This window comes from Helicoverpa zea, chromosome 9, assembly GCF_022581195.2.
Source record: "Helicoverpa zea isolate HzStark_Cry1AcR chromosome 9, ilHelZeax1.1, whole genome shotgun sequence".
NCBI lineage: Eukaryota > Metazoa > Arthropoda > Insecta > Lepidoptera > Noctuidae > Helicoverpa > Helicoverpa zea.
In genome coordinates this window covers 5,917,065-6,033,271 of record NC_061460.1, presented here as the reverse complement: position 1 = coordinate 6,033,271, position 116,207 = coordinate 5,917,065, and the positions used below count along the sequence as shown (strand labels likewise).

General features: G+C 35.6%; 7 protein-coding genes across 7 annotated transcripts; 3 read left to right on the top strand and 4 right to left on the bottom strand.

Moving 5' to 3' along the window:
• Nucleotides 1-454: 454 nt before the first annotated feature.
• LOC124633217 lies at nucleotides 455-15,782 on the bottom strand. Its single transcript, XM_047168388.1, has 8 exons — nucleotides 15,545-15,782; nucleotides 15,303-15,454; nucleotides 10,692-10,848; nucleotides 8,123-8,716; nucleotides 4,516-4,806; nucleotides 3,854-3,959; nucleotides 1,033-3,267; nucleotides 455-803 (listed from the first exon to the last, which is right to left on the bottom strand). The coding sequence occupies exons 1-7, from the start codon at nucleotides 15,588-15,590 to the stop codon at nucleotides 3,105-3,107; spliced, it is 1,509 nt and encodes a 502-aa protein (XP_047024344.1). The 5' UTR covers nucleotides 15,591-15,782; the 3' UTR covers nucleotides 455-803; nucleotides 1,033-3,104.
• A 283-nt stretch (nucleotides 15,783-16,065) lies between these two features.
• Nucleotides 16,066-19,567, top strand: LOC124633143. The gene is made up of 2 exons (XM_047168266.1): nucleotides 16,066-16,593; nucleotides 17,387-19,567. The coding sequence occupies exons 1-2, from the start codon at nucleotides 16,258-16,260 to the stop codon at nucleotides 17,663-17,665; spliced, it is 615 nt and encodes a 204-aa protein (XP_047024222.1). The 5' UTR covers nucleotides 16,066-16,257; the 3' UTR covers nucleotides 17,666-19,567.
• On the bottom strand, nucleotides 18,957-20,675 carry LOC124633142 (UDP-N-acetylglucosamine transferase subunit ALG14 homolog). The gene has a single exon (XM_047168265.1). It carries the CDS (start codon nucleotides 20,482-20,484, stop codon nucleotides 19,843-19,845), a length of 642 nt encoding a protein of 213 aa, XP_047024221.1. The 5' UTR covers nucleotides 20,485-20,675; the 3' UTR covers nucleotides 18,957-19,842.
• A 464-nt stretch (nucleotides 20,676-21,139) lies between these two features.
• On the top strand, nucleotides 21,140-39,682 carry LOC124633321 (GPI inositol-deacylase). The gene is made up of 17 exons (XM_047168506.1): nucleotides 21,140-21,458; nucleotides 21,540-21,631; nucleotides 24,715-24,857; nucleotides 26,394-26,551; nucleotides 26,875-27,153; nucleotides 27,631-27,801; nucleotides 28,409-28,530; nucleotides 30,001-30,135; nucleotides 33,354-33,510; nucleotides 34,784-35,055; nucleotides 35,407-35,535; nucleotides 35,797-36,018; nucleotides 36,477-36,665; nucleotides 37,331-37,484; nucleotides 37,857-38,194; nucleotides 38,491-38,592; nucleotides 38,714-39,682. The coding sequence occupies exons 1-17, from the start codon at nucleotides 21,306-21,308 to the stop codon at nucleotides 39,102-39,104; spliced, it is 3,207 nt and encodes a 1,068-aa protein (XP_047024462.1). The 5' UTR covers nucleotides 21,140-21,305; the 3' UTR covers nucleotides 39,105-39,682.
• Nucleotides 39,683-41,520: 1,838 nt separating this feature from the next.
• Nucleotides 41,521-42,021, bottom strand: LOC124633436 (signal peptidase complex subunit 1). The gene has a single exon (XM_047168652.1). The coding sequence runs from the start codon at nucleotides 42,007-42,009 to the stop codon at nucleotides 41,617-41,619; it is 393 nt and encodes a 130-aa protein (XP_047024608.1). The 5' UTR covers nucleotides 42,010-42,021; the 3' UTR covers nucleotides 41,521-41,616.
• Nucleotides 42,022-42,770: 749 nt separating this feature from the next.
• On the top strand, nucleotides 42,771-48,950 carry LOC124633424 (serine-threonine kinase receptor-associated protein). The gene is made up of 8 exons (XM_047168638.1): nucleotides 42,771-43,005; nucleotides 44,217-44,351; nucleotides 44,909-45,067; nucleotides 45,705-45,826; nucleotides 46,680-46,761; nucleotides 47,384-47,551; nucleotides 48,051-48,266; nucleotides 48,674-48,950. Exons 1-7 carry the CDS (start codon nucleotides 42,891-42,893, stop codon nucleotides 48,242-48,244), a joined length of 975 nt encoding a protein of 324 aa, XP_047024594.1. The 5' UTR covers nucleotides 42,771-42,890; the 3' UTR covers nucleotides 48,245-48,266; nucleotides 48,674-48,950.
• Nucleotides 48,951-49,540: 590 nt separating this feature from the next.
• LOC124633247 (heme peroxidase 2) lies at nucleotides 49,541-89,197 on the bottom strand. Its single transcript, XM_047168419.1, has 24 exons — nucleotides 88,967-89,197; nucleotides 70,893-71,060; nucleotides 70,159-70,316; nucleotides 66,004-66,170; nucleotides 62,866-62,935; nucleotides 61,876-62,005; nucleotides 59,993-60,185; nucleotides 59,749-59,886; nucleotides 59,268-59,497; nucleotides 58,815-58,940; nucleotides 58,507-58,659; nucleotides 58,065-58,240; nucleotides 57,540-57,678; nucleotides 57,132-57,400; nucleotides 56,702-56,875; nucleotides 55,840-56,016; nucleotides 55,294-55,497; nucleotides 54,622-54,864; nucleotides 54,048-54,232; nucleotides 53,000-53,268; nucleotides 52,581-52,730; nucleotides 52,185-52,331; nucleotides 51,730-51,886; nucleotides 49,541-51,247 (listed from the first exon to the last, which is right to left on the bottom strand). The coding sequence occupies exons 1-24, from the start codon at nucleotides 88,981-88,983 to the stop codon at nucleotides 51,059-51,061; spliced, it is 4,029 nt and encodes a 1,342-aa protein (XP_047024375.1). The 5' UTR covers nucleotides 88,984-89,197; the 3' UTR covers nucleotides 49,541-51,058.
• Nucleotides 89,198-116,207: the final 27,010 nt, after the last annotated feature.

The following is a 116,207-nucleotide window of genomic DNA, read 5'->3' as shown; positions in this document are numbered from 1 at the left end:
TACTTACTCAATAATTAACTACCTAGTCTCCTAAGAACTAGTTCGTCGTTCATTTTTCTTGCACTACCTACCCTCATTCTCACAGTCGATGTGCACATTGTGCAGGCATCTACTCCCATCAAACATACATTTTTTTTGAACCTCATCCAGAGGTAGCTACAGCGATTTTCTTTTGTTAATCAAAGAAATTGATTTCATGCACCGATTTAACAACCTACCTACTTATCACGTCGTCGATAGGTTTGTGTGTGATTTAATTAAATAACTGGAGAGTGGGTCAGAGTCAAGCCGAAAGTCCTATACTTATCTACCATTCATATAATAGTCAAAGATATAATAATAACACTAGCGTGTTTTTGTTTGAACTTAAGCCGAAAAAACTGCTCAAAAACGTTGCCTTTCAATATGACGAGCAAAAAAGGGGTAATTTACGGAACAAAATAAAATACCAGTATTTTAAATAACATTTTATTGTAACTACAAATTAATATTAACAATTTGCGCCAGAACTATAACCCCAAACATTCACATCATCTGATCTGCAAATCGAAGAGAAAATGATCAATTTAAAGTTATTAGATACAAAAAAATTACGTCCCATATTAATTACGACCTCCTTTCGAGCTTTTACATTATAACCAAACTTTTATTAAAAGGAAAACAAACAAAAGAGTTAAAGGTCTGTCCAGGTTTATAATTTTGGCACAAATTCGTAATTAAATACACGATTAATTATAGACCTAATTTGATTAAATCTAATATATCACAAACCATGACTGATCACGTTAGTGCGTTTCAGTCCTATAGTTCGGCCATTCAGAGAATGCGTTCCTGACACGTCGCGATTGAACTGACGACGTAACTTTGCAATGGCGTTGCAGTTACGATAAAAATATTTTTGCTGGTTGTTTACCGTTTTAACAATTGAGGAGCATTAAAACAACATTATTATATCAATAATCAATGAATGTTATTACGTCGTCAGTTCAATCGCGACGTGTCAGGAACGCATTCTCTGAATGGCCGAACTATAACATAGCACTAGTTTCAGTTAGTTCCATTGTAAAAAAAGTTTATACCTCATCTACTTCATTGTCTCTGGTAACGAAAATTATAAGTATTCTAAATTCGAAGAAAGCACGACTATGGCCGTTCGCAATACTTTATCTATCAGTAATCAACAGGCTTACTTTAGATAGAATTCTGAAATTAGAGCTATATGTACCTACTAGTAATGTCAAATTCCTAGCTGTAGTAAGCAAAATAACAATTACTTAGATAGAAAATTGGAACTGGCCGTTAGTCTCCACAGATCGAGATTAGAAGGACATCTGGCATATCTTCACACGATGTCACGTCGAATTTAGCGGCCGCGCGATCACCCCTCTTCCACGATTTTCATACTTGATTGAATATTGCGTATCACAGTTTATCGCGTTTGTTCGCACCGCTCCTTCCCATTAAACACGATATATAGAATCCCTTTTCCCAGTAATTAATTTCTTTATCAAGTAAAAAAACTTCTTTCAGACTACATATTTCACTCGTTACGAGAGACAGTGTAGCAAGACAAAGCAAAGAAAGTGTTCAAACATAAATATTGCAAACAAAGTAACAGTAAAAAAATATAATTTTCATTTCATACGCGTCAGTCCGTTAGAAAAAAAAACTTTATAATTACAACATAATCCATGATTTTTGGTAAAAATATTTTCAAATGACACACAAAACAGACAAGACAGACACAGAGATCACATATACTTAATTAAACGATAATTGAGAGGCCTTCTTTAAAACCAAACTTTTTACGACGATTTACATTCCGTTCATATTTTTAAAGCTCATCAATATAAACCTTTTTTGTACACCATCCGATCCATCGCTATTATATCTTGAGATTGTTTAACCATACAATAAAAAAAGATTCAATTAAGTCAAGCAAAGTATAATTGTCAAAACTTCATTGACGGTTACAGAATCAACAAAGCGCTAGATTGGCATGGCAGAGCTAATTTAGCTTAGGGCTTAGATCAATGAAACAACTGTTAAAAATGACCATAATAACGATGTCGCTATAAGAATAATTTAAGCAGTAAATACGTAGTGCATTCCAAAATTTCCGCACGAACTTAAGCGAAGTTCCTACATCTTTAAAACACAATTCCATGTCAGACTATTACCATAAACTGTCCCTAATTGCTACAACAATCGATATACTCTATCCGAAACAAATATTCATTACTATTTTACACTTTTTATTTTATTTAAAGTAAGTAGGACATTGGAATGAATTAATTAATAAAAATGTACGTGATAAATATATTAATACTTTTACATTTGACACAGACATAAAAAATGGCAGAGTTTGACCACCGACAAAAAACAATATACAATAGTAAGTTTAAAACGAAAATTAAGTGATAACTGACTGTTTCTGTCCGTCATAAATTCAGTATCGCAGAAGATATGCACTGATCAAAAGAGTGCGCCTAGTTACCTGTCGGCGATCAAACTAACTACGTATGAAATTAATTAACGATGGCACTCATAACTATATCACATTCTATCGCTAATTTGTTGCATAATGCTACCTTTCTCTGCCATTCATACCGCAACGAATGCCATCGCCAACTAAATGTACGGACAGTAAGTGGGCAGGCAAGTAACTACATTTTATCGACTAAAAAGATGATAGTGAAAGCCATTTCCTAACATTGCCATGTTTTGTGAAATAGAACAGGGTTCTCAACATGTATTAAATGTGTATTTTTTTAATCGGTTAATATGCAGCAAAGATAAATGCGTAACCCGTGCAAAAAGCATAGAATCTTTGGGTTACTTGCCTGCTCGCTCAAATTGTCATGTGTACAACCGGCTACAAAAGTTGATCACACATCCTCCTTCATAGATATAGATGGTGTGAGCAACTTTTGCAGGCGAGTGTACAGACACACATCGACCTACCCCAATCTGTCAAATGTCTTCAAATTATTTTCAACCTTATCACAATAGTGGGAGGTATAGGAAGGTTAATGTTCGATTGGTAAAATTTGACAGATTCGAGTAGGTTGACCTGCTGGCGTCTGTATATAATAAATTAATATTTACGTCATAGAGTCGTATCTAGTGTTGTTAGTAAGTGGGTCTGTGTCGTCTCGCTGACGGAAATTGAAAGCGTTGCTAAAGCTTTCTCGAAGTCTTTCCGTAAACGTTTTGTAGACGAGGTGTGCTTGCCCGAAGTCGAAGTCTGCTACTTCGACGGAGTGCCTGAAAAAGTATAAGAAAAGAATTGAGATAAGGATACTTAGGGTATGTGGATAATTTGGATGGGAACTAGCCGTATTGTTGAAGGCAAGATTTTGGAAATTCAGTATCGACTTATACTACAGTTGTAATTTTTATAAGTGAAACCAATTTAAAGGAAATATGACGATGCGAATGGTGGCCCTCATTAAAGTGCAGACAATTTTTTCGCCTCATACGAGAATTAAAAAAAAATAACTTGCGCGTAATTTCAATATACGAGAAGTAATCAAAACTTATACTTATTCGGCGGCGGATTCTTGAGAATATTAAAATGTGAACTGATTTTTGTAGGTACAGAGAATCATCATGACATCAATGGCATCTAGGCCGAATTCCGTTCTCGACTGAGATCAGCCAGCTGTGCCGCCGGTCATTATAGTGCACGAGCATTTATGCAGACACAGGTACACTCTCTATTCCTTCACTCTCATAGCCCGATGAGACGGTAATACGACATGACCGAAGAGAGATCAGGCGCAGGACCGACATTTACATATTCTCCGGGGCACATATTATTTAAAGTAAGTACAAAATAATGGACACTCACCTCGTACGATGTTGATAGTAGGCGATACCAAACACGACTAGGATGACAGCTACGAGGCAGAAGAACACCGGTATTACTATGACCGACAACTGTGCATGCACCAACGCTGAAATCATTAACATTAAACGTAAAGATACAGGTTCATATATAGGACTACAATTATTCATCTAGCTTTCGTTTTCTGAAATATGTTTTGACTTTAAGTTTGAGTAAAAATAAGTGGAAATGTCTGTGTAATAATCTGAAGTCTAAGTTAAATATCATGACAAGACGTTTGTGCACTTTTGTTTGCACCGATTTTTTGAGCAGACAAAATTCTATGAAAGTCTGTCTGAAGCCTGTATCTTATGGACCCACCATCAGGCTTTCAGTCTAACCAGACGTAGATAGATGAGTACCTACCATTGTTTACAAATGCTAACTGAATGCTAAAATTGATTGTGATTCTTACACGGAGGAACTCGTTAAGTAAGGTAAGTTTGAATTAAAGAAATAGTAAACTTTTCAAATATACATAATGTGCCAGCAACCTGGGGTTTACCGATTTTATTATCTGCTTGTTGTGTTCCTGGCAAGGGACTTTAAAAGAACCTAACGTCAACTAAGACTGGTTTGAACAGGATATTCCTGATGTCGAAGTAAATTAAAAAAAAAAAACTCACCTTTATAAATATTGATAGTAGATTTAGTAACAGCCTTCCCAATTTCATTCTCAATGATCACAAGAACAGTATGCTGATCACTGTCCGAGAAATAATGGACTAGAGGAAAGTTGTTGGCAACGGTTCTTGTCTTAGTAAGGCAAGTTTCATTGCCAGTAATATTGTATTGGCCAAGCTTATATTGTATGCAGTAGAAGAATGGTTGGGATCCCGTGTATTTGACGTTTAAGTTTAATAGATCCCCGTGTTGCAGCCAATCTGAGCCTGTGATGTTGATTGTTGATATCGGTTCTGAAATTGAGAAATGGTTTGTTAGTTTTCTTTTTCATTGGCGGCACAGCACGGCGAAGGTTGTAGGTGACAAAGAATAATATAACTTAATAGTTTAGATATAAGGTTGAAATTTCAATGTAAACAGTCATAGCACTCAGTATAAATGCCTATATGTACACAATATGTATATTAAACATATTGGGTTCCTAAATAGTAGTAACCTGATGGAATTAATTAGTATTCAAAGTACTAGTTATTCAATTATCCTGTATAACATAGGTACAAAAACAAGTACCCCTGTATTTCCCCTATACCTAATTTGTCTATTGTTATGACAATAGAACACATTATATTATATTTTTGTCCCACAAATATGTATTTTCCTTCCATTGTATAAACCCTTTTAATTAAAGGAATCTTGTGATTCTGGATGTGAAAGTAACTGTCTTGCCCAAAAGCAACAAAGATCGGCCCCCTCCAAGGATTAGGTGGCGTATGCTAGAGAAAGAAGAATGTGCTGATGTATTTAGGAGTCAGGTTGTGGACAAAATGTCAGAAATGAAGGAGATGGAAGGTAGATGTGTGAATGAATGTTGGAGTGAAATGGCAAGCCATATAAGGGAAGTCGCAAAAAACGTGTGCGGAGAGTCGAGAGGAAAAGGTTTGATAGATAGAGATACATGGTGGTGGAATGATGAAGTACAAAAGGTTTTGAAAGAAAAGAAAGTAGCATTCAAAGAATGGCAGAATGTTGAAATAGTGAATGCAAGTCTGAAGGATGACAGAAAGAGAATCTACATGGAATGGAAGAGGAAAGCAAAGAAGGCGGTAGCAGTTGCCAGAGCTAAGGCGCAGGAGAGGTTGTGCAACTCCCTGGACAGTCCAAGAGGCCAAAAAGAGCTCTACCGTATTACGAAAGAGAGAGAAAGACGATCGAGGGACATAACCCACATAAAATGCATGAAAGATGAATCTGGCAAGGTTTTATGTAAAGATGAGGAAATAAAAGAGAGATGGAAGGTTTATTTTGAAAAGCTTATGAATGAAGAGAATGTTTGGAATGGAATACTCCAAGAGGCACAAGTAAATAAGGGATTGGTAAGAGAAATTAGCATGGATGAGGTTGAAAGAGCGCTTGGAAGTATGAAAAATGGAAAGGCCTTGGGCCCTGATTATATACCAGCTGAAGTATGGAAGGTATTAAAGAGGAACGGATGTATGTGGCTAACTTTATTCTTCAATAAGTTGCTGCATGAAGAAGTCATCCCGCAAGAATGGTGCAGTAGTTCGCTAGTGCCCATCTTCAAGAATAAAGGGGATGTGCAAGATTGCGGCAACTATAGAGGGATAAAGCTCATGTCGCATACTATGAAGGTATGGGAGAAAGTGATAGAGAAAAGAGTGCGAGAAGAGAGTGAAATTACCCAAAACCAATTTGGGTTTATGCCAGGTCGAGGGACAATGGACGCCATCTTCGCACTTCGCCAATTGTGCGAGAAGTACAGACGTGTGCACAGGAATCTGCACATGGTGTTCATTGACCTTGAGAAAGCGTATGATAGGGTGCCTCGGGAAGTTTTGTGGTGGGCCATGAAAGAGAAAGGTGTGCCTGGGAAGTATGTGGAGTTAGTTCGTGCGATGTACAGGCAGTCCTGTACGTATGTCCGATCGTCGGCCGGCAATACTGACCAGTTCAGTGTGGCTGTGGGCCTGCACCAAGGGTCGGCTTTAAGTCCTTACCTCTTCCTGCTTATTATGGACGCCTTGACGGCGGACATACAGGAGGAGGCACCCTGGTGCATGCTGTTTGCCGACGACATCGTCCTGGTTAGTGAGGACGGACCTGAGATCCAGAGCAGATTGGGGAGTTGGCAACAGAGACTGGAGAATGTTGGCTTAAAAATCAGCAGAACCAAGACAGAATACATGTTCTGCGATTTCGGCGGCCTCTCCAGTCCTGAAGCCATAGCGCTTGATAACGCACTTCTTCCAGTCTGCTCCGATTTCCGGTACCTCGGTTCGCTTATTCAGGGCGATGGCGAAATAGATCGGACAGTTACGCACAGAATTAACGCAGGATGGATGAAATGGCGGCAGGTAACGGGAACAACTTGTGACCCTCGTATTCCCCTTAAACTTAAGGGGAAAATTTACAAGAGTATGGTCAGACCTGCTGTCTTGTATGGATCAGAGTGCTGGCCCACAAAAGCGACGAATGAAAGACAATTGCATGCGGCAGAGATGAGAATGTTAAGAGGTATGTGTGGGGTTACGCGAATAGATAGAGTGAGGAATGAGTATATAAGAGGAAGTTTGAAAGTGGCGCCGGTATCAGAAAAACTGCATGGAAACCGGCTGTCGTGGTATGGGCATGTGATGCGGAGGAATGAGAGTCATGTTGTGAGGAAGGTGATGAGTATGAACGTGGACGGATATAGTGGAAGAGGAAGACCAAAAAAACGATGGATGGATTGTGTGAAAGTAGATATGGCAAGAAAGAATGTTACTTGTGAGATGACGGCAGATAGAAGAGTATGGAAGAAGAAAACATGCTGCGCCGACCCCAAATGAAATTGGGATAAGGGCAGGAGGATGATGATTGTGGTCACAACACTATTTTCGTGGATTTTGGTAGATAATAATAACCTTTTAACCTATGAATGTTTTTATGCATTGTGCCACAGCACTGGCCTCTAAGACTCTGTTAACAATTTAACATAAAGAAAACTAACATTGTAGACATGTCGTACCCACATTGTAGATTCACTCTTCATTGAAAGCTTGATAGTTTCATGAGGTATTCTTTATGTATGAAAAATACACAGTACCTATATGTCTAACTAAGGCGTATTTCCACGCAACAAAGTTGCTACACATGTTTAGTTTCATGTTTATAGCAGCATAAAGATAATAATCAGTAGACTACAATCACTGCATTTTACTAACAACGTAATATTTTATTTATGTAACATATTCTGAATATCGTGAATACCTATTCAGTTTATCAACAATTTTATGTCTATTTTTATTTTGATGCGCATTATGGAAAATATTTGACTTTACGTACCACGTTTTAGCTTTTAAGGACAAAAAAAATAAAAAAATTGCCGAACCCTCTAATAATATCAAAGCTTATGATGATAGATATGATATATGATGCTTCCAGCATATTCCTTGCAAGGCTATAAAGTCATAATTACATACTTCTTAAGAACAGGTTAACTGTGTACAACTACTGCTTACACACATACACATGCACATTTATTTACGACCGATAGGTATGATAATAAATGTAAATAGGTTTAAAGATAGTAAGTACTTAACATATATTTACCTCTAACAAATACAGTGTGCTGATATCTTCCGAAGGTATATCCTTTGCCAACAGGCACTATATTAGCACACGATGACTTCTCACCATCTTTGCCTTTCATAGTTGTTCTGTTAGAAATGGCTCGTTTCGCAACTTTATGTTGTTGCGTATCATTAACATCTGTAGCTTTCTTAGGTGTTGTTGATGGCACTGTTGATGTTGACACTGTTGTTGGGGCAACTGTTGTTGACGAAGTTGTTGTTGGTTTAGGTGTTGTAGTAGTTGTCGTAGTCGTTGTAGTTGTCGTCGTAGTAGTCGTAGTCGTCGTAGTCGTGATTGGCGGTAATGGTTCATTGTCTGCAACGACTATAGCTTCTATTTCGTGGCAGCCCATATTGTCTTCATAAGTGTAGTTAAAAGAGAAGTCGGTTGTTCTCTCCATTAAGACACAGTCTACCAACCAGTATGTGATTATTGAAGAGGAATTTGCCTTCAAAAATTGCAGTTCACTCTCCTCGAGTTGGATTAAGTGGTTGACAGGCTTGTTGACTGCCACGAAATTGTTAGGCCTTCGTTCTTCATTTTGATTTAATATCATGTCACCGTGCAATGTGTCTGTAATTTGAGAAAATAATAATAAACATTTTGTATTATGAATGGTTAACGCAATTTAATACTTATGGTCTGTTTGGCCAATTTATGATAATGCGTAATGTATGTGATAATTTGGATATCGAATAATGTAAATGAGTAAAGGACGAATTCCGTCGAAAAAATTGAAGAGGAAAAACTTTATAAACAAACTGCGTCACACTTAACATAACTACGTCATTTACATACGCTCACAATACTTCGAAACATTTTTCAAGTCAAACGCCTAACAAAACGTGTCCTTTAATTATAACACTTTTTACGGTTAATTAAACGCATTAAATTAAAATTTACACAGGTGCCCAAGTACAGGTGTAGCTTTGTAAATGTAAATGAACATACAAAACGTTAGCAGAGTGTTGATTCTTTACTATATGCACAAGAAAAAATAGAAACAATAAAATATATTTTAAATCTGATAATGGCAACTACTAGCCGCAAAGGGCGAATTAACCTTGCCAGGTTAAATCGGTTATCTTATACAAAATAGCAATTTCAGTAAATCTAATCGATGTATTCTGAAAATTCTAAACAAAATCGATTAGAAAGAATCGAACAATCGAATAGACACCAACAAAGGCAAAATATAAATAGAAGAATACCTTTACAATAGAAGACCATTATTATCATTTATCAAAGAGCAGTCAGCGAAGAAATAAAAGTAGAAAAAAAACCTACGCTATTCAAAATTGATAGACTTCCAATTACTTAAACTGATCTAGGTTAGACGCCCAATAAATAAGAAAGTGAATGTGGAACACGTAACATAATATAACGAGCTAAGTCTATTCTTACTCAATTTTGCATAAACTAGACGAAATAACGATACTCGATCCTTCTACGACGGCGGTGCAGGGTTACAGCGACATAGGTATCGATTTCCAGAAATAACGAGATCCCAGAGGGTTATCCCGGCTACGCACTAATTGAATTACTTGGTCGGTGTATGGACTATACATACGATCCGGTTCATACTTGTATCTTGAATACCTATAATAAATGCCTCTATTCGTGAACATCAAGGATGGTAGTAAACTTTAAGAACAGCAAATGAAAAGAAATATGGCAGTCAGTTCAGGATTGAAAGAACGAAGACCTGAATAATAATTACGTAAATTCTAAAGCTAGAAGTTTCAGTCTGTATTTGTCACGCTTTCGCGGTTAAACCGCTGTTGCAATTCAGATAAAATTTAGTTTGGAGATAGATTGATATCTGCAGTCTAGCACAGGATTGGATGGACGCTTAAGCCCGAAGTATAAAATAAGAAGAATAATAAAATTATTTACCACATTTTTTCCTCAAAATCATTTCCAAATGTGTATGAATCGACAAGAAACACCTACAAATTAACAATACAGACTCGTAAGAACAAGATGCATAAAATGTCTTCTTCCTTATAAGCCTGATTTCAAGTTCAACAACCTGATATTCGTGTCTTAAAATAACTAATCCGGTCAAATGACTTACGCATTTACAAAAACTGAGACCTCTTGGTTTTCCTATCTGAGAAGATTCCTTAAGGGACCTCCCCTTAGTGAATTTTCATATCAGACACAATATGCAACTGAATCTATTTGCAGAAGATAGAACCTTCAGAATAATCGTAAATCAATATTGACAAGAGTAAGAAGTCGTGGTGGAACATAGTGTGGGTTTGATTTCAGTTCTGGCAAGTACCAATGCAACTTTTTTAAGTTGGTATGTACTGTCTAAGTATATCTTGAACACCAATGGCTGAAAGGCATTTGAAGGTGAAGGAAAACATTTTGAAGAAACCCGGACTAAGCGTGAAATCATCGACCTGCATCGAGCAAGCGTGGTGATTACCGCTGAATCCTTCTGTGTGAGAGGAGGCCTATGCCCAGCAGCGGGACGATCAAAAGAATGATGAATAAGAGCAAGAAACTGTTTAATAAACAAGTTAGTTATTAAACCTACCTGTAAGATTGAATACGGTGAAAGCTGTGGCGACGGTCCACCACAGGTTTTCAAAGTAATTCCTCTTAACATCCAAATGCACATTGTACTGGCCAGCTTCGTAGGTGCTCCGATAGTACTCAACGCTCCAAGTGACGGTTTTATTCGTACTGACGATCTGGAAAAGAATTTTTATTAATTACTTGATGTATTTATTATGAGGCAGTATTTCATAAAACATACTGACTTTCCTCTAACTTCTATCAACTCTTGGAAATGAAAATAAAGACCATCTTTATTCTGGCATTTAAATAGTGAGGAATTGTTGTCGGACAACTATGTTGTTAAGAAATGAAAGCCATCTTTTGTTACCATCGTACGAACGAGTTCATTATTCGTTAGATTAGTTTAAGAGAACCTAATCTCTTCGACCGGGTCAACCGCTCGCTTCAGAAAGGAGCGAAAATGGAAGAGATTAAATTAGGGCTAGGGTTGACCATCAATTATATAATCGCAATTTGTATGACTCCTTTGCCTGTCAACCAAAGGTAGGTCCCTTGCCGTGAAAAAGAATTGGGACAAAATATGCATTTATAATTCGATAAAACTAGTCGACGCTGTACATGGCATAGGAATTTTCAATTGTCGGTTATCGCAACATTAGTTGTTAGTCATGCATCGGGTCTGTTACGATAGCAGTTTGGATAACCCCAGATCTAAAACTGTGTATAGACAGACGTCATATGTAAATCCTCAATTTTCCACCTCTTAATTATAATTGGCCGATACAAAGCCATTATATCCAACCATTAATTTGCATATAGATGGTACTTATTCCATACTTTTAATTTGATGCGCCAAATTGCATATTAGTCGTACCGTTTACTTTAGCAGTTATACCTACAAATGAATTACAAAGTACATATTTATAATTGCAAACATAATAGCTGGTTGGATAACAGGATATCAGCATTTGGCATGTGTAAGGTAAGCTGAATGAACCGACATCGAGACACAAACTATCGCTATAGCTTAACTTGCTCGGCGACACGATCATTCTGAATCAAATTCCGCCGGTTGGAAATCCGTAACATGCAAGCGGTTCCGACCTCGTCTATTCGCTTCCCGGCCTTCAGAACGCATACGCTAGAAACTTTACTGAATAGATACACAATCGTAGTGTACAGAATTCACAATGTGTCCGTAGTTGCGATGCTGTTATGAGCCACGTGTAACGCGTAACCACGTGTCATTTAGGGGCGGTCCCTAACGCATCTCGTCGCAAGTAGGACTCTAAATACCTTTTTGCTATGGTGGGACATGGACATTAATCTTGGAAAAAGAAAGCTTAATAAAGAACAAAACATATCATACACTGTCCAGAATTGCATTTTGATAGTAAAAGGAACCCATAGCGATCGGTGGATACTCCAAAGAATGGTCACTAGCACACCTAATTAATTATTTTTTCACTAATCAAAGCGCAAAAATTAAGAAACAACTACTTAAGTCCGAAGTTAGTCATTATTAATACGTTCTGATTCTGTGCTACTTCCAGTAGAAACTTCTATTCAACCTATCTTCCCTAACTGTATCAAACATTATATACTCCTACTCAAATTAGCCAGAAGGGCTCAAATATACATGTCTAACTCTATATCAGTTGAGTTCCTGTGTTAACAAACTTATTTATAATTGCAGCTTGATACCAGTCAAGGCTGTGTGTAACAGTTCAATCACCATATCTGTACATAATATAACATGTATTGTAAATTGAATAACAAAAGAATTATTTTACAGTAAGAAAATATTTAAGATGAATAACTGCATTATTTTACATGCAATTGTGAGAAAAATTATGAATTTGCATTTTTTATTGTGGAACTACATGAAGAATTTGTAGGACAGGCAGTTGCTCCATGTAAAATAGCAGTATATTGCATCTGGTTAAACATAGTAAGGAAAAGCTAGGCAGATGACCACCACTGGGAATGTGAGGTATTACTTTAAAGCAAAAAAAAAAGGTGAGAAATTAATTTGAGGATATGGGGAGATAAAACTATATTACTATTCACCTACATTAAATTATTCTATAAGACGAGAAACCCACCCCAACCGAAGCCGACCCCAACATCGTTGGGAAAAAGGCTCGGAGGATGATGATGACAAGAAATCCACAGTGGACAGTGGTAGAGTGGTGAAATAGTGGTTCCCAAATTACCAAAACTTGATGATAAATTAGGGCAGAGATAGTATAAAACAACAATAGATAATCAATATCTTTGTCTGAATACAAGGCATAAGTATTGATAACAACAGCTTTGTTACTGATATAAAAGTCGTGGTGGCCTAGTGGGTAAAGGACCAATCTCTCAAGTATGAGGGCGCGGGTTCGATCCCAGGTCAGGCAAGTACCAATGCAACTTTTCTAAGTCTGTATGTACTTTCTAAGTATATCTTAGACACCATTGGCTGTGTTTCGGATGGCACGTTAAACTGTAGGTCCTGGCTGTCATAGAACATCCTTGGCAGTCGTTACGGGTAGTCAGAAGCCAGTAAGTCTGACACCAGTCTAACCAAGGGGTATCGGGTAACTGGGTTGAGGAGGTCAGATAGGCAGTCGCTTCTTGTAAAGCACTGGTACTCAGCTGAATCCGGTTAGACTGGAAGCCGACCCCAACATGATTGGGAAAAAGGCTCGGAGGATGATGAAGATGATGAGCTTTGTTACTGATATTTAATCCTTCACTTTCAGAAATACTTAATGTTTATGTGTCATCAGCTTCACTATTTATATTTTCCACCTTGTTATTGGTTAGCTGTGGATTTTAATTATCTGTGGATTGGCTTAATAGTGATAGGAATTTAACATTATTTGTAGGCTGCTCATGTCAAAATTCTATGTCTAATAAAAAAATCCATAGAGAGATTGATTATTGAAATCTATAGCAAAATGATATTATAGATCAGCGATTCCCAAATGGGGTTCCGCGGAACCCTGAGGTTCCGTGACAGGCCCTCAGGGGTTCCGTGGAAAATTCAAGATTTCCATATGGTAAATCGTTTCACTTTTGACAATATTAAATTATTATACATTCTCAATTAAATTGTTTTAAATATTGCATTCTAAAATTCCATTCAGGCACCATGTAGGTGGGTACCACTCGGGATAAGTCTCGTACTTTCGCGACAAGTGGCGGGGGAAGGCCACGGCAGCAGATAATTTAATTCCGTTTTTTACAAATTGTAGATTAACTTAATACCTCCAGGTCTTCGGCAATCTGCAAATAGGTAGCGAGTCGGACAAAAATCACCGCATTTTTTAGGCTTATTTCATCGCCAGGATTATACGTTTTGATACATTTGACAGGACGTGAAATGACACAGCATACGAGTATTTCCAGTGGCTATTTTTACCATTAATCAAAGTGTGACATTATTTCCAATTTTTGCACCTCCGCGAATCCGAAAATTTCGCGCTCGCTTCGCTCGCAACTCCATGTTACGTATGATGGTTTTATGTTCGTTTAATTGCTCAAGTATCCAACACCAAAAAAATTTCGCGCTCTACCGTCGAGATTTCTTTGACGTTTATTTTTTATTCCTCTGGTTCAGAAAAAGCAATAGCGCTTTCTTCGCTAGCTGCTTATTCATTTGCATTTGCTTTTTTGTGTGGATATTGTACTTTTTGAGACCTTATTAATTTACAGTGGTTTTATTTATTTTGTGTAGGTACTTAAACTAAAAAAAAAATCGCGCTCGCTTCGCTCGCAATACCGGCTACCATTGAATGTCTTTCAATGCTAGCGGGTGCTTGGAACTTCTTCTTTTAGTTAAAAAAAATCGCGCTCGCTCGCCTCGCACCTGTACAAACCCAATCTAATTCTTTTTGCGTTTACTTTGTCAGTCTTCAAACTGAAAACTATTCACATAATACACAAATTCAAGGGCGGTTAAATTGTTTTCTGGCCCGTGTGGCAGATAGCCATGCTACGCTTGAGTATAATGAATATGTCTCTAACCATATAACCATTTGGTGCACTACCACGCGCCACGAGCCGTACCTAAGTGTTTTTATGTCTTTAGTTTACTTCTTACTTAAGCTAAGGTTCCGCCGAAAAATGGTGAAACGAAAAGGGTTCCGAAGCCAAAAGAATTCGGGAACCGCTGTTATAGATAGCTGCCCGACGTGACTAGTTTTTTTATTCAATTGTTGCATTCCTTATTATTGTGTAGACATTCCTTACATACACTGCTATACAAATAAATAAATAAATAAGTAAGTATGTAAGTTATTTAAATACACATAAAGCCTATTGTGCAATAAATTTACATGTACACAAAAATATCATAATGACAAGGAATATTGAAAAGGAAGGAAATATTGTAATTCTACTGGATATAAATATCCTGATAAGTTTGAACAAATCTCAGCAACAGTATGAGTCACAACTGATAAAAATATCACAAACTTCCAGTTATCCTCTACAAATATGTTAAACTATTCAGTAATCTTTGGTTCCAATTTTTATGGAAGGATATAAAGATAGAACATGAATAATCATTTTTTAAACAAAGTCATACCTACATTGAAGGAGTATAGTCCAATAAGTATAAGTTAAGAATGCTTACCTCTTGAAGGTGTTGTGGTACTGCATTATCGCTGAAAACAAATTTGAAGTTCTCCCCCGAGTAGCCCGATACAATAGTGGCTGTGAATGTCACTTTCGCTCCTCGCACTGCAGGCCCATTATCCGATAAAGTTACTTGTATTGCTGACACCCCTACAAAACCAAATACATCATACATATATTTAGCAACCTATATTTAGCAAACATCCTGTAATAAAAATTGTAAAAAAATAAAGTAGGTACCCGTTTCCAGGACAAATGCCACGATAAATAAAATGAAAGGAGCCATATCGAACGAAACAGCCTCCGATTGAAAAATCACAAAGAGAACATAGCAAGCACTGAATATTTTATTTAAGTAATAGTCTTAAATCATTCGTTTAACACTAAGCGAATACAAGAAATAAAATTTCGTATCAAATTATAGCTATTAGTGAGTTTGTACGTCGTTACAAAAACATGAACGTTCGCGTTTCATTGGCAATTTGACACTGACAGTTCTGTCTGAAAGACAGACACATCAGATGTCTAGTGTTGTACCCCTAATATCCGCAATATCCGCGATTTTTTATAAACATTATGAGAACCGATTTCCCTCATTATCCACATCGATCATTATTTGTTAAATAACTTATTGATTGGATATAAAAGTGTTATTTTTCTTCAAAGCTGATATTGGATAATTCTGGTCCTGGAAAATAGATTTAGTATTCGTTATAGCTATATACTCCATCGATAGTTTGTCTGCTCCCGCAATCACTACTATTTTAGTCTATTGCTAAAGATTGAATTCAAGATTGTGGCAGACTTGTTTTTCATAAAGTTTGCTTAGCATATCAATTTTTCACACACTTTCCAAAGTAAGAAAGTTGGAGATCTCTACATATTTTCATAAATCTTTAATCGGATGCAGAATATGTGTTGAAAGTGAATTGTGTGCATAAATATAATAAAAAATGGCTACCGTGTTCGATAGCCCTTTCATTCGACAACGTTTACATCGGCTAAGGCGTCGTGATTATGATTTCGACGAGGATCAGAGATTCGGCCGATGTGATTGCACGAGCTATTCTTATTTTGTGCTTTCAATGGTGTTATTTTCTGTGGGCACTGTGATAACAGTACTAGCATTGGGAGACGCCGATGGTTATATTCTCAGCAATTTGGGACACATGTGGCTAGTAGGGCCAATTTTTATATGTTCTGGGATGATGGTTGCAGTAAAGAGTATGCTATATTTGAGGAGAAAAAGCGTCATTCAAATGCTACTACACCAGAGAGCGATTATAAGAGTAAGTCGTAATATTCATGTGTTGTTTTACACTATGTTTGGGTGTTACAATCCAAACAATGTTACATTTTTGATGTATTTTTTACGACTTGTAGTCACGTAGTGTTACAATAATGTTTATGTTGTCAAATAACAGGTTTTTGAATCAGTATGTGTAGCTGTGTTTTTTATAACATTTTGTTATATGATCAAATGAAATTGTCTTTTATTATAAAAAAAAATATGAATGTGATTATATAAATTCCTTTTAAAAAGTTTAAGAAATAACTTTATTAAATGTGCTAAATAATAATTCCAGCAAAACTATTTGTATGCCAAAGTTTATTTGAAAGCAAATAAGGCAAACAATGGTATATTTTTTTGTATTATCCAAGGACAATTTATTATTCATACCATTTTTTGTTTACCTTTATTGTTGCTGTAAAATATCTAACATAGTACATAGCACAATCAAATAATAAAATGGCGACAATTCCTTTTTGCAGAAGACTTAGATTTTTTGTTTATTAAAGTCAAACAATTATGTACCTAGTAAATACACTTGGACTCAATGCCTGATTGTCATGCAGGCAATGAAAGTCATTAACTGTGTTGTAGCTCTGTGTTAATCAATAATAAATATTTATTAACACCTCACCTTGAACTACTGACTGCACTGTGTGATATGAGATAAAACTAATACCCAGATGGACTAAGTAATTAACTAACTAAGATAATGATGTTTGTTCTGCATCTCCAAGGAGGAGAAAGTGTCAAATACTCGATAAAGATATTTATTAATATTTCTTTTTTAGGACATGGCTGCAGTCCAAGCTGAACAAGCATACAGTGGTCAAGTACCCCGCACTGCATCCAGTGCAACATTACCGCCTTCCTACGATGCCTTAATAGCAAGTGCTACTGTGAGTAAACCTCAAGCATCAAGCTCTGAACCACCACCCCCAACGTATGATGAAGCAATGTACCTCATAGATGATGAAAAACTAAGGATTGAGAACAAAAATGATGACAGTGCCAAACAAGAAACTAGCAATCAAACATCTGGTAGCAACTTAGACAATAGTAAACCCTGAAACATGCGAATACTACTTATGAATACTTGTTTATAACTTAGCTAAATAAGAAAAACTTAATTCTTCCTTTTGTACTTATATTTTTAGATGATAGTCACTTACTATTAATATAGTATTCTCGGACGTGCCTAAAATATTGATTTGTTAGCAATATTGTTATATATATCTCAATGTAAAGGGTATCTGTAATTTAATAACTAGCTTAAGATAAACTTATGAACTTGTGATGTGTTAACTGCCATTTGCTATGAGCTGATCTTTTTGTCTAGCAGAAGATGGTTTTAGATCTGTTTGTATGCAAAAGCATTAAACCTTTTATGTGGCAAAACTAAAACACAAATATCTATGCTTCTATGACAAGAAAGTGTAGAAAGGGAATTTTAAATTAAGTTTTGTGCATGTGTTTATTTTTGTGACATATAAGATTTATTGCTGAATACATAGTATTATTTCATCATAGCATGGCAGTTGCCCATTGATGTGGTTATTCTAGTGTGACAAGGCACTTATTGTGCCAGTTCTTTCTGCTCTGTAAGGTGTGTCTAATCCAAAAATGCAATTTATTTTCCTTAAAATGCTGATTCTATAAAGATCGAATGTAAGGAGCTTACACCAGTGTAAAGAGCTAGGGAGAAAGTTGTTCATATTTTATTGGCTCCACTATTTTTGCATTTTGCATGAATTATATGAAGACTGATGCATTTATGTTGGTAATGTTTTCAGACTATCAAAATAATTTTGATCTGATCTTATAGATAAAAAAAAATTTTCTTTGTATAAATTACTGCCAAAGATTGTGGGCATTGCATTGTACTTGACACTTTGTATTGCCAGGTTTCAAGTAATTTTGAAATGCCCTTAATGTTTCAGACTAGCAATCGTTCAAGAATATGGCCCAAATACTGTGGGACATGTTAATGTATTAACCGTAACTCACATGATGCTTGAATAAAGTTGCTAGTTTGTAAAGTAAACAAAGCATTTTGCAGTATTTACTGAACACAAATATTTGACTTCCATGTTGTCAACTGTGTACAATTTTTAATAAGGTCATTTATTTCGGTCAGGGCTATTTAAATCTGTGCTAAGAAGTACTTAAAAGACTTAACTGAAGTGATCTTTTCAAGGTCTTACATGGCCTATACATTGTTCTCAGGTGAACAAGTCATGTGCCTTTTATTAGCTAGTGCTCTTTGCAATTGCCTTTGCGCTTTTGCCTTTTTTATGAAGATAGAATAGAACAAAATAAAACAGTGTCAATGAACTTAAAAGATTAAAAAGAAAGACAAAATAATGTAATCTACGACTCAAATCTTTAATAAGATAAAATACATATAGGTATAGAAGAATAGTATACACAATGACTTAACGCTATATAATAGAATCCAATGTTATTTTTATAAGATTACTGAAAGGCAATATCATTGCCTATGAAACTGATTGCAATATGTTTAATAATTGTGCACAATGGTACACATCTAGCCTACATGACATGAAATCACTTGTTTTATTGTATTTAACACATTGAAATACATGTACTGTGAAGGAGGTATATACAGTTGTAGTTTATAATAAGTTGTTATTGAAAATTGCTTCTTATGTCAATAAGACTAGTTTAGCATAGCTTCAGGGATTTTTCTTTTTGTTTTGATGGTAATATATTCTGTTATCAGAAAGAATATTGTGGCTAATGTACTTCTTGAAATGCGGTGAGATTAAACAAATGAGAATATTATCAGTTGAAAAGGTTGTTAAAGTTAATTACAAGAAATGTCATTAATCCATAAAAATAATAAACTGATAATATAAAAAAAATGTTGTTCACTTTGTGATCTTAAACTAACTGAAAATATTTGTGTACTGATCTCCCTAGAGCTATTAATTATACACTTTTTCAAGTTATTATGTCTTTATATTTCTAAAATAAATTTTCCTCCCTCTAAAGGAAGTCTGAAGAATAAAGAATTCAATTTGTTATTCAGTTGGAACTCATAATTCTAATCTGCTATTCAATCAATATCATAGATAGTGCTTATCTAGATATTGTGAAACTACCCTTTATTATCAGCATTGCTACAACAGTAGTTTCAAATAAGATAACATAGCTTTGTCATGTGAGATGACATCTTAAATATTGAAAAATTAAATTAAAATAGTGTGAGAATAATATTTTCCAATTATGTTAGTCTACCAAAATATTTAGCTCTAAAACAAACATCTCTCAGTTGAGGCCACTGTACAACAACTATATCTGCAAAAAACTGAAGTATTTTTCCAGTCAGTGAAAGGGTGCGAACCCTGCATATGCTTTCTATAAACACTATGCGACAATCTAACATGAACAAACATCTCAATACAAAAGCAACTACACAAACTGGAATGCAAGTACCAGGCCCATTACAAAATATAACATCTGGTTGATAATTATAGATTACAGGTAATGTGCACCAAGTTGCATACAAAGTGCTGTAAACTGATGAAAGATAAGACTGCAGAACATTACGACTTCTTGGTATCCTGCTTAAGGTGTAACTATAATTTTCCTTTTCTGTTTCATGAATCTTGACTTCACTGCTGGCGTCATTATCGGCTAAGATATACAATCTTGGTTGATATTTATTTTTGTTTAAACGTCCCACAAATCTCAATAACTCTGTTGTATGACCACCTGAACCTATGCATAAAACTGTACGCAAGGATTTTTCCCTTGTTAGTTCACAGTTACCCGTGAAAACGTCGTATAGTACGTAACATACTCGAAGAAGAAACGCTACGATGAGACATGTGAAGAAAGCGGCAAGGAATACGAACGCAATCATGTTTAAGTTTCTCAGCAGAAATACTTCATCCGTGACTACTCGTACAGTTCTATTATATCTTCACCTTAATAATGTTTCCGTACAGTATCCTTATGTACATTATTTAATTGTACTTCGTGTACATTTTCTGTTTTGAAATAATCACAAACATTTGCAAACATTTAACTTTCGTTAAATTGACGTATCTGATTGACGTTAACAGTTTATTTGACATTGACTCTCGTTGCCACAATGGTATGAAAGACGTGATATAGTTCTAGAATGGGGTCACATCACTATTGGCTACTTTTTTATTAACACTTAAATCGCGCACTATTTTCGTTATTATAGTTTCCGAGATAATGCTTTGATCTGTTTAAACTCGCATACGTATATTTTACACTCGTAAAAATACAGTCAATTGCGTAAAATGTACTTCCATGTAGCTTTTCTTTCACTAGCAAACATGATTGAAACAAAACTTTAATAGAGACTAAGTAGGTAATCCATTAAGATAACGGAACCCTTTACGAAACCTTCAGTGAATTTAAAGGTTCAGAAACACTTGATTTACCCCTGAATTTCATTATAATCATATCTGGTAATACTTATCACTGGACTGTCAGCTTAAAAATCGTCAGCTGTCAAACTGTCAATCCTCAGTTTCAATTTTTCTTTCAGTCAGTGTGACAATTTGGCAAACAAATGCAAACATTTTTCGATTCAGTGACGAGTGAAAAAGTGAAATTCTATCATTTGTGTTGTTTCCAAAAGATAATGTTATTAATTAAAGCAGTATTATCGTTCCTTTAGTAGCTCAGATTTAAATATAATATTTCAAGATGAGGTTCCTAAGTATTTTGGGTTCCAGTGTCTTTCAAATTCTTTCGTTTATTTTTGTTTTGGGTTATCTTCTCGGTGTTTTGAATTTGTACTTTAGCGACAAAAATAACTATTGTATAATGACTTATATGTTCGAGTATCCACAGTTCGTGGTTAGTACCAGATTGATATAAGATCAATGCTCGCCAAAAAATCTTTAGAGTATTACGATTTTCAATCATGAATATTTTTAGCGACTGACCGTTCCGGAGAATAAGATGTATCCGCAATATGGATTGTATGCATACAGTGAAGGAAGATTTACTGAAAGAGCCAGAAAAATGTGGTATGTACTTACTTATAATGATGATATTTTGTTAAAGAGTAAATAAAAAATATTACTTTCATTCAGAGTTGTTATAGTTTAATATTCAAAATCTTAATAGTTTTTGTGTTGTTAATAAATGGTTAAGAACAGAAACATAAATTATTACATGATTGTTATATGAAACTTTATATTTTTATTCATTTACTAGCTGTTGCCCGCAACTTCGTCTGCGTGGGCAATATAGAATAGTCAAAATACTACTTATCCCGCAGGTGCATTCTTTCACGTGACAGTATAATTAGGATTAGCACTTAGCAGTCGCATAGATTCATTGATCAAGGTTGTGTTGTGGATGTGACCATTTATCTAAACAAAAGAAGTAAAGTTTGTGACGTTGTGAATATCTCTGGATCTAGTCAGCCAATTTGGAAAATTATTACGTATGGTGCGTAAGTAATTTTCACAGGAAACAGTTATAACCTATGTCTATATGCTTTGAGTCTGACAAAGCTGTCATTTGTACATTTTCTGCAGCTGCTGCGACTAATCAGAAGCCAGAAAGTCTGTCAGTCTTACCATGGATATCGGCTTGTGTAGTTGACTGGATTGAAGATAGGTAGATAGGTAATCGCTCCAAGCAAAATATTGGTACTCAAACAGATTCGGTGACTGGAAGCCAACACCAACATAGTTGGGGAATAGCTGGATGGATGATAAAATGAGTCATCATCATCAGCAGGCGCATAGGGTAGGATAGTTTCACTACTGGGGAGAAACACTTGTATGACGGGGATTTTCTGTGCACTTACTCACTATGGTAAGGCTGACCCCACATTAGGCGTGCGTGATCCTCGGGCGTGTGAGTAGCGCGGGCGTCGCGAGCACGCTGCATGAACGTCGCGTTTTGCTGCCCTGCGGCATGTGTGAAGAGTGCAAGCGACGCGCTCGCGGCGAGCACGCGGCGCTCGAGTTGCGTTCTTACCCCTTCGCCTGCTATCCCCGCCGCCCGCTAAACGCCTTAGCAGTTAAACGTCAAGGAGAGCGGCGCGTGCGCGCCGCGAGCGCGCTGTAGGTAAATGCCGCAGGGCAGCAAAACGCGACGTTCATGCAGCGTGCTCGCGACGCCCGCGCTACTCACACGCCCGAGGATCGCGCACGCCTAATGTGGGGGAGGCCTAAGCCGGGACTCCACCGAAATGTTTGCATTAGTTCACGAATAGGCAAAATGTACGTATCTGTGAGAGTCCACTTCATGTTTTGGTACTTGAAACCTGCAGTTTTGCCAAGATTTTCAAAATGTACGCTTGCAATTTGTCATTTCTTGGTGGAGCCAGCAAATCGAAAGGAACATAAGTGTTGTATACTGTGCGTCACTACCGCACACCGGGAAAATTTCGCTCTTGCGGAGGACGTTTATATACCATATTTTGTGTCACCCAGGACGACAGTAAGTATCCACCGAAACGCTTTCAAAGATCTGATGAACGAACAAATCAGACCTGACTTGGTCACCTGGGGCCAATCAGAGCTCTATGAAGCGATCATATGCTTTGGCTCCTACTGTTATTGTGGTTTCTGAAAATTTATTCACCTCATTCAACGATGAATGTAATTCTGATGGTACTATTAAGAACACTTGCTTAGCGCAGAAGCTGACGTTGGCAGGTCGACTCTTTTGACTTCTCGAATAGGATACCATTGGTTTTTGTGCAATGCACACCTGCAATGCATGCTGGATTAGGATAGGATACAGGTGGATAGGATTTGCAACAGAGAACAATTCTGTCTTTGTGATTGAATGACATCAAACGTAGTTTTATATAAAAGGTGTTTTTTTAGACTTGGCTCGGGTCTTACTGAGACTGTTCGTAATCGTGACCAGTGTATTTGCGATCAGAAGTTGAAAGTAAGCATGTCTCTGGTATGCGACGCGCAATTTGTACGTTTTCAGACGCATAAAGCATTTTACGTGTGTATGGTATTAAATCGAGAAAGCTCCCATTTCTTATCTGCACTTTGTATCTGGGCTTGTTCTTAAAGCTACAGAATCCTACATTACCTACCTACCTCACGCTTAGCAGCGCTTGCGAGAGACAGATACTCCTTTCTTCTAGGATTAAGTTAACATATTTTGCATCAGAAAAAATAATGGAGGTCTACTTAATACTACTCACTCAAAGTAATTTGTTTTAAGGCCACCACATTAGTGGAAGATAAGCTAAACTATGTCTATGAAAAAATCCTGATATAAACTCCATCTGTAACTTTAAATGATAATTAATTGTTATACTAAAGTCATCATTTTTGACATAATATTCAAAAAATAATTTAGATGGCACCGTTTTAAATTTGGCTGAGAACTATTATTTTCCTTTCATCAAGGTAATAATTATAATTGGATTTTGATGTGGCTCGGCAAACTGACAAACACTATTGAAATGTCTATCGAAAAATTACACTACGTGTTAAAATATGGTGAATTACGGAAAATACACAACTCCATCTGTTGAAATAATAATCCTCTATAAAGAATGTATGGTAATTTATTGTCATTTACCACCTCGCTCCTTTGACAAATTTTATGTATTTTATTTAACACAGATTACCACAGATGGAGCTACTTTAACCTTGGCTAAACACAATTTTCATTTTTTTTTTCTTCCGAATATACTTATGAAGGTGTGATTTTCTGTGTAAAGGTTAATAATAGGCCGATCAACTAATATAAGTACAACATTCAAATGTACAGTTTTGACAAACAGATTGCGTGTCGTAATATTTTACATCTTGAATTCACAAAATTAATCATATCTTTTGATAGAGTGAATCGATTTCGATGAAACAAAAACTAAGTAATACCCCAAGTTACGTAGAATTTTTGTATGTAAGCATTGTCTGCATTGAATTCGTAGATTTTACGTGAATCCCGAACAAACAAACAGATAAACAGACAAACAGACAAAAATGACAAAAATGATGGAAATGGGTTCTGTTAGTTATCCTTTAACATGCTGGCTATTTTTTTTGCCAATTTCTTCAATGTACAAAAATTACTTTTCTACAGATTTATTATATGTATAGATTTGATGTTATCTTATCAGGTTTGATGGTGTCCCAGTGCTGTTTCTGCCCGGAAACTCAGGAAGTCATATGCAGGCCAGATCACTTGCCTCTGTAGCCCTAAGGAAGGCTCTCTCAAAGGGTATCCCTTTGAGAGAGCAATATCATTTTGACTTCTTTTCAAGTAAGTCTGTTATATATTTTTGTACTGCATCAGTATTGTTTCTTTGTTGTATTAATTTTCTCTTATAGTTCGGCCATTCAGAGAATGCGTTCCTGACACGTCGCGATTGAACTGACGACGTAATAACATTCATTGATTATTGATATAATAATGTTGTTTTAATGCTCCTCAATTGTTAAAACGGTAAACAACCAGCAAAAATATTTTTATCGTAACTGCAACGCCATTGCAAAGTTACGTCGTCAGTTCAATCGCGACGTGTCAGGAACGCATTCTCTGAATGGCCGAACTATAGTATTATACAATAAGATTGATCAAATGGGTGCATATAATCAACAAGCTGTTTCCTGTTTCTTGTTTTTGTGTCTAACTCGTGTCCTGTGGGAACTGTCCCCAATACCTGGATATAATAAATTGGGGATAATGTAGCTTCCCAACAGTGAAAGAATTTTTCAAAACGGTTTTGGCGCCTTTAAGATACCAACAAACAATAAATAATCCTCTTTGTGTTAAGTAATCTATACATATAATAAAATGATAGGATTTTCAAAACTGTACATTGAATATTTTTTTTAAAGAATACTTGGGGGTGATCCATAATCGATTCTGAACCCAAATATGTAGTTTTTAGAATTTTTGTCTGTACGTCTGTTTGTCTGTATGTTTGTCCCGGATAAACTCAAAAAGTACTGCATGGATTTAAATCAAATTTTGCATGACTATTACTTGGGGGCCGGTTCAACTCATAGGCTATATATTATCACGCTATCACCCATGGGGGTTGAGCAATGAACGATTAAATAAACGAAATTGGAAATTCTATATTGCCCACACAGACGAAGTCGCGGGCAACAGCTAGTATAGATAAAAGGTGGTTAGATAAAAAACCTTTTTAATTTAGACAAGGGGTAAAGGTACACTTAGGGCACTAAGAAGCCAGACTTTCTATGCATCCTCTCATGTATATTCTTTACTGTTCATCACATAGTGAAAGTGATTGATGCAAATTAGTGCAGGATTTAAATATGACAAGTCTTTTGTTATTCAACATATTATTATGTAAACATTTTGAATACATGGTGATATTTTACCATCTCATTTACTACCTACTTTTGCTTACTTTTGCCATTTTATTTCACATAATTGAAAAAAAACTACTTTAACACTTCCATGATTATCCTCATACACAGGTACATAAATCTACAAATATTAACATCCTAGATTATTTTTTCGTAATATAAAATTAATCATTCTCTTTACTCAATGTGTCAATATGTCATATTTAGGGCTGATTTTTCAATCATCAGTTAACTTCTATCTGAGGAATAAATATGGCGGTTTGACATATTTTCCATACTAATGCTGTCAAAACGTTAAAAATATTCCTCAGATAGAAGTTATCTGGCGATTGAAAAATCAGCCCTTATTTGAATTTTAGCTAAGGTTTCACAAAATCAGTCTGAATTTGCAACAGAATATTGTTACTCATACACATAGTTGTTCCCATAGAACCTTAACTTTTTTATATTGTTTTAGTCAGTTACAATGAAGAGTTGTCTGGTCTATATGGTGGGGTGCTTCAGAGCCAAACCAAGTTTGCAGCAGCTTGTATATCAAAGATCTTGAGTTTATACAAGAGCAATAGGTACACAAAATCAGTACCAACATCTGTCATACTTATTGGACATTCCATGGTAAGAACAAATATTACTATGAAAATTTTCATATGACTTTTACTTTTGATGAAGAAACTGGCCATACGTCTATCAAAGTTCTATAATAAATCACTATAAAAATATTCCTTATCTGAACTTGTCCAACTAGAATGTAAGAAATAATATTATTATGGCATACTTTGTGATCATTTACCTATATATTTTATCCGCAGTTTACTTTGGAGGCTTATTTTGTTATCAAATTAATCCAAAATGGTCATTCATACAATGAATTGCAAATTTTATAAAAAAAATATTTCCATTACAACTAAGTAACAAAACCAATTTATTTCTACCAATAGGGAGGACTCATAGCAAAAAGGTTATTAGCCTACCCAAGCACCATTAATGCGACTTCAATAGCCATTTCTTTGGCGGCTCCGTTAGAAGCACCGGTCGTCAATGTGGACGCAGCAATGGATGACTACTACATGCTAATGAACCTAGAATGGGACACATACATTAACAAAAATATGGAAATGAAACAAAACAAAGTATTGATCAGCTTCGGGAATGGTCCTCGCGATGTTTTAATACCCTCCGGTTTGACGTCATCTAATGATAGTTTTATTAACGCTTTGGTAAGTAACGAATACAAGTTCAGTAGAACATTGATTGTCTAATATTAGTTGTTACCAGCCAGGGACCTTCACAAGTCCGCACTATCGTTATCATTACCACAAGCGAATCTTTCGCACTTATTACAAAACGTCTTTAGGGAACTGCTTTGTTTGGTCTAGATGTCGCATAGCCCGACTGCTATACACGAGGTATCGGATTCGATTCCCGGGCCGACTCAAAAGAGCTTTGTGGGTTTCAGAAACTTTAACAGTGCAGGCCGGAGTCTGGAAGTGGGTGATTAATACACCCTTGGGCTATGAGAGTGAAGAGACAGAGTGCACTTCTGTCTGCGCAAGTGTTTGTGCACTATAATATGTCCTGCGAAACTTGCATGAGAACTGCCGTTGTTGCCAACAATAAGCTAGGACACCATTTAGGGAAAGCTTCACTTATAATAATCATTACAGTTTTATTTAAACTTAACAATCTTTTCGCAGACAACAGCAGTGCCTGGTGTTTGGACATCACCAGACCACGTTTGCATAGTTTGGTGCAAACAATTGGTGATGGTGATCAATCGATACCTGTTCTCTATCGTGGATCCCATCACGGAACAAGTTGTTGAAGATCATCAGTTGCTGAAGTCGCGTGCTGTACAATACTTTCAGGTAAGTAAAGCATAGTTATTTAATAAGTTTGCAATTTCATTTTATTGCTATCGGTTTCTTTTTCAAATAAAAATAAACTCTCGTACCTACTATGATTGTTTAAATATTTGCCATTTATCGGGGTTTAGCGATTCTAGCCTGTTCAACAATGATTAAGGGATTTTTTTAAATCGTTCTCAAGTCCCGAATTTTAAGGGTTAGTACCTACCTAAGGTTCCAGTCCCGGAGGGGCAAGATTTATTTTATATAGTGATAAACTTAACTTACTATATAAAGCTTGAAGCATCGTCAACAAATGATGGAGTAAAGTAAAATTTAGTTACATAATAAAATTATGATGCGTTCATATAATAGACAGGAACTTCGGGGATCCGGAACAAACCCATTTGAAGTACTGATGCATGTTCCAACTTGTTCAGATTTAATTTATTATACTTAATATCTGAAAAACTTTCGGTGCGTTCAAACCGGGTGTATTGTGTCACTCAGTTAATATGAACTGAGTATTGCGAAAATATTTTTGCAATACGATAAGATAGAGTTCTAGTTAAGTTTACCTAATATTTTTTATTTAATAGTGTAGATACAATCACGGATATGTTTCCAGGCCAATCGTTCGATGACGCTAAGTCCTGATATTCCTCGCGCGAATGTGTCTATGGTCGCGGACGCTTTTTGGTACGAAGATAATAGAAGAATTTATCAAATATCGCGACCACAGATTGATAAGTAAGTGATTTAACAACTCAGTATATGTAGGCAATTAAAAATAGATAGTAGGTATTGATAATAACATCATTATGGCAGGATCTCTCAGTTCAAGTACTGACAAGTCATACTTAGTTGTAATCATGAACATTGTAAATACGCATCGGCTTCAGCAATAAATTAAAATAAAGCTAGTTATATGGTCCCACAAAAGTCTGCAAGATAATTTGTAACTACTTTAAAATAAGCCGTAAATTGTTCGAGGCAATAATGTGTAGTTTATTTTGCTGAAAATCGTAAATTAAATGTGACTATTTTAGTGGGTAATTTCGCCCAGGTAATCACTACTAAAGACAGTCCAAATAACACTTTTGGGTGTCAACTTTTTAGTAAGTTTTCATTCATATTTCTTATTTAATTTTGATTATATACTCCTAAAGTAAGAATTACTCGTCAATTAATCAAGATAATAAATAAATAATGTCGGGACACCTTTTCACACACGGTCGGTTAGCCCCACGCTAAGTTATTAATTAACTTGTGTTATGGGTGCTAACACAACTGATAAACTACATATAGCTACATATATACATATTTATAAATACATATTGTAACACCCAGACCACGACCAACCAGCATGCTCATCACACAAATGTCGATCGAACCGGGAATCGAACCCGGGACCTCAGATTCGGCAGTCCGGCTTGGTGACCTTTGCGCCACAGAGGTCGTCGAAATAATACTAGTACATTACGGGCAGTTGATCTACAGTCCAAGGAATTCTTGATCTACAGTCGCATGCTTGCGCAGTTTTCACTTTTCAGTGAAGGAATTATCGTGAGAACTTGCACTAGTCATCACGGTTTTTTATGACGATTCACGATAGATCTATATTTTGGCTAACATCCAGAGTTGCAGTAAATACGTATTTTAAGATGCTAATGTTACGTCATTTGAATATTTCCGTCTATCGCGAACATTGATGAGAAAAAATGCACTTGCAATATTGAATAATGAATGTACTATTGAGTTCTATTGAGTATATTCGCTCGACCTTGTGGTTATTGCTGAGAAATTGCGTGGTTTAACTATACCGTAACGAAGTGCCATTCTATATGAAACGAGAACTCCATAGAAATTACAGTATTATGTCGAGTTTATTGTTCTCAGTTCTACAGATGTTTATTGAAATTCCTGTTTTGCTATTGTTTATTTGAGTCTCGGTATTTACATTTAATTCTGCAAATGCTCATTTTGACTGTAAATTAAGACTAAATGATGTTATGTCTTTAACCTATCTCCTATTTATCCGTTGATTTGCGAATGGATAATATTTTTTTTGCGTTATAAAAATCCGCAGTAGACAATAATCCTTCCAATTTATTTTACATTGCTTGAAAACTATCGATTAATGTCAAAGACAAAGCCCAACACTATAGCACCAAGTAATTTTATAAAGGTGTATTTTTCTATAAAGCACTTTATTTCCAGAACGACTTATCTAATGATCCGACTGGTGAAGTTCCCACAAAACCGTTTCGTGGCCGTGGAAGCGGTCAATGTCGACGATAAGGAATGGATATTCGGATGCAATGCCAAATATACGTACTTCTCTTATAGATACTGGTGAGTGAGTTGATTATTACTGTAAAAAAAATAGACCTACTTCTTAAGCAATAACTACATCAGTTATAGTAGGTACATAGTTTTAAAAAATCCTGTTGAAGTGTGTTGTTTGCAATATGCTATCTATCATCGATATATTAAAGCGTCAGTGATCTTTCTAGATTATAAGATGATTTTATTGACGTTAGCATTTTCTATCTCTTGAATGTCTCCAAATAATTCCATTATTTATCTTGTTTCTTTGTTAAACAATCTGTCAAGTAGTGTCAAAAATAACTTTCGTTGGTGCTTCAAATTCTTGGATGATGTCTTTAGATATTAGAGGCTTAGAGGAAAGTGTCATCTGTAAGTATCGATTTACGTCTATATCCGGAGATTATGACGTATAACGCAGCTGGTACTTGTAGGTACATTTTAGAAGAAATAATAATCTATAGGTACTAATATAAGAAAGCCGAAGAGTTTGTTTGCTTTAAAGCGAAGCAAATAGTTCCAGCAAGGTCCTGAAATTGGACTTAAGGACTACTGGATCTATTTCAAAAATTGTTTCAGTGTTAGATAGCTCATTTATCGAGGTAGGCAAGGCTATATGCAACTCTGTAGTTCAATCGAGACACGGGTAAAATAGCATGTGAAACCCAGCATTATCTCATTCGGCTATTCATAAAGTCATCAAGTAGTAAGTAGGTACATGTCTGGCTCGAAAGATCATGTGGGTTTCATCTGGGAATGAATCGCTTATTCTAAGGATATTGACCTATTCACCGCGTCAGCGCTTATCCGTATCAGAATATTAGACTGATATGATCTGATAGTGATTGTTTGGATAGGCATTTATTTCGTAGAAAAATGGATAGTGAGATATTAACAATAAGGGTTTCTTCGTAGGTTACGTCATGTGCGAAAAGCAAAGTCAAATGTCGTACTAAAATGAAGGAATATAAGTAACCACTTTAGTGCTTATTTCGTATTTTATTCTGATGTTGCTACCTGCCTATGCAATAAAGTTTGATGGCTGCGTTTTAAGCGCTAAGGACTTAATGATGATGTCCTCCTAGCCGATTATCGGCTACGGCGGCTGTTCTCATGTAAGGAGATTAGCCAACTGCGCAGGACATAAACTCTTTTGCAAAAAAAGCGGACACCTATGCGAAATCTTAGTTAGTTTTAAGGACTTTACGTGTATTTCAAAAGGTTTTAATGATTGTAGTATGTTTCTAGCATCAAAAGGGTTAGCCAAGCATGCGTGAGAGTGTATTCTAAATTTGAATTTTGTACAATTGTTAAGAAATTGGTTAAATCTTGTTTTGGACTAATTGCTGGCAGAAAGTTCGTCGGTGTTTTGAAGCGATGTTCAGAAAAATGATAATGCAGTTTGAATTAATGATTAATGTACCTTTTTGTTAAATCAAAACATTTTTGAAAAACTATGCTTATTTGATAGAATTTTCACCTGCTCTAAATGGGCTATACTGATGATTGATGGCAATGTTAAGAGTTTCGGTATTTTAGTGTAAAGCGTTCTATTGTTTAGATATTGTACCCACGTGTTTTAAAATATCGCTTTTTCATAATTTAACACTATTTAGAGAAGTATCAGTACTTTGGGCTGCGACAAAACCAATTTAAAGTAAGTAGTGCCGATCACAACTCTCGTCTCCTATCAGACTTAGACATTTTTCAAAAGTCTTGGAATTCAACAAAATACAGAAAATAGCGCATAGACTGTGAGCACGAGGTCTTAAGGTCTCGTAATCACTGATTTTTAAACAACCTCTTCTCTTGGGAAACTCCGTAGACCTCTGAAGATCTATGAGTCTGAGCGTTTAAATAGCGTGTTTTCATCCCACGGACATTTTATTAAATAAACTTGCCTGCACCGAGATTTTCTGGCATCTACAGCACTTTCCTGCTTAAATCATAACAATAATTGATTTCTTAAGAAAAATACGATTGGCCAATAATTTTGAATTCTTGACTCCGTTTCAGCTAAATCATCGTTTAGTAACCCGATACCTATGGAGTTATCGAGAGCTTCAACGCGGCAATTATTTGACTTTTAGATAGGTTTAACCCTCCTCATCATTTTTCATGTGGTTAATTTTAACATTTATCACAAAATTTGGTATTTTTTAAATGTCAAAGTCCGATAGGAGACGGGCTGTGATCGGCACTGCTTACTTTAAATTGGTTTTGTCGCAGCCCAATGTACCGATACTCCTCTAAATAGTGTTGAATTATGAAAAAGCGATATTTTAAAACACGTGGGTACAATATCTTAACAATAGAACGCTTTACACTAAAATACCGAAACTCTTAACATTGCCATCAATCATCAGTTATCCCCATTTAGAGCAGGTGAAAATTCTATCAAATAAGCATAGTTTTTCAAAAATGTTTTGATCTAACAAAAAGGTACATTAATCATTAATTAAGACTGCATTATCAGTTTTCTGAAAATCACTTCAAAAACTTTTCAAAACACCGACGAGCTTTCTACCAGTTAGTCCAAAACAAGGTTAAACCACGTTCTTAGCAATTTTACAAAATTCAAATTTAGAATACACTCTCACGCATGCTTGGCTAATCCTTTTGATGCTAGAAACATACTAAAACTATTAAAACCCTTTGAAATACACGTAAAATCCTTAAAGCTAAGATTTTGCATAGGTGCCCGCTTTTTTTGCAAAAGAGTGTATTATAGTGCACAAGCATTTGCGCAGGCACAGGTGCACTTCCTATTCCTTCACTCTCAAAGCCCGATGGGACGGCAATCCGACACGACCGGAGAGAGATCAGGCGCAGGACCGATATTTACGTGCTCTCCGATGCACGGGTGTATCAATCACCAACTTCCAGGCGCCGGGCTGCTTTGTGAAAGTCTTCAGCGATTTCGGCCCGACTCGGGAATCGAACCCGAGACCTCGTGCTCAGCAGCCACACTTGCGACAACTAGGCTGTAATTAAGAGAGATATGCTTTTGACCCCATCACCCTACATAACTCATAAAATGATGTGATATTTTAATATCCACGTCCTTCTCTCTTTTCAAAGTATCTAATGCCGGGTTTTCCAACAGCATCGAAGAAAACTACTTTTAACACTGAAAGCATCTAAAAAATGCATTCCACCGTTCTAGACTTAGAATAATTATATGCAATAAATTCAATACAAAGTAGCAAACGGTGCTATTAACGTGCTCTTTATTTTTATTTCAGTAAACATGCAGTCTCATTGTCAGAACTAAGTCGATGGACAGGTGCCGCCAACGACTTCGGCAAACGTAAATTAGCTACAATAAACTTGCACAAAATCAAAGAGGAATACCCTGATTGGTCGCACGTAATTGTCAAAGTATCGCCTACTAAGAAACCGGTGAGTAAAATTAACTGAAATTAAATCCGTCAGTTGGTTTTGAAAGAGGTTCTAATGATTGCTCATGCTATCGCTATTATACAAGCTGTTGATTTGCATCCATGCCATATTCAAGGACGTAATTGTGCTAATGATTGTCCAAATCGACAAAAAAAATGGTACGTATTTTTTTTACGCGCCAAGTTTGGCCTGAAAACCGTGCTGCGCCCTCACACAAATGCAAACACAAAGCTTACGCAACGATCATTCATAAAATTGAATTACTTCTGAAATACTACGACATTACAATGACAAAAAAGCAGTGCATAGGTATGAGCTATTTCCTGTTTACTGTAATTCCAATCGATTATTTACGTATTTTATGTCCTCCTCCTGAAATATGGCACAAATGCAACTCAACATCTTGTATCTTATCCAAAGAGGTTTCATATTTCAGTAGAAGACTAGGTTAATTGTTTTGCCAATTAGGACTTAATTAAGTGAACAGCACTCGAAAAGACGTTAAAAGGATACAAAATAGTGGTTTTCTTGAACTATTTAGTTTTGACTTAAGTCAACTTCTGGAGAGAATATATCCACAAAAAGAGGCATTTCAACCAAATGCAGGAGACTAGTATAAACAGTGTAACTGTGTTAGGTACATTGAAAATGAATGTGGCTTTAGAAAATCTGTAAACAAAATGTTCCCACTATATTTACGATGTTTCTTAATGTTTTTTTTTTCTGACGTAAGTCAAGGAAATGAATGAGGTATAATCTATTAGTAGACGAGACCTTCCATCATATGCGTGCGTAAGGGAAAGGGCATTTATTTTGATCATATCGTGAAATAGGTGTGTTGGACGCATTCCAGAACTTTCGGCGGTGTATGATTAATGAAGACGTAGCTCATTTATGAGTAAGGGTTATAATGTGGTTGATGTCATCATCATCTTTCGTAATTATAAAGCCCTTTGTATAGGAATAGAGTGTTATACTAACAAAGAAGTCTTACTTCAAATGCATGAATGTTTGTTTACCGTCCCTGTTAACATTTCATCTCGACGATACAAGGGCGTATATGCGTCATATCCACAACGTAAGTGTAGGTACTGGTTGCGCAAAATAACTTTGCGATTCTGAAATTAGCCACCTCACGAATGCGAATATACGAGGCATACTTATTCGGCGAGAACTTTAAGTTGATTAAAACCATATGAAGGACATCTCCCACCGTTATTAAAATAAAAGTAGCACAGATATGAACATAATACAATTTCCAGCTTATTTCCAGATAGTGTTAAACGTCGATGTGAACGATTACGCGTCTCGTCAGATCGAGGTAGACGTACCCTCAGATATACAGTTTGGCAAGTTCGAAATACTCAAAGAGACTGAACAGGACAGTTTATACTATGAGCTAATACTGAAAGACTTCAATACATTGCATCAAGCGTACTTGCTTCATGTTGAACCCACTGCGACTTGTAAAGCTACGCAGTTTCATGTGTCCGCTGAATTGCATGTGCCGTGGGCACCTAACCATGAAAACTACCATTATTTTACGTGAGTATACTAAGCTATTTATTATAAAAAATATTAACATCCGTATTGATAAACCCCTTTTGTGGGAAGTCGGTTAAAAGTCAGGTCATGAGTATTATTGTGTGTTCGCCAAATTTATCCTGAAGTTTAAAAGTTCTAGTTCCTGCATGAAATAACTTATCGTTATTTGTAGACATACAAAAGCAACCATTTTTATCGAATCAAGCGGACTAAACACTTTTTCGCTATAACAAAACGATAACCGTAAATGGTTACGGTCTTAGATTACATAATTCCCCATAATGTTAGACACTTTTACGATGTTATAAATAAAATTTCATATTATTAATTCTAAATTGTAAACAATTTCAGACAAACAAAACAAAGTCCGATGAAGTTAAGACTGTACAGAAGTAATCCCAATATCACTGATGGTTTAGATGCTACGGAAGATGTGAAAGTCACGCTATTGTTGGACCCTCAGTGTACTTATAGCATTAGGTAAGTGAACAAAAGTGGGAAAATATATACTTTAATTTTTATTGTAACGAAAGTCTTATTTTTATTAAGTATTCCTTGAATGTCAGAATAGAGCTTTACGTCAAATCCTGCTCTAAAAAAAGACTATTATTAGGTTTAGGTACCCAACATAGCACCATTGCGATACAGATATTTTTTATTTTAATGCGGTTAATCGATTGTGATTGAGCTTATATTTATTCAAAAAAGTCTGCATATCATCATTACGTAAAATTTTTTCAGTATATCAACATCCTGGTACCTCCGCCTCGCACAAATAGCTCGGAACTACAGCCCAGTGATAGTGCCTTATGCCACAGCCATAGTACTATTGGCAGCTAGAAGCAATATATTGCATTTACAAGACCATGGGTCCTGTGTATCGTTGCATACAACCTTCATGAGTGAAGGCGTCAAGCCGTATTATGCTCTCGTTTTTGGAAGATTGGGGGCTACTGTTTTTCTGTAAGTATATTTTAAAATCTATAAGTTTTATGTTTTCACCAACATTGCTTAAATTCTATCCGTACATATCTGACATTCATAGTGGTCACAATAAAAAGACAGTCGATAGTTTCACAAAACATTTGCAGAGAGTTCATAAATCAGTATGGAAATTAATTTGTCTTCAAAATAAACTGTCACAACTATCGAGTACCAGCTGTCAGCTGTCAAATGCGTGTCGGATTGCCGTCCCATCGGGCTATGAGAGTGAAGGAATAGTGAGTGCACCTGTGTCTGCGCAAATGCTTGTGGACTATAATATGTCCTGCGCAGTTGGCTAATCTCCTTACATGAAAACAGCCGCCGTAACCGATAATCGCCTAGGAGGACATCACCAATATTTACCTATTACTGCAAAATAGAACGCAAACATTCAAATTATTCTAACAATATTCTAACATACCTTTTTCTCTTTACAGTTCAATTCCTATACTATCGTTCATGTTCGAGAACGCTAGCTGGCAGAATCAAGAGCTACGCTACTTCGTGAAGTCTCTGCTAGTGTTGCCAGCCTATATGACGGCTTTAGGCATACTGAACATAATGGCAGCTGCAGTATTAGCAGTCATGGTTTTCTCATCGCAGATCGCGCATAGACTATTGTTTAGGTATGTAAACCTTTTTAGAGGAATGTTATAGGAAGAAGAAGGTTGCAGCCAGACTGATGTTTGGTTTTCAGTATACAGGGATATTTTTTTTAGTTTTGAATAGTAACGGAATTTTCATAGGATTGGAATTCTGAATAAATATAACTACATATAACTAGTTTTATTACATCAGAGCAGAAGCATCTATTACGTATCTTTATTAAATTCCACTTGATAAGAGATTTATGTTTGCGATAAAACCGTACCATATGTTATAGATGAATGCCATAACACTCATAATAGACAGCTTTATCTCATACGTAACTCCTTCCGATGTCTTTTTTCCTGTTACCGTTATGATACACCAAATTATTTGGCTGTTATATATTTATATCTTCGTTCAGAATATGTGTAATTTATTTTCTATGCAAATGTTTATTTCTCCAAATATTAAAAATATACTGTTTTCTGGTATTTGACCTAAACAGGGATTTAATGACGTACCACTATATCTTCATCTTCTTCTATTTAAGAGCCTAGCTCTTATCCGTGCAGCACCGCCTATCGAGTGCCAATTGCTGAACATCCTTAAACGTCACAACCTAACCTTCACAAATTTCATCTACCAAACACTAAAGCATTCTAAACATACGTACGTTTGCATTTCTATTATTTTTAATCCTCAGAATAATGTGGCGTGGTGGGAGTGGTTTAGCTGAGAAGGTGGCTTCAGGTCTTCAGAAAGTACCGATGGTTGTAAGCGCAGGACTTCTATGTGCGGCGCCCCTGTCTTGTGGAGCAGCCTCGCTTGTCGCTGGTGCAGCTTTCTATGCGTTTATGGTAAGCATACCAATTTGCGCCTTATATCTTTTAGGATAAGGTTGAAATTAGTTAACAAGTAGGCTAATCTATGTATGTAGTGATGTTTCTATTCCTACTTGTAATATTTATTTAAAACAGACAAATGATTATGGAGCTTCTACCAGTGGTTTCACACACGGCCCGTAGGAAGTACTCCACACTCCCGAATAAAAAGTAGCCAATAGCCTTTCCGGATAAGTCGGTTAATCTGACACTGAAACATTTTTTTTTCAAACCTGTCTCTTCGGTATTATAATACCTATGTATTAGTATAGAATGATAACTATCCATTACCTATTGCAACATGTTTAGGTAACAGAACATTTCTTTATACTAACTACCTTGTTCCAGCTCTCGAAAATGTACGAGGAATACCTAGAAGATTACGTATACAAAATAATGGCGAAAATAGGCTCCAGAATATGCCGTATGTTTAAAAAGAACAAAACTAAAGAGGCTGAAACTAGTTTAGTAAAGTCTGATGAACATTCTAGTCAAAATGGAATAGAGAACAAAGGAAAGGTGACGTCAGAAAAAGGTTGTCAAGCCAATGCTAAGAAGAATGAGAACAATTCGGATGTCGATGAAGATCTGAGCAGCTTGAACTTCCACATGATGATGTTTTCTATGTGGCTTGCTGTCACTATGGTGAATGTGCCTGCTTTGTTGACGTGGGCTAGGAACTTTTCGTAAGTGATTTTCTTTTGTTTTTTTTACCTTATTAACGGTGGATTTCTATAACTTATCTATCAGTTAATTTGTGACGAGAGTTGGCACTGTCCCCATACAATTAATATAAAATCCCTATGTCTAATAAGCAAAACTGCAGAGTAATAAAATATCGGGAACAGAAGTTACTTGTGCTATCGACCAATGACATCTATGAACCACTTTGTCGAAAAATTATTTCGAATCTTTCAAAACAGTTTACTGTGGATTACAATTACATATTATGTTATTGTAATATAATAAACTTCGATTTCAGATACAGTATTGTGCTGAAACCTGATACGTCGTATCACACGGGGTTGGTAATGTCTGCATGCTCAACTTGCATTTGGCAAATGAATGGTCCTAGGAGGAATTTGTAAGTTTCTTACTACTACAAAAAAAAAGTATTTGTGATTGTAGCATTGATTCTTTGAACTTTGATTTTTTTTGATGATCAGATGTTTCTTGATTTGAATGAATCCTATGTTTGCTAACAGGAGACACTACGAGTCGGTCGCAGCATTACTCTTCACAATGGCAGTATTCATACTAGCTTTAGGACCTCTATCTCTAACCATCGTCAACTACGGCGTAACGTTCATGTTCGCCGTAATAACAGTGCAGCAGGTCTGTGATAGAGAGGAAATTATACCCTCAAGAGAAAATACTCACAAACCAAACATTGATGACGAGAGTGAAACTTCGAATATAGAACACGAATTCAGTGACAAAAGTCAAGAAGAGAAATGCGATGAAAACAGTGAAAAAACAAGTGAGAGTTCTGGAATGGAAGACGCTCTTGAAGATTGTGATATGTGCAATGAAAGTCAAATATTTAATGTTATAAAGCGCCTTAGAGACAAAGTGAATTATAATGAAAATTTATAGTGTACTCTGTTGCTGGAATGTAGCAATAATATACGAACTCTTTAACAACACTTCCAGGCGTAGTGCGTTAAGAACATGTGCCTTATTGGAACACGTGTTTATGTGATAGTTCTATGCCTGCTGACTGGTTGAAATGACTATCAAGTCAAAAATACGCAGTGAATCTAACAAATTTTATTCGAATTTCGGTACAGGAACACGGTCGAGAAGTTTACTACGGTCTCGAAAACAATTTTATTACTTTTCCATGTTGTATTTTACAAAATGAAGTATTCAGAATATTTTTGTAATATGAAATATATTTTATCCGGTTATAGAGGATTTAAATTATTATTGTATTATCTTTACATTTTATTGTATCAACGATTTTTTTATGAAAAGTATACTGGAACAAACTTTTTAAATTATGGATGATCGTGTTGCCCTAAACAACTGTTATTTATGTAGGAAGAGAAACATAAGAGACAAGGCGAATGTGAAAATTTTAAATTTCTCTTCCTTGGATTTGGATCTTTACAGATGTGGTGAAGATGATTTTATGTCCTTTCCTTACCAAATATAAAATATTTCAAACTTGATATTGATATTATCAGTATTTTACTACGCGTATTACGTCACTTCCTCACATTTCTTCCTATATTATTCTAGATTCAAATTAAATCTTCTATCTACACTGCACATTTTTTAAAAGAGGTCTCAATATTTAAATATGTAGGTTACATAGGCACTTTTTATCGTTATAGATAGAATATTATTATCTAGATTAGTGCTAGACATGTTATACCTGATATTATCCAGTTGCTAGATTTTATGAAAAACCTTTAAATTAGCAATAGCATATGGTTCATGTAGAATGAGAAATTTTTCTCAATCTTAGCCATAGTTGTAACACCTAGTGTTTGTATGAAGGAAAAAGGAACAGTTTTTATACTTTGGCATTAAGCATTTATACTTTGACCATCATAATGCAGACCAAATGAAACCATGTATTGTTGGTCATCAGACAGCAAGGAAAAGGATGAAGGAACCTTAGCTCCAAATACATGACAGTTATTAGCATCACAAATGGCGAAAGACATTTAATCCTGGACATCAGCCTTCCAGGGTGAAGCCTGAAATTAAATCTATTATATAGCAGCAATCTGAACAATATTTAGTGGGTTATATTTGCTTCATTTTTGTCAAATTAATATTTTTTGAAGTTCTATACATGCACAGATGCTAAGACCTCCATTTGCTTCACCTAAAATACATCATGTTAAAGCTTGCAAGGTTAATAACGAAAGAACAATGTCAGGTTTCGGCCCACCCAATCAACTTTTAAAACTAAATTCTCACGGACACAAAGTTATTTACTACAAAAATTTAAATATAAAATACTAACTTCTTATAAAATATTTAATTGTTATCTAGAACTTTTTCAAAAAAATATATCATATTATTTTGTTTATCGAGTTCAGGTTTTTCGTTTTAATAATTTGGTTTTGAGAAGTTCAATGCAAAAGTGGAAAACATAGAAAAGCTTCTGACATTAAACTAAAAAAAACTAAGAATTTTCACTGTACATGAAATATTTTTATTGAGCCTAAGTTACTATGGATGTCTGACATTGTTCTTGTTAGTCTTCCATGTTTTTGAGGATTTCAACTTCTCAATATGTTATCCACCTAACCTAATAAATAATAGAAGATAATGATACCATTCCTTAATTTTTAAGAACCAAAGGTGTTATAGTAGTGAAAGTGATGAGATACTTAAAATAATAATTTGGAGATCAAGGTTTTATTTTGTGGTCTTCAAAATTATAAGTTTGTATAGTTATGCTATGAACAAAACTACTTTTGTGGCTCAAGTTAATTATTTTACTGCTGAGTAGATAATTTTGGATCAAATAAAATGTTAACTGTACCTATAGCCAAACAGCTAAGCCCATTTCTTTGTGAATAAGTTGCCCTGTGAAGAGTTAACATGTCGGAGTGAAGAATACATGTCTTGTTCCTCCTACACACCCCATTTTGTCATAATAAGCAGCTTAATGATCAGTACCTAATTGTTTTTACTTAATCTTCGTTCCTATACTGTTTCAACATCATTTTGATCAAGGCTTTCCAAGGAATACATGTTTTTGTTTTAACCACCAACAAAATACATATCTGAAGTGTATTAGAAATTTATATGGTGCTATTTTAAGAATGGCACAAATTAAAATTCTATCTTTTTAGAAGTTCATGAAATAAAGTAGATACATAATTAGAAAATCTTTGACATTATACATTTTAACTCCAAATACATTTTTTGTTAAGGTTCATAGTATTTTGTATTATTTTGTGATATATAAGTATGTATTCTATGAATGGGAAATCTGATGACAAAAATTTATAAGTTCCATTGCTGAAAGTGAAATAAAACCAATATGAACCTTAAAAACTATTTTATTTGAGAACAATGAAACATACAACTGTTAGGAATATACTTCTGATCGCTCTGGTGGCTGGATCATACATGAACTGCTCTATTTCTTCCCCTTCTTGCCTGCAGGTTTCTCTTCATTGTTTCTTGGGTTCTGCCAGTTCAATGGGTTGCGGCGGTACATGGGCCATGGGGGTACAGTCAAGATCGCAGCTAAGATAAATCCGGCTCCCAAAATGTACACAGACTGTGAGAACTGTTGAACGATGTAACCCCATACGAAACCGACTATACTGAAGAGCGTAATTATGGCTCTGTATAATTTCTCTGCTTTCGCTTGGCCGACATAGTCAATGTGAGTGGGTATGGAAGTGAAAAAATCCATATTTAATAATATAAAAGGTATTAGAAAACTAAAATTAACCACTTGCAGAGAAACCACAACAAATTCAATACGTTTTGATTTTACGTCAAATGACAGCTCGCGATCGGCCATCGACACGTCATACAACCATCAAATATATTCCTCGCCCACAGATAGCAATAAATTTTCAGTGCTAATATAATTATTTACTTAAACGACTTAAACCATTGCACTTTGCAGGAATATCTTTTGACTGGTTACCTGCGTTTTGGATGCATTGTCTAATGAAAATTATGAAAGTAAATCAAATCATCTAACTCCTAACCAGTACATCCATTAAGTAAAAAGAAAAAAGTGATGCGGCTACTTACTGCTGGGTATTATTACCATTTTAGAAATAAAGCAATACAATGTACTACAGCTACACGAGAGCTCGGGAGACACCATTTTTTTCTGAGAACAGTTGAATAACTCGTCCTAATTTCCATTTGAACAGGATATAATTATGTTGTTTTTTTTTGCAAGGCTGACCAAGCTCGTTTTGTTTTCAGTTTACGGAAACACACTTATATTCGTATGATGATCGCTGAAGAATAATGCTAGAAAGTCACTCAAAAGACAATTTATTGTTTAATGCCACTAAATTATATATAAACTCGTTTTTGTCTCGGGAACAGATCGAAAAAAACTGATAGCATTACATATCCACTTAAAATGATGCTTACAATCAGTTCTCAAATCCCCGGCACTAAAATCTGCATGGAATGCAATGCACAATATGAATATTCCTTATTACTTTCAAGATTATATCATGGTTTTTATTCTCAAGCAGTGTTTTTTATGAAAAGAAGGTAAGTAAGTCTGACATTAATATAGCAACACCACCTACCACTTTTCCGTCAGTCGATTGTCAACATTCAGTACGATCAGACTCATTAGGTTAATTTTTAGTTAACAACAAAGATAATTAGTTTTATTTTCAAAAAGTACAACAAACAAAATTAAGAAACAAAATGACAACATTCAAGCAAGTTCCTCTTACATGCGGTGGCCATACTAGACCAGTCGTGCATTTGGATTTTAGTGACGTTACAAAAGATGGATATTATTTAATTTCGGCTTGCAAAGGTGAGTTTGACGACTAATTTGTAATCAGTGTGCCCTATTGCCTTGGCCCATATTTAGTGGAAGTCTTGCAAGTGTGACGATGTGCGTGATCAGTGTTTTAAGATGACAGATGTTGGTGACGAGATGTGTTCGAAAGGCCTTCACTTTTCTTGTTTGTGTGGAGTTGTCCGCTCGGCCGGCGTGCATTCTATGCATGTTGTGACCTTCTCTTTCCGGACATGCAGGAAGTACCTTGAGTATCCGCTCGTATGTTTCCTCGGCTGCTCGCCTTGATGATCGCGCTCGTGCTTTTTATTCACGTACCTCCAGCATGACTTACAAGTTCCACTCCTTTGTGTACTCATGAACTGTTGCAGGCATTTAATTTTGTTCCTATGCTGAATGTTGACATTTCACCCATTGTGGGTCACCTTGTGCTTACTCAAGGTTTGTCAAAGTACTTGACATTAATGTTTACTTTATGGAAGGGCTTGAAAACATGTCACTATGCTACTTTCAATATGTGGCTGTATAAGGAAAATAGTCAATAACACTTAATTGTATAATTGTGCCTTCCTGTCATTGTTCTATTATGTGTACACAATCTATCTTTGTACCTACTATCTTATACACTTGTCTTTGTATCTAGAAGTCTAATTTACTATTATCCATAGTTGTTGGAGGAGACAGTGTTCATAGAAATGGAATGTTCATAATTAGAATTTGTTATTAGAATGGTAGCACAATTGATGTTCTATGTATACCTATTCTGTTCATTTGACTGTTGTGGAATGTAAACACAAGCATTAGATAAGATGTTATTTAAGTTGAAGCCTTGTTTAACTGTAAGAGGAAAATTGAAAGATGTTATCATTTGCATACAATGCCTGAAGAAACACTTCATTCAACACTTTGCTAATATGTACTTGAATGAATATATGCATGAATGAATGATAAGAATATAGATTTAGTCTTTATTGTTTTGTTATGTGGTCAAACGGAGACATTCATTGGTTGCTTCTCTTCTAGAGAAATTTTTAACAAATTGACTCACAAATTATAAGGACAAAGACCATATAATGGTCATTCAGTAATTTTAACAGAAAAATTAGAATAAAAAAAGAAGTATAGAAAAACCTTATTAAAATGAAAACCAAAATAAATGTACGTAATGTATTTTTGAATTGAGCTTTCCTAGCAACACATTGTAATATTAACGAATTCCTTTTTAGATGGCAAGCCCATGTTACGACAAGGTGAAACAGGTGATTGGATTGGCACGTTTGAAGGTCATAAAGGCGCTGTGTGGGGGGTAGCTTTGACTCAAAATGCTAATCTTGCTGCAAGTGGAGCAGCTGATTTCTCAGGTACTTAGTTTTTTTGTTTATGGAAATCTCTCTAAGCCTAGGTAAAGCCTAAGTAGGTTGTAATGTAATTAGGTGACTCATGATCACTTGCTTCACTGAACTTTGAGTCATGATTAAATAAAAAGCATTTCTTTTAGTTGTGAAACACTTGTACTTATTAATTTAATCATATTTTAAAACACACTCTATGGTGTAATTGTTTTGTTAATAATTGATTCAGAACTTGCAATTCAACAAGTTGATTGCATCATGTTAATTGGCATAAAGTAGAAAAGAGTACCTTTTTAATATTATGTATTTAGGGTAGATAATAAAATATTCATTATCAGATGCATTATTTTGAAGTTAATCAGATTTGTTATTTTATAGTTACTTCTAAATCTCTTTAGTACTTACTGATAATATGCATTATTTTCTACAGCATCTGGGGAATATTTAGTTAGTAGTGTATGTAAAATAATTTTAGATGCAATCCTGTAATTTCACAACCACATGATCATATTGTAACATTAAACCTGGTACCCACAATAACTATATATCTGCTATTAATATTGCAGCAAAAATATGGGATGCTCGCTATGGTGAAGTGGTGCATACGTTTGACCATGAGCACATAGTGAAAAGTGTAAACTTCAACGCTGACGACACCATGCTCCTCACCGCCAGTAACGAGAAACTCATACGAGTATTTGACCTCAACAAACCTGAAGCAGGAGGTATGTTTCTTATGTATAAAGGAAAATTATTAATATCTACTTCCTTTATTATCTTCTTAATTATTATGTTTACTATGTTGTCACTGAAAATACAGTCTTTGCGTTTCTGTGCTTAAGGATAATTTCTGATGATATGCAAAAAAAAGTAGTGTTGAATGTGAAAACAACTTTACATTGAACACTATAGACATGTAGTAAAGAGACTGGAAATAACAAGGAAGCAGTAATTAACATACAAGATAACTCTTATCTCTATTAATCAACATATTTATGCAATAAATTGAGAAGATCCAAATATTTACATCTATTAGGGCTTAACCTTTTGAATAATTTATTATAATTGTGTTAATTATTTACGTTTACTATGTTTATCCGTTTGTTCTTTGCCAGTAAACAAACATTAAATATGCTTATACCATTTTGATTAACTACTTAAAATATATTTTTACTTTTAAATGTCTCAACAAACAGGTTTCTAATAAACTATTTTATAATACTGTTCAACATAAGTTTTATGTCGCTTTTAATTTATTAAATTTAATGTGTTACGTGCTAATTTGCCATTTATAACTGCCTACAGACATAATAATTATTCATACATTATTATTGTAATTATAAAATCATTGTTACTTTTTAGCTTTGGAGAAAATAAGCGCGCATACGAGTAGCATCAGACATGCAGTCTTCCTTCATAACTCACGCATTGTAAGTGTGAGTGATGACCTTACAATGAGAGTCTGGGATCGTACCAGTGGACAGGTAATAACATTAGGGTGCGTCCACATCTGGCGAATGCGCCGCGAATGCGCAGCACGCGAGCCGATCGCGAGCTGTCCGCGAGCTGCGCGCGTGCAGTCACTGCAATAGTTCGGTGCGCCTCTTTAGCGCAACTCACGCAAGGCTCGTATAGAGCGCGCGAGCGGCGCGCGATCTGCGCGCAATCAGTTCTCGCCCTTACAGTTCCGTATATTGGCTCAGTACTATCGAAGATGGCAGACGTCGCGCGCCGCCTGCGCGCCGCTCGCGTGCGGCGCTTAGGTCGCGCGCGAGCTGCGCGCGGGCGGCGCAGAAGCGGCGCACGAACAAAAATGCACGCGCGCAGCTCGCGGACAGCTCGCGATCGGCTCGCGTGCTGCGCATTCGCGGCGCATTCGCCAGATGTGGACGCACCCTTAAGCTTATAAATATGTTAATGATAATGTTTACTGTGTTAGAAGTTGTTCTTGTGATTGAATTAAAGTATAATGCTTGTTGGTTTGATATAACATTTTATATTTTTATTTGTAATGCATAAACTAAAAAACTACGGGACCAATTTTAAAAATTATTTCACCATTAGGAAGCTACATTATTTAGCTATATTTTTAAGGGCAATTGGCAATAGTTCCTTGGGACGCGGGTAAAACCGTGGGAAAACTAGGTATGAAACCCAAGTTGAAATGTCGGTATATTTTTCCACATATACGAATTTTCATTCGACAATTTGATGCCTGACCATTGTAACTTAATCCGTTTAAGCCGCCCGACATCGGCTTACAGTGTTTCTGCCAGTTCTTTTTATAGAATACATGTGATTTTACATCTGTTATAAATACTTTTGTTTACATTTCAGGAGGTCCAAAAAGTTGAATTCCCTACAATTCCGAACAGTTTAGAACTGTCACGAGATGGGGCTATATTAACAGTAGCTCATGGTAAGATTTCTTCTACTTTATTATTTCTATTATATCGAAGTTTATTGTTACATGTTATGTAGGGCGATTACGTGTGACCTTAATACGAATTTACATTTTAATTCAAGATCAAGTGTCTGCGCACTTAAAATAGCCTTAGGCGTTCTTAGAACAATATTTTTAATAGATTGCTGCCTACTGATAGTTATTTGAAAAACTTGTTTTTAAACATGGTCAAGAACATAATAGACAGAGCGGAAGTGTCATATGGCTTTACTACCTGGCTAGACAACTTTATTGGTCGCTACAATAGGGCAAATTAATTTCCTTTGTGGTGACACGACAAGTTGTAAACATTTTTTAGAATAAGGCTGCGTTTTAGGGATATAAACAGAAATATAGTATAGAATAGGATATTATAGGGGATTATAAACAGTTTTTTTTTGTTTGTTAGTTTGTATCTTAAAGGCTCCGACACTACTGACCTGATTTGAGAAATTCATTCCTGCAATGCAGTATCCCTGAGTGACACAAGGGGAAGTTTCGCCAGGACGCGGGTGAAAACGTGGAAAACATTTAGTTTTAAGTACAAATATATGTAACATGATTTGATAGTAAATATCATAAATATTTCGTATTCCAGGTACAAACGTGTCGTTTTACTCTTCGGACACAATGCGCAAGATGCGCGAGTTCCCCGTGCCCACGAAGTGCTACTCCGCGTCACTCGCGCCCAGCCGCGCCACCTTCGTGTGCGGCGGCGAAGACTTGAAAGTCTATAAGTTTGATTATAATACGGGGACGGAACTTGGTGAGTAGCTTTTCATTAACTTACACTTATTTTATTTAGCCTTAGTTTACATTTACATATTTTTGATTTCTGGTAGTAAATTGAAGAAATAGTTCATATCATAAACCGATACTTGCGTAGGTTTTGCGCCTTATTTTTCTTCTAGATTTAAGTCTGTCCAGCGGCCTATAAAAACGATTCTGGTGCTAATACACTTATGATCTTATTCCTCTAGATATTTCCAGCTCTGTAGGATAATATCTGTAAAAAAATAACACCATGAGCTTAAAATACTTAATGCTATTGCTAGAAGGAACATGTACTTCTTTGTTGCGCTTCTTGTCTCCCTGTACAAAATTACATTGACAGTGTCAAATAGGACCAGATTTGAGTAAAAAACTACTATCGTCTAGTTTAAATAAAAGAGACCCTGTAGCCGAAATTCATTACTTATAGCCTATATGGATTTAGGGACGTATTTATTGTTCAACAAGCTCACAAAACACCCTCCAATTTCCAGAATCAAACAAAGGTCACTTCGGTCCAGTCCACTGCGTGCGATGGTCGCCGGACGGCGAGCTGTACGCGACGGGGTCGGAGGACGGCACGGTGCGGCTGTGGCAGGCCGTGCCGGGCCGCGTGTACGGCCTGTGGCGCCGCAGCAATGATACCACGCCCGTCATCAACGGGTTCAAGGAGGTCGCTGCTAATTGATGCTACTGGCCCCTTCCATACGGTGAGATGGAATTTATGATATTGTCTTGGAATGAGTTTCTATTGTTAGATGAGGGGCGCTAGTACCACATATGAAAGATGGTTTGATTGCTTTCGAAGTAATAACTGAAATCTTAATTATTGCGCCTGCGAAAATGATGTGGTCTACTAATTTCTCAAATAAAAAAGTGGTGTAACACAAAATTAAATCGTGTTGTATATGCGTTGTTTTTTGTTTGTGAGAGAAAATAAAAAAAATAGTAGTGTATAAAACCCAGTGTCTTTTTAATTTTATTGTTGTGTATAGTCAAGTATTTAAAGCTTACCTCATGTTCTGAAATACCCGCTGCGGTAACGACCTTAGCATTAATTTAGGTTTTCATGCATATAGGACCACTGCGTAATTAATAAATTTTTCGTTTTGCGCAGGATCATGGAGCAGTGACAGTGCAATCAAAATTGTTCACTTGGTGGCATCACTGTGTTGTGGTGTAGTTGTCACCAGGCCATGTGTATAATGAACTTAAGGGGGACTAGCCTGAAAAATCAAGACTTTTTAAGTATTCAAGGTAAATTTTAAGAGTTTGTGTTGTTTATTTTTTTGCAACACTAATTTTTTATACTCAGACCTAATGTATTTATTGTAAAAAGGAACTAAATAGACTTGATATGCAACAAAATAAAGTGATTTGTAAATATTTTAAGACTTTTGATTTTTATTTGAGCAGCCCAGCTAACATACCACAAAATTTTAACATTTCTATTTCTCTCTATCATCTATTTCTACTGAACACGCGGAGAGCACGTAGAAGAGCTCAGTATTACTTGAAACTCGCTCGGGCAGATAGTCGGGATTATGATGATGAGAAAAGCATATATGAAGTAGCTTGGATGGGTTATTCCCGCTCGGTAACACCCTTTCATCAACACTGTTGACGATCGGGAGAAAAAAGTTTCGTTCGTTTACAGTGTTGACGAACGCTACTTATTATTTTAGTGTAAAATGGTTATTATGCACATGATAAGGCCACTTTTATTTTCATATAATTGTGTTTTAAAAGATCTAACATAATCCATAAAAACATTTTAAAAATCCATGACATTTTATTTCCATATTTTAAAAATAAAAACCAGCATTCATGGATACTGTGAACGAACGAAACTTTTTTTTCCCGATCGTCAACGGTGTTGACGAAAGGGTGTTACCGAGCGGGAATAAGCCGCTTGGGGGTATGGGAGGGGAAAGGATATGGAGAGGAAGTAAAACGTTTGCGAGAGTTAAATGAAACGACACAATAAATAAAAAGTATTTATACTCGGTTTTCGTTGTCTAGGTGAGATTTTCATATGATCATAAAAATAAAAATATTACAACTACAGAACGTGTTATACTTAATTATCCAATATATTACAAAATAATTTACAAGAACCTTATAATCCTAGGTACAACTAGGCAGTGAATTTATTTATCATAGTGAGCTAGACAGATAATAATCATTATTAGATACTTAACTTTTGGCCTCAGCATTTCTACCAAATTAGAAAATTAATATGAGTATGGTAACATTGATACAGTAGCTGGTATTGCGGTTTATTCTACGGTAAATTAGGTATATTGATATAGTTTTGTAAAACATCACTGCGTCTATTTAAAGCTCATGATGGCCGTAATATTAATTAAAAATAATTTTTGAAACAATAAGATTGAAGAATGAAAAAGATAATTTTATATGAAAAAACATTTAGATACAGGACTAAATTGCAAATAGCTATTGTTCTTACTATCTATTTGGCCGCACAGAATTTGGGCCAATTGAATGAATCAGCATGCATATCAAAATTAAGCGTCGCTAGTCTTTCGTATATATTTTTTAAACTAATTTTCTCTTTTCAACAAAATATAAGTATTTTACAAACATCAATTTATACCAAAACACACTTGTGTTAATTAACTACACACTTGGAATTATATATTTTTTAATTCCATCAAATATTGAAACATAATTAATGGAATTAAGATTAAAATAGTAAAACAACTGAATTTTAGAAAATAGAACTTAATCAAATATACCATTTTCTAAGCTACAGTGTTTGTACAATGTTTCATGCGACGTACCCATAGCTTTAGGTCGGCTACAGACGTCCATTTTGGATTTACCTAAGTAATCTTAAGAATAATTAAACTAAATTCATAACAATGTATAAATGAGACGCGGCGATCAGTCAAAGATGCGAATATTTCAAAGAATATTGTTATTGATATTATATTACTAATATTCTTTCAATTATATTGGTAAACTTGTGGTAACTCTGTGAAAATCGATCAGTATTGATCTATGGTAGAGATTTATGGTATTCTATGGTATTAGTAGAGATTGATCATACTCTTCGTTTCCCATGACTTTCATTTTGTATTAAATTAACACACATTGGCTGATAATGTTCTTGAATTGTTCAATCTCATTTTCTTAAATTATTAGCTTCACCAAAAACCCTTCATCTGTTAAACGTTGCAGTTGTTTTGTTAATAAGTAAAACATTTTTTTAAATTTAATTTATGTATATTAATTTTATGTTCTGCAAATATTAATTTCTTTCAGAGTCTGAAAAGTTCGAAATGGGCACAAATTATTTTCTACTCAAATTATTTGCTTTGAACATTGTCTTTAATAGATTATGACAGCAATCCACAACTGGACTGGACTACATTAACTGGAGCATTTGTCATGACAGATTCTTCAGCATTTCTTACCCTGGATACGACATTACTTTCAAAAACAACAACGCATCAACAGACTAGGGCACTACCCCCACTCACTTGGCTACAAAAGGCGACAGATCAGGGAAGTTGAAGTTGATATGCGGCCGGCGCGGCGGACGCGCGGGCGCGGCGGAGCTAGCCCCACATTGGGCCGTGCACACATCGTCACGTTGTACTGCCTCGCGCGGCCACTCGCGGTGGAGTTGTGCGCAGTCTGTTATACGGAGGGAGGCGCATTGTGCCTGTGGAGGGATGATGGTATTAGATATGCTGTGAATGTAGTCGTCAAAAGGAGGCAAGAACATTTAGGGGATAAGATACATAAGCCATGGAAGAATTAAGAAGCCACTCAAGACTCGCTACTCAATTTGTCATTGTGTGGGTCTCAGTCATCCAGATCTCAGTTATGGCAATGGCGATGGCCTCGATTAGAAAGACGCAGTGGTTTCGTGAGGGACCAGATATCAGTCTTCGTTACCCTATAGAATTTTCTTTATTGAAGAGGATAAATAGGAAGTCGCTCCATGTAAAATATTGGTAGATGAGAAATATTGGAGATTGGTAGATGGGTCATGTTAGGTGGATCTATCTACCATCTACGTCAATAGTTGAAAAAAATATTGGCAAGATGGAAACAAAAGAGATACACAGCAGCTGCAGATTTGTGAACCAAAAATCACCAGGTCTCCAAACTATTGCAATACTTATATGTATTAAAACTTACCCCTTCAACAGTACATATACAAGATGTACAAGGCGAGGGGAAGGCGGACTCTCCGACAGCTACCGACCGACCCGCGATAAGGCATCCCTGCGCCGAGCTCTCGCGCCACGCTGACAGATCCAGTTGTGGTAGCGACGCGCAGGATACTCGGGGGTTCCTGTGCATAAAAAAATTAGTTGTAGAAAAACACTAACAATGACTGTGGATATAAATGGTATGATTTAACTTTTCTAAGACCCGGTTTCATTGGTTACTGGTAATATAAGAGCTGCTTATGATTTCTGCCAGATAAAAGTTGCTTATAGTTACTGCCATATATTGCTATCCGAGACCCGCGAAACCAAAAGTTATAGTTTATCTGTCAGTTCCTATTGGCTACCAGAGACTTTATCAGTAACCGGTAAAACTGACCAGCACGATTACTTTCACGATTCGGTACAAAAAGGACAACTTACAAGAAGTTGCTAGGCAAGTCGAAGGCGGCTCTCTGAATATCTCCGGGGTGGTCGAAGTTGTCGCACATCAGTTTTGATAACGTCGTCTTTCTGATCTCAGCCAGTTGTTGTTCCGTGAAGCGAGCCGCTGGGTTGTCGTTTTCGTACCTGGAAAATTTTAAACAGCATATTAAAATGATCCTCCTAAATGTTGGTTGAGAAAGCTATAATTTATCTGCTGACCATACGAAAATTAGAAATTTTCTAGTTAGTTTTGCAAAATTCTCATTGTTCAAATTGGTCTTATTTAACGATTGTTACCTATCTAAGCTCAGAGTGAGTTGGGTTGATAATTTTGCCTGTGATAAAGAAGGGTCCAAGGCGAAAATATTTTGAGATAAATATTTGTATTCTTACCAGAATCTATCACATTTCCTAAGCTGTCTGAACTGAATGGCGATAATGCAGGCGAAGGTAGGTCCGACCAGACCGCCCTGCAGTGGCCGCTCGCTCATACCGCCCGGGAATAGATCGATGTCGTCCACCGTCGCGTAGATGCGCTTGAACCTGAAAACAGCATAATGAGAATCTGTATTCCTTGAAATTTATTTTTTTACCAACAAGAGGTTTCCTCTTAACCACGAAGGGATTTCGACAAAATTAACTAACCAATTGACGGTTGTCACAGCATCAGTCATTCACTCATTCTCGTATTAGAAGAGAGACGTAACATGGCCCAAACTGCATGGAAACGCGGTATAGACAGCTGTTGAAATCATGTACTGCTATTTTCAGAAAAAAATCCAAAGTGTTAAGTATGTTTTTGGTTAACATACCTGGCAATAACTTCATCAGGAATTTCCCTCGCCAAATCTTCGAAGGTAGTCGCCCTCTTCAGATTACAAAGTGCTCTGTAGTTGTTATAACTCGGTATACCGTGGTCTCTCGCTCTTTGTACGTTCAAGGCAATCAGGTCGATACCAGAGAAGGGAATGCGACGGTCTTCGAACAAATGGTTTGTGACTTCTCCCGTGATGAACTGGTCGAGGGTTTCCATAGGAGTTGAGGCGAGACCACGCATCAGCTCGTCTACCATTGGAGGGTGCTAGAATAAAAATTATGTATTAAGATTTTTTTACAACTGAAGCAGAAACGTCTTATATACGGATGGATTGGAACAGTGGTCGTTATATAGCACGATTCAAAAATCAAAATGAAAATATTTTTATTTCACATAGGCCTGCTGTGCCTGCAAGCACCTATGAAACGTCATTAGTTGCACGGTTGCAAAAAGTTGGTCTCATGGAGAAGAGCCGGCAAGAAACTCCATAGACACTCTTTTTAAAAAGTAATACAGCCACAGTACAAACAGTCTGTTACATAACAATAGTAAGCTCACAAAATTATACAATGCAAGAAAGTTGAACTATAAATCTATACAATGCAAAGGGAGAAGAAAAAGTCGTTTAATTGCCATGGAAGCCACACATGGAGAGATGAGTTATCGCCATATAATATGTTTATCGTCAACAAAATCTTGAATTTTATAATAAGCTTTTTTAATTAGGGTGGATTTTACAGTGTTCTTAAATATGATTATGGTAGGTTGCACTATTTAAGTCTATTATTTTAGTGAGCGAACCATTTTCAGTTTTTAAATCGCCGATTTGACCGACCGGTGGTAAGTACATGCCTGGTTATCGTTAAAGGTTATCGTTAAAGTGAATTGGTGCACACCTTTAATCCGCAATCGTCAATAATCGTCGATCTCAAAACTCACTACATTACAAGTCAATCTTATAGTATAATAAAAGTTTTAATTTTGACCATTTTTACCTAGTTGATATCAGGAATTTCATGAAAAAAAACAGAAGCAATACTTACAGACATGAACATATCAGGCCTGAAGAACCCGTCTCTCAACAAGATCGGGGGCTCAACAGGCTGGAAGCTCGGCGACAGTCGCGGTAAGTGAGGACGAAGCAGAGAGTGACCGAAACGGAATGATGCAGCCGCGAACTCTGTTACTATGGCCGGGTTGCAGGTAGGAGAGTATTCTTTGTAGTAACCTGGACAGATAGTTGGAGCATAAGAATTTTGAGTAGGTACTATGTAATATGTATGTATATACATATGTTAATAACCCTGGGAATCGATCAATGTAATAGGTAATGCGAGATAAAATAGCTGCAGTCCTGTATAACTCCACCCACAATTTCCAACTCTAAGGCTAAGTTTAGCCGAAGTCTTTTTAGCCGCCTTAATGACGGCGTGTAAAAAAAAGGCCTCGAAAATGTTTAGTTGATGCAGCATCTAGGCAAAAAATTGCCTTCATCTAAACTCTTCTTAACTTCTGGATTAAGTGCTCGAAACTGTTCGAGTCGGCGTCCCAGTGAGGGTTGACTCCTCGAAGACCTTCTTAATAACGAGAACTAAGCCAAAATATTGTTAATCTCACCTGAAGGCAAGAGCTTCAATCCATACAAATTAACAGCGTTCCAGGACAGCAGTCTTGGCAAGAACTCGTTATAGATGATATGCGTGAATGTAGCCGCAAGGATTCGTCGCGTGTGCTCGAACAACTGGTCGGCGTCCCAGTGAGGGTTGACTCCTCGAAGACCTTCTACGATGCGGTTGTGTTCGCGGAGGAAGATTGTGTGGATGGCTGTTAGGCCTGGCTGTTCGGAGGCTCGGCCATCACCTGAAAAAAAAAAATAGTTTTAAGGTGTTGATCATGCAAGGCTAGTTCCTTCAAATGATAGATAACTAGATACTTCTACAAGATTGTTGGCACTTCCATCTGATATGACTTGACATCTGAACATATATAAGGTACATATTAAGAGCACATAGAGAGATCACGGACCTAGGGGAGTATATGAGGAGAAAAAGAACACAAGGGATCTCATAAAGGCACATATGGGCAGTACAAAGGGGTAGTTTATAAAATAGTACATATCGAGGGCAGTATTTGAGGGAGTACATAAGAGAGTTTATAAGGAGAGTACAGAGGAGTAAATACGGGAGTATATAGGTAATCAATTATATAGTACCTAAGGGAGTACCCGAGTACCAGGAAAATCTAGCATCATCTATATATAGTTGATTTAATTAATTTCGTCTCACTCACCAGCGATAAAGCAGAAACCACTAGGCGCCTTACACTCAGGATGGTTGTCACTCCTGGGCAACAATTCCCTTCCGTTATGAGGGTTAGTGGTAGCGTTCAGACGACCATTGAAACCGCGGAGTTTGCGCACTATGCAAGGGTTCTCGCCGTAGATGACTGACGCGTCGATGAACGCCGTGTTCTGGTTTACTTGTTCACGAGGTCCTGAAATTGAAGTTTTGGGTAAATATAAAATATGTATATTAGCATAATAATTTTGGGCCACTGTACAAGTCCTTAAATTAGGATTAAAAATAAAAGGTTTTTTGTCTCAGTATCTCATTTCATCAAGGCTTCATAGATTTATAATTTATTTTATACTAATTTTGTGAAACGTAATGAGGCTGCGAATGAGCGCTTAAGCCTCAGTTAGTTAATGATAAAAAAAAATCTCATTCGAGAAGAAGAAGAAGACCTCAGTCTTTGCTAATCAGGAATTTTGAAATTAATAAACATAATATTTTCATAATAAAAAACATCGAAAGTTTCCTTTTCAAAAATACTGACCAAGTTGCTGCTGTCCAGGCAAACTCCTCATGAAGGGGAAGCAAAGCCTCTCTCCCGAGGTAACGTTGACTTCAGGGTAGTAGTGATCTCCTCGCGGCACGGGGAACGGGTTGCATTCCGGGTGTACCGTGCGCGGGGAGTCGCAGGAACGACAATCCGGGATTGACTCGTGGAAACCTGGGAAAAGGGAATAAAATGGTAAAAATTGTAGTTGTAGAAAGGAAAATAATAGTCTGAGAAGAATGAGACTCGGTGAATTTGTGATTACCCCAAGGAGGCCCCAAAATTCTAATCTTATAGAAATACTCTTTGGGTCATTAGGTGTAGAAAACACCATATTCATGTCGTGTAACATCTATCTATAAATATCTATATTATATATATATATACATTATATATTATATATCTATATTATAAAGCTGAAGAGTTTGTTTGTTTGAACGCGCTAATCTCAGGAACTACTGGTCCGATTTGAAAATTTCTTTCAGTGTTAGATAGCCCATTTATCGAGGAAGGCTATAGGCTACTTTTTATCTCGGTACGGGAAATAGTTCCCACGGGATGCGGGTGAAACCGCTGGCAGAAGCTAGTGAGTAATATTTGTAACCCAAACAACGGAAACCAAGTTACCTGAATGCCTTGAAAAGACAATCTTTTGAATGTCAGAGTGATCGAGAACAACTGCTCAATTGCTCTTGACTGCCAATTCTCACGATTTTTTTACTAAGTTCAGTAACTTGGATTTTATTTTTATTTATTTAATAGTTTATGTACACAGTTAAACACAGAACACAGACAAGAAAAACATAGAACAAATAGTACAAAGGTTTTACTTGTGATTACTACGGATAAAAAACCTTACCTTTATGAATGGGCGTCATAGTAAGCTCGTGATCAAGGAATTGAGCGAACTGCATCGTCATGAGCGTGTAGCGAGTGTGCAAGTTTGAGATATCAGGATGGATGACGGTGGACACCACTCGAGGAGACGGTAGAGGGGTGCCGGTTACGGAGTTGATGCGGGGACGACTTACACCTGAAAAGAATAAATCAATTAGTTGCATTTTCAAGTAAAATAATTAATATCCATTTTTGGAGAGTCTGAGAGAGTGGCTTTTCATAAGAGCAAAATAGATTTATTTTAAAAACTAGATCTAAATTCCAGCTAAATGGGATCATTTGGCTTTTGAACCAATTTTTTGATCAGGTATTGCCAATCTTCTTAACTCTTCTGATTAACTTCTAACAGATTATATCGATGTTAACTAAAGTCACTATGTATTTTAACTCACCATCTTCATAAACTGGGGGCAGCAATCTGGCGAATGTCGTCAATCCCTTGCCCAAGTTAGGGTTCCTCAAATTATTACAGTATCCAGTGTAAGTCCTGAAGGGATTGTCCGGTTCGCAAGCTCCCTTGTCATCGCATTGAGGTTCAATGATGGGTCCCGACTGGTCGTTGCCAAGGAAACCGGTGATGTCGACTGATTGTAAGGAGTCTACGAAGTCTGAGGTACCAAAACCGAGTGAGTCGTCGAAGATCTGACGTTTACGACGGTGTCTGGAAAATAGAAGTTTTGAAGGTAAATGATTGAAATTTTATGAACCAATACCATATTTAATGCAAAAAAACACAATTAAGAATAAGTTTAAACATTGCCCACAATGACAATGGTACTAAAATGGTTTTTGAAGCTTACCCGCTGTTGATAGAGTTGATAAGTTCGTTAGTGGCGAATTCCAAGAACAGTGACGTATTTGCAAGTTTCAGCGCATATTTGTTGGCCTTTGAGAACGACGCTGCTGTTCCTACTGGTGACTTAGGGTCTGCTCCACCACCTGAAATAAATCAAGTGAGAATTTAGTAACAAATCCTACAACGCATGCTCAATATTGCTCATATTCTGTATTAGAATGTAGATATAGATAGATAGATAGATTATGCTTTATTGTACACCAAGACAAAAGAAAATTTACAACACAGGACATCACAATACACAAAGAAGAGTACAAATGGCGGTCTTATCGCTAATCAGCAATTTCTTCCAGACAACCTTTGGTTGGAGTTAATCTGGAGAATAGTTTGAAAATGGGTAGTTTAGGGTGTACATATAATTGATAAATATACGATAAATACTAAAGATATAGAAAATAAATAGTCAATAAACGATAATATATATAAAATACATGTAATACTACTTAAGGATGGAATTTTTGTAACTTACGTGCTTCCCACAACATGTATTCCAGTTTCTTTCTATCAGCCATCTCCTGTTTAGCCTTCTCCAATGCAGTAGCGAGCATATCTTGAGACAACCTCTCCGCAGCCTTAGCTCCGCTCTCGTCCCTCCACGCAGAAAGTTCTAGACGGTTGTGTTGAGAGCAGTGTTGGGCGGCGTTCCTAGGAAAAAATAAACAATTTTCAAGACCCTGTCTTTATCTGAAGGTTGGCGTTAATTGGCCGGCTTTCAAAAGAAGAAGAGAACACAATGGTACAGTACGATTAATAACGACTTTTTGACAAATTAAATTATTTATCTATAATGGCTGTGCTTGAACCGGTATTATTGGTTTTTGTTTGCGTCTATTTACTTGAGCTCCTTATAGCAGACCATTCTTATGACGCTGACTGACTGTACATGAATTTTAATGAAAAATAATACTTACAAGTAAGGATCCTCTCTGACGAAAGCCTTTGGTTGGACGCTGGTTAAAGTATCTTGAGCAGCGCACAAAGTTCCAGCGAGAGACACTTTCCTGATGGCTCCGAGCTGATCAGGCGATAGTGAAGATGGAGGCAAATCGTTTTCGTACCAGAATCTGTAAAGTTAAAGAAAGTATGGAAGTTAGAGAAAATATATGAGATCCAAAATCAGTTTCAAATATACATTCAGAAAGTTAATAAGTAATTCAGAAAGTTTCTAATATACATTAGAAACTTTCTTCTTTGGCCTTTTATTAGATTCCATATTTACCTGTCACTCTTCTTCAAGTTAGCGAACTGCAGTGCTAAAACGCATGCAATAGTTGATCCCACGACAGCTCCGGACGCTGGTTTCTCCATAGCACCTCCGATCATTAGTTCCACATCATCGGGACTCCTAGAAACCAAAACATTATTAATTGTATTTTCATCGTAAATATTCCTTAGAATCACTACATAGTATAAAACAAAGCTCTTTCGCTTTTTCTGTCCCTATATCCCTGTGTCCCTTTGTACGCTTAAATCTTCAAAACTACGCAACCGATTTCCATGCAGTTTTTTTATCAGATAGTGTTTCAAGAGAAAGGTTTATATGTATAATGACATCCATTAAATAGTGGGGAAATACTGTTATTTCGTGCGAAGCCGGGGCGTGTCGATAGTTATAATTATATAGTGTTCATTCTTTTAGCATTGTTAAGGTTTTTGTAAGTTGAAGTCTTACCTGTACATGCCAGCCATCATTTCCTGCTGTTTTCTATCGAAGCCCATTTTGCTGAAGTCTCCGAAAGACTTGATGGTGGCCATAGGTTCGCACATGCGCAATGCCCTTAAGTATGAAGACACTCCATGGTCACGAGCCCTGTTGAGATCCCATTGAGCGGAGGCCGGGAAGTGGGACACGTGTTGGGCGCTGGTCCGGACTAAATGTTCTAATGTGGCTGTTGTGTTAATCTGAAATTGAGAGAAATGGGATTGGTTTGATTACTTGGTTAGCTGTTTAGGTTAGTGATTGAATAACTTAATGAGAGAAAAAAAAATGGTCTCTCTCTTAGACCTGATTGAATATTCAGTAACCTAATTATTCGATCTCGTTTAAAAAGTAACTTTATTCTTATCGCTTTCTCCTTAGTTCTGTACCTGTTTTTATTCTAAGGTTCAGTTTGCTTACTTTGCATCATGAAATGCAAGGGACTTATACTCACCAGTTTCTCATTCATCATAGCGTGGAAGATAGGAGCAACTGCGACGAGCTCGGAGTAAACTCCAGCACGGATAGCACTTGAGTAACCGCGCCAGAAGCCAAGAGACGTCAACTTAAGTTCAGCCTTAGCCATGCCAACCTGGAATTAAACAATTTTGCTCATCCCGAAGTTGCTAAAAAACAATTAAGCATACTGTTCCCTTATGATGCAAAATAATCAAAAAGGTGGTTATTGTTGTGCTTACCTCTCCCAAAAGAACAGGTAAGAACTCATTAAAGGTGATATGTTGGATGATAGCCGCCACCGCTCGTCTGGTCTCCAAGAATAATGTAGTGTCATCCCAGAACGGGTTCAAAGTATATAGCTCGCCAGCAATGCGGTTGTGTTCAGAGAGTAAAGTCTTGTAAAGAGGGGCGGTAGGAGATCCGTCTTTGCATCTGGAAGAAAATAATAATGGATTATGTTTCAATTATCAACAGGACAATTGTTTTTTCGTTTGCTTCACTACACTATAGGTTGACGATATCTTAAGCAAGCGACGTGACGATTAACTTTTGTATAAGAATAATTAGGCCATGTCACCTTACGTCGTAAAACCCGTGAACTTTCCTATACAAGTACTTCCGATTAGACTTCAAACTGTTACACACTTCCTCTTCTACATAATTTTAAATAAGTTTTACATAACCGAGTACAAAAACCGCAATGTCGGCATCACTGAGCCGAGCTCATTTGTTTCCTGACACACGGCCTTCCCACAATCGTTTCTATCATCTTCACTGCACATCTCACGCACCCATCGAGTCAATAGATGCCAATGCAAATATGTAAAAAGATTGAAATCTCTATGTGGGAATGCAAATCATCTCAAGGTTACTTTGTCGGCAATATTTGCATACAATCCATTTTGTGACGACACCTAGGAATTCTGTCTTTGTTTTGTCTTGAGGGTAGAAACCGTTCTTTGTCAGAATTTTACGGGTAATTTTGTAAAGTTTGCGCAATAATGTTGTCGGATTTAAATAAGAATGGAGATAAATCTTATCAAATATTTTTGACTTGAAAAAAAAAAAACAAGTTGTTCGGTCATATTGCTAGTTTATTTTAAGGCATATGAGATTACATAATGGGTATAATATTTTGATTTTAAATAATTTTGCATAAAAAACATGCTGACTCGCTTGTAGACACAGGTGTGGTGCGGTTATTGACAAGCTTACATAATTCGTCAATATTATTATTCAATCTCAGCATCAGTACGTCGAAAAAAACTTTCATACGCTCGACTAGTATTCGGTATTCGAGGTTTTAATTGAGAAGAGAAATAATATTTTCTTTTACGAGAACAGCTGCCGAGGCCCAAATCGTTCGGATGCCTTATTTAATTACTATTTTCGGGAAAATTCTGATATCTTTCGTTTCGTTACGCATTTTCTAAGTAAAACGCGTTCTCATTAGGTAGGAACTATAACATGAAATTAAGAAAGAAATAATCATATATCACCTTATGTGTATTCTGACTGAGCTTAACGAATAAGTATGTAGGTAGGTACGCACGACCAATAGTAAAGACAATGACTGTACAAGTCGATTGAATAAGTACCAAACTATGGGAATAGTTCACACATTAACCACTGTTTCTATAATATCTATGATCGGTATTGTATGGGAATGGATTCAATGATGCAATCTAATTGTTTGTTTTCTTCCGTGTTTGTACTCACATTTTGTATTGAAGGCTTTATTTGATTAAGTGGATACCGATCGGAGATCAATAATAATTATCGTGTATGCATAAACGATATGTTGTTGTGTAAGACATAACATCCTATTATTCGAATCTTCGAACAGCCTTAGGCTACGTTCGTGTATGTGTGTATATTATACGTGTCTGAAAGGTATGGTTATCAGTTATTAGGTAAGTACATAGTGCACTAGGTATGTAGGTAATGTTATTTTGATTTCTTTTTCATAGTAATACTTAATAGACAGCTTTTCATTTTGCCTCCGGGGGAACTCTTTTTATTTCTACCTTAAAATCGTTCAGAAAAAAACTCCTCAACAGAGAGGAAATCTCCCTATAGGTATATTGTACACATATACCTTATGGTATTTAGTATAACTTACTTGCGGCATGATTCCAGGTCGATTTTGCCGGCGTCATAGAGTCTCAGAGATCGGAGCTCCTTCTCCGAGCTGCCGTATAACGCAGACCCGTCGAGGAATGATGTCGCCATGTTCATTTGTTCACGCCGTTCTGTTAAAGAGAAACTATAATTTTATAAGATGTCCTAAGTCTCGGGAAATTTTTACTTGATCGTTTTAAGACCTGTCTACGGATGAATGTAATTTAGAAGACATTCCCTAGTTAAGGACTTAGTAGACAACTTGTTACGTAGGAATAAACCATCAATGATAAGCTTTGTCGGACGTTAATAAAGTAATGCATTCAAATAAAATATAGTCCTAGGTTCGATGTCTACAAAAAATCGTGTAAAAAGGTTTGTATACATTTTTACAAGTACTTATAGGAAGTTCAGCACTTGTCCCAAAGTTAATGAACTAGGAACAAAATCAAGATAGGCCGCTCATGTAGCCTTGATCGCCGCCTCATTTCCTCAAGCAATTCGACTGGCCAGTCAACATTTTTGCCGCATGTTAGGCACGAGATTATGTCAACGTTACAAAATTAAGAAACATTCACTGGTTGACTGAAACCTGTTGGCTTGTCAGAATCACTTCCTAGTGAAGTGCAACGTTTCGAACGAGCCGAGAGTCGCCGCGCGGAACGCTAGCTACGAAATTCTGATGGCTATGAATATTCATAAAATAACATACTATTACGATATTTTATGACACGTGAAGTTGACTTTCGACAACTTGTATGATACATAGATTCATCAAGCTGGACAGTTTGTGAATGATGTAAACTAATTCGGCCTACGCTTGCTACGTAGGTAGGCCTGTTTGGTACTGATTAACATTACATTATAAACAGGCTCTAGTAAAATATGTGGATTTGTTATTAAATGGCTGGTATTGACATAAATATTTTAGAATGTGTATATATTTTAACGGCTGTTTAGTGTATACTAGATTTCAAAGGTTAACACATACCAAAGCCGCAAGAATCAATGTTTCTTGTGGGCGCGGAACGAACATACTCGCATGTGGCTCCTTTGCAATCCTGTAACAATAAAATTTAAATAAATTAATTAAAAATATACATTACATGATATAACCTACCTCGAATATTATAATATGCCTATAGGCAGGCACGTGTATACAAACAAAACAAAAGACAGTCAAACAAATGAAGAATCAGTTACGCAACCTCAAATCAAGTATGAAATAGAGATCAATTAAAAATAATTCGATTAATTTTATCTATGCCAATATCGTATGTACGTATAACTAAAGCGCCGAATTACCGAAGCTTTAATTTTGTCGCCTGTACCAATGTACAGTAAACTGCACATTAGTGGTAACTGGTGTACGATTTTACTATAAAACTATTACCACTGACCTGAAGTTGACTGTACGTACATTCCATGCGAGAATTAGATTGATCGGATTACACGTCACAGATTAAAACTACCTAGATTTAATACAGACCGGTTAGATGACTAGGTCAGTTAGTGATTACGTTGATTAGACTGCAATGTATGTTCATTAAAATTCTGAGTTTAATATTATTGAATTTGAATAGATTGGATGAATAAAGTTTATGAGACTGGTTTATTAGCAATCGTTTATACTTTTCAATGCAATAATACACTTTTGAACGTTTGTTCTGTGGCTTTGAAATTACCTATTCAAGATGCTAGTCATAAATTGCATTTATATTCACAGAATTATTTTTAAGCTGATTTTAACTAAGATAAATGTAATATATGCGTTCAAAGCTACGTTAACGCAGCGAAGTTATGAACAACTATACGAATTGGTTGTCTGTGTCTAGTTTACCTACCTGTTTATAAACTTTTATCACAGAACCAAAAATTTGAATTACTCAATACAAAATCACACAAGTAACGCACTTAAAATAAGCACATTAGCAATGTACTGTGTACTTAACTTTCCCTTACATACGACATACGAGACAATATAGTCTTATCTCTGAAAACTATAAAAGGAAGTATCTCATTACGTTTGTATGACGCAAAAGATGCAAAGGGCCACTATAACAAATGATTATCATTCTTAAGGCTTTGTGTAGGTGTAAGAATTAACGGGCCCTAAATATAAGACGGATTAATTCTGATCTTTATCATTATGAACTGTTCATACGATATTACGTTCACTTGCTATTTTATACTGTAATTAAACGTGTGTTCAGGCAATTGTTTCTGCCACGAATATAGAGGTAATTCTTGTAATACTTAAGTGTAATTAATGCTTTTGATAAATCATTGCAATTTCACCGTCAAAATGTTTGCCTTGTTCAGCCATTGTATATCAATTGTTTCGCTAATAAACTACATAATAGATTTCATTATTAAATTGTTTGCAAACAAAAAGGGCTTTCGATAACGACGTTAATTATACACGCTACAGCAACTTTGAGAGACAATGGTAGTTACCATCCGTCGCTAACAATTGGTATAATTGCCTGTCTCCTCTATGATATGCAAAGTAAGCCTATAAGGAACTGAGATCTGCTTGCAAGCCTGTTACTTCATTAAAGCTTTCACTGCGACCGCCACATACGTAACCTTTCTATGCTATGACGACGACCCCGCGAACTATCACGAATGTTACGAAACACAGCTTTATAAAAATCACTTGTTATCGATCCGGTTATTATAAAAGTATGGTTTTTGAATATGCATAGCTTCCAACCAAGATTAAGTACTTAGACTTCCAATGACAGAGCGCGTTAAGTCTGGTTTTGACCGCGTGAACTCAATTCCTTTATCACGTATTTTGTTCGCAAGGTTAATACTAAGTATTATCCTTGTTGGACATCTGACTAATCCAAAATTGACAAAAAGTTGTTCGGTTGTGAGTAACACAGGGTCTAAAAAGCACGATATGTTTTATTTTTTGTGCGGTTTAGCACGTTTAATTCAAATATTTGTACAATTGACCGCGGTTGCAACCAAATTTTTTTTACAAATAATATAATTTTTTACATATAATAATGCAATGAAATAAATAAACCATTTTAGATAAGTGGAGATTTAAACAAGAAACTATGTTACAACCATTTCGGCATTGCTATAAAGTATAAGTAGCTTAGCTATGTTATCTTTATCAAATTATAATAGGATCATGGTCTAGGTCCTGTTACAAATAAAGATAGAGTAACTGATTGATAATAATTGTAGTGTGAGAAACATCAATTTCGACTATAACGGTTCGTTAGTTGACTTTGTGCATATGACAAGGACAGTTGTAAAGTTCACGGGTAGCAATAGAATCGTTGTAATCATGCCCCAGTAAGTTATTATTGTTATTAACAATGTAATCAACTTAATTGGTAAAGTCGCGGCCAAGTTCAAGTTGGCAGTCACTAAAAAGCCGGTCAAGTGTCTGATGGGTCAATGTCGAAGGTCCAATAAATGTGCCTCGCAAAATATGTACTACCAAGATATAACGTGAGAAAAACAAGTGAACATTATGGTTTTTGGTCAACTGCCTACGTGATAAATAAGGGAAAAATAATAAATATTAAAAAACTACAAGATTTTTGCAAGCTGGCCATCAACATAAGAGCAGAATTTCGCTGATTGGATGGCAGCATCATTAGTCGGATGATTACGCGGACATTGCATGGGTGTCAAGTTGCGCCACCATCCGTTCCTCTTAACAAAAAGCATGCGTCCGCTGGCCTTCGCTCAGTTGTACACGACGATGTGTGATTTAGCATCCTGTCTTACCCACGTAATCGATTCTAGGTTCTGCTGAAACGAATTCATTGAAATGGAACTTGAATGAATCATTGAACTCGTCAAGAATAGTTATTGGCATAGGATCATTTATTAATCATAAGAGGATGCGCGAACGTGTCATTTTATACAATTCTTTATTAGACCTTGACCTCGCATAGTTTATATAAACATTAACATTAAAACGAGTTAAGTTTTTGTTGTATTTATTGCGTCTAGTGTGGCTGAAGATTTTTTACAGTCGCCAGTATGAAATGTCTTTCCATTATTTTTAAAGCACTATACACTCAAGTTATTCGACATAGTTCAAGGAGTACCGCAAGGTAGCATTCTGTTGCCACCGTTACTTCGAAAGTGAACTTACTTTGTTTCCGTTGGCTGTGCTTATCAAGTCGTCCATGATGAGCTGACCCCACGCAGCTAGCATGCTGGTGACATAGTCGTTGTCAGCTGATGAACTCAACTGTGAAGCTGCGTGGATTGCCAGCGTTGGCTCCGGCAAGTATGGTGGTGATTGTGGTTGAGATACACCTGGAACAAATGAAGATAGGTTTAGAACTCACTTTGTATTTTATGGATTTGTCAACTTGTAATGTCTTTTTGCTTATTTTGTAATATAGTTTCATTGATGGCCTTTCTGTATAAGATATTGGTGAAAATCGCCTTTTGAAGGAACGGGGTTCTATTTACTGTACTGAACTCTTCCTTATAGACTGTCACTGAATGTTCTTGAAAGATTGTTAGTTTTTAACGTTCTCTTCCTTCAAGAAACCTATTCAACCTTCACTTACACAAATAAAATTGCGAAATAAGTAATTATGCCAACAAGTCGAGCAATAATCATTAATATGCTAAGTATGGAGATTATTTACCAGGTATTAGCATCTTCATGGATTATCGAGTCCTTTCAAAATGCATCAATTAAACTTAATATTACTTTGCTCTGATTTTAAGCAATAAGCGTAATTTGGATTGAGAATAAATGCAGATGTTGGTGTAAATTACCTGTGGATCAATTAAAGATACCGAATCTAAATCAGCCGCACATTTTCTAAGCACTTAAATCAATAATTGTAATGAACATAAAACATCATATGTACATATATTCTTTGAGTAGAATCATGTGTAAAGTATATCCGAGTATTTCCTAAAAGACGTATGTAGCAAATAAAGCGAAAAGAAGCGTCGACGTTTGCATCGACATGGATTGCCATAAATAAAAATAGAATAGAATAGAATAGAATAGAATAGAATAGAAGATAAGTAACCAATATTGTGACTGGAAACTCTTAAATCAATATCAGAACACATTCGTTTTTTGGTCACTATTGTATTACAGGCTACAAATCATCAAACTACAAATACCATTAATTTGTAGTTAAGTAATATACAGAAAAAACACCGACAGATTAATAACCATGTCCGATCGATACTAAGCAGCAATTAATTCATTTCGTAGTAGATATAGTTAATATATTGCTTCAGAAACAGTTAACTTCTATTGTTTGTGATGCGTTCGCTTCCGTGTCTCGAGCGAGACAAATCACCCACGTTTAATTAATGGTTATCAGGTTTCATCTCTATGGTATGTTTCTGGTTTTGTTTTCACTTAAATTTTGGTCTTATAAGGTTGCGACATGGAGATCTTATCGTGTCATGATTTGAACATGAAAATTGTACCAATTTTATTACGTAGACGTGAGGATGGTAATATCGTGTAGATTTCCTAAAGTTTGTAAAAAAGAGGTTTTTAAATATTAGTTGCAAAGTAATAAGGAACTAATAGACAAGTTGGCTAAAATTAAAACAAAAATTATTTAGTTATTAATATCAGTATTCGAAATTAAGATTGCAAGACAGGGTAGCAACAGAAACTGAAAAAAAGATCATAAAAACGAATTGATTTCAAAACCTCTTAGAATTATTTATCTCTATTTGTCGGCATGACATAAGCAGATGTGCATTTATACACAAATGAATATTCTGTCTTCAAGAATCCTGCGAAACGTATAAATTACGATTGCCGTGTAAACAGATGATGCAAATTTAAGATTAGAAGCTGTTTCTGACATGCTCTATCTATGTTATATAATCAACCTGTTTAGTATTATTAATGAACAGTCTATCGAACATCGAACTTTTTAATGTGTAGGGTTGAAGAGTTCAAATGTTCGGCAATGAACCGAGAATCAAACACTTAGTAACACTTAAAAATAAATATTGAAATGTTCATAATGTTATTCATGATTACTTATTCATTTCCGCGATTGCCTTTATTATTTTCAATATAAAGGCCGTGAAAAGAAACCGTATCCAATAGCATTTCTACAATGAATAAAGCTTTTATAGGTTCGTGACTTCTGATCTCAATGTGACCTTAACGAGATCGAGTCTCTGAACTGTGCGAAATCCGGTAGGTATAAGGTATTCAGTTGATAAATATTTAATAATAACTGAGCTATTATAAGATAGTCTAGTCTCACAAACAATCGAATAAATTAACCTTATGATTCAGAAGCTAATGATCTTTGAATATTTTCAGTTTCCTTTGCCGGTCGCTTATTTAAAATTTAAATAAAGACTGAAGAAGAATGGGTTATGAATTTAATTTATTTAATACTGCTTTAATTTAAACATATTAGCTGACAGTTGGTGAGTCTTCATGGAGACTCCTAAACAGAACCTATACACCTACTTTATTTATTTATAGTCACTTATTACGTCATAGCTAAGTTTGACCGCGTTTACTTAGACAAAGAACGATCACTACTCAGAATTCGTAAGCGAATTGTCATGAGGCTGGTAAAACCAATATCGTTAGAAAATCCCTAAAATGCCAATGACGAATGTTGATTAACCGATACAGCTATTGATTAATGATTAAGCTACTTTAAGTACCTATGTGAATAAATAATTAAATATAGTGGAAACCAAAATACAAACATAAAATTCAACAACCGATGACCTCAGATGAATAGAGTCTTGATGAAGATAGGCCCATAAGGAAACCAAATAAATGACGGAATGATGTTTTTATATCCATAAAAATGTACATTAAAGTAAGAGAAAGTATTAAAACGGTGGTCAATGAATCGGGAAGAATATGCAAGGACACGAATCGCTTTAAAATAAATTGAATTGAATTCATTCAGCATTTTGCTCTGCGTTTTCTATTAGCTGCTCAATTTGGAGATAAAATATGCAGTTTCGATTAATATGTTTCTTACGATTATTTTATTCTATTTTCTTATTGAGCCAATAATGATCACAAAAGTATAAAAAGAACTTCAATATATTATGAATAAAAATAAAAACTGAAGCAGAAAAAGCTTCAAAGAAGTATGTGCACAACAACACAACAGGAATTTTGAGTATGGCTTGAATTTATACAAAATCCCATTCTTAGAAGACGCATTAACAGGTTAACCTTTGCCGTTTGTGTATTCTTACGATGTGCAATAATAATGGGAGGCTTTGTCATTGATCTCTGATTGTTACGATGTATATCTAATTGCATAATACCGCGCTGGCGTGAATGCTTGTAATTTGTTCACCGTTGATGCTAGTCATTTCAACGTATCTCTTAAAATAATATACCGTCTTAAAATAATTATGGGTAATGGTGTAATGCCGGTTATCGTAAAACTACTGACATGATTGCTTTTAATAACCAGGTATGTACCTATTGGGTGATTGTTAGGTGTTTATGAATTAATTGTTGAGGAAGTAAAGGTTACTGGTTACACATTCAAGCTATTTCCTAATACGGACTATAAAGTAACTGTTTGAGGTCGTTTTTTGCATAGGAAACTATGAAGTTTTGAAGATGGTACGAGCTTTTAGTGACTTTGGACTGCACGATTCTTTTGTAAACTATTTACTACAGCATCTTATTAATTAAATTAGTAATTCTTCAAAGAAATAAATACCTGACTAACACTAGCCTATCAAATATACAGAAGACAGCACATCAACCTCATCAATCTGTTTTTCTTCAATAGATTTTCAACCTTATCTATCACTTATTGACTGGCCAAATTTGACAGATTCGAGTAAGTTGAGCTGCTGCCATCCTGTGCCTACCATCCATCCTCCGAGCCTTTTCCCAATCATGTTGGGGTCGGCTTCCAGTCTAACCGGATTCAGCTGAGTACCAGTGCTTTACAAGAAGCGACTGCCTATCTGACCTCCTCAACCCAGTTGCCCGGGCAACCCGATACCCCTTGGTTAGACTGGTGTCAGACTTACTGGCTTCTGACTACCCGTAACGACTGCCAAGGATGTTCAATGACAGCCGGGACCTACAGTTTAACGTGCCATCCGAAACACAGTCCATGGTGTCTAAGATATACTTAGAAAGTACATACAAACTTAGAAAAGTTGCATTGGTACTTGCCTGACCTGGGATCGAACCCGCGCCCTCATACTTGAGAGGTTGGTCCTTTACCAACTAGGCCACCACGACTTTCCATCCTGTGCCTACCAAAAAATTAATAAACCACGTCTAAATGAAACTTACCATCAGCATAGTTAGGTGGCAATAGCCTGAGGAAGACATCGCCTCTCCGGCCCCAAGGCCTGTGCCGCACATTGTTGCACTCGCCGCTCGCGCTGCGGTACTTGCTAGGCGGACACGGTATTCTGCTGAACTCATCCTCGTCTGATGAGCAGTTGTGCCTGTGGAAGGAGTATGATTAATATTTGGAATTAATGAAAATATGGGAGATATACAAAGTTATCAGCACGATCAAATATAGAAGTAAACTGCATTGCAATATGTTGGCAATTTTTTAAAGAAACATTGTGCACCTACCCACTTTTTATTTGTCGCCTCCTAAAGTGACAAATTCCGTGACAAATTGAAAAGACGAATAGGTGATTAATTCAATTCGTTGCAGTTTGATTACTAGGTACCTGCTATGTGGAAAGGCGTTTAAAAAACTTCAGTTAATTGTCAAATTGGATGCTAAATATGAATTCTTTTTCTCCTCATCTCACTTGTCATTGACAGAATCCTCGATACCTACCGACATCGACACTGATTGCCATAAAAAAAATGGAATACAATGATATGCATTTTTATTTACCTACGTTAAGTATGTAGGCATAAGGTACCTACCCCTATAATAATAAGAGAGAGTGAGTACGTTGCCTATTATTATAACTTTTAAGATTAGGCATTCCAAGGAGTTCAGAACTTATCCTTACGCAAGTGACTGAGAATATAGGTCAAGAGAAACTTTGGTTACTTACGCATCGCTAGCGCCTAATAGAAATCTCTTTTCTAAAGCTAGTGCTTCACTGACGGCTCGTCTGAGGTCACTTGGCACTGCCTGTATACTACTGTCATCGGATTTGCTTTTCTGTGCACTCGTCTGTACCGCGAACACAGCCGCTAAGAGCAACAAACTTCGTCGTAATCTGAAACAAAGAAAACAATTGTTAGTTATTTAGAAAATATTATATTTTCTCTTAAACATATAAATGTTCGAGTGGCCAGTCGATCTCTACGCTTTGGTTGATATCGTTTCAGACAAGATAGTTTAATAAATTATTTTATTTTGTAATCTGCCCCGTGTCTGGGATGCTTTGCTAGGTACATTGGTGTTTTTAAGACCAGTAGACGACTTCATTTCAGCTATGAAAATTATGGATGTAGTTGATGGAATGAAGATCAATAATATTAATATAAACTGCATATAAACAACAATAAAGCAGTTACCACAAAAATATACAAACGTTACGTCTGCCAACGTAAGTCGTCACGTTCTGATGAACGCATGTATAAAACTTGTAAGTATTAATATGTCGTTAACCTACATTTTTAGAAGCCGACGTTAGTCCCGAGTTCAAGGTATTTTAATCTTAGTTTACGAGAGCTAAATGATACGTTTGTTCTTTAAGCACCTAAGATGACATGTGCGTGATAAATGACCCTTGAGAACGTCATCTCAAGAATTTGGACAGCCTGTTTGTTGAAAAAATATATAGCCTAATTTACAGTCTAACGAAAAAGGATGCAGACCAATTGATTACATTTTTAACTATATGTTATACTTTAGTGTACGGACCAAATATGTGTACATGACATGTGTGGAGTTTTCCTTCTCATAAATATGCACGTTTACGTCAAAGATTAACGGGAAAATATCAGAAGCAAATGGAAAATTACTATAATTATGGTGTTCCCAAACGGTTCTTGGAGTCAACACGGTTGATTGCATCTATGCAACTTTTCAATAACTACGCACGTACCGTTATTCATCAAAAATAATTTATTCCCAGAATTATAGTTTACTATGCTATAAAGATGATTGAGTTTAACTGTACTCAAGTTAAATTTAGATATACCTTAACTAGAGGTATCATTGGTAAAATAAGATTGGGCATACAGGTATCTCTACTGAAAGGGATCAGAAATTGTATAGGGCGTTTGATTCTTTAGATTGCAATATCGTAGTGTTGTGTTAAAATAAACGTGTAGCCAAATTGAAAAGCTACTTTTTTACTGTCAGTTAAGTATTAACTATACACAAACTAGCACTACACAATATCGGTTCACATAGGAAGTGTAATCACTTCCCCGACCGCTGGAACCACAAGTTATGCTTTCATTTTTATCTATGATCTCTTATGACATCTCGCCGGTTAAACCGTACATCTTACTTTCTATTCGAATAGGGTTCACTGGTCCGAAACCAATTAATCAACATTCCATGTCGTTTAAAGGTTACAATGACAAGCCAAGTTGTCATAAAATTGATTGAAAACATTCAAGTATAATGGAACAAGATTTTATTGTGGATCTAAAGATCGAATGAGGTATGCATTAAGAGCTTTGGTTTTTAGTATGAGTGAGTACATTTATGTCATTTAATTCATTACCTAGGACAAGCTTTTCATTTCCTAGCAGGGATGTAAAAGATAAATTTTATCTACCTATTCAGCAGCTGCCATCTCTCTGAAAGGTTTGCACCTACAGATTGACTGTTAAGTTAAAATTAATACTCACATTATAAATCGAATGTCAGTTCAAAGTAATGTGGTAGCAGAATCTGTTATTTATTTGACAGTTATTAATGTTTCGTACGCATTCGGGTGTTTAAAATCTAGCATAAAATAGAGCCAGTATCTTGTTGGGTACATATCTATATTCTCAAAGAAATATTTATATTTAAGTTATTTCCTTTTCATAATAAAAATAGTATTGTGTACCAAAACAATCAAATTCACTAACTCACGATGCGAGCTGAATCATGGTCATCTCGATAAAGCAGATGTACTACGTACAACGATGATTAGACGGGAAAGAAAGTAAAACAATTACACGTGAGAAACTATCTAATTTGCACAACAATTCTGTGCGCATTTAACAAATAGTTTCACCGTTCTCTCGAGCTTTTTGGCTGTAACGTTTTCAAAAGAATGCTGCCTTTCCAAGTATTTGACATAAGTATTTGACATTCTTTCAAAACGAATATTTTTGTTTTAAGGTGAACGTGCAACGTGTAAATGTACCGAGGCTAGCTCATGTCAGCATTGTGGAAACAGATCATACCATCCTCACGTAAGTAGGGTTTTCGTGAGACACGATTTGAAAGATGAAGCAATTACGGCAGTACCCATGTTTTCAGCCATAATGATGCTCATGCTTGATCTTGAGGTCAATTTGAATAATTTTATCTATGTACATGCAATGACTCTTTTTTGAACTTATAATTTTGCAGATATAAAAATTTAATTAAAGTTCTTGTTCATGAAAAGTTTTTGTTTTTGATGATTATTAATCGAAATATAATGATTTATGTTACGTGAAGTAGGTATGTGGCATAGCCAGTTATTTTTTGTTCTTCTCGCCTTGAAAGGAGCAGCAACCGGTCAGAGTCAGCTGGCAGTGTGCACGATATGACTAAATGTCAACTTGCCACTTTCACTCTCCCGGATTTCACGAACACATTACATAATTTGAACAACACAAAAATAGCTCATAGTCATACATTGTATCGTGGAATTGCAGGATGTTCGATGATATTTTACATAAATACCTATTTATGCATTTACCAAGTAATTGAAATTGTAGGTATCATGATACAATGACGTATGAAAGAGTAACAACGTAACAAGATGAGTAATTTATCTAGGATATTATTTAGAAAGATATCGGAAAATATACTCTTTAATTGAAACATGTTTCATTGTTATTACACGACCATTTTGTATTTATGTGGCGGCAATTGTCTATAAAACTTTGATTAGGTATGCGATAGGTAGGTTTCAAATAATTATTAATATTTTATACCATGTACAGTAATAAACAGTTGAAATTATTAATAAATAGCGAATAAAATGTCTCATAAAAATCCCAATTATCCAGCTCCGAAAGTAAGCGCCATGATAAGGTGTCATTATCCTCTAAAATAATTGCTTCCGATATTCCAAAAGTTCTGAAAACTCGAATAAACATGAAGAGCTTTTTGTGAAGGTCATTCAAGAAGCTAATTATATACATACGAATTCAATGCCACAAAGACAATAAGAAAACGTGTAGCCACTCGTGTATATTATTATTCTTAATCATTACATTACGTACTGTTGTATTGAAGCGAAAGTGTGCTGGCCAGTATTACGTGACTAAAAAGTTTGAATATTTAAAATGGATATCGCTACTGTATGTTGGACAAGGTCAAATGTGGCGAAACTTGAGGGAAAATAGTTGCACTGGATGCGACTCGTGGACAAAGAATGTCGGTTCAATTTATGCATTCTATGCTGGGCTCATTACACGGAATTGGACTTAATTAATGTTGAAACCAATAGATTTTTTGTAGTTCATTTCAAGATTGATCACACTTAGAGAAATCATTTCTTTATGCAGTCATAAATGACATTCTTAATATCTGATAATACGAAAGCTTTTTGTAAATAAAATGGCATTTCTAGACAATTTATATCCAAGTATGTAGTCTAGGATGCTGGAGATTTATTCCAACGCCCATTGTTTGTTTGAGAAGGTTGCGTATAGTCGAGTGATTTGCACAGAATGGGACAACCATGCTTGAGGTACTCGCCTAAGTTCGACTAGATTTTGGCAAACGAGCAATGATTGAGGTCACACAAACGCGCTAGTAAGTAAGGATCAAGTTCACCAACAACATAAACCTCAGTAATCTTAAAATTCTTAAGTGTTCAGTCTTTTCACGTTCAATTTTCAAACTAAACAGTGGTTTTAACAAAAAAAGGACGATTAGGTATGTTGTAAATGATCTTGGGCCTTAGTGGAATGAAAGGCTCAGATTAAAGTTGAAAGTAGATCGGCTTAGTGAACGTTGACCTATTTGTAAGACGTGGATTAACGTCTGTCCTAGATATGACAATAATATAATATGTTCGGTTCATTTACAATGTAAGCGAACTTACGATTTAGGTCTTAAAATGTTGCTTACGTACTTAACGTGTGTAGGTAATAATTAATTTAATTAATAAATAAGTATATTTTTTACATTGGGTGTACTTTATATTAAGTAGGTACCTATGTATATAAATAAGTACATTTATTGAATCAATTAATATTAACGTAAGTTCAAAGTTTTCGCCGACTCTACTGCATTGTGCATAATATTAATGGTAATTACAAGCTTGAGAATTTTAGCACTAAAATTTTAATTAATAAGCCTGGGTTTACTTCCTGAACGATCATTTACTTTTTTTGCGAAGACGTCATTATTATAAACGTGTTACTAAATGCCTAAGGGGACAGTATTTTAATGAATTAAATGTTGTACATTTTTAGAAAAAACTAAATAATAATAGGACATACACACACACATACATACAGTATTTAGATACAATAAGAATAGGTAAAACAAAAAAATGATTGCCTGTATGTAATGTCAATAATTAAGTAATTTACTTTGGGTAGCTATCTGTACAAAAAAGGTGACTATAAAATTTAATGAAGACATAATACTTAGGTAGTAAATTATACCCATTATAATATTTTTAAAAGCATTGAAAAACATATTTTAAAACATCTAACTAATAATTACTTTTAATCAAAAGAAAAACATTTTACAGGTACAACATCCTAACTTAATTTATTGCCTACAGTCCATTTCGTATTGTTTTTCAGGCATCGACACAAAATATAATCACCTCCTATACCTTTTTCAAAAAGTTTTTACTAGTGTCGGGTCATTGAACATTTAATATTGATAAAACAACCTGTTATTTAGTTAAGTATAAAAATGCGAGTCCGTAAGTCCATATCAAAGTTCGATTAAGCTTATATAAGTATGTACTTATTCGTATAAAAATAATTAAAAACTCGTTTCTAAGAATCATTTGAGTTTTTTTGGAATTTGTAGATTTTATTATGTCGTATTATTATTATGAAAAAGGATCAAATCATTAATATCTAGGCCTATTAGTGAAAACAAGAGATGAAAAAGAAATACTCACAATTTAGGTAGTTACGCACTCGACTTTCCAGCGAAAGATGATTCATATTCGGTATAACTATTCATTTAGAGATAAAAAGCTAAATTAATTATTTTAAGTAAATGAATACGAAAGATTATAAACAGATGAATACAAATTGCAATTTTATTAAATTAATAGCTGTCCAGAATGTTTGCTCGCGCATTTTTTTTCTTTGCATTCAATAATTTTGAATTTCGAACTAAGCAGCCAACATTATTGGAGAACGTTTTAAAAAATATGAAAGAAACTCTTTTTATTTTAAAATGTTTTATAAGAAATAGAATATAGTTTATATTTAAATATTCAATTGATTGAAATTAACATGCAACTGTTATTGGTTGAGGTTATAAAAATAATGCGTGCAAAAAAAAAATGTTTTTAATTTTGTGTTGGGTTTTGCCGTCGGCCCTACAATATCGATATAATTTTGATGTAGGTTTAATTGAATATAATGGGTACAACAAAAACTTGAGCACGTGATTGGAACGCACGTAGATGACCTCACGAGTCGGACACCTGTCGACCTTTATATCTAGACAGACTACATCCTGAATGCTTCTTCAATATACGATACACATGTGAATCGAATATGTAGTTATCGTAATTATAATGTCAGGAAATGCGGTATGTTCTACTCGTATGTTCGTTTTACATGCCGCTTATGGGCTAGTTGAACTGAACTCCGGCATTTGAACATAAATTAATTAATTGTTGACATTTAACTTGTTCTGATGTATGTTTTGCAAATGATCCAGAATTTTTTCATGAATTTGGAATTGCGCTGGGACACTTTTTTTAAGGTTTTACATAAGAAATATTTTTTTACAACTTAACGCAAAATTAATGAATTACGTTACTAACGTTATTAAGCATTACAGGTTAATAATACCCGTTTATTTATTTTCACGTACAAACAAGCCGATAGTTTAAGCGTTTCCGCATTTTGCGTATGTTTGTGTGACGTAAGGTGATGTGTTTACGTGCATGCGGGTCTTTTGCAACCGCTATCATGTGACTTGGAGTCCCCACTACAACACTGTTTGTTTTCTTATGCATGCCTGCTAAATATTTGAATGGGACACAGACACTTTATGCCTCTTAGAGATTTACAATTATTACAACCTGTTTTGTCTTTTTTGCTGGCAGCTTGTACAATTCTTTTTTTTTAATAAAAAAATGTCCAATCTTTGTTCGCCTGAAAAAGTGGTCTTGTTATTTACAGACTGTTTCGTGAAAATGTGTTTAAAAATTAAAAGCGTTTACGTGCAACGGTTTTATGAAACCAGACACTTTTACGCAAGTTTAATTGAAATCGGTTCAATAATAAAGCAAAGTGAGTAAAATGTTTTAAACGCCGCGCTGTGTTCTTCGGAGATAGGACGTTGCTTCCTTTCTACGTGTTTCCCAAGAGATGGGTCAATAAAACCTGCAATCACTAACATTTGCTTAACTCAGTAGCGGAAATCTAACACAATCATCGATCTTCACGCTTGATCGACTCGGTGACCAAGTTAACGCTGAAACGCCAAACATCACGAGACGGTAACCTTACCAAATTAAATTTAACACTCCCAGTACGATGTGGTTATCGGATAAATGTGCTATAGGCCACGCCAATTAACGTGGACTCAGTGTAGCAACGCGCTTGCGAAAACCCTGTCGAGCTCGGGGAAAAACGGTTACCTAAACTCCCACAATGTGATGCTAGTTGGCTGTTTCGAACGTGTGAGACATTCAAAAGTGAAAATCAGTATTGAAAATTACGTATGTATGTATCACACGCTTTTGTCTGGACGAGAGAAGTACAGCTGACATTGTAACGACCACTTCACCTGCCACTCATTATTGCTGAGAATCTTAAGTTATATGCTTTAGCATTTACCTCATAGGTTAAGTTTCAAATACGACTAGGACCCAACTCACACATAACATTAATTTCAATGCACCATAGTATTGTCGTATTGATAATGGGCAAAAGTGTTGTTGAGTTTGGCCTTATTTTTTCGGAATACATCGATATTTGATACGTGGTGCTGGAAAAATGAAAATGTATAATGTTAAAGAGGCCTCGACGTATTTTATCGAACACCATGGCTAATAAAGAACATCTGATGTAACTAATGTATATTTATTCTAATTAATTAAAAGGCATTAATATTCTTTAACGAATACTTCAGATAGGCGTGTAAAATATTTGTTCGAGGAAATCGTAAAGTAAAGACAAAGGCGTGTTTTATGTGTTACGAAGATTTCTTTCCATATTAGATAATGCCATCGTGTGACTGTAGGTCATTCCGAAGATATAAGTTTGCCGTCGAAGACTGGTTCTTATCTTTTGTCTATATTTATGGCGTTATTCAGAAAAATGTATGTACGACACTAGGATAGAATATATGATAGGCGTAGGCGTATATCAGAAAAATATCTTGCCGAAATAAATATTTTTTATACGTTATTATTATTCAATTTATTTCTAAAAAACACTAAAGAATTGGTTCTGTTAAAATAGCTGGGTATCGGAATGTGAAAATTATTAGCCTTGACGTTGCGTAGTGATCAACTCTGAACAGCCGGTATTTCAAAAGGTGAAATTGTAGGCTGGTTAAATAAAAACTAGCAATTCATACTTCAGATCTGGATAAAACAAAGCATTGTTTTAAGTATGACTCACTTGTGCGTGATTCCTTTTGGTTGAGGTTTCGTGCCTTTTTCGAGAGTTTACGCACAACTCGCAGCCATGCTAACTTTGGGTTGGTATCTAAACTAACGAGATATAATAATCAGACTAATTATGTGTTTATGACCTTTTTATGTCTTTGAATGATTAGATTAATATGTTAAACTTCCAAATTACTGTTTACATTTCCTGAGGTAAATTCTTGTTAATAAACGATAAAATATGATCAAAATAATTAACATCCTACGAAGAATTTACAACAATAAAATTCAGTACGAATTTTTCAAAGGATTTTTATAATTAACGAAGTCTAAGTTCTTACCTATTTGCAGATATTTCTCAGTTTGCTATTCAAAGTCGGAGCGGTCAAATACCAACATTACCTAATCAAGTTGTTTCTGAGAAGCTAGACGACGCGCGTTACGCAACACAATTTAACAACAATTGTTAATAAGTGGTTTCTTAACGTTAATTTTCTGCCTGATAATCCGCTTCTGACATTATTAATGGGCTTAATAAACATACTTTCTCACGGCTACAATCATTTTTAAGTCGGAAATCATAAATATCTTAAGGCTGCGTTGTGAACAGCTAGCGTGTAGTTCTGATGATATTATTTACGCTTAGATTGTTGCCTTTAAAATGTGTCTATCTTATTTTAATTTAAAATTAGAGACACGCAATATGCTTCCAAGTGGCGTGCTTTGGTGTGAATATCTGACAAACAAAACAAGTATTGTTAAGTATGACCGTTTTTTAAATCTCGAGTTGAAGTTGTTTTTTTATATGTCTGGTGGTACTAAATATGTCATCACTTTTAATAGTAGTAGACACAACACTTAGCACCGCTCCATCGACTATTAAACATGTACTTAATCGGACTGTCAACAACGATTATTTGTGATGGGCACACAATGTACCCAGCTTTTAGTTTTTTCGTACAAAACGCTTACGGCTCGATCACGCAGAGATACAAGATAACAAATCAATTTGAATACAGCACCCAATTGTTTAGCAATCAGTGATGAGTAATTCACGATATTCTCACTGAATTAAATACTTTAGAACTATTATGTAAAGAGATAAATGCACATTACAGGTAACAGGTTTAACACTGTTTACAGCTCGTCAAGTAAGTATGAAGTTTCTATTGTTCAACTTCAAGATGAAAACTAGAAGTTATCGGCCGCCTCTATCCAATCAGACAAATTGAAACAGCGGAAAGCGTAAACGTAGTTCCTTTGTTTAACGTTTTTATTAGCTGTCTTATTACTATGGCGCGATTGTAATTATTGACAATAATAGTTTAAAGAGAGGTTGATTGGCCTTTAATTACTTCCTAATATGTGTAGTCGTGACCTTTGGTGAGACTTGATAACTTGATAAGTTGGCATGCGCCGATACCTTATTTGTACAAAAGTGACATCCTGAGATATAAACAAGTACCTATTTATAATCTTTTCTATTAGGCATGGGACTACTACAGTCATGAGTATTAAAGCTGTTGTCGGGTCGGAAGATTTCGAAAAGAAGATGTCACAGCAATACAATCTTTCTCTAACATACTTAATCTATTGCCGAGCTCAAAGAAGGATATGACTTAGGTAACATTACAAGTTTAGAATTACTCAGTATTATCAGAAATTTCGTTATTATGTTTTAGCAAATGTCAGTAGAGCGGTATTGCCGATTAAGTTTGAAATACTGCCTCTGGTCATATATTCAAAACTAGTTATTTGAAAAAGGTAAAGTTTTATTTAAAAAGCTACACAAAACAACAGGGATTGACATCACAAAAAACTCAAGTACCTATGTATCATTAAACAGTATAACACGGCAAGTAATATTTAAGTAAGTATTTAGACAACTAATGAATAAATAATACCTCAGACAAAAAAACTATTCAAAACAAATTATTGTTCCGCTTTGTATTTTAACCCAACACAACAGATCATCAGATCATCTTTTTTCGTACCATGCGTAGTCGGTATAAAAAAGCGGGATCTGTACTTTGAATGACGTCAGATGATGTGGGAAATCACGATCAGAAATCGAAGAATGGACTATAATATGACGTCACGGATAACGCAATCTTGTGGGCCAACTGACCAGCCCCCTCAATATAAGCATTTCATTCGCTGAGTCGTTCCTTTATGTTGTGGCTTTGTGATTGGCCAAGTCACAGTAACTAGGTATAGGTTAGTATGTAATTTTGGTTGCGAAGTTTTCCTACAGGGGTCAAAGTTCGCTAAAGCTTTAAATATCAACAACAAATCGGCGAGTTTTATGGTGATTTGTATGTAACCATTATGCCTATTTATGGTAGTTAATACGTTAGTAAAGTATTCGTTTTTGTTCGGTATTTAACAACCATATTAGACCCCAACTTTGAAAAACATATTTCTTGCGAATTTTATTAGTTAAGCTTCATAATAAACAAATTACAAATAAACATATCCAAATTAAGAAAGAGTACTGTAATGACAATCATAGAGAAATGTTGCAATTAGAGCGTTTCATACTTATTTATTTTGTCTCGCCTCTATGAATCTTTTAATGCGTACAGTATAATTAAAACAGTCAGTTGCCCATTTTTTATAGTTGGGCGGTGAATCTCGACGTAAATCTAAAGTTACCAAATACATTTTCTTCTCAATGTCGTATTAGAAAGCTTGGTACTGTAAAATTACAGTTTTGTAATCAATACAAATTAACCTGTCGATTTCAAGGGGCAAGTTCATGCTTTAAATGACTCGTAGCCTTGAAAGACTGAGTTATTAGGCCCCAAGCGCCTATTCAGTAGATTTCAAGATAGGGAAATAATACAATTAGTGGAACCTCGCCTTTTTAGTTCCGCCCAGGTGCAAGGCTTACTCAGTCAATAAATATAAGATTCTAAGCGCATTTGTAAGCATCAACATTACAAATTGATGAACTATAATAAAGAATTATTAGGTCGTTAGCATCATCGATTTATTGGTTAGTTTAGACACGAAACATTAGAGGTTTACGATAGTGAAGCGGAAGCGATACCGTACTTTGTATAAGTTCCGTGTGTGCATCTTCAACAAAAAATAAAAATAAGATCTGCCTTTAATTACACCAAGTCAATATGCTTACACGCAAGATTTAAGTACGCACAAAAACAGTTATGTCAGTGGCATGCAGTAATATTGTGCAATATGTAAGGAAGGAAGAAAATTCATTATTACTCCGTTGTTATGCCGTAATGATGAGCACGCGGGTTACCTAACCGTCAAAGCGACCGTAACACTTACCAGTCGGTCATTTGGCCTTCGCAGCCATATACACCCGGTTGGTCTACCACCGTACGCATTTGTTATGAACTGCTAACAATCTAAGAGAAAGGACAATGTCACTAAATAATCGATTTTATTGACTTGCTGTAACAGATATATTGAATTTTTTGTACCATGTAAAGACACAATGTTATATCCTACAATGATTTGACGTTTTATAAAAAAGGAATTTTAAAAATATGTATTGAATTTTAAAAACATTAAACTGTAATAACATATAATTCCAGCACTGAAAAAAGATTACACTATTCCCGAATGATATTTGCATAAAACGAGGATAGACGATTATATTCATTTTGAGTTCATATAATTTGTCGTACTACAGTTTAATAAGCTTGTTCCTACCTACAGCCAAGTTAGCTTAGTAACAAGCAGTATTGTGTAAGTTGCAGTGTACAATTAAATTCATGAGTAAATGCTAAATTATCCAATTTCAACACTGAGTGGGTGCGGCTACTAATTGAATGACGAGTGTTTCAATAACAAGAACTTGGAGAGAAAGCTTTTGGTAAGCTATTGAAAATGTATATTTAACACCGATTAAGTTGTATCAAAACAACATTATTCCTGCTTTCCATCAATATAGATTAGGCAGAGACATGAGGCGTCATACCTAATCATCGACTCTTATTTCCCATCCGACTTTAGTTGCACTTACGATTACCAGATCAAAAAGTCATTCGTTGGATTATTCCTATGTTATTTACAATAGTCGTATAAATAACCCTTCGAATTAATTACTTGTAATTTACCTTGGCACGAGTTATGCACCGAGAGGATTTACGATAAGCGTCACATCATGATTTATTCCCGTAAACATCTTCGCATGAATCAGTATAAATAATACGAACAAATAAACAATAGTTAGTTAATAATACAAAGAAATCCGGGAAAATGGCTATAAAACTGACTGTTTTTCTGAACTGGACTACAGTTATTCAAATTCCTAGCAGTTGTTTATGACTGTTTTAAGTAATGGTTTTTCACACGGATCTTATGATCGTAAAAGGTAGCATCATCATTTACAATCGTCTTTTCTAGGAATCCTAGAGTTCCGGTTGTACATACATGTTCTTCCGTGAACTCGTATTTAGATGAAGTTATTTAACGTTTTTATTGATATAATGAACCTCTGTGATTGACAGCGTCTAAGCTAATGTGCGGTTACGTAAGGACGGCTCATGAATGGACCAAGATTCGAACCGAGATTGACGACTCGCGTACATTATGTTTAATTTTATACAGCAAGTGCTTATTTTATTTATCTTTAAAATTAATTAGCGGGTCAAGTGCTGTAGAAGTGTAGAGATAGCTTGTACACCTCATGGTGTGTTATTAAATTTTGTAATTAACAATTACACATTTAATGCAAACGGAGAGCTCAGACTCTACTGTGCATCATGTGTAAGTCACTACCGGGCCCTCGTGGGCCCTCGTGGGCCCGGTAGTGACTTGCCAACCCGAATTTGTCAGTTTCGCCAGTTTCGTCAGTTTCGCTCATGCGAAGACAGATTGCCGGGAATTGACAGGGTGTCGCCGTCGATGAACACGTCTGGGAGGACATCATGTCAAATTATGTTCGTTTGCCCATTTACCTACCTTTTTGTGGTTTCCTCAACTTAAAAATTGCGCGCCTGTAACTCTGTGGAGTATTTTTAACGTACTTCAGAAAAAGATGGGGGTTTTCAATACCACCGCGTGTACCTATATAATTTTCATACAGCTCAGTAAACATTTAAAAATCAAAGCAAACATTATCATCTGAACAAGCATTTGATCATTCTGTTTGACTTGAAATTGACGGTCTTGAGAATGCTTCCATTAGCAAAACGAAGCGTGAAGCGACAAATTAAGGCGCTGCATAAAACGTAGATTTGGTAAAAAAATAAATATTCAAACTAGCCACGCTTATTAATCTGTGGCCGGCCATTATTCGACAAAGGCGCGTTCGCGTTGAACGAAAGCGAATGCGCCCGGGGCTGGAAGAAATCGAAAACTTGTTGCGTAAGCGGAAAGTCGAGGTCCCATAGTTGCGTAAGGGTACGTTATATACGCAAGCTCGGGACAGTTCGTGTGTGCTGACCTCTGTTTTCGGATAAACAATGGGTCGTTTGTTACTAAACAATTTTAATCGGTGTCATTTTTTATTTTAGATAATAAATAAGAATTGTGTTTGAGTTTTGGTTGCGGTGTTGTTATTTAGAGGTGATTTTTTTTATACTTATTTATGTGCACGTTTGAACAAAATAGTACAAAATGATTTTACCAACCTGTTTTCAACTTTTTTTCGATTTGTAATATTGTAAGGTCTCAGTTTTGCGATTTCCATTTCTCCTGAATATTGTTCTCTTCTTGTCGAGAGACCTGCAGGTTTAATTACCTGACAAACATTTGTGTTGGAGTATTGGTTATGGCTCAGTAAAATTAAATGATACATAACGCTGTCTCTACCATTGCAAAACTGAAAAAATCCAACACAAATTACAAGACCCAACAAACTTTTGCTACGAATTAACTCCAAATACCTAGCATAACTTTCGCCTACTCCAAAACCGTTCGTCTTAATATGTCGCTTAGATTGAAGTCACGCATGCGCGTAATCCAGCGGCCATTGCGCAATAGTAGTAGCCTAGTGAGGAGTTCGATGAGTCGTCCGCGCGTGCAACATGTTCCAATTGCGACCTGCATTGCTGCCTGTGTCACGGCGATATTGCGTCAACTTTTGGCTTATCATTGCATGAGCTACATGTTTTGACGTTAATGATGTTCGACATGTTTGAGTTTTGAAAGTTTGAATTTGGAAGTTGCTAGCTTCTTTTGTTTTGTCTGTGTTTTCTTTTTGCATGTAAAGTTTCTGGCAATGAAAATGCCATTTGGTGCCTCTAAATTGTAGCGGTATCGTATTGTAATTATCTGAATAAAAATACCCAGTAGCTATATCTGAATCTACATCTATCGTTCGATTATTCTATCGCATGAAATAATTAGTTCCTATTTTAAACAATTTAATTTCCTTATGAAAAACAACAATGAATCATTTTAACTTAGGTCGTGTCTCAATTAACAGGATACATTTTTTGACATATTTTTATCATAAACAACATTAATTGCAAAGATAATAAGATTCATGAATTTTCCTCATGACGATTGTGATATTATTGAGAAAATATGTTTTTATCGATGATGTGTTCATCTTACTTGGAAAGATTAATTTATGCTGAATTCCTATATTATTAAAGTTAAGTGTTATTGTTCATTTCATTTACATATCGATTAATACAAGAAGGAACCTCGGCTTTACTTACTATCCGCAAACATAGAAATTATGCGACTTTGTCCAAGTCACATTTAGCGATAAGGCCTAATAGAAATACTTAACTATGTAGTTAGTACTTTGGGAGGTTACAGGCTAAAGTTCACGGAGATTTTCGCAATTTTCAGTCATTATATTCGACACATTCACATGTTTTACGACGAATATTTACTCGAAACGTCATGCGTGTTAGACTCTACAGAATCCTACCTATCTCAAACGACCTACATATACCTTCAAAAGGTTCTGGTTTTTGCCTTTTCCGTTCAACAGACAACCAGACAAAATGTCTCCAAAGTTCCATAATTATTCCACATGTATTATGCAACGCACAGCAATGAGGAAGACAGGTCATCCAGACATCTACATTTAATTATCTGACAACAGGTACTTGCATAACAAGCTATGCACATTATTCAAATACTGGTTACTAACACTTGGTCGCATCTGGCTTCTGTGAGAAATAATGAAGCTACTGGAATCACGTGGAATGAAATGTTGACGTTTCTGTCCATTGTTATTTTTTAAAGAAAACTTGGTGTTCTCATATTTTTTTTCTAAGATTCAGAGTGGTTAAAAATAGTTTCAGTAGAAGTTTTCAGATTTTCAAGGCAAAAGCTTGTTATAATTTTTGATATCAAACATTATTAAGCAGTAGTCTAGCTTCCATAAAAATGGTAAGGGCCGATTTTTCAATCGCCATATAACTTTTATCCGAAGAATATGTTTGACAGCTTTTGTGTAGACAATATGTAAGACCGAAATATTTATTCCTTAGATAAAAATTATCTGGCGATTGAAATATCGGCCGTAGGATCATCAAATAATTCGCTCTGTACCTAAGCCAGGATTTTGAAAAACTTTTCCACAGACAAAAAAGTAATTTCTACTAACAAACGTGTACGATAAATTGAAATTGTATTTGATAATTGAATTGAGTAACTATTAATCACATTAGAATCCACGTAACACCTGTGGTTCACCACAACTCAATCGTTGCTGGTATGTCATACTCACATTCCATCGCAATCCTGAGTATCATTTTATAACTTAATACAGTTTATAAAGCCTATTAGCTATAGTACATGTAGCTTATTGCTCTTTCGAGGGAAACATAAGTATTTTTCCTTGTATCTATTGCACACTTAAGTAGCGAACTATCAAACACATCCAATTTTGCTTGATAGTTTTAAAGATTTCCTTGTGGGCTTTCAATTTGTTGCAAATAAGTAAGTGCTGAAAGACTGAAAGATTTGTAATTTGAAAATATTTAAATAAGTGTACGACACTTAAATGTATAGATATTATGAACTTTAATATAATGGTAAAGATTTGATTAAGCTTTTATCGAAAATTTGATTAATATTAATTGGGATGGCGATGAGTCTTAGCTTTGGTCGTTTCGCACAAATCCAAATAAAATATAACAAGCAAACCAAACGACCATGACATGAATTCCATATTTATTTGGCCTATTTTTTACAATTTATTAGCACTTAGTACCTAAGTATTACATTGGCAGTGAAGGTGACAATTGGTGAAACTTTAGATGTTATTAACAATACACGCAACTATTTTTGGTCAAATGTTTTTTTTTTCATATATTACACTACCTAATGAGATCAGAGATATTATTTAAATTGGTACACAACATCACATATAATAAGCTACGCAAGACGGTGTACTAAGAGCTGAGTAATATATCCAGTTGTCTCAGTCTTATTTGAAAGAACATTTAGGTATAAATGACAAAAATAAAAGATTACTGTGGTTAAATTATTATTAAATTGCGGTAAAACAAAAAAGGAACGTATAAAACGGATCATTTATCATGTTAACCTTTCCATCACAAAATTCAATGTGACCTTGCTAGGGCGTTTACCTGACACCATACTATTCGTTAAATGTACTATAATTACACATAAAAATAACAACATCCTTATACCTTATTAGGGTATAAGTATTTGTTTGGTTATTCGCATTCTTAGGAGGCTTTTGACAAAGATTGCGGATGTTCGTCTACTGTCGACGTCAAAAAACAACATTCCATCTTCACTACACAAGGTTTTAAATGGTAAGACGAAAATAGTTCGCTTAGAACTAGGAAATAGTTTGCAAAAACTTAAGACGCCTATTCACGTGTATTCTCAAGACTTTAGACGATGACATAAACTGTCATTATACAATATCGTTGTTACTAACTAGTTTCTAAACTGAAAAGAGGTTGGCATTCTTGTAATCACAATTTGGTGACCGCGATTCGGTCTCCACCTACACGTAATTTTCGATGCAAGTAGATGCAACAGGGGTCAAAATGGGGAAAACTTGAGCAATAACGTTAGCAAATGAAGTATTAACATGACAAGCACGTAAACAGGTTGCCGAGATTAATTCATTTTAGACTATTTTTAGAATCACAAATAGTTTCGTGCAAATAAAACAAGTTGGCGCGAATAAGGCTTTAGAATACCAACGTGTTATTTTCGAGTGTTCACGTATAACACATTATCCAATTATTACGAACGCTTAGATAAATATTACTTAAATGTTTACAATACTACACGTAACTTTAAATATTGCATTTGTTACACGCCACTTTCCATGTTCGAGAATCATAACTTAGCTACACATACAACTATTTATCGCTAGCTTCGAACTCAAATCTTCTGTTAAATAATGCATCAGGAAATAAAGTTACGTAACTCATAAGTGGATGAAACCATAACAAGGCATACACTGTAAAGTTCACTAGCAGGAAATATTACATAGGTTTATGTAGGACACATCCTTTATTAATGATGCTTGCACACGCTAGAGTTACGAATGTAAACCTCAATTCTCAGGTCACAGTTCACAGGTGAACCAAACTCAAAGTTCAACAGCTACTTTAGCCAAATTAAAGCGATTCTAACTAACAAGGTTACCACAATAAGGTCGATTGTTAAGCAACTCTTACTATTTGTCGCCTCTGAAGTCATAAGTTCGAAACAAGAATTGGCACACTAGTTCTTGAAAATAAGTTTGTAGAACATGAAATCAGGTGGTAAGTTTATAAGAAAATTATAGTATGAGAATGTCTCAAGTTTAAAGTTAATGTGTATATTTATAATAATGCACATGGCCTTGCCAATTGGGTCACAATTTACTAAAATATTGCCACAATACTTAATTATTTGTCGTACGAGTGCTCTTTATAACTTAACATTTGAATATTGTAGCGAGCTGAACTTGTAGCCTCGATTGGCATTGTCCTACATTCAGTAAAGGAGAGGAATTTAGCAGTTGATTTGACACTTCATACTTTAGTTTGCGAAACTGTTTAGAGATTGCCAGATAGCCAAATGACGAGGTTTGACGATGATGATGGGTTATGGAATTGTTCCATGACATTTGACCCCACGTGACCCTTCTACTTTGTAAGAAACTTATAGGTAGCGCTTAAAATTGTTTCAATTTTCTATTGTTTGGAATTCATATCCTGGTACTTGATTAACTCTATCTTAGTCTAGAAATCACTTGTAAAAAATTGCCAACTTACTTTTTAATAGTTCCCATGCTGCTGCTAACAATAGACACCTGATTAAATTATTCAAAAAAACATCAATTCGAACAAAACAAAAGAACACGACTAGTTTGAACAGATCACTTTTTGTTTTTATAAATCGAACGGTCGAATGTCAATGTGGAAAAATTTGTTCGCGATTTTCGCGGGAGCGGTTGCGAGCGCGCTCCGTTCGTAGCGAACGTGCTGGCTCGACGGTAGTGACGGAATGAGGCTGGTGCCTGGAGCTCCCTCAGCTGTACAGCAGCCGCCAGCGCAGCGCCTGAGAGAAAGTTAAGTTATCAAACTCCGCGGTTACGTTCAGCGATGACGCTATCTTCCCAGCGGTTGCGTATTCGGTGACAAAATTAAATTTTCGCGTACCGGCAACAATTTATGCGCTACTGACACGGTGAGCGTCCGTCGTTCATGGTGTCCCACTTTTTCAATTTGTTTATTTACATTTTGAAGTTAGCGATAACACAATAACTATTGCAGAATTTTGGTGTAACATTTAGAAGTCCTGAAAGATTATCGTCGCTTGGTGTAAGGACTTTACAAATGAAACTTAAAATGTTTTATAGGGCTATATATGTTAACAAAATAAGGAATTTTTCACGACAATTGCACGGAGTAGGTACTTGGTGGTACTACTTTAATCTGATAATTAATTTTAGGTGAATTATTAGTAAACCATGTCCGTTATTTTTTTTATTAATTCTATTTTTTTTAATACCAGATTAAAGTAATCAATTAACTTAAATGTTCCGAATAAAATCGGGAAATATTATATTTATAGTTATTACGTAATACACGGGTTAATATTTATTCGATTGTAAGTGGTGACCGCACAACTTTCACTTTTGCGAATGTGGGTAGGTTGTTAAGAAAAGTCATATGATAAACGTAAGTACTTCCATACTCGTACTCATATACAATCGAGATAATGAGGCTGTGAGAACGTGCATTTAGATCAGTTACAAAATTGAAACAATATTGCATGTGGTTACTTGTAAGTATAGTGGCTGTTCAATGTGACTGAAATGTAAAATTGATGACATAGGTATAGCTAAGTATACCGCTACATAGTATTTCTCTACTAAATCTTCTTCATAAAACTCTCCTATAGCGGGCCTACTGCAAGAGTTTGCTAGAAATACATAAACTGTTAAATAAATAAATAGGTAAGTATTTACAGTTCAAAATAATAACGATAGGTTACAGTGAAACTTAGTTTTAGTTTCTAGTGTTTTCCTATCCCTTTTCTTACTAAGTATAATAAAAGTCAGCGTCTTCGCGATACGTATTTCTCTTCCGCACGTATCAGCCGACATCTGTTCACTTCCTTCCTAGCGTTATACTATCTAATATCTATTGACATTTTCCATGGTCTGTTTGTTTTTACTGCTACCAAGGTAGTTTTTATTACTACTTGTTATATGCTCCGATTTACGCCGCTTTACATGTTCAACAATTTTAAGATTTTAATATCTTATCTTTACTGTCACTGGTACTACTTTAAAACTCTTACGTTTTCGTTCCTTGTCGTTTATATTTTGTACATAAAGTCCTTTCATTTTCCACGTCCTCATTTTTCAAACTGTCCCATTGCTCGATACCATCGCACATTTTGTAGTTCTTGTCATATTTTCTCGTGACCCGCTTGCCCTTAAGAATGATTTCCATAAACCATTTTAGTTAAGAGTTTGTATCTATTTGTAAGAGTACCTACGCAATAAAACAGTTTATGTAAATATCTGCACTATTGCAACGTTTAAATTGCACGTGATCGTAAAACTGGTAATGTACGAGTACCTAAGCGGTATGAAGCTAGGTGTTAACAGGTTTAAAGCTAATAATTATAGCTCTAGATTTTACAACCTGGCGTAATCCTGACTTTTGAATGATGTACGATTGGTCTGTGTTGTCAGAGTTGTGCTTTCTGTTTCTAGAGGTATATTTGAAATGTTTTCAGACATAGTATCGCTTGGTTTACGCATGAAGTTTAAAACGCCGAGGTTCGATCTACGGACCTCGTTGCTTATATTCTAAATGTGAGAGTTTTGAAATAACGCATCAAAATCTGAAACGTATGAAAATCAGGCTTATAAATCTACGTAAATAATCTTCGAAGTGCAAGTTGCATTCAGATAGAACTGCATTAAACAAAGAAAAGTTTACCTGAAACAAAAAGGAACGGAAAAGACATTGATACTTTATGAATTCATTAAGATAGAATAGGATCAGCCATCCTAACAAAATTGCCAAACTAAAGAATTATAGGAGCAAACAAGCAAATTACCAATTCAACGAAAGCTCGGTACGAAACACTCCTCCAAACATTATATTATCTGACATAAGCATGGGGGCTTGTTACACAATTGTCAAGTGCCTCCATGTGATCGCTGAGTGAAAGTGGCTGATCTTCCAAACCTGTCCGATGATGTCACAGCTTATCTGATCTCGGATAATGCAAACAATCGAATTTGCCCAACGCCCACGCTATTCGATTCGCCAAACAAGGAACCGAGATGTTACCTCTGCTTGTACCCGTCAGAAGACATCAAATGTAGGAAACAAATGGGTAATCACTGAATTCGATGACCTAACCTCGTGAGGAAACGGCAATCATCTTGTTTGCGCTTGTTTGGGTAGAAGATATTGAACATTTTCTTTACAGAAAGACAAGAACTGGATTGAAGGAGGAAGTTATATCCATCAGTTTACAGGACTATTAGCTCTATACTTATGACCTATGAATGGACAATTGAAACGGGGCAAAGCAGGAATAAAAAAACATTGGATGTTTCTTTTTAGGAAAATTCGTTCTCCGAAATGTTTTTAAGTTTTGTCTACGGGAATTTCCTATTATCCGACTGGCTCTTAAAAACAGGCATGGTAACAATTAAGTCTCGCAAATGTACGTAGTGGGCAATATAAACATTGTATTCGCGGATTCTAAGTATCGAGATGATGTTACTTGCTTGATGAGTAATCGCGATTTCCCATTTTGAAATCCATCGAATTGTATAGTATAATTCTAACAAAGTTTCACGTTGAGTATTAGATCCAAAAATTTTAAACTATTTTTTTTATTAAATCGCTTTTGTAAGCTTGTATGTAAAACTCCATTATTATTTTATACAATGACTTTAGCCTATCAGGGCAATAAACAACAACGAATCGATACAGTACCGCATTCTTTGCTCACTTTCAGAAAAGTCCAAAATATTTACAAGCATTTCGCAAAAATGCACATCCAAAATAACAAAGAGTCATCGTAAACAATGTACGCGTAATACTTTTGGCATTATGTATTTGGTTTAAGGCAATATTGACCGAAAATTTCACTTTCGTATCACGTGCTGTGACGTTGAGTATACTCGTATGTAGGAACTCATATGTGTACACTCGGTACAAACTGGTACGATTCGTCAAGCTTTCCTGTCCACTTGTAAGACAAAGCGCCAAACTTTCAGCTTTGTTTTTCTAAAAGAAGTAATTGTTGTAATATTTGTTTTTGGAACGTAGTTATGGTAGTAATTGAGTGGTACTTAGTAATGTAGTTTTGTTTTTAAAGAAGACTTCTTTTGTTTCTTTTACGAATTTAGAAATAGACACACAGTGTTTATTGGTAAAAGTGTGTATATAATAAATATCATAATGCTAAAAAATCATTTCAGTAGTTAGCTTTTATGCAGTGCTAGTGCGAGGCGTTTACTATCAACCGGGGCTTCACACTAGAAGACTGGTAGGTACGGAAAAATTATACTCATCGACTCCATTTATCTGCTTGAATGCTTAAAAATCTTAAGTAGGCATTTTTTTATTAATTGCTATATTAATTACTATTAAATCCATATTCAGGTAATCATAATTAAGTTTTATCAACATGTATATAAGTTACCTGAATGTGAAGAGGTCGTTAGTGTGGACACGCTCGGCAAGGACGAGGGTCCGTTGAGAAACCCACACCTATTGTTGATTTTTATCATTCTCACGTGATGGAGGCGACACACAGATATATTTGTTTATCTAATTAGCTAACTTTACATGACATACAATCGTATGATATTAATTCATCCCAGTATTTTTATTAGATATTAAATATTTTGCACCAAATGCACAGCTCACGCTTTTCATTCGAACTTCCATCTAAAGATCCACCTCATAAGCAATTAAACTATGAACATAATATAAATGTATGACATAAAGTTATTATAGATAATAATCCTAGCGTTTACATCATTATTCTAATAGTTGTTTAGACCAAAACTATTTCAAAATGCTTTAATAGCTTGGTATTGCTGACGTAATTTATCGACGTACCTACCATGTAAAATAATAAGGCTTCTTTCATAACAATCTAGCATGCAGGTCCTATAGAACCTATAATATTCCTTGTGTAAGTAACTGGCACGTCGTGCTAAATAATGGGCTTCATATTCGAACTAGGATTGATACGACGATTGAAAGGGGTTTCGACACTTCGGGTTTCGGTGGCGACACAACTGATTGTTTTGAGCTGGGCTGAATTGTCAACGATTGATTGGAAGTGTGGGAGAGCGAATGGTAGATAAGAAAATATTAAAATATGTGCAAAGCCAAATGCTATATGAATTATAGGTACACTGGAATCGCTATGCCGCCGAATACAGTCGTAACAGTTGCTGCTACTATTCCACGACATGACATTAGGGTTTATTTGGTGGCGGATTAAAGGTGCAGCTGACTCGATGAGAAGAAGTTTACTATTGCTTCTAGTATTAAATCCTACACTTAAACCTAACATTACACTACCGAAGTAAGAGGTTAAAATACTGCCACATTAAGCAATTCTAAGTATGGCTATCAGTTATTTTAGTTAAAGTTGGCATCAGAAATTGTATTCAATAAACTGACGAAACGTTGCATATTTGGGATTTAAATCAAATGGAGCATAATTAAGCTGGGTAATTTTGTCTAATTAGTCGAGAGATTAATCTAGCTAATGAGACTAACATTTGATGCAACTTTACGGCATCTTTTAAGTTACGAGTCACGAAAATGCGTTATGGTTCACGACAAAAATCGTTTATCGTGAGAAGAGGTAGCTGCAATTTAATATAGGTGCTCTTAATAAAGAAATGGAAATAGGTAGGTCAGCATTATTAACAAAAGTTGATGAAGCTAAGGATAATACCAAATATAGGTTAGCTACAGGTTCTCACAATACCCACGCCCTTGGACTCAAAAGGACATATTTATATACCTACTCGTATATTCAGGTTTTGGCCTGTGCTACAATAAGTACATCCTTATTGTAAATGTCAATATAGGCCGATAGCATTTAAGCCTCTTAAAAGAAGTTAATTCCACTGCAACCTAAGACAGCGTGTCGTGGGTTTGACTTTGATATCCCCTTTACATAGTTGAATGGAGTTATTGACCGCTTTTTTGTATTTGAAACAAATGACAATTTACAACATTTGGCTAATTTGAAAACCTGTTTCATTATACCTTTATAACTACCTATTTAGTTGCCGCAGCTGTGTTCATGATATAGGTAGGCAATCCGTCTTGGAATAGGTGATGTCGCTTTCCAGGGATTGCAAAAAATAAGGAATAGATATACTCGAGACGGATGCTGTGGTAAGTGCTAGAAAATGAAAATGCCATCTTCTTTCTTCTTTGTCGTTATCACTCTTGACAGAGTGGTCGTGGTCATCACTTCAGGTGTTGGTGGCAAGCTTAACAACCCGCCGCCACTCCTCTCTGATGGCCGCCTTCCTCGTGCATTCGTAAAGTGACGATGAGCCATTTACTGCCGCTTTTATCTGGTCAGTCCACCTCATAGGCGATCTTCCTCGTGGCCTGGTACCCTCAACCCTGCCCTGAACCACAAGTCGCTCAATAGCCACCTCCCCTCGGCGGCCATATGAATATGCCATAGTACTGAAAAAAATATGTCATGACAGGCCATAACAGCACCATACTCCACCAATTGGGTAAACTCATTTTTTTTGTTTATTATTACATAATATTAAAATAGATGACATTAAGAATATCATAGATGGTTTTAAAATATTCAATAGGTAAGTCTACATATCTACGTATGAATCACAATGACCTACGTGATGCTGCACACGAACCATTCCAGTTTGTGATGCGCCTGCGCAAGCCTTAGCTTCGTGTTGTTCGACTGCTACTTGATGCTCAATGATCTTGATCTTGATAACGCGTTGGTCAATAGTTCTGTCAAAAAGCGGCCAAGAGCACTCTGCGTGTGTAGGGCTGCCATCTAGAATTTCGCAAAACCCGAACAAACATTGATAAAACCCGGGCATTTGGCGTAAATCGCATTTTTTCCACGGATGAGTCCGAAAAAAATGAAAAATAAGCAAACCTAATTTTTAATCCATTTACTATAGCTAATACATATACTTAAATTCAATGAGGTGCTTCATTACATGAAAAGTGTCCGGGTTTTCCCCGGACACTTCTTAAAACCTCTCCCGGACGGTCCCCGGACGGCCTCCAAACTAGGACCGATCCGGGGAAACCCGGACGGATGGCAGCCCTATGCGTGTGCGCAATAGCTTCTGCGACGAACATCTTCATATACTACCGAAGATCACGCACGTGACCGATGGAAACAAAACGAAGATCATATCAACGTTACGCAACAAGGGAAAACAAAAGAATGTTGAAACACAAACACATAAGTGAACTAAATTGCCGACAAAAATACGATTTAACGCCCCCACGGAGATTTTTTGGGTGAAATTATGAATGACCAATCAAGATCAACGATGCAGATTAGTATCAATCAGGCGAATATTTTTTTGATGACTATCCTTTCTCTGTTGGGTAATACGAGCCCGAGGCATTTTAGTCACCTACATTTTTAATACACTCTATGGTTTTGTTAACAAGTTTCCTTCTTTGGTATCCATTGAGGAATGTGTCGTCCTAATACACTAAGGAAACGTCCTAAGTCGTCCTTTAATTAAAGTTTTTTGCTCTTGTAAGAATAATTTTATTGTCATATTAAAACCAACCATTTATCGTCTTTAAGTAAACGCCTCCATTTAAAAGAATTCAAATAGCTGATGGTACGGAAAAAATGCCAATTAGTTGAAAAAATTTGAATGGAGGATATTTTTCAGTATGTGAAATACACATGGGATACCATACTTAGCAACTTAACGCGTCATTAAAAGTAAACATAGGTTATTGTCTATTTAGCTGCAGTCAGGGTCACTAACCTTTTGTGGAGAAGGGACAATCGTTAAGTGCACCAAGGATGCGCGTGAGACGCCGTCGTGCGGGCCAGCCGTCATTGTTGCTATACCGAGAGTTCTCCTGATCTATACGAGTTACTAGACTATGGTGTACTATGGTGTATGGTGTTTATTATTATTTATAGGCAATTATTTCTATTGTCTGCGAAGTCATGAAAAGCTTGATGATTCGTTTTAAATTCTAGTGTTTGTAGTAAATTGATATATGTTCATAGAAGAAAGATGTAACTCAAAATCTGAAGTTATCTACAGAAATATAATAAAGACGAAACTTTTTTGTTTATACTATAAAAGCTCCGAAATAACAGAACTGATTTGAAATATTCTTTCACTGTTGGATAGTTACTCTCTTTCCGAGTAACACAGGATATATTTTATTCAGGCAGTAGTTACCACGGGACTCGGGAGAAACCGCTTAAAAAAGGCTAGTACATAACGTCTGACATTCCCTCACCGCTGCTAACCCACGGCGGGAGGGTCATTTGATGATTTATGCCCCATCGATAAAAAAAGGTACTTAAATTAATAACAAGCATATGTGAAAACACAGCGAGAGAAAACCAATCACTAGGACGACAAAAAAACAATAGTTCAGCGAACTATAGATTAATGGCTGTTAGCCAATCAGTGACCATTGAGAGAATCATTTTGACGTTGATTAAGGATAATATTATGCTGGACGTCACAGTACCGGCTCGCTAGTTGTACCAGGAATTTATAGAAGTCTGTTAGCCTGCGGGAAAACCATGTATTGTTGTTAAAAGGTTATCTGTTCATCTCGTACATTGTAGATGTTCACTATAGGTGTTAAAACATGTTGAACATTGATATTCGTGCGCTTTATTGTTTACCCGGTATAACATTATTTTTTAATTAATAAACGGGGCTTGGTAGCGGGATGATAGTAGTTAGTTTGTTATGAATGTGCTAATAAAAAATTTTGATTTAGGTAATTCCTTAGGTATATCTAAGACATTTTAAACTGACTGAAATAAATCACGTATAATTCAGATTTTATTTTACTAACCAATGAATGCGATGAGTTTTAAAAATCGTTTTATTTTATTCTGATCGTAAATTGTCCTCTTAACATAGCAATATTGTTAGTAAAATTAAGTTTATAATAAATTAATATTTTAATTAGTTGTTTTCGTAAACATATTTTTATCATGTGTCGTTTAAGAAGGCCGACAACAAATATAAATCTATTTTTTCGCCTAGTTCGTTGAACCGGATTCTTGTATTATCGTGACTCCTATGTCACCCGACAGCGTGTCATTTTTTAGAAATATTGTATTTTTGAAAAGTAATTTGAAATAACGAGCTGTATGAAAAAAACATGTTTAGCTGCATTAGGTACCATCAGCTTCAGAAATCATATTATTTCAAAAAGTTTATGTATTAATGCCTTTTAACACACAAATTGAACTACCATTAGTACTTACCTCTATATAGAGTAGTTCTCGAACAAAACCAGAAATACTGTTATGATGAGCTGGTAAATCCCCAGTTATTAATATTGCTAATAACAGATAAACGTTATATTTTTGCCCTTTTAATTAATCAACATTCGTAATTGGATCATAAATAAAAAAAATATGATTTTTATATCTATACTGACACCATAACTCATATCGTTGAGGAATCTTGTTTTAGATCGATATAATTTATTATGTCATTCGGTGTTAGGAATTACTATCACACGAGATTTTAAATTAGTGATTTATATAACGTATCGTATGATTAAAGTTTCCGAAAGGCCTTTGAACGGAAAATGGAATAGCTAATTGAAGATAAGTTTCCAACCATCGATCACTAAAAATATTTGTGACGATGCAATGTATCACTATACAATTTCTTCCATACCAAAAAAATATGAACATCTTAGTTTCTGTCATTACAAGCGTAACTTATAGATACTATGCGTCACATTAAATATTGCCTAAAGTTCTCATGGATAAGGTTGTTATCCATTTTCCTATAACAGAGGCAAGGCTAAAATTGAACTAGTTAGTTTTGAGTTTTATATAAACTTAAAATGTTTCCTGTTTATAATCTGGAATTTTAGATAGTATGGATATTAGACAATCACATGGACTTTGGCTTGTAAAAGGTGCCTTTCTATAAAACATTACGTAGGTACTGAATATTCTTTGATCGGACTTTAATCTGTGAAAGATGCGACCAATAGTTAAGAAAGGTCAACTCTTCATAAGCAATGGTAAGTTTTCTGAAATTATTTTAGAAAAAAAAAAATCTTAATAAACACAGAATTTTTACAGAAAATGAAGATGCTTCAGGGCTTTAAATACACGCAGAATAAATGAAGATAGATCTGTTGTATAGACAGAAAAGCTCATGTCAGTGAGTTCATTCAGCCTTCAGTACTCCATGTAGGTTACACTCTTTTTTCTTTCTAGTATATCAGCTTTAGAGTCCATACATAAATATCTGTGCCAACAAACCATGTGATTCGCATTATGACACCTCTAATTCACGAACCGGTTACGGAAAGCAATAAACTGTCTTTAACTTATGTAAGCGGTTCGGCCGACACTGCAGTTGCTGTTTCTATGTAAATTCAATCTAGCCAAACTATGTTGTTTGTCAATTTACATTTGATACAAACGTATATCCTTTGTGAAGTGGGGCGAGTGATAAGTACATCCTGAAAGTAATATGTCATGAGTTTGATGTCATGCTTTGTTAAAAGTTGTTCAAATGCGGTTCGGTTTCAAGTCTGTGCTTTAATAGAATGGACTCATGACTTCTTTCCACCCCTAATATTACTTAGAGGATGCAGAAACCCTTTAAAATTGTAACAAAATGTGTTATTTGGAAACCTTTATCAGTAAGAGAAACATCAGGATTCCAAACGCTAATTAAATGTATCTAATTGGTAATAATGAGAATTATTGTCAAGCATTACTAGAAATGTTCATGGAATAAACATCGTATATCTTGATAGGTTTAGTCTGTTATAGGTACCTAGAAACATAAATGTGCTCAGAACAGGTCTTCAAACATGAAAGGCAAATTAAGGAAATTCTAGCTTGCTTGAAGTATTAAGTAATAACTCTTAGTTGCGGCCCGGGGCACTGGGACTGTGCCCTACAAATGCCACGCCCACCACGTGCAAACAAAATAGTACTCATAACTGGCTTGATTAACAACTTTTTGCATCATGTAAGCAAGTTCCATCAAATTACCTATAGGTAAGTCTAGGAAATATGAAAAAGATTTTGCATAGAAGTCCTCATCATCAACCTATCGCAGTCCACTGCTGGACATAGGCCTCTCCAAGTGCACGCCACTGAGATCGATTTTCGGCTTCTCGCATCCAGCTCCTGCCAGCCGTCTTGCGCAAGTCGTCACTCCACCGTGCCTGAGGTCGTCCTACACTACGTTTGCCGAGGCGTGTTCTCCACTCTAGAACTCGTTTACCCCAACGGTTATCGGTTCTTCGGCTAATATGGCCAGCCCACTGCCACTTCAGCTTGCTGATTCGGTGGGCTATGTCGATGACCTTGGTTCTCTGAGGGATTACCTCATTTCTGATGCGATCCCTCAGAGAAATGCCGAGCATAGCCCTTTCCATAGCCCGCTGAGCGACTTTAAACTTGTGAACCAGCCGTACCGACAGTGTCCACGTTTCGGCTATTATATAGAAGTCCTATTACAAACTTAAACACCGAAGTGAAAAAGTTACAGAACACTTACATACAAGCATCATAAAGTTTCAAATGATATTGTATTATACCTTATATGCCGAATATGAATAACTTTATGAAATGTGGAATAATGAAGGTCCCTTTTTTAAAGTTATTCATTGACGTCGACTCGTACCAAATAAAGCCATTCTTAGACAAGTTTGTAAGTAATAAAAGTTACTATTTTTAACTATTTATGTGTGTACGCATAAATGTTGACCTTTAAGGTGACAGTGCGATGACCGGACAAAAGATTCGCCGAAGGATGAGGTAAGCTTTGGCACCAGATAACACAGGTTCTAAACTTGGAATATCTTTACATATTCGCATTGTAAAACTGAATGTTCGTGACAAAGCGTCTATGTGAGACATGGTTACCGTGACAAGGTATCGTTAGATGAAGAAGATATAATGTGCTTACTTGCTTTTTTTTTTTTTTTTTTTTAATGCTTCAGTTAAACCACTATTTGTATACCAGCTTACTTGCTGGTATACAAATAGTGGTACATACTTATGTTGAGTCGACACGAAAAAGCCTGCATTTTCTTTTTTAGAAGAGACTAGCTTTCGCCCGTGGCTTGCCCGCGTCATTTTCGGTTAGGTATATCGCGTTTCCAAGAGAAGTCTTCAAAAGTCCGGGATAAAAACTATCCATGTTCTTTCTCAAGGTCAACTCTATCTCTGTACCAAATTTTACTATAATCAGTTCAATGGTTTAGACGTGAAAGCGTAACAGACAGACAGACAGAGTTACTTTCTCATTTATAATATTAGTAGGGATAATAGTGAACTTTATTTATTGTGTTGCGGAATTATAAAACAAATAAGACATCCTGCCTATCTAAACGATATAAGTGCCTCACTAGCATATTAGATTATAAATATCTGTAATGTTAGTGATAAGGATGATGAATAAATAAATATAGCCACATCGGTCTTCACGCTATGGATTTAGTTTGTCATTCATTCGTTCGGGCCACGTTCATGAAAAAGGAATACCTAAACATAAAACCATCTTTTGGAAATCCCCTCATTCTAATTTTGATATCAATTTCCTCAAGGTTTATAAAAAGTGAATTCTCATGAAAAATTTTATTTACCGATTAGGCTGATCGCTTTTTTCTGGTCACGCATCTTTTAAGATTCAAATGCGGTACTTATTAATACTAACGTCATCAATGGGAATGCCCAAGATGCACATTTAAATTGCAATATGATTTCCAAATTTAATGTAATAATCTCAATATTATTATATCCCAATCATAATTATCCAAGATTGAAGATGATTTTCCTTGACAAAAATATTAGGTATTATATGCGGAAAATTTTATTTACTTTATTTTTATTTGCTTAAGTTTTTATTGAGTTGATATTTCATAATAGGTTTTATATGAATCGTCTCATATTGGTAAACGTCTCGCCCTACTATATTCAAAAGACATAGAAAACACTAGAACTGTTTAAATTAATAAAGTTTCATATTAAACACATCATCATCATCACCAATTAATTAATCAGGGTCATTTCCATAAAATAACTTTAAAGAAAAACATGCATTTAGGTCAAAAATTTTGTAACAAAACCTTCAAGGTTATTTTTGTATTCGATTTCCATAAGCCATTTGGCCATTTTCCATTTAGTTTCTAACTTGACGGCCCTTTACCTTAGCTCGATGAATGATAACCACCAATGCTTCCTTGAATAGTCAATCAATCCACGAATCAATCGAACACGATTCGAACAATACATCATTGCTTGTAGCTAGTTGTGTACCACTATATAGCGATTCGCAGAGCCTGCTATTTTCTCAGATTGCTCAACTTATTTCTCAGAAGTTTCGATCACATGACTGCGAACGATTGGCCGGGCGTGACCTATTAGTTTTGGTATTTGCCTTACTTAGTTATGCAAAAATGTTTAATTCACCTAATTGGGAACCGCGACACGTTTGTCTTATCATTGTTAAATCTATTTTAAATTGGTGACGTGTTGGCCGCAACTTTCCGAGATTTAATTTTAGGTTTTTTTCGGAATATTATGTGTGAAAAAATAGATGGAATAACGACAATTTCGGACTAGTTAAACTCGTTTTTAAAGAATGCATACTTAGATAAGGAATTTCTGAAGATGAGTATGTTAATTATTTAGTAGCCAAGTTTAAGTAGATGGAGCCAAAAAAAAGTAAACAACAAAGCTAATTAGGGCCGCTTGATTGCCCTTATGCGATGCAACTGTCGCGGGGCGGAGTAGCGTCCAACTGTCGGGGAGAAAGTCGACGTTCTTCCGCCAATACAACTTCACTGGCTTGCTATCAGGAGCGAGCGAGCTCATGTGACTCCGGGGCGCGGGGCCCGGGCGGCAGGGAGGGGCCCGGGCGGCAGGGAGGGAGCAACGCGGAGGGTCGCGGGCCGCAGCTACACAATACATTGCGAAATCAACGTAAACTGGGCTACCAGCATTATGTTTGCGTTACCAGTTATTTTGTATTTCTAACATGTTTTTATTGACATTATAAAAGAGATTACACAATGCAATTAACGGTATGTACCTCTATATGAGTATTGTCCAAAATGACATTTGGTAGTCGGATGTGTAAGTTAATCGACGTTGAATACTAAATAAGATTGTTCGAGAAATTCTTGGCTTACATACTAAGCTCATCAGAATTTTAATTATCCTAATTAATCTTAAAAATTTCAATTTATTATAAGCTTACATTTTCCCTTATATTCTTTGGAAAATGTAGACCAGAGTACGAAGCTCTTATGCAATGAATATAGAAATTCAGTGACAAATCATTAATTTGCAGAAAATATGATGTATGAGGCCTATTATCACATTAATTGACGAGAAGAGGGTAAGTAGGTAACATATAATTGCTACAAAGCTGTCGTAAAATATTTTCAAGTTTCACAATTTTAGCGGGAACTGCCTAGTTAGGTGAAATGATTATATTACAACAGAGGTTTTCCAATCAAGTTTGTAAACACACGCATTTACTGCGTCCAGCAGGAATGTTACAAAGTTTCATAATATGTAAATTTTGCACGTGACGCCGGCGTTACGGATATGTGGCGCTTCTTAAATCTTTTAAATTCAGTTCAAGTTTCACTTACCTATTTAACATTTTAACCAAGTCGGTAAAAAAAAGTGTGCTAATAGGTAGGTAGGTATATCCTGTCGACCTCTTAATATATGCAATTGCTACCTGCAGCTGTTTCAAGTTCTTTATTTTCATGTACATTTTGTCAGAGAACTTATGAAAGTTCTAGATAACTTTTATAACAAAAAATCTTTAGATATCTTCTTTAGTTTTCCGAGTGTGAATCAGGACTTCACATAACTGAAACAGCATAAAAACGGACCATTACTCCTCAAATTCGCAGAAGATTAGGCGGAGATGGAAAATACTCACGTGACGCATAGGATTTTTAATAACATCAATGACCTATCTCGCTTGCGTGTTCAAGATATAAAATAACAAGTATTCATATGATAAAAATGGCTTGTTCCCACCTGCTCTACAAATTCCTTCCTAACGGGGCCAAAGCAAAAAAAACAATTCTTTGAAAATAATAAAATCCTTCCCCGGAGCTCCAAAAGATTTTAGGTACAGAGACGTAATTTTAATATTTTGCTGACGATACACAAACTTTTTTTGGAGCCATGTGGAAGGAATTTGAAGGTTCTACAAGGTTCTACAAGTTTTGTAGAAAACAATGGGTTTGTAGTAAATAGGAATAAGCCATAAACTGATAAAAATAACAGGTATTTAGTGGGCGTCCGTTGAGTAACAGGATGTGATGCCTCACAGCATCACATGACTGGAGATAAACATGATCTTACGTAGGTAGCAACAGGCTCGACGTGGGCGTGAAGCTCTGATATCCGCGAGGTACAATAACCTGCTGTCGGTCAAATGGCGCGTGATCTCAGATTGAGCTTTGTCTCGTTTTTTTTTGGCGGAAATATTTTATTATTAGTGTGTGGTTTCTGGAATTGTATGTATTATGTAGTAACGTATTTTACAACTTTGTAGAGACTTGAATTTAAGATATTAGCCAATACTAGAATAATCAAAGTCAATAGTAGCAGTCCTTTGGACATATAGATGAACATTTATCATGACTGGAAGATCTTCATTGACTCAGAAGCACATTCAGGATTTTTAAACCATTAACTGTCATCTCCAAAAGAAGGAGATAATATTGTGTGTGGTCGCATTTCCGATTTAATGTCACATCAAATTCCATTGTGAAGCAGGCAAAGAAACACACAATGAAGAATGTTCTGGAAACAAACTAAACAAACCAATGTATGTATGTATTGTCTGCGTTGAATAAAACAAAGTTTCAATTACAATCTCAGCTGTTTTCATCACTATCAAACTCCACAATCGACCACAACACTACATCCTAAGCTATTACTAAGTTCAACTTAAAGTTATGTGACCATTCAGTCTTCGAGTTCACTCGGCTCGTTATCACGACGGTATTGTTACGTCAATCGTCATAATATGGCGGATGTCTCTATCTGTTGAATTGTAATGCAGCAGATCACTTTGGCATGCAAATATTGTGCCAGACTGAATGGATTCCAACAACGACTTGTTTTATTAAGAAGTTACGTGGCTATCGTAAAACGGCTTCCCTTAGGCATGTGGCCAAAAGTCAAATACACATATGTTTCAAGATCATTTGATAGGCCTTTTTTGAAATATTAGGTAAAACTTGTATAGTTTTCCATATATTCGATGTAACTGAAGAAGCACAAATCTTCAAAGAACTTTGTACAATAATGCATGTGAGGTTTGTCCCTTGTTGGAGTTCCTTTCTGAATAAATTAAAATAAAAATATATTGTCATAACGCCTAATCATGTGCCTACAATACAATTGTATAATTTTCCACCACAAGATACACAGAATAGCGAGAATTGAAGAAGTTATGGAGAGTGGATCCAGTGACGAGACGGCACGTTGGAAAGAAGAAGTAGAATAAAATTTGGGCAGAAAATAAAGTCAATACACACTACTTGGAAAAACCTACAATCCTGCAAAAATAGACCTCTTAATTCTAAATGCAGGTTCGCTTATAGACATAATAGTAATTAAGAACAAACAGATTTGTCTGAGTACACAGGTATAGTACCGTGGAGGCTAATCGTTGGATGTGTTCGGTCGTGGTCAATTTGAGACGATTCCGTCCGTACCGCGGATGTGGTGATGATCATGCTATTAAACAACTTTACTGGTACTATTGAGATATGTTGTTTTGTTATTTTTTTATTAATAAATATTAGATTTTTAGCAGTATGAAGTATGAGAGTGTTGGATTATGTTTTTTTTCTTACACTGCACATACTGCTGCCGTTTCGATCTAAAACGGTTTCAAATAGTGCAGTTGCGGCTGACTTTATGCAGTCACGGCATGTGCGGTCGGCAGTTGCCGTCGGAAGCAAGAATTCAAAACGTACCTATACACAACCACGTTCAATTCTAGTTAGCTACTCAGCAAATAAGTAGATGTCTACTAAGTTAGGTATTCGTAAGTCAGACTAAAGAAGGTTAAAACAACTGAACATCCTAAAACCAACAACTGAATAATTAAAAGATCGACCGACTACAAAAAGCTGAGGACATTAAAACAATAAAAAAGAATAGCAGCTCAGTACAACTCTATAGTTCGACGTAAGCTTCGACCGGTCGTCACGTCGCGTCGTCCTCGTCGGAAAATGTCAAGGCTTTCATTGTTACTTGATCACAGAGTAAGGAAAGATGAGCGGAGATGCCGTAGTGCAGGCAGGTTAGGCGCCTTCATCGAGGCAAAATTCGTACGGTGGGTATGACCAAAACGATCAGTTACGAGCGAATAATGAGGCGTTTGGATTCCTAAAGACATCTGTCAACGGTTTTTGGTACGACAATAAATGGGCGGGTCCAAAGAAGACGTATAAGAGCCAAAACAGTGACGTTCCTCGTGCCCTGCACACCCACATTTTTGCCCGCTACTTTTCTTGTCAATTTTCCGTTAGGGCACCTTTTTTTTAACGACGCCAAAATCATCTAAAGACTCCTCCCGCTGTGGGTTATCAGCGGTCAGAGAGCGGTCGGAGTGTCAGACTCTCACTGACTAAAAACCGTCGTTTTCCGTCGTAGGCCTTTTATGTACCAGGGCCGCGGTAACTCTTTCGAACAATCCCGCAGCCCTCCGTTATGGCACCTCCGCTAGTCATTTTGTTCTCCTCGTTACTTGGTCACATGACGAAGACGCTCGCTAATATTTGTGTTACACCTCCCACCCTGTTATATTTAAACAGTCATGTGATTAGACAAGGCCTCATTATTGTGTTTTTGCATTTTAATTGGTCTGAGTAAGCTTGAAGGAATTCTTACGTAAAGTTTGTCTAGATTGCTGGAATAATAATCGGGTCACAAAAAAATGCATGCAGAATAAGACTTTAGTCTTAAAAATTGAACCAACGAATCGAATTCCAGCTGTTGCTTCTAAATATTTGGAGATCATTTTTTTTATACTTTTAAGCGGGGCGGGTTTTTTTCAATCGAATTAAATAAATGATATCTATCTGACAAAATCCAAAATTAACTTCATTACATTTTCTACACTACTACAACTATTTGCAGGCCTTATGGTAGGATATATTTTAAGATCTACATATGTATGTACCCATATTAGCAGAAATAAATGAAATTGAATTTGACTACACTTACCTCCCCACTCAGAGACATTTAATGATTACTTAAGTCACTCCTTAGTGACGGAATGTCATACAAATCCTTCACTAAGGAATGGCTTTAGTAACCATTAAATGTCTCTGAGTGGGGAGGTTTCACCAGTTTTCATATTAGCGCGTTTTCAGGAATCAAACCAGGGACGACCCTTAGAGCGACAGAGATGCTAACTATATTTGCTTATGCGCAAAGCCTTACTAGTATTTACAATACCTAAGTAAATTACCATTAATATGGTAAAATGTCATAATATAAGCTTGCCTTGAAAGCAGGATGTAGATCCTGCTTGAATGGTCTCAGGTATTAGAACAAAGCTGTTCAAAATACTTCCCCAAGACGGATATGGCCCTAAACAATTTTGTTTAGACTATACCAAACTGTAAAAATAGTTCTTTCTGTAATCCAGCGAGATGTGTTTCAGTTAATGATAAGAACATAAAATTATTTATCAATACATAAAGTACCTATTGTACCTAAGAAAAGGCAGCTTCCTAAACTTTAATAATATAAGCGTCTATTAATACTTTCGTAAAAGGAACTTCTATTTATAGTTGTTGATATTTTGTTAACTTTTGCCCAATAGTTTTTGTTATTGCATAATATTGCAGCCGTTCCACATAAGACCAAAGATGCCAGAACAAGATAATTAGTAATTTGATATATGTATCAGTGGTGTATGAGACCTTGATGACATTCGGTGACAATTTATCTGAATTTTTGACGTCATTTTAAAGTTAATGGCGATTTAAAAAATACACATTTAATTTATTGAACAAAAGGAGCGTAGATCTATTCACTATTTTCTAGTCTGCATGAATAAACCTATGAATATGTGTATGAGGGCAACATTAAAACATGGTATAGTTTAAATATTGATGAATGGGATATCGGGTTGCCCTGGTAACTGGGCTGAGGAGGTCAGATAGGCAGTCGCTTCTTGTAAAGCACTGGTACTCAGCTGAATCCGGTTCGACTGGAAGCCGACCACAACATGGTTGGGAAAAGGCTAGGCAGATGATGATGTAGTTTAAATATTGAGTTTTATAAGTAGTAGCGCCTGTTATTTTTATAATACTTTTAAGTTATCGCTTCGGTTTGTGCTTCATGTTTATATCAAAATATCTTCAGGGGACATTTTATGGCATTGACTGTTATCTTATTCGTTCGACAATATTGTAATAAAGAATACAAAATGAGTAGATATCTGCAACAAACAAATGAATATTAAATGTCTATTTAAAATGTCCTAACATGTTAATTACGTTGTTATTATGAATTCATAAAGTTTTTGCCATTTCGTTTTTTATTGAATTATTATTTATTTAGATTAAGGTAGCCTAATAAATTAAAGTTTTTATAATGTGTTTTAGGTAGCAACATATTCATTATCTGTTTGTATGAAACCTATATAGTTCGATGATAATGCCTTTATATAGTAAAATAAGATAAAACAAGTAAAGTACGTGAATTGAACGAGTTATGTTTTCACAAAAATACCTATTGCTTCAGAGTGCTATAAAAAAAAATTCGTAATAAAGTACAAATAAAATTGTTAATTTGCACGTATTTTATGAAAATATACTTTATTCAGTAGAAGTGAAATCATCATCCTCCGAGCCTTCATCCCAATCCCAATCATGTTGGGGTCGGCTTCCAGTCTAACCGGATTCAGCTGAGTACCAGTGCTTTACAAGAAGCGACTGCCTATCTGACCTCCTCAACCCAGTTACCCGGGCAACCCGATACCCCTTGGTTAGACTGGTGTCAGACTTACTGGCACCCGTAACGACTGCCAAGGATGTTCTATGACAGCCGGGACCTACAGTTTAACGTGCCATCCGAAACACAGTTAGTAGAAGTGAAATAAGATTTGAAATACTAAATAACACATAATCAAATGAATAGTCAGCTTATTGTCGATTATGATAGTGATGTTAAGCATATTTACATGATATCATCAACATTGTTGCAGAACTGACTTCACGAACTACAACAGCGCCATCTGGTTACTAACTTAAAAACTAAGCTGACTCTCAAAACTTCACTAAGTTAGCTTTCAACTTAACTCCGACTTAGTCGAGTTACAGCTAAGTTAAGTACCACCGCGCACAAGCATATAGATGCAGGATTTTCACGCTAGATGGCGTTCAAAAAATTAATGCTAAGTAAATGTAACTTAAGTATAGCCCTTTATACATGAATGAATAATCGGAAATGTTTCAGATAAACTTTATTGCATGATTACTGTTTAGATTTAAGGATATTTCATTAACTTAATAATTTATAAAACTTTTATTGAATGTTTTACTGAATTTGTTTTCTGCTACACTATACAGGGTTACTGGTAAGTAGACCGCATCCTTTCAGGAGGTGATAGTATAGGTCAATACGGACAAATTTGACCCTGGGATACACTGGGCAAAAGTTAACCCGTTTCAAGATAATCGAATTTCAAGATCAGTCGTCTAGGTACACGTATAACTTTTCATTATTAGTTAAAAGTCTCATTTTTGTGGATTTTTGTTTGTTTTTGGATAGAAGATGAATCATTTCATAATAACAAACCATAAAACTGTACAAATCTCAGAGGAAATTATAGCGAACAGAAATTACTTTTTTAGTAGATATTTTCTCAAAAATATTACTTTTCATTTTTTTGTGCAGAATACTTAAAAAACATCTACATTTATATGGCTATCCAAAAAGCCACAAAACACACAAAAATCCGCAAAAACGAGACTTTTAACTAGTAATAAAAATGTATACGTGTACCTAGACGACTTGTAAAGAAAAGATCTTAAAATTCGATTATCTTGAAACGGGTTAACTTTTGCCCAGTGTATCCCAGGGTCAAATTTGTCCGTATTGACCTATACTATCACCTCCTGAAAGGATGCGGTCTACTTACCAGTAACCCTGTATAAAGATTTAAACGCGCGACGCGTTGATGTCTTTTGTATTGCTGAAAATAGAAATCCATATTCACGAGTTGATTTTGTAAACTTCAGATTTTTGAATGGTATTCAATGAATTAATAACAGTATCATGTTAATATTAACAAATGTATGTAAATACAAAAAGTATTATTCTAATTAAACATTAAATAAACATAATTATGCTACTTACAAATGCGAAAGTTTGTAAGATGTTTCTTATTTTTTACACAAAAACTCCTGAATGGATTTTGATGAAACTTGCCAGTCATATCATTTATATATCAGAACTAGCTTTTGCCCGCGACTTCGTTCGCGTGGAATAGTGACTTCCGGCAGATTTTTGGTTTTACCCACATAGTTCCCGATCTCGCGGGATTTTTGAGAAGTTCCCGCTCCCGCAGGATGAATTAAAACAATAACATGAACCGAACACGTGTAATGACACCATTGCGCGATTAACGCCATCTATCTACGGAGCATAGGAACAGCTCGACATTTGACCAATAGATGGCACTGTATGTCCGTAATAAATTTTATTTTTTATTTTTATTTTTTGTAATAAAAACTATCCTATGTCCGTTCTCAAGTTTTAAACTATGTCTGTACCAAATTTCACACAAATCGGTTCAGTAGTTTAGGCGTGAAGAAAAGACAGACAGACAGACAGAAAGACAGACAGACAGACAGACAGAGTTACTTTCGCATTTATAATATTAGTTTGGATAACATATAGGCAATTTTTTATCCATCTGCGAAAAATAGTTACCTCAAGACGGGTGGAACCGTAAGCATTAGCTATCAAAATAATTACAATTCTTTGAACGTCCAGACATCATCAAATAAATGTACCACGCGCCTATATACGTCTTGCCTATTTAAATATTAACGTATAGGTATTTACACTAAATTATGTAAGCTTGGTCTAACGTGAAATCGTGGAACATCAGTGGAATGCCAAATTAATATTCGGCAATATGAATTCCAATTTCACTTTTAAATTGGAAAGTTCAAAACAAAATATTCATTTAGTAGAAACTAATTTTACCGATTTTATCATCGCGTCTGTCTTATCGGTTAATGTCTATGTTGCTGAAGTGTTGTTTCTTTGGGTGATTTTAAAAGTTAAAAAGATAAATATAAAGTTATTTTTTTTCTTTTTATTTGTACTTAGCTATATCGAGATGCTGTTTATAAGATCGAATAATAATTGGGTAGGATGAAGGCAAATGGACAGATGTTGATAATTTTTACTGTACTTTGTACCTTGAATACCAGGAGAATAATGCCCGAAAAATACCTACAGTTAGATTTTTTTTGGCAGTTTTTAGAAAACCACGCCATTTCATAATATTTTAAGACTGCTAGGTATATTTTTCTGTCGCCATGTTAATTCCCTAATTAATAATAATTTCGGCTCAAAGACTTTACTGCTTTACTATGTTAACTACCCAATTAATCACATTTTCAAGTGAATTCCCAAAAAGTAGGGGGTTAGGTTCTCAATTTAAATTCAATATCTTTTTTTCGGGTTATTGAATACTATCTTTTTTTTCTACTATCGTCATATTAACTTCTTACTGCCACAGGTACCTACCAACCGGCCCACTGTTAGTGGGACTGCATATAGGCGGGTTGTCCTGTCCCGGTTGCGTGGAGGCGCGCGCGCACGCGGAAGTGAGAACCGAAAGAAAGTACTCGCCGCCAACCGGTCGCGTTTGTAGGCCGCTGAGTTCACGACTAGCGTCCAAACTTGACATAGTCAAGCCTTGTGGGTGCTGGGATAAACATCTTGTACTCAAATATTAAAAATAATATGGTATTTTTTATTACAATCATTTACAGAAAAGTTGAAATGTGGAGAAAAATTCAGGTTGTTAACAGACAGAAAAAGAAAACAGCCTTTTGTAAGGTAAAGTGGCGGGACAAGCGACGACTTTTGCAATTGTAGACATTGTTATACATAGAAGCACACTTATATTTTGTAGATTAAGCCGAATTACTATTTAAGCCGAATTAAAAATAAAGTCCTAAGTGCCACATCTATTGCAACTGCTATGTTTTTTCCTTAAGACTTACAAGAAACACTGAAACATCAATATATTATTAATTCAAAATGAATGAAGGTCACTACCGCTCATAACAGACAGGTTTACAAGAAAAGAGAAAGAAATGCTTGTAAAGTTTCTAAAAATACACGAAAATGTTCGTCAAACATTTTGTCAACAGATTGTAATGATAACTGTGAAGTTTACATTCAACGATCAATTAACATAACAGTTAGTTAGTCATTCATATATTTCTTGGAACTTGAATCAAATTACCTCCGAGAGCACAATCTTTCTTTAAAAAATCGGCCAAGTGCGAGTCGGACTCGGGCAAGAAATTCCGTACAAAAAAATATTATTGTATGCTCGCATACAATAATATATTTTTTTTAATATAAAAAAATATTTTATTGTAAGTCAATTTTTTTTGTTGATGATACATCAATTTTCTGTTCCCTTAAATGGCAACAGAAAATTTACGTATCTGTAAAGGTATCTGTTATGTATATTGTATTATGTATCTGTTTCTAGCTATTAAGCTTCATGAGATACAGCCTGGTGACAGACGGACAGCGAAGTCTCAGTACCGTCCCGTTTTACCCTTTTAGTATGGAACCCCAAAAAGGTAATGAAAGAAAGCATCAAAGATAAAGTATATCTAATTATATAACAGAAGTAAGCATTAAATATGAAGCGTGTTATCGGAGAAAATAAAACCAATTACTCGTCATAAATTGTAAAGTGAAATCGTATCCACTCTGATTTTGTTCATCCGTCTTTTAAATCGGTTAACAGCCTTCATCATGGAGAAAGAACAAATTATTAATGGTTCAAACGTGAGAAGGAAACTTTCATTATTAATAGGCATCCTTCAACAAAGCATACTATTCTTTTCCGGAGCAAAAGTTCTCTCTTTGATAAGTGAACCATGTAATGGAAAACGAGCTTGCTGTTTGCATATTACACAGAGTTACATATTGAGGTATTAAAAGTTTTCACAGTTTTTTTTGGGTCATCCTAAAATATTCATCAAATTTCAATACAAAAGTGCCATTTGTTTTTTGCGAAAAGCTTATTTCGATTTTCAGAAAAAATTGCATTTAAAAATACAAATTATAAACACATATCTTTCACTAATTACATATTAAACACTGTTGCATTATAGTGGAAATGCTTTTCACATCTCATGAAAGTATCATAAAATAAAAGAAATATACACCACAATAATAAAATTGCTTACACACAATAATACTTTAGCATTACCACGCAATTTCAAAGATGTCGTCATTTAAAAATGAATGTTATCTCAAAAGTTATCTCTGTATAACACAATGCAATTACTAACACCACTTAAACGTTATGTACCATATTGTTATAAGTCATGAGCCGTGAAAATAGACGCATTTATGTATGTATGTATCACGGAGGAAGCAAAGATCAGCGGAGATGCTATAATGCTGGTAGGTCAAGCGCCTTCTTCTAGGTAAAATTCGTACGGTAGACAACACCAAAGCGATCAGTTAGTTAAGAGTAACGAGGCGTTCGGGTTCTTTGAGACATCTGTCAACGATTTTTGGTATTACAACAAATGGTCCGACCATTTGAAAGAAACGTTCTTCGTTCCCACACCCGCATTTTGGCGCGCTACTTTCTTAGGCGATTTTCCGTTATAGCACCTCCGCTAGTCATTTTGTTCTCCATGGCATGTATGTATGTGTGTAACAAGCAACCGTGAACTTGCTAAACTTTGTTATTTCATACAACGTAACGCTTTGATTGACAGCTCGTTAGACTGAGATTAGATCTTGACCTTAATAAAGTTATTGACGTATTTGATAACGAAGATTGAATTGTCTAAGGTCTGTGTTGTATTTTTTATTAAAGGTGCTAAAATTTTTGGCTTGAAAAATTAAATTCAAGAAGACTACTTTTCATTAAAAGAAAACATATTATTCTCTCCAACGACCTCTTCACTGAATAGCCAAACAAAAATGCAGACACCACTAAAACCGATACCTATTTATACAAATCGATTCCGACATTAAATCGGTAGCTCAGTATCGATAGCCATAAAGGCGTGACGTGTACCAGTCCTATAGGAAGTGAGGGACGACTAACACAAATATTCGCGGTAAGTATGTCAGGCTGTACGCGAATACATTGACCTTAGGCAAGTGTCGCGATTTGGGAGCGAGTGGCCGGTGACAGTGTGTGCAGCTGTGTCGCGGGGCAACTTGGAGTTTGGATGATTGGGAAAAGTCTGACACTGAATTACTTATAATAATTAATTTCTTTTTAGCGATAAGGTCGCCTATTTGTACTCATCCAATTATCTTCCTATATTGTTTTGTCCTAGTGGTGTATGTATGAGAAATTATGACACAGTTATTTTTGTTTTATTTTTTAAATTTAATATTCAGCATCGAGCATAATGAAAATCCGAATGAGAAATCTTTATAAATAGTTAAAACACGTGCATAGATTAAACACATATTTTTACAAAGTACAAGCGCCCTGACGGTTGTTAACGTTTTTCAATCCAAATTAAATGACAAAATTCCAATACATCCTAGACTTTTTACAAAAAGCCTGATCCCTTCACTTGCCCCGCTACATAAGCACCATGCACACAATACACGCCGGTGTTAGAGACTTGGTCCAAGAGAAAGTCCTCGGGGTCCATTCACAAGGCGCATACAAATATTTGTGGACGCCTACTATACCAAAAACGAGTTTAGACCTTTCTACCTTCGGCGTCGAACGACCTCTATGGGCCGGCTGACATTCATGTTAATGAGGATATTTATTGCTTTTTATCTATCAAAGTCTTTTAAAATTAATTAGAAAAGTTCATTAGTAGTTATAGCCTATCAGCAATAACTTTGTATGTAGGTACTTAGTCGTACAATTTACATTTTATAGATGGAAAAGATGATGAGAAAATTATATATTCTTACTTTTATTGATGGGAAATGGGTAAAAAGAAAAGCTAAGTCCAACTTTTATTGCTTTGTTTATCCAGTAATTATAAACTTGTTAATGTAACTAGGATATATGCATGAATCGTGCTGCACGATTTATTATGAATGATGATACTGAAGGAAAGTATACGTAAGTTTTAGTTGCGTCCTTTTTAACTTACTGAACCCAAATGTAGATATTTTTTTCTTTTTATATTTTGTGTGCTGAGTTAGTTACATAAAACCTCAGAGTGAAATGAATCATTTAACCACATTTCTTTAGTGCTAAAGATTTCAGATAATTTAAAATGTCACCACACGTTTCTAAGAACTTCCTGAACTTTCTAGCGTTGGAAGTTAACTTGTGTTGTTATAACTTCTCACTTGTACTGTCACGACAATGTTTATCTTAGATAAGTGACTTGGTGAATTTCGACAATTTCTATTTCTTTCTCCTTTCTTTAGATATCCTTTCAAATATTGTCTTAGATAGTCTATACTTACTTTTACACTATATTGATATCGTTATTACAGTTCAACTGCCTACTTTCGCAGTTAATTTGCAATTTTTTTACAGCTAGGTAATGCGACTAAATTGACAACAACTATAATAAATCAAAATCGTTGCCTCCTTTCCTTATGTATTCGGTTCTCATTAATTAGCCAATGTTTCAGACGTAGAAGTAAAAACGTATTTATTTGTTTATGTTTATTTTTACATAATCGCTTCTGCTATCATATTATATTCTGTAAATCAGGTAGTCTGATCAAATCGAGCGCAGAGCGATGTCCAAAATTTTGTAAAAGGAGAAAACGTATTTTAAAACTCGTTTAGCCAAATATACTAAAAAGCTTTTAATCTAATTCCCATTACGAAACGGACGTAGTGTAGTAAAATATAAATTGTTATTTTCTCTTTTCAAAAACTCGATCAAATGATTCAATAATGCCGTTTGTGTAGTGGCAAGAATTTGGTGTTGCAAAACTTATGATATGTCCATTTGGGACGCCCACGTTTTCGTTTTTACGTCACGTTATCAATAGCACTTAAAGCGTTTACACACATAACCTTAAGTGAAAGTACGGGGCCGTTCCCCTCATACTAATGTTTAAAATACTTAAAGATTCTGACACAATACACGCAGCTCGCACATTTCTCCAGTGAGACACGGCCAGTCCGTAAATAAGCTGAATAAATTAAACAATCGGACCTAACCAACCCCTCTTGGAATGCCATAGATTAGAAAATTGGGAAAAACCTGATTCTACTATAACCGCTAATTATGAACACATGTGTACGCTGATCGTAAATATTGTTTTTCTTCAAATTCCTTTATGAATAAGTGAAAGCTCGAGCGGCTAATGTTTGTATTTTGCAATATGCAAAACATGCTAAGCTGGAATGATTTCCTATAATGTTGCAAAATTTAGTTTTTTGAATGAATATATTAGAAGAATTCGTAGAATGTTACAAGAAAGATTAGTAGCAATCAATAAAAGTCAACTTTACGCAATACCCAAATGAGCTTTAATATCTAAGCCTGTTTCATTCTT

Bases quoted from the DNA above. Each gene is read 5' to 3' on its own strand.
- LOC124633217 (XM_047168388.1), bottom strand. From the start codon at position 15,590: ATGGCTCCTTTCATTTTATTTATCGTGGCATTTGTCCTGGAAACGG. The intron at 4,807-8,122 runs GTAAATATATGT...TCTCAATTTCAG, and splicing joins GCACACTGTATTTGTTAGAG to AACCGATATCAACAATCAAC. The intron at 3,268-3,853 runs GTGAGTGTCCAT...ATACTTTTTCAG, and splicing joins TACTATCAACATCGTACGAG to GCACTCCGTCGAAGTAGCAG.
- LOC124633143 (XM_047168266.1), top strand. From the start codon at position 16,258: ATGGCTACCGTGTTCGATAGCCCTTTCATTCGACAACGTTTACATCGG. The intron at 16,594-17,386 runs GTAAGTCGTAAT...TTTCTTTTTTAG, and splicing joins ACCAGAGAGCGATTATAAGA to GACATGGCTGCAGTCCAAGC.
- LOC124633142 (XM_047168265.1), bottom strand. From the start codon at position 20,484: ATGATTGCGTTCGTATTCCTTGCCGCTTTCTTCACATGTCTCATCGTA.
- LOC124633321 (XM_047168506.1), top strand. From the start codon at position 21,306: ATGAGGTTCCTAAGTATTTTGGGTTCCAGTGTCTTTCAAATTCTTTCG. The intron at 28,531-30,000 runs GTAAGTGATTTA...CTTTATTTCCAG, and splicing joins TCGCGACCACAGATTGATAA to AACGACTTATCTAATGATCC. The intron at 36,666-37,330 runs GTATGTAAACCT...TTTAATCCTCAG, and splicing joins GCGCATAGACTATTGTTTAG to AATAATGTGGCGTGGTGGGA.
- LOC124633436 (XM_047168652.1), bottom strand. From the start codon at position 42,009: ATGGCCGATCGCGAGCTGTCATTTGACGTAAAATCAAAACGTATTGAA.
- LOC124633424 (XM_047168638.1), top strand. From the start codon at position 42,891: ATGACAACATTCAAGCAAGTTCCTCTTACATGCGGTGGCCATACTAGA. The intron at 45,827-46,679 runs GTAATAACATTA...TTTACATTTCAG, and splicing joins GGGATCGTACCAGTGGACAG to GAGGTCCAAAAAGTTGAATT. The intron at 46,762-47,383 runs GTAAGATTTCTT...TTCGTATTCCAG, and splicing joins TATATTAACAGTAGCTCATG to GTACAAACGTGTCGTTTTAC.
- LOC124633247 (XM_047168419.1), bottom strand. The intron at 57,679-58,064 runs GTAAGTTACAAA...GATTTATTTCAG, and splicing joins ATACATGTTGTGGGAAGCAC to GTGGTGGAGCAGACCCTAAG. The intron at 54,865-55,293 runs GTGAGTGAGACG...TTTTTTTTTCAG, and splicing joins TGGTTTCTGCTTTATCGCTG to GTGATGGCCGAGCCTCCGAA.